This window comes from Bos taurus, chromosome 7 (assembly GCF_002263795.3).
Source record: "Bos taurus isolate L1 Dominette 01449 registration number 42190680 breed Hereford chromosome 7, ARS-UCD2.0, whole genome shotgun sequence".
Lineage (NCBI taxonomy): Eukaryota > Metazoa > Chordata > Mammalia > Artiodactyla > Bovidae > Bos > Bos taurus.
Window position 1 is genome coordinate 22,137,839 of NC_037334.1, and position 142,604 is coordinate 22,280,442.

The following is a 142,604-nucleotide window of genomic DNA, read 5'->3' on the forward strand; positions in this document are numbered from 1 at the left end:
AGAGGAGCCTGGTGGGCTCCTCAACCAGCCCCACTGGGATTGGTCTGGGAGGAGAGAGCTCAGAGCTCTACAGAGCTCAGTCCATGGGGTTGCAAAGAGTCAGACACAACTGAATGACTGAGCATGCATTCAGAGCTGTTAAAGAGGTGGCAAGGACAGGTCTTGATGACCAACTAGATACAGGGATTAGGGAGGGGGAAAGACAAGGATGACGACACATTTGGAGGATTGGATGGCTGTGTGGATGGTGGTGTCTTTGTCTGAGAAGCACAGGAATAAGAGGTGTTGGAGAGAAGATGATGAAGTGCACTCGGGATATGTTGAGCTTGAGGTGCCTTTGGGACATCCAGGTAGAGATGGCCAGTTGTTTAGAGGCCTGGGCTGGAGGTATGATGTTTTGAAGTGGTCTTGAGTGCAGAGTTTCTGAGGCCCTGTGCATGGACAAAGACTTCAAGGAGCAGAACTCCAAGAATTGATGGGAGAGTTGGATATCTGGTAGGGAAAAGCAGAAATCTGCTGTGGAAGTGGTTCTGAGTGCTGAGAAGTAGACAAACCTGACTGGAATCATAGCCTGCTTAACATCAAGCCTGTAGAGGAAGAACCATCTCTTGGCTGGGCCTCTGATCTCTATTCCCCCTGACCAACTTCAGTGGGACTGGGCAAGACTATAGAAAGAGGCGAGGAGCAGTTTAGAAGGGATCACTCTTGAGGATGAGCATTTGGAGAAGGGAGAAGCTGGGTCAGGGACAGGCAGGGCAGTGGACAGGAACACAGGCTGAGAAGGCATCACAGGAAGTAGGAGGAGAAGGGGTGAGGACTCAGAGTAGTCCTTTAGCATAGGGATCAGGACCTGACCTCAAGCACAAGTCAGGCACGTATGGGAGTGGTTTCGTGTTGACCAGAGCTTATGAACAAGTGTTGTGGGCATCAGCCTTGTCTACATGCAGTCCCAAAGCATGTGTGTGTGTGTGTGTGTTAATCATTGAGTCGTGTCTGACTCTTTGGGATCCCATGGAGTATAGCCTGCCAGGCTCCTCTGTCCATGGAGTGGGTTGCCATTCCCTTCTCCACAGTATCTTCCCGACCCAGGAATTGAACCTAGGTCTCCTGCATTGCAGGTAGATTGTTTACCATTTGAGCCACCAGGGAAGCCCTTGACTCATTCATTTTCCACTGTTTCATGGTCCATGGAGGAGCCTGGCTCTGTGAGGACTTGGTGAATCTGAACCTGCACTCTGGGCTGCTCTGGGGACCTTGACAAGCAGAGATAGGTCAGCACCCTTCAGAGGGTTTCCAGACCATCGGTAGGACAGGCAACATTCTCCAGGGAAGACGCGTGCTTGCAGTTGCTCTGGGCGTCCTCGCCATGAGATCAGCTAACCAGCATGTGACCTTGGTGAGTTTCTCAGCTTTTCATGAAATGAGGATAATAATTGTACCTCCTTTCAGGTTTGTGTGAGGATGAAAGAAGAGTAATATCAGTTCACTAAGGACTTGAAGATGAAGGCCTGGGACATATTAGGTCTGATTGTATTTTACAAAATTTGCATCCCCTGAGACTTCTTCTCCGTCTGTAACATTGCTCTGGCTTACCACGAAATGTGCCTTTAGGCCAGGAATACCCTGGGGAGCAGCCAAGTGTCCTTCCGCTGCTACCTATGTTGGTAAAGAAGCTGGTGTGTGGTGTGGTGCTTCAGCAGAGACAGACCTGCTCAGAGGGGAGACAGACCTGCTCAGGGCTGGTCAGTCAGGTCCCTGAGCCCACATGGCTGAGGCGAACACCAGACCCTGCAGGAAGAAGTGAGGCCTCTGGCAGCCTTTCCTGGGATTTCTAGACTCTGCCTTCAGCCACAAATGATCCACATCAGACAGGAGCAAAGATAAAATTGGTTTCCAAGTATAGTTTCCTACTTGTGGTAGAAAGGGGACAGAAGGACAGTCCATGCTTATTAGAGAGACCCCTTTACTACCTGTTTTTTTTTAGACTTCCACCTCTTTTTAGAGATACCGAGGACTATTTTGTGGGAAATTTTTGAATATTGTGTAAGAAAAGGATAAATCAGGAAATTACCTAGAGCTGTGGAAAGCAAGTCAGGGGCCCAAAATCAAGAAGGTATTACCTTGGGTAAGAATGAGCTCCAGGATGGAGCTGGAGTGCAGATAAGCTACACAAGGAGACCCACAGGTGGAGGAGGGGCAGGGCACTCCCCGAGTGGTCAGAGAGACTCTCTGGGCTCATAGCCTAGGCTTCTGGGCACTACAGTGTGGGTCACAACACCCCTGACTCAGCTCTTCATGGGCTATGCTCCCAGGGCCAGGCTGCAGTGCCCCCAGAGGGTCTGAGTCCTTGGACAGGAAAGGAGAGCTAGCATGAAGCAACATCTAAGTTTCTCTTGCTCTCACCCCTTTCCTTGGTTCTCAAGGTGGAAGCTGAGGGCAATAAAGTTTGTCACATAGAACCAAAAGGGAGAAGTCAGTTTTCATTGCTAACTCTTTGGAGGGTCAAGGAAGCCTGTTAGAATCTGGCAAGGGATCTTGAAGAGGCTGAATTTACAGATTAACAAAACAGCGATTACAGTGGCCTGCGTCAGGGCTGTCAGTGAAGTTCAGCAGGGACTACTGGACATGGAACAATGGACTGTTTCCAAATAGGAAAAGGAGCACGTCAAGGCTGTTTACTGTCATGCTGCTTATTTAACTTCTATGCAGAGTACATCATGAGAAACGCTGGGCTGGAATAAGCACAAGCTGGAATCAAGCTTGCCGGGAGAAATATCAATAACCTCAGATATGCAGACGACACCACCCTTATGGCAGAAAGTGAAGAGGAACTGAAAAGCCTCTTGATGAAAGTGAAGGAGGAGAGTGAAAAAGTTGGCTTAAAGCTCAACATTCAGAAAACGAAGATCATCGCATCTGGTCCCATTACTTCATGGGAAATAGATGGGGAAACAGTGGAAACAGTGGCTGACTTTATTTTTGGGGCTCCAAAATCACTGCAGATGGTGATTGCAGCCATGAAATTAAAAGACGCTTACTCCTTGGAAGAAAAGTTATGACCAACCTAGATAGCGTATTCAAAAGCAGAGATATTACTTTGCCAACAAAGGTCCGTCTAGTCAAGGCTATGATTTTTCCAGTGGTCATGTATGGATGTGAGAGTTGGACTGTGAAGAAAACTGAGCGCCGAAGAATTGATGCTTTTGAATTGTGGTGTTGGAGAAGACTCTTGAGAGTCCCTTGGACTGCAAGGAGATCCAACCAGTCCATTCTAAAAGAGATCAGTCCTGTGTGTACATTGGAAGGACTGATGCTAAAGCTGAAACTCCAATACTTTGGCCACCTCATGAGAAGAGTCGACTCATCGAAAAAGACCCTGATGCTGGGAGGGATTGGGGGCAGGAGGAGAAGGGGACAACAGACGATGAGATGGCTGGATGGCATCACTGACTCAATGGACATGAGTTTGAGTGAACTCCGGGAGTTGATGATGGACAAGGAGGCCTGGTGTGCTGCAGCTCATGGGGTCGCAAAGAGTTGGACACAACTGAGCGACTGAACTGAACACCTCCTGGGGCCTTGCGTGCAGGGTACAGGAATTTAGACTTTGTCCTAAGAGCAAAGGGGAGCCATGGAAGCTTTAAAAAACAAGAGTGACATAATCAGATTTGCATGTTAAAAAACTCTTTGACTTGTGTGGAGAAAGGATTGAGGAGCCAGACAGGAGACAGGAAAGCCAGGCAGGAGGCTGATACAGCCCCAGGCAGGAGAAGATGGGGAACTGAACTGGAGCTGGAGCTATGGAGGCAGAAGGAAGTGGGCTAGTTAGGGATTAATTAGGGATGAATGCAGTCAAGTCTACGAACTGGTCTCCCTACTTTTACCTTTGCCCCTGACAGTCTGTTCTCCATACAGCAGATAGAGTCATCCTGGTTAAAACATAAAAGCCCAGGTCATGCTACTCCTCTGGCTTCTCTTCTCAGAGTAAAAACCAAAGTCCTTCCTGAGGCTTACAAGGTCAACATGGGCAGGATTTCCACCCACCTCTCTCTGAGCTCATCTGCTTCTGTTAGCACCTCACTTGTACCACTCCAGACATGGCTTCTCTGTTCTTAGAACACACAAGCCTGTGTCTCCTCCATTCTGCCCCATTCAGGGCCTCTGTGTCCGCTGTACCTTCTGCCTGAAATGTAGTTTTCCCAGATGTACTCACAGAAGCTCCTCCACTCCTGATGTGAAGGGATCATTTATTCTCTACCGTGAATCCTATTTATTTCCTTTATGGCACTGCTTATAATCTGTGCTTTTAAAATGTGTTTACTCAGGGGACTTCCCTGGTGATTCAATGGTTAAGACTTGGCACTTCCACTGCAAGAGACTTGGATTTGATTCCCAGTTGGAGAACTGAGATTTTACATGCCACATGGTGCAGCCAAAAAAATAAGGAAAAAAATTTAAATATGTTTGTTCAAAATGTTTCCTATTACACAGCACAATGACTGGAACATAGTAGATTCTTACCAAATAGTTGAATGAATGAGTTGAGGTGGCCTTACCTCCTTTTCAGGGTTTAGGCAGTATGCCAGCAGAAACCAGGACAGCAAGGTGAGGAGGAAGGAGGTAAGAGGCAGGGAGGCCCAGGGTATGTGTGTGTGAGAGAGAGGGCAGGTGCTGGCCCCAGGGCTCCTGCACCTCTCCATGCCTGGGTGGAATCTGGGCTATGGAGAGAGGTATGGGCCAGGCTCTGACTGAGGAGACAACAGGTTGTGCCAGAAGCACCCGAAAGGAATGGAAGGGGTAGGATGGAGGAAGGGCATGTGGTTGGGAGCTACTACTGACTTTGCCTGGGGACGGGCTAGCCAATGCTCTACTCTGGGAGGAAAGAGTGGAGCTGCGCCGTCAAAAGTGATTAGCAGTTTCCTGAATGAAGAAGAAAGAGTAAAGGCATTTTGAGCTTGAGAAAATGTTTGAGGGTATGAAAAGGCAGGATTGCTCAGAGAATGGTGAACTGTCTTGTGTGGTTGCTGCTGCTGCTGCTAAGTCACTTCAGTCATGTCCGACTCTGTGCGACCCCATAGACGGCAGCCCACCAGGCTTCCCCGTCCCTGGGATTCTCCAGGCAAGAACACTGGAGTGGGTTGCCATTTCCTTCTCCAATGCATGAAAGTGAAAAGGGAAAGTGAAGTTGCTCAGTCGTGTCCAATCCTTAAGGACCCCTTGGACTGCAGCCTACCAGGCTCCTCCGTCCATGGGATTTTCCAGGCAGGAGTACTGGAGTGGGGTGCCATTGCCTTCTCCCATCCTGTGTAGCAGAGAAAGTAAAAACAGGCAGTTGGTCAGCAACCTGAAGTCTGAGAGGCCTTAACTGGTAGGCCAGTAATTGATCGGTCATGGGCTCCATCCTGAGGGCCCTAGTTCCGTGCCCTTGGCCAGGGAAGGAGGTCCATGAAGCAAGAGAGTGAGAGAATCCTCCAGGAGTCCTGAAACAGACCCCAGAAATACTTAGGAGACAGAACCCCAGACACAGTGATGGCTGGGATGGGATGGCTGGGGAGATGTCAAGGATGATGTCCAAGTCTCTGATTTGAAGGCTCCTGAGGTGAAGACCTGAAGAGGGGCAGTTTTGGGGATAATAATGAGAGGTCGGTCTGGCGGGGTTGGTGGGCTGGGCACTCTGAACTGCAGATCCTGGCTCTGTGTCTCTTCCTGGAGACTCAGCTGCTCTGTCTCAGGACTGGGACCCTGGGTCACAGAGATCCTGTTCCACAGGGACCCTGCCTGGTAGTTGGGGGAATGAACAGAGCCTGGGCCTCACAGGGAAGACTGGCAGCTCTGGGTGCCACTCCCCTTGGCTCTTGTCCCCCTAGCCCTCACCAGGATGCCTACCTCAGCAAGGGCTGATCTGCTTGTGAAAAACAATGTACAGGTCCCGCTGCCCTTGTCTTTTGGAGTAAAAGGCTGACTCACAAGTTAATGATTGGGAAATGTGAAGCTGTAGAAACAAAGAATGGCTGTTGGGCTGGGGAACTGGTAACAATTAGACTATAAATCTGCCACAGGGCAGAATCTCCAAAGGCCTAGCTCCCTGAAAGATACAGATACAGGCCTGACACACACTTCTAGGATTTTTACCAGGAAGCAGACCCCCACCAGATGAAAACCACTGACCCCAAGAACAGAGACCCTACATTGGTTGAAACCAGAAGGTTGATGATACTTGAAACTTCAACTTAATGTCAAGCCATCAGAGAACTATTCACGAGCTGATCACACCCTGCCCCTTGAACACTATTAAACGCCTCACTACCTCCTCCAGGGTGGGTCACACAGTCTTGAGGGCATTCATTAGCCTTTGTCTAGCAAAGCAATAAAAGTTACTCTTCCCTTCTTTATCCAGAACTCTGTTTCCAAATTTCCATTTGGCACTGGTGAACAGAGTTCTAGCAATAGTTGTTGCAGCCCTATTTGATCATGAGGGGCTGTTGGTACACAGGCAACTCAAGAACCCCTCAATTTGGTTGGGTAGGCCATGTGTGGGGTGGTGGTGACTGTGGGATTAAGGTGAGCAAGGGCAGCTTCTGGGAGTGAGGAGCCAGGTCTCTACAAGTTTGAGTCTGGGAGAGGTGTGGGGGGCCTGTGACAGGGGCTCCTGAGACTGATGACTTACCTGGCTGGGGATGCATGTCGGCCACTGCTCAGCCTGGTGCTGTTGGGACCTGGTCTGCAGATGAGACGGGTGGGGAGGGAACTGCAGACTCCTCACTGCCCCCACCCTACTGGGTGTGGCCCAAGGGGTGGTGGGGAGTTCACTTCTCAAGGGAACACTTGCCTACTGCCCTGGACTGTGCTCCTTGAGGGAGGGGCGGGGTATGTGGAAGGAGCCTTAGAAGGAATTCTTGAAAACAAAGTAAAGCAGGAATACAAAATCTATGAGAAGAAAATGGAAATGAAAATATACAAAAGTACTATACAGCACTCTGGGGATGGAAAAAAAAATTAGTCAACCTAAGAAAGAAATGAAAGATTTTATTTGAGTTAAACTGAGTTATCCCCAACAGACAGTCTGAGAGCACTATGAGGACCATTCAACAAGGAAAGGTGGGGAGGGCAGTATATGTGTGATTTTCGTTAAGGGGCTACTAGCAATCCAGCTCACATCTCAGGAGAAGGTTTCTGCTAGTCATGAGCATGACATCTTAGTTAATGGTTTTAGTGCTTTTTCTTAGTATGGGAAGATGCAAGAATCCGAGTTCATAAAAATTTTCTCCTGAAATCTGAAGGCCTTTTCTGCCACTTTTTCCAAAACACAGAGTGCCTTGCCTCATCCTGATCTTCCCCTTCTTTCAGGGTCTGTTTTAAGTCAGTGACTGCAGTGGCTACTGACTTCATTTTTGTAGAATGGCAACATTTTTGATTTTACAATCCCTTTTGGTCTTAATTTCAACCAAGGTTTGAGGTGGGGGTACATTTCATGACCAATTTGTCTCAGGGCACTAGGAATGTTCATTCCCAGGTCAGTCGGAGATTTCACTGATGAGCCATTCAGTGTGCTATTACTGGACTAGGCCCTATTAACAGTAACCCAAAGCCTTTGGACCGCATATCTCACTAGCCTGTTTTGGTCCAGGAAGTTGTTTCCTCTTGTTGCTTATTCACGTATCTAGTTACACTAGCATTATCATGAATCTTATGGAACTATATATTTGGTCAGTCATTTCAAGTTGCCTAATCATCATTGATTTTATCTGAGGCTCAGTCACACATTTGATAATGCAAGAAACAATAATCAGGTAAAATAAGCAGAATATAAGATATATATCTAGTAACTTAATAAGCTCATAAGTTAAGTATTTAAGCTAAGAATGTCTATTAGGTTGTGGCACAGTATTTACCCAGGTGGTCTGACCAGTCTATTCTGCACTGGTCGCTATCTTTAAGGGAAATTATATATTGGCATTGCATATAAAGTTCCCCAAATATATTTGCACACACAAGGCAAGTGGTGGTGGGTCAGCATGAACCCTTAGAAGGTTGAGAAAGGAATGTTACTTTCTAAGGAATTACATGGCTGGTACCTGGAGAAAAACTGATCTTTATGGTTGAGCAGGCATTTCTGCCAGTGTGGAGGTCTGTTTAACCACCTGGCAGCAGCACAATACACACTTGAGGGAAAGGAGGAGGCCAAAGGGCAGAGAAAGTTCTATATTTTACTTTTTTTTTGGTCTTGCCTTAAGATCTGAATTTTTATTTCACCAACCTGAAAAAATGCAGAATAAGCAGAGATCACAGCTTTCTCTGGGAGGAAAGGACTGTAGCCAGTTCTTACCTGAGTCTGTAGATTCAGGGCAACCCCAGTCACAGTTCAGAGAGGTTTGTTGTCTGTTTTTCCAGAACCTGATATTGAGTCTAAATTGCTGGACAAATGGAAATGTACGAGAATAATCTTGGCATGTTTGTAAATGAAGAACGAGGAGAGATTGGCACATTAACCTCTTTAAAAAGTAATAATTAAATCAATATGATACTGTCTCAATAACAAGAAAACAGTTCAGTGGAATAGAGTCCAGTAACAATGATTCCCGCAAAAATATAAAAAGTTCTTATCTATCATTAAGCAGTTAAACCTCGGAAAAATGAGTGAAGGGTTTAGAGGAATTCTTGGAAGGAGAAGACCATTCTGTTTCCTCTTCACTCAGCACTCACTAGCAAACACAATAAATATTTGTTGAATGAATGCTCATCCCTGGTAATCAGAAGAAAGTGAAGTCGCTCAGTCGTGTCCGACTCTTTGCAACCCCATGGACAGTAGCCTGCACTAGGCTCCTCTGTCCATGGGATTTTCTAGGCAAGAGTACTGGAGTGGGTTGCCATTTCCTTCTCCAGGGAATCTTCCTGACCCAGGGATCCAACCCAGGTCTCCCGCATTGTGGACAGAGGCTTTACCATCTGAGCCACCAGGGGTAATCAGAAAAATGCAAATTAAAGCAACTACATATCTCATTTTATTATCAGATTGGCAAAAATAAAAACAAAAACCTGGTAATACCCCGAGTTGGCAGGAGCATGAGGAAATGAGTACTGTCGTATGCTGATGGTGAGAGTGTGAACTGATAGCAGTCTTTTGTGGTTGGTTTGTGATAGTACAAAATTAAAAACAGCACAAACGTACACTACTCGGGGCTCACTAAATAAACAACGCTGCTTCCTGTCCTGAGTAACTTAACAAGAGGGCTAACCCACGTGACCCGGAGTCCAGGACGCGTCATCATCGTGTGTGAATAGCCAGGATTCATCAACTCTGCTACCACTCATATTTTTTAAAAGTTCGAGTCTGTACCGGACTGTGCAACGGAGCAGGGAAAGGCTCAGGGCCGCCCTACCACGCTGTCACCGCCGGGCCTCCGAGGAAGAGTGGCGTTTTCTCTCGACTTTGGAGGCGAGTGTTCTTTTCTAAAATTTTCCTCTCTCATACACACAAACGCACACGCTTCTTCACTCACTCACTCACTCCGCGCGCCCTCTGGTGGGCAGAGGGGCGGGGGAAGGAGAAGGAAAGGAACTAATACAGCGACGGGGCCGGGAGGTGGTGGCGCGGGGGTGGGGGGCAGACCCGGAAGAGAGAATGCTGAGCTGGCCGGGAGGCAGATACCGCCCGCAGCCAAACCGGTGATCTCCCGGCATATCCCCGCGGTGTAGTCCCTTCTGCGGCTGCTAGGGGCCGCCCGCGCTCCTGGTGGTGCCCACACGGGGCTTTTCCTGCCTGTGCTCGCTTTTAACATTCCTTTGCACACACAGTTCCTCACCCTGAAGAGCTCTTCCCTCCCTCATCCCTTAGTTCCCAGCTGACACCTTCCTTGACTCCATCCAGATCAAACCTTTTTGGAGTGATGTCCCCTTACTAAGCACCTCAGACCTCCCCTCCCTATTAATAGACTTGCGCCTATGATTCACGTCTGCCATCCACCCAGGCTGTGGCTTCCATAAGGACAGGTATACTAAGGTGCTTAGTGACGTCCGACTCTTTGCTACCCCATGGACTGCAGCCCGCCAGCCTCCTCTGTCCATGGGATTCTCCAGGCAACTGTACTGGAGTGGGTTGCCATTTCCTTCTCCAGGGGATCTTTCCAACCCAGGGATCGAACCCACGTCTCCTGCATTGCAGGCAGATTCTCTACCATCTGAACCAGACAGCACAGTATATATCTTGCTCACCGTTATACCTAGTGCCTGAGAAAATGCTTGGCATCTGAACCAGTGCAGCACTCTGGAGCCAGAGCCTGTGTTGGAAGGAGGCAGGCCAGGGCACCGATACAGCGCAGGCGCAGCGGAGGAAGTTTATTAGAGAGCCAGGGCGCAAACACATATTTACACGGACCGCGCGGGGACGTTAAAAGCAGCAGAGGCGGGAATGCGACGTTCTGGGAGCGGCTCAGACGAGTTCCACCTTGGCATTAGGGTACACCGCCACCACGTCGTAGCCCTCGGGAGGCTTGACGCGCGCCTTGGCGTGGCTCTCGCAGTAGAGCCGCTCGTCCAGAAAGAAGTAACCGCGCTGTTTGAGGTTCAGGCCGCAGTCGCTGCACATGAAGCACTCGGGGTGGTAGAGTTTGTCCCGCGCCTTGACGATAGTGCCCCTAGTGGGTGATCGGAGAGGACGGCGTCAGGGGCTGACAGCTCCGTAAAGCACGGCCTTACTCAGGGCCTCCGACGGAGGACCCTGGGGGCAGGTGGGGAAGGCAGGGGAGGTACTCACACGATGCCGTGGCCGCAGCGCGTGCATTCGGGCAGCCCCTGCAGGCCACTCAGCGGAGCGCCTAGCTTGCTGGCCGTGGGCTTGAGGTTCCGAGGACCGCCAGGCCCGGGCCGTTCCCCTGAAAGACAGAGAGCGATTTGCAAGAGCCCATTGCGGAGGTCAGAAAAAGCGGGAAACTTCACTTCTGTGGAGTGCGGGGCTGCGCCCTACTTCCGGAGCCACCCGCACAGAGATTGGGGAGGGGGTTAGAAGGGCGTGAAAGGAGGAGCTGCGATACAAGTGGAGTGGTAATCAGAAAGCCCCGGTGCAGCGAGGGGTGTGAGGAGGCGCAGAGAACACGTGTTGTTGTTCAGTCGCTAAGTCAGGCGGGACACGTGGGAGGGGCTAATGGCTGGGAAGCAAGATGTTGGGTCGCGAAAGCCCGGATGGGACAGGTTCGGAGGGTGGAGTTTGCTACTTCAAGGAGTGGGAAGGCAGGTGGGGTAAAGAAAAGAGTCCTACCGCCCTCGCCCGCCTCCAGCATGCCCTGCAAATAGCGGAAGGAGCCTGACTGCTTGGGCTCCGCAGCTGCAGGCTCGGCTGGCTCCCGAAGCATCCTGTACACCTCTGAGCCCAGGTCGACTCCGCAGTCGCGACTTCTCGGAAGGCCTCTGGCTGGGTCAGTGCTGGACGAAAGAGATACACGAAGGGACAGGGTTGCAGTATTAGCCTTCCCCCTGCCAGTTCAGGGTTCTGGTGAGGTTTCATGAGTCAGAATGCAACCAGCTGAGACCCAAGGTTAAGGGTCAAGATGGGACCTGGTGTGAGATTTTGAGGGATCAGGAATTAAGATGGGAACTGGGTAGGGCATCAAAAGTCCTGCCTCTGTACTACCTGTGGGGTGGAGACACGTGCAGGGCACCCATCTGGGCCAGTAAAGTAGCCTCACTGTTGCTGCCATTGTGAGGGACTGGGAGGCGAGGTGACTGCCCGTAAGGAGATCCCAAGCCTGGCCTGCCGTCTTCTGGCCCAAGGCCGGTGGCTGAGGGCCGCCTGCTTGTCAGTGGACTGCCATCCTAGGAGAGAGAGAAAACGGAGGCACTGGGAGACCCTCTGTGGTACACCCACCTATGCCCAGCTATGCCAAGCCTTCTTGGGTGTTGGCTGGCTACTCTTGCTCAGGCATCTCTGGGCTATGGTGTCTAGTCAGGGAACAGGTTTGTGGAGGAAAGGCTGAGCCTTGGGCCTGGTTCAACCCCTGAAGAAATGAGAAATGCTTATGGAAAGTCAGACACAAAAGCCCTGAATCCTTGAGACTCAACCTTGGCTCATGAGCCCTGTGGTGGTTCTGACTCCCAGTGCCCATGTGGGTGGTGTTTGGGCAGGACCATCCCAAGAAGCCTTTTAAGGCCAGCGTGTCTGTTGCACAGTGTGTGGCTTCCTTGCGAAGGTGGTCCTGGTGCCAGGTATTTTTTACCTGTCAGAACCGCGCTGGGTACTAGATGGGCCCATGGCTGGGAATGCAAAACAGGAACTCCCGTTCTACAGCCAGGAAGGGTCATCGATCATTGTGTCCCAGGACCCTTCGGCAGGAGCAGGAGGTTTAAAGGTACCATTGTGGTACTTCCCTGGTGGTCCAGTGGCTAAGACTCTGGGGTCCCAATGCAGGGGGCCCAGATTTGATCCCTGGTCAGGGAACGTTACCCCACATACCACAACCAAGGGTTTGATTGCTACAACTAAAAATCCAGCAAGCAATGATAACAAAGCTCAAAGATCCCTCATGCTGCAGTTAAGACCCAGTGCAGCCAAATAAATAAATTTTTTTTTCTTTAAGAAAAGGTACCATTGTGAGGTCAGCCTCCTCTAGGCCTGTATTTTCACCCCCACTTCCTGCTTCCCAGGCAAAAAATGGGTGGCCTTCCATAGATAGAGCAGATGAGGGGCAGAAAGCAGGCCAGGGCTCAAAGCTCCCCATCCCACGACCCTACAGCCAGCCTGATGCCCATGACAGAGTCATCTAGGGGAGGGATGCCCTGAATATGCCTCCTCAACCCAAGAGAAGAGGGAAGTTTCTTTGCAGGTGCAGGTCTGAATGGGGACTGGGGACCTTTGTCCCTGCAGTGCTCAGGGCTGTGTTGCCTCTAGTTTGTAGGCACACAGGCCTGTCCTCAGCAGTATGACAACAGGCATGCACACTCTCACAATACCTTTAGAGACATACCCATGCAGGAAGGCAACATACATGGATCAGCCAGTCCACCTACATACACCTAATCACACAGAGTTATGTGTACTTGGAGCCAGAGCTGGTCATGCTGGGGATGACCATGTCCCTATCCATTGACAGGGACACAGTTGGTGGCCAGAGCACCCTGACTTTAGGGTAGGGCCCAAGAGCCCAGGCTGTGAAGGTGTCCTCAGCCTCAGTCTGGGAGGAGACATATAAATTGTCCCTCCACTCTACAGTGTGAACAGGGCTGTCAGGTGGGAGAAGAGGTGGCCTACCACCGGGGGAAAGAGCAAGCCTAGGACTCGGGCAGCCTCCAGCTGGGGCACAGTTGAGCCTGCAGGGCTTTGCCCAAGCTGCTGCTTTCTATAGGCTCTGAGCTGGGCAGGAGCATGAGGAATGGGTGAACTAGCAGCTGAATGACTGGGTAGGGTTGGAGTCCCAGCTTCTCCCACCCTAAAAGACAAAGGAGAGGGTCTCTTGCTGCCCAGGTGGGCCCCCATCAATGAGGCAACAGCAGCAGAAAAACCTTTACCCCACTGGGTCCAAGAAAAGCCCCTGAGAAACCTGAGCACTCTCCCACGTGTGTCTGCAGGGCAGGCAGGCCGGGGCTGGCTTGGCTTCTAATGGGGACCAGATGGGCCATGGACTGTGGGGGCAGGGCTGGGCCCCATACAAAGGAGGCTTCAACAGGATGCAGGGCTGGAAGGACCTAGAGGAAGAAGGCCCTCCACTTACCCCTGCCCAGCAGGGTGTGGGGGTTTACTGCAGGGTCATCAGAGCCCCTGCCCCTCCCATGGCCACCCATGCAGCAGCCTCTCAGCGGTTAAGACACACGTGATGACCTCAGTGTTGGTTTGAGTCCCAACTTTCTCACTCACTCACTGAGCCAGTTATATTACCTCTGTGAACCTGAGTTTCCTCACCTGTGAAAGGGGAGCACGATGGTTTCTATATCATAAGTTCCTGGTGGGTATAAAATGAGACCTTTGCATATAAAGCGCTGAGCGTAGTGCCTGGCATGCATCCATCATTGGATGAATGGCTTTCATGAGCATTCCTGAGCCCCAACTCCTGAACTTCCCCTTTCCATGATGTGCCCGTGTGCTGTCGGGGCCGGAGTCCCTGCCAGCTGCTGATTTAGTTGTTGAAGCCTCGATGTGTCACTCCACAGCATGGGGGTAACCATGGGCTTGCTCATCAGCTCCCACGTGCCTGTGGTCAGAATCTGGGACACCCAACTGGGACAGAGGTGAGCACTAAATCCATGTGAGCGGGTGGTACCTCCCAGAGGCTGAGCTTCGGCTCTCTGCTTGTCTGGAGAGGACAGGCTGAGTCCTGCACTGCCTGCTGCACCTGGCTTGCCTTAAACCATCACCTGGTTCTCAGCTCAAATGCCACCCTGTCTGGGAAACCTTTCCTGATCACCATCCTTCCTTCACTCTGGGCTGTGTTCCCATGTGAGGCCTGAGAGAAGTCTTCTATGACCCTATATGGAAGGAGGGCCTGAAACCCCAGTTGGTGAGTGCCAGGGTACCTTGTGCTGGTCTGAGGGCCAGCTGTGGTTTTCCCCTCCTGTGATGGCTCCAGCTGGGCCCACCCCCGTCCCCCCTGCAGGCAGAGGGTGGGAGCAGTCTGGGGACAATGGGCCCTGTGTCTGTGTTACTGAGGACACGACCGGGCAGGGGCTGGGTGGGGATGTTTCTGTCGCCACCCACAGAGCTCATGACCTTTTAAGTACAAAATGGGGGCAGCAGCTAAGGGGTTGCCCTGCTGCTCCTGGAAAATCCCTCTGCTTCCAGCCTCAGCCAACAGCAGCCTGGCCCTTGAGGAGGTCAGTGAGGGGAAGTGTGGGGGCAGGGGCAACTGCCCTCCAGACCCCAGCCCCCCTGGCCCAGAGCCTCTCCCTGAGGACTCAGCAGACCTGAGCTTCACATTGCAAAGCCTGGCACTTACACGTGAGTGCCGGGCTCACACATGAGCTGGGGGCCTGCACCACGCTGTCCCCATTGTTCAGCCCCACATCAGGCCTGGCTGACTTGTCTGTGTCTCCCACCCCTTGTCCCCATGGGTCCATGGGACTACCAGGTGCAAGCTCCTGAGACGCGGGTGTGGCCACAGATCTCTGCAAGAACAGCTGAGGTCCGGGGCAGAGGAAACTGAGAGCCCTCAGCCCTCCCCTTTGCCCCCAGCCACCCCTGGGACTTTTCTCTGAACCTCTGGTGCACAATCTCACCTCTGAGCCTCTGTATGTGCTTCACTTTGTATGTGGCACACTTCTCTCCAAGCCCTTTTGCTTGCCTTATTCTTCCCAGACCCTCAGGTCATGGCTTGGATGACCTCCTCCAGTCCTCTCTGATCCCTTGATTGAGTTTTATACCTCTCTGGACTCCTTCGACCCCTGGCTTCTGCCATCCCGGAACTGTTAGGTGCTTCTCCCCTTCCAGAATGGGCACTTCCTGCATATGGTATATATCTCGCCTCAGGGATGCCAGTAAAAGCAAGATTGGGAACAAACATCAGAGAAAGATGGGGACTGGGATAGATGGTGAGGGCGAGGCCACACCCTTCCCTCTGGTACATACAGCAAAGCCGCCATGGAGAGACAGATAGTCCCACATGCTAGGTCCCAAGTTCTGGATCCATCACAGACCAGTCGAGTCTCCACCTTGTTTAAACTCTGTGGCCCTAGCGATGTCAAGTCCACTCTGGATACCTCAGCCTTGCCACCTGGGCTACTCCTCAGGCCCATGGCAAAATGAGGCCCTAAAGCAGCCTGGCCCCACCTTACACTCCTTGAGGACAGCACCATAGCTGTGACTCTCGTCATACACAGAAAGGTAACTGAGCAGACAGGCCTGCAGCATGAGGTCTGCTAGCTGCAACTGCAGAATGGCCAGGAGAAAACTTCAGTCTTGGATAGGCAGGGCAGTGCCTTATATTCTAAGGTTGGCTCTGGCCAGGTAGGTGCCCAAGGTTAGGATGAGACAGAAGAGTACCCCATAGCCTGTGGTCACTCCACAGCCTGTGGTTGTCCCCCACCCTGCCCCCAAGCCTGGTGACTTCCTCCTGATCTGGCGTCACTGGGCAACAGAGTGAAACCCAGCTGGGTAGGTGGTAGCCCTGAGCCAAAGCCTGGCCCAGTCTCTGCCCATCACGGGCACTATTATCTCAGAATCCAGGACTGCCTGGGGTACCGGCAGAGCCCACTGCAGATACTCATCACCTGGGGAGCACCTGAAGGGGCATTGACAGGGCTCAGAGAAGCCTTCTGCTTCAGTCTCTGGCGTGGGCACCTGAGAACTACGGTGAGGACATCCGCAGTTACAGCTGTGGGTGAGGCCCAGCCTCTCTGCCCCGGGCTTGCTCTGAGCCAGGCCAGCCAAGTGGAATATGTACAAACCTGGGCCTCGGAGTCGATGTGGATCCTGTGTGCCTGAGCCTTGTTGTCCTCTGGGGTACTGGGCCAGCTCCTGCCTTCAGGCCTGTGGCAGAAATTAGGATGGTCACAAATCTCTGCTTATTAGCCCACCATGCCTGGGACGCGGACCAAGAAGGGTTGGGGTCTGGGCCCAGGGCCACCCTGGACCAGGCTTGTTACTCTGCATGGGTAAGGATACCACCCCAGCACTTTCCCCTGCACCAGAATGGCAGCCGTTATGGCAAGGAGACACAGCTCAGGATTCTGGGGTAGGCTGTGTGTCCCTTCTCCACCAGCTGCTCCTTCCCACTCTGGTCTGGTTCCTAGGAGGGAAGCCCTGCAGCTTCCCCACTTTTCCACCCTCTCTGTCGCTTACGGAAGCTCCACACAAAGAGGGCCAAGCTCATGGCGGGGTGGGGCAAGCCAGGCCTCACACACTGATCAGCTGGGAGCCCACCGCTCATTCTCTTCCATCCACAGCTCTGCCCAGGCCTGCGGGTCAGGCACCGGGGGACTGTGGGGGGAGGTGAGATGGAGGCTCTGTGGGGTGCACCTCCCCTCCTGTAGCCGCCGGCAGAGTCATCACCAATGTCTGCCCAGCCCAGATGGGAAACAGGCCATTAGGAAATTCCTGCTTCGCCATAGAAACCAAAAGCCAAACACCACTCAGGAGGGAGAAAAACATCATAAACCTGCCATCAGTGGGGCAGGCGGGGCCGAGAGGCTACAAGCCTGGGGCCCAGTCCTGCCACCAACTAGTCCTGTGAGAAGGCAGGCCAGGAGGGTGTGTGGACCCTGGACTGGCAGGTGAATGTGAGTGAGGCTGGTTACATGGAAGGGGAATAATGTCCCAACACCACCCCACAGGGCCTCCTGGGACTTCTCAGGGGTCTCACCACTGGGCTAGCAGCTCAACCCTGCCCCTCTCCCTCCACTCAGAAGAGGATTTTAACGATCTGACCACACCTGTAGTCCACAGTCCCTCTGCTCTTGCCCACCACTGCCCATTCCTTGGTCCCCTGCAGGCTACCTCTCTCCTCCACAGCTTTTCAGAGGCCTGTGGCATCAAGGCTCTGCTGTCCCACCCCCACTGGCATCTGGCTCCAGCACCCTCAGCCATGCTCCCGTTACTGCCCTAGCTCACAGCTCTAACTATGGCCTGGGCATACTCAGAACTCTGTCGGGATAAACCTAGGACATCTAGTGTGGCTCTTTGGCCTTATACTTCCTTGAAGTCCTGCCCAGAAGAGAGGTACAAACTTGAGGTCTAAGGATCAGAGGGTACAAAGTACCCAGAGCCAAGAGAGTAGCCCAAGGCATCAGATTGGAATGAAAGGCTTATTTGTATGTCAAATTCCACCCCCAGATCTCCATACTTTAGGCTGGGCAGGTAGCTCTATCTACCATCTTTAAGTACCCCAAAGGGTGGGCTGTGCAAATCCATCTTGTGTCACATGTAATAGGTGACAGGGATCTGACCAGAGGCCCTGGGGTTGGAGCTGATGCCAGGAAGGTCCTGAACCTACAGAACGTACCCAGACACTGTGGGTTAGCTTGGACTGCTGGATATCTGACTGAGTTCCAGACAAAGTAAGCACAGCAGGGAAGTTGGGCCTTTACTTTACTTTTCATCCTGTGATGAACTGGAATTAGTCTGTGGAGGATTAGAGCTCTCTGTACACAAGAGAGTAGGTAGGGAGGATGGCCTGGGCAGAGCTCCACACAGAAGCTCCCTCCAGCCAGTTCGCCAGGCCCATGTTGGGGCCTCAGGCATAAGTGCTGGCACAACAGGCAGGACAGAGCAGGATCAGGGGCCTTGTAGGTGAGAAAGTCCCCAGGACAAGAGATGCTGGCCCGGAAAGTCAAGGTGGTCCTTGTCTTGATCCCCCAGAATCTGCATGCGTGAGAATTAGGGATAGGGGGCTGCGGGAAAGGACCCCAGCTTTTCATCCTGACTGAGCAGACCTTGTATGTCATGATCACTCAATCCCAGATCCTCCGTTTGAAGTTGAGGAAGCTAAGGGCTCTGATACTAAGTCACCAGCTGGAGAATAGAACAGTTCTCAAGTGCAGAGCTGGGGCTGGAGCCCAGAATCTGTGATAGGAGACAATGTGCTCTCCCTGGCTCCATGTCCAGCAGCATCTAGGAGCTGAAACACCCAGAGTGGAACAGGTCAGGGGACCCCTGGCTCCATCCATGCCTGGCTCGGAACAAATGACCAGGGAAGGAAGGAAGGAAGGGGGACCTCCACCCTGCCCCCATCCTGCCACCCTCCCCTGAACATTATTCCCTCTGTGGACCTCCTGAATCAGGCCCCCTGTGAGCCTTCCCTGCCCCTCACCCCACTACTACCAGGGCTTCCTTTATACAGCCAAGCAGAGTCAAGGCCAGAGGTGAGTCAGGGCCCAGGAACCCAGCCAAGTTGGGTGGCTCGTGGGCAGAGCAGTGCTGATGTTTCCCCCAGCCAGCCTGTACCCCTGTCTCAGAGAGGGTGATGAATGTGATCGTGCTTTATGGAGAAGGAAATGCAGGCTCATGGAGGTCATCTCGTGTACCTAAGAGCCCTCAGAGTCTGGAAGAGGGCCAGCTCTGCTGAACTCCTGGGCCAGGGCCTCCTCACTGCGAGCCAGGTGGAGTGTACCAGGCCCTGGACTTGCAGTTGGACCCACTCAGCCCGGAGAAGAGTCAGAGGTCCTGACTTCAGCCCAGAGCAGAGCCAGACTCAAATGGGGCTACTTCAGAAGCCTTCCCACCATGTTTAATGGCTCTGAGCCAATGGATTACCCTCTGCCCCACCGGCTCTAAGGCCTGGTTGGCCACGTTGTGGTTTGGGGAGGATTCGCCTACATACATCCACAGGGGGTCGTGGAAAGTCCCTGTTAACAAGGAACGTGGCAGAGCTGAGTAATTACGTCTGACTTCTCTGGATCCAGGGAAGACAGGGGGAGGGAGATCCCGCTGAGGCAGGACCCAGCCAACTGCCATCAGCCTCAGCAAGGCTTGACAGGTCAGCAGTCAAGCAGAGGGAGTGGCGTCTTTGGTGAGAGTGAGAGAGCCCTGAGGTCAGTCAGATCGTGCTTCCCCATTGTTCCACTGTGTGACTTGAAGCACCCTCCAAACTTTCTGAATCTCAGTTGTCTCACATGTAAAGTGGAGCCTATATTAGATTTTACTGTATCAAATCAGTTTGATGGTTAAACAAGGTGTTGGTCGATAAAATTTTTTGAACTGCTCATCAAGCTGGTCACTCATGGGTGGGGAAAGGACAGATATCAACTCCACCGACACCTCCAGCGTGAGGCTACCCCAGGTCTTATTTCAGCCCTGATTTGGGGTTGTCTACTCCCTGCCATAAGACCCCAACATAGTTCCAGCAATAGATTAAATGGGGGCTTCCTCCTTTCTTAGGCCACCCACATCTCTAAACAGTGCCTGCAACCCCCTGTGAGAGCGCTGCTCCTCAGGCCTGGGGTGCCAGGGAACAGAAGCAGAAAGGCTGTGTGAGGCCCTGCTCACCCAGGGTGCTGGTGACCCAGAATGCACCCTCCCCTAACTCACCCCCACCGTTCTGGCTCAGTCTGCCCTGTGCGTACCTGCTCACAGACAGCGTGAGGTGGTCACGGCAGCCCTTGATGCGGTTCTGAGCTTCCAGGTGTGTCATGAGCTCTGTACTCTCACCATTGATGGCCTGGATCAGGTCTCCAGGGCACAGGGCAGCCAGGGCAGCCTTGCTACCAGCATGGACCTGTGGATGGACAAGCCAGATGGCTGGGCATTGGTCATTACATGGCCTTGCTGCAGGCTCTGCTGCAGACCCCTGCCAACCCCAGAACCATGCCAGTATGGCCCTTCTGCCAGTGTGACCTGTGGGTGGGCATACCATAAGACTGACTGAGTTCCCACATGGCCTGGCTGGAGCCTCTGCGCTAAAGGCCCCAACTCCAGCTCATGGAGGTCTGGTAGGATATGATGGCATAAGACAGGAGACTCCTCTGGGCTGGAACAAGTATGATGTCACTCTTGCAGCCTGCATATATGCCCATGGACATGCAGGGGACACGCAGGGATATGTGCTCTCAAATAGATAGTTAATACAAAACATGGACACATAGCCTACATTGCCCCATCCAGCCAGACCACATAGTAAGTCCCTTGACCTGACACTCAAACCCTTAGTGACCTTGTTTCTTCTCATCCCCATCCCTCCATATTTACCTCCACCTACCCATACCCTATCCAGACCACGTGAATTACTCACAGGCAGCAGAGAGCTCTCTCTTACCGCCACACTTCTGCAGATGCTGTTACCTCTACCCGGAACACACTCCTCTGAGCCCCTAAACCCTAGTTACCGCGTCATCCTTCAGGTCTTAGGCTCTCCACAGAGGCATTTCCCCTTGGAGCCTCTCATCTGGGGCCCCACTGTACCCTGTGTGTCCCCTTTACCACTTAGCTCCCCTAACAGTGTTAGCACCTCATTCTGTGTTGTCACCTCCCCAGGCAAGTTGGGGGCCATCTACTTCCAGCTGCCAACCTGCATTCCTGGATCACAGCTCCCTTTCCTCTGGAGGACAGGCACTGAGGCCACCCTGGTGCCACTGTGGACCCCAGAGGGTCAGCAGCGTCCACACTGGAGCCTCCTTCAATGCTGATCCCTTGACATGAGTCACATGAGGCTGGGGATAGACTCATGGGATGCCTGAGTAAGCAGCCTGGGGGGAATTCAGGCAATAGGACGTCCTTTACCCTGTTTCTGGTCCCTGCACAGCCTAAGGAGAGAGATTTTAGGAACCCTCATTCTTCCCAGCCTCTTTGCTAGTGTCAAGCTATGGCTCAAGAGCTGTCAGTGACACTGTTCCTATTGGGCGGGAGCTCCTGGAAGCCTGGCCAGGCTCCGCTTAGCCAGTTCTCTGTAGTGAGTAGACAAAGCTGAGGTGCTGGCAGCTCCTTGGCTGGAGTTCTGGTGTGGGCATTGCCAAGTTGACCTGCCCTGAAATAGGCTGCCCCAAGGAGTATTCTTCTAGAGCATGATACCCTCAGCCACCATTAATATTCCCTTGTTGGACACTGGCACCAAGAGAAGTCTGTCTTCCCAGAGGAGGCACCTGCTTGGCACCATCCCACCCTCCCCCATCAAGGCCCTGCCAGGCCCCTCTCCTTCATGGATACCTGCTCTGTGGCATGGCCTGGGCTCAGTGCTTTAGCCATAACTAGCTCATGGCAACCTCTCAACCACCTAATGAGACAGAGGCTGTTCTCATCCTTATTTACAGATGAAGAAAGAGGTTTGGGGTATGGGGTACTTTGCCCCATTCCCCATTTTGGAGAGGAGTCTTCTTCCTCAGGGGGTGGCTAGTGGCAGGATGACTCAGCCAGTACAAGGGGTGCATTCAGGCCCCTGTGGGTGGAGGAAGTTCTCGAAAGCAGGGGTGGCTGGGGCTCTGCCAGCGCTGCTAGCTTGGGAGTTCTGGTCAGAGAGGGCGCAAGGCCAGGAAACCGTGACTCTCCCAATTGCCTTTACATGCATTGTTTCACTAGTCCTCAAGGCAAGCCTATTTCCTAGATGAGGAAACCAAAGCCCAGAGAAGCGCAGGACACTCAGCTGATAACCGGCATAGTTAGGATTTCAACCCAGGCCAACCGATTCCAAATCCTTTGCTCTTAACCACAGTGTGCATTTCTACAAAACAGAGAGGTGTTCTGAGTAGAAGGATCAGCAAGTATAATGGCTCATCTTGGAGTGAGAGTAAACGCAGGCTTCTGTGGCCAAAATATCATTGGTGAGCAGAGAATGGAAGAAACGAAATCAGAAAAAACACAGGAACCAGACCTGCGGGCCTTGTAGGCCCAGGAGAGAAGCTGGCATCTCTCCCGGGCAGTTGGGGAAAAGGGAGGATTCTAAACAGGGAAATCACAGGACAGAGTTGAATGCAGGCCGATTTTTCTGGATGCTGAATGCAGGATAGACAGATAAAGGGAAGAGACAGAGGAGCAGGGAGGTCAACTGGGAGACTGGGGCATGAACCAGTGGCCTCACCTATAGCAGCTACTTTTTAAGCCCCTGTGTCACTCTACGTGGTCTAGAGGCAAAAAGCCCCTCCAGGGAGTTGGGCATACAGTTGGTGGTATTTGTTTGGGGCATCTAGGGACCTGGTAGTAGCAACACCCATTAGGATGCCAAGGCAGCAGTCACTATAGTTTGCAAGGAAGGAGCCCTGGACAGTGTTTTTTTTGGGGGGGCTCCCCGAGGCTTTGTGGGCTGAGGTTGCATAGTCCCGGCTCTGCCAGACAGCCAGCCTCCTCTCTGTCTGAGTGTGGCTGCCTCCATTGGGTGGGGGAAGCCCCATGAGCATGGGAGGGGTTGGGTTTTGAACCCCCCTGGTGAGGACACTCCCACATATCATCAGTGTCTGTAGAATTACCCTTGAGGTACCTGCTGGGCAAGCCGTGGCCTGTGCCTCCTCAGTCCTGTAAATCTCCCCAGATCCCACCCAAATCCAGGCTTAGCCATCCTGGCTCCTCAGGCCTGAGCTGCTGCTGTGTGACTTTGGGGGACAAAGAAGGGGTTCTTCCCGGCAAACTCTTTTCAGCCTGTCTGCCTGCCAGCGGCCTGCATCCTGATCGCCTCCAAACAAGGCCGCTGCTGCTGCCGCTGTGACGTGTGGAGGCCTTTCCTCAGCGGGCAGGCAGCCGCGTGGGCAACAGATGTCTCTGCTCCCTGCCGCCTGCGGCCGTCAGCCGCTGCCGCTGAGCCTGTCAGCGGCCTCACACCCAGGGTGCCTGGCCGGCTGGCCTGCCTAGCGCCCCCACGAGCCTGCCTCGGTGGGTGGACACACAGCATGACGTTCACAGGCAGACACAGATGTGTTCCCGCCCCCTCACACACACACACACCCACACCCCGGAGGGCTCTCTCAGGAAAGTGGGAGATGAAAGGCTCCCGGATGCGCTGAAGGCCCACCTCACTCAGGCCCAGAGACCTAGTGGCCGTGGGGTGAGGGCAGATGTAGGAATCCTCCCAGGACAGCTGGGCCTGCCTGTCACCCTGGCCCCCAGAAACAGTATTCCATGATGCCATGCTCCACCAGGTGCCCAACCCCTCCCAAGAACTAGAAAGACATCTCGGAAAGCCCAGCCAGCTTGGTCCAGCCCCCAAGTGGCGGAAGGGTGGGGGAAGGTGTTCTCAGTTCCCGTGACACAGGGTCTCGAAGGCCGAAGTAGCCTGTGTGGGGTCAGGGGATGGCCCCAGGTCCCTGCCTTTCTTCCCTTCGTACTGGGAGCCTCCAAGGGCAGGGTTCTGTCTTCTTGGTCCCCTACACTGGGACTCCAAGGGCAGAGTCTGGGTCTTCTGGCCCTTCAAATACAGGACCCCAAGGCTGGGCCAGAATCCCGTCTTTCCCAGTTTGGGTGCCCCCTAACAGGGCCCGAGTCCTCCCCTCTGCTCCCCTGTTCCCCTTGGATTACCCACCACCCAGGGCTGTGCCCCCTCCTCTTCCTCCGCTGTCCTAAGCCTGGGGCAGTGCATGGCCACGGAAACTTGAGGAACTGGGCTGAGGTTATCCTGACCCCTGGCCTTGTGAGTCTTGTGGGGAAGGGGTCTCACAACTGCACAGACAGGCTTCCCCTTCCCCTGGAAGCCAAAAATTCCTGGTCACTTCCCCTTAGGACAACTGAGGTCATGAATGAGAGACTGACCAAAACCAGAGAGGGGAACTGGCTGGATCTTTCTTTCTTCAGTTTCAGAGAGAACCCCAGACCTCTCTGGGGTCACACAGCTCTGCTGGCAGGGACCCTTGATAGGGAAGGGGGTCTCTCAGTCATTTTGCCCCAAATCTTCAGGAGGGGTTCAAATGTAAGCAGCATTTCTGGGCCTCTGTTGACCAGTCCCGATCCCTGGCCTATGACTTTGGTCCTTCCATGGCCTGCGGTTGAGTCCCCCCAAATGAGGCCAGCAGGGAGGCTGCTTTGTGAACTCTTTGGAGGGGTCCTCCGAGGGACAGGGCAGGCAGGCCCAGGGAAAGGGGGAGGAGGTTGGGGCGGCGCTGCCCAGCCTGGAAGCCGCCTCTACAGCCTGTGTGTCACCGAGGCCAACGCTTGGCCTCCGAGCCTCCAGGACGTCGGGGATCCGGGTCCCGAGTGGACCTCAAGGGCTGGGTCTCAAGATTCAAGACCACCCCGCCGCCCTGTGGTCGCTGGACTCACCCGCGAGATGGTGAGGGGTACGCTGAAGTCCCGGCCGCCCACCAGGCGGAAGCCCCAGGGTGAAGGGCCGCGCAGGGTCACCGAGTGGGGCATCGCGAGCCGGAGCCGCAGCCGGAGCTTGAGCCGGACACTGAGGAGCCGCCGCCGTCCCCGCCGCCGCCTGGACGCCGCGCCCCGCCCCCGGCCCGCCCGCCCCCTCACCCCCCCTCCTCCCGGCCCCCGCCCCCGCTCCCTGCGCGCCGGGATTGGCCCCGCGGCTGACCCGACCCTCCCACTTCGGGGGGCTCTGAGGACCCGCCCCTCAGCCCCGACCGCCTGCAGCCCGGCACCCCGACCAGGTTCTCAAGACCCCGGACCCTGAAGGCTCCAACGTCCGAGATCCTGCCCGAGCCTCAGCTCTGCGGCTGCGGAAGCTCAAGCCGGGTCCTTTGAAGTTGCTTCTGAGGGGCGGCGCCCCAGCCCGGGGAAAGATGCGGGGCAGGGGCTGCCCAGATGGGGGATGGGGCCTCGCCCTGCTTCGAACCTCCTCAGGGTCCTGGCAGGCAGTTCTGGGCCCCACCTCTGCGAGGAGGGAGCCCTGCCCCTGAGCACACCTGGGCCAGTGTCACAGACTCAGGTTGACAGCGGGCAGTGCCGAGTATGGGAGGGGGGACAAAAAAGTACCCGACCTCGTCTGGGGAGGTCAGGAAGGCTCTCTTGGGTGCCCTGTCTTATCCTTACAAGTGTCACTGCTTCCCCAGGACACTCAGGCCTTCTCCGGCTGCCCTATCCTCCCGGGCTTTCTTCTGCATTCATGGCCCTTTTCCATCCTCCCTTGTAAGGAGTTTTGGAAAGCTACCTACCTAGGAAAGGAGCAACTAGTGTGGCTCGGGTTGTGGCTGTGCCACATTGCAGGGGTGTGAAGTACCTGAGCGGAGTGGAATCTGGGGCAGCCCTTCACTTGGGACCTTCCTGGTCTTCTCTCTCAACCATTGTCCTTCAGGGTGCCATGAAGGGTGCCGTTGTCCTTCAGGGTGCCACGTTTGCAGGAGCTATGGCCTGGTAAGGGCCCCACTGACCACTCTTAGGCCACCATGGACACTTCGGCCTGGCTACATCAGGGAAGCACTGTGTGCTGTTCCAGACCCTGAGGAGGCCCCTCATTTAGCCATTCTTGATAACTCTGTGTGCCCTCTTGTCCAACTTCTGTTAAGAACGCTGCCCTTGGGAGGCTAACAGGTTATGGGGTAAGACAGATCTGTCGGATCTATAACACCTCAAGAAGAGGACACTTGAGAGGCACGTACTTAGGGTAGTCCAAGGAAGTGGGTGTGCTCTTCAAGGTGGAACGTGGATGCCTCTCTGGGAGAAGAGGTGCTGTTTGCTGTCTGTTCTGGTGGCAGAGAAACATGAGTGGTGTGTGTGGCAGTGGTGTGTGTGGCAGTGGTGTGTGTGTATGTGTGTGTGTGTTGGAGGATATATATGGGAATGTATTGGTTGAGGAGACATAACCAGAGAGTGCCAGCCATCGGACTTTCAATTCTGTGAGCAAGGAGGTTTCTGCTCAACTCCGTACAGACTTATGTCCAACAGGGACCAACCAAGCAGAAGGGCTAGTAAAGAGTCAGTGGCTGGATGGTCTCTCAGGGGCCCTTAGGCCAGAGGATCCCTAGGACTTGGACCCCACTGAATGATGTGGAGATTGGGAGCAGCTGACACTGTCACTGACCGTCTGAGAACTAAGTGCACAGCATGACTGGGTGATCAGACGCCTCATCAGCACTCCAAGAGCCACGGTGAATGTAAATGGTGCAGATCTTTGCTGTGGGGAGGCAGGACCTCAGGAAGCTGAGGAAGTTCCTGCCCAAGGGATCCCATAGTGGATTCCTGAAACTCTTCCTTAGACTTCTCCCAGCTTACACACCCCCAGGACTCCCGACCACCACCCCCATCCTGAAATTCCTTCACCGCCTTCCTCTTTACTTCCTTTGGGGTAAGTATATCACCCCTGTCCAGGGGTGGTCCACTTGAGTATGTCTTTCCTAGCCCTTCAGGCTCTGGGCTGGATAATCCATCTCTGAAGGCTTCTCCCCTAGGGTCAAAGACAGGGGTGTGGTGGGGAGTGGCTCTTCCAAAATCAGAGGTATAAACTTTTCCATTTCATTGAGCAGTTTCTGGGGTAGTTCCAGGGTCCATGGCAGTCATCCTCAACAGTGGGTCCTTGATGGCACCCCTGACTTGAGGGGACGTCAGAGGCCCACTTTGGACATCACCCTCCAACAGGACACAGGCCTGGGCAAGGCTGTGTTCCTGGAGATTGGAGGCAGACCTTCTTAGGAGTCACACTGTAGGCTCACTGCTGAGATGCCCTGCTTCTGGACAGTGAGTTAGGCAAGCTGCTTCAGTCCATCCCCAATGCGCCCTCCAGGAAACTCTCAGAATTTCCTTTTCAGGCTTGTTGCTCTTATTCCCTGGGGGATTGCTGTACTCCTGAATCCCTATCATGCCGAAGCACCAGGTCACAGGGCAGTTTACAGGGTCTGGGAGCCCTCTCCAAGGTGGGGATGATGGCAGCTGGGTCATGCCTCACCTCTGCCCTGGTGGCCTTCACTTATTCATTGCACACCCCACCAGGCATCTCTGCTGCTCAATACAACCAGACTGCTCACTTCATGCATTCTTTATTCATTCAACAAAAACATATTGAGTGCTTTTCCATATGCCAGGGCCCATGCCTGCCCAAGGCTGTGGTAGAGAGATCTATAGGGACAAAGACTGTGTTTATCTTATTTATTTATGTTTCCCCAGCAGCCACAGAGAGCCTGCCACAGAGAGGGTGTTCAAAAACATTCCTTAGTAACAATATTATTGTTGTTACAGGAATTATGATTACAGCTCATCCCTCAGCCATGGCCCAGAGAGAGGCAGGGCATGAGGGGATCCAGGAAGCAGAGACTTGTGCTCTTCTGTTCCTGTCGTCTTGGAGGCATGCTCAGGGGCCCTGTCCTTCAGGGGAGCCTCAAGTAGCTCAGGGCACTATGCCCAGGCCTGCTGTATGAGGCCAGATCTGTCCAAGGTCAGGAGAAACTACAATTCTTTTTCCTCAATGGACTGGCAGGCTCTAGCAGGAACAGATGCCCTTGGGAGATGCCCTTGGGACTCAGCCTAGGGTGGGGGTTGAGGGAAGGGCCGAAACAGGAACAATCTCCGGCTGAAGTTGAGGCCAACCCAGGGGACCGCCCAGAGTTGGAAGCAGCCCCGAGTGGGGTGTGTAGTGAAACTGATGAAGCAGCCCTTGAGGATACCTTCCTGTGAAGTGCCAGGGGCTGACCAGAGAACCAAGACCCTAACCTGCCCTGTCCTGGCCCTGGGGCCACAAATCTCTAGATACAGTCTGCTCTATTCAGGCCAATACAGCCTTCCTTCAAGGCCCAGCCCTCTCCTGTCAGTCAATAGCCTGGATTCCAAGGAGATCTGAGTCTTGATAGGGGCACTTCGTCTTCACGGGATGCCCACTCCACAGTTCTGGCCACTCCAGGACCCAGAGGGTACACAAAGAAGAACCCAAGAAACTCCCGTTTCAGTGTAGCCTATGTGGCCCGACTCTAGGACCCATGGCCTCTGGCCTTCTTTGGGTCTGTTCACTAAGCAGTCTGTTGATCAAGGCTAGGAACCTGTGAGTGTGCGGGGTGGAAAGAACAGCAGTCTGGGGCAGGGCTGGATGGGGAGGGGCTGTGGGGACCTTCTGCAGGGCCAGAGCTTGGCCCTATAGTGATAGGGAGCAAGGCAGGCCTTAGCAATATTCGAGGGGCCACTCCCGTACTCTTGCCTGGAGAATCCCATGGATGGAGGAACCTGGTAGGCTGCAGTCCATGGGGTCGCTAAGAGTTGGACACGACTGAGAGACTTCAATTTGACTTTTCACTTTCATGCAGCATTGGAGAAGGAAATGGCAACCCATTCCAGTGTTCTTGCCTGGAGAATCCCAGGGACAGGGGAGCCTGGTGGGCTGCTGTCTATGGGGTCGCACAGAGTCGGACACGACTGAAGTGACTTAGCAGCAGCAGCAGCAGCAAAGGGGAGGAGACAGCCAGGGGCATGGGCACCAGGTAACATCTGGAAAGAAGGTCTGAAGTGATGTAGCTTTTGAAGTGAACTAAAGGCAATGCCCCACATATCCTGGGATGACAGGGCTAGTCAAGGAGGGAACAAAGCTGGCCTGTGAGCTGTGTTTGGTGCAGCAGAACTCAGGGGAGGGCGTGCCTGTGACAGAGGGAGTTTCCCAGCTTTAGTTTTGTGCCATTTGATCCCTCAACAAACTTTTTGAATGCATGCTGTGTGTTTAGCCTAGACCTGATTAAGTAGGCTTGGAGATGTGGGGACTCCCCACCCTGGCGCAACCCCCCTGGGGGCTGAGAGGCTAGAGGCTCTACAGAAAACCAGCCTCTGAAGATCCAAACAGGGACAAAGCCAATTCTGACAATTGGAGCCTAGTTACTGGCCTTGAGCCAGATTCCAGGGCAGACATGAAAGCTGAACCAATTCTCATCAGGAAACTCAGCCTTGGGAAGGGTGAGCGTCCACCCCAAGCTCACATATTTTCTATGCACTCAATCAGGGGTTTAGACCCTGCATTGGTGACTTATGCCATGTCCCTTGCATCAGAGTCTAGACATGTCCTGATCATGCCTGCAGTCCCCAATAGCACCCCTGTCGGACCTGCTTTGTCTCTGTTTTTACAGAGAAAACCCATCTGCTCTGGGACCCAACAAAGGGACTGCCGGCAGCAGGGTAGGGGCAGGTTTACCCAGCTGGGCCCAAGGAGGCTCTGGCCCTGAGGCCTGGGAGTGGAGAGTGTTGGGAGGAATGGAGGGAGGCAGCAGACAGGTGGGAGAGCCAGGGGCAGCCCAGCCCAAGTAGGGAAGTGATAGAACAGGTTGATGGAGGTGGGAGTGAGGCCCATGTAACTGAGTGCTTTCTTCAAGAAAGCAGCTTACAAAGGCCCTGTGGTCTCAGCCCCTGCCTCAAAGACACCCACAAGCTTACCCTCTCTCCTGCTTCTTGCTCAGCCCAGAGGGTACAGTCGGCTTGCCCTAGAATCACCCAGCCTCTCCTAGCACCAAATGCCTCAGTGCTGCTACCTGTAGCCCCCAAATAGAGGCCCAATGCTGGGGTTCTCACCAGCTTCCCGTGAAAGTTGAAGGCTTCTATCAGCCAGCCACACTGGGTCCCTGAGCAGAGAAGCTGCCTTCTTTTACAAATCAGCTTCTCCAGGCAGAACAGAAGAGGGATCAGGAAACAACTGGATGGTCCGTTCTGTTCCCTAGACGCTCTCGGCCTTGGTGTGACCATCACCATACTCTAGCATAAGCAGGGGCTCAGGATCCATCCCTCTGCAGCTCTGGGGGAGAGACATGGCTGTCAGGGGCAGGTCAGACTACTGAAAGTGCAAGGATGACAAAGAGGAACAAGCGTGGGAGGCGGCCCAGGAACCTAATTACTGAGGCTCCTGAGACACATGCCACTGCTCCTCTGTCAGCTTGGGACTCGCTCCCTGGGCCTGGTGTCCTGGCACAGCTTAGCTCTGTGCTCTGCCCCAGGCCACACATCCACAGACACTCACGTTTGGCAGCGACCTGGCCAGGACACTCTGTTCTCCTGACTGAAGACTTTCCTCCTCTTCTGACCATTAGAGCTGACACTGGGGCCACTCAGAGAGAAGGCCAGGCCACTTCCATATTTCTAGGCTTTCAGTGAAATAAATATGGAAAAAATGTGAGAACAATGTTTGTTGTAAGGATTTTTTTATTTATTTGTTTACCTAATGGTTGCACTGGGTCTCACTGTGGTGCATGGGCTCTTCATCGCTGTGTGCTCGCTTTCTGTAATTGAGGCAAGCGGGGGCTACTCTTTCTTGGGGCGCACAGGCTTCTCATTGCGGTGGTTTCGCATGTTGTGAAGCACAGGCTCTAGGTGCATGGACTCAGTAGTTGTGGCGCACAGGCTTAGTTGCTCCTTGGCATGTGGGGTCTTAGTTCCTGGACCAGGGATTGAACCTGTGTCCTCTGAATTGGCGGGCTGACCACTGAACCACCAGGGAAGTCCCTGAAAATTGTGTTTCAAGAATCATGGTTTATAATATTTATGCTTTGGTCATTTATTCAACAAATATTTTTGAGAGCCTCCTATGAGTCAGGCACTATTTTAGGCCTGAGTATTGAATGACTAAATGCTTGTAACACACATGTAAAATGTATAGCCTAATTTGGAGATAACTTCAAAGATTTAAATTCCAGACTTCCTAGTCCTTCTCCTCAAGATGAACCTTAGCAGCCCCTACCCCTCATACCTTTCTTACTGGTATAGATTTAGTCTCTATCTCCTACTACCCAAGAGTCTTGGAGACCACGATGAGATTGGTGGAGGCCTCAAAGACTTCCCCAAGATTCCAGCAAGCATGGCCCTGTTTCCAGCCTGTCGTCCCAGCTGCATCCTCTGTCTCTAAGGGCCACCCACCCCTCTACAGCACCAGCAACTTTGGTCTCTGATTTGTCTTGATGAAATGCCCTGCCTGGTGGTGCCCAGCACTGCCAACTGGTGCCTGTGGTGCCTTTAGCGACTGAGTCACAGGCTGGCATGGACTGTTCAGGCTGACTTCACCTCCGGGCCTGGCTTTGGGACACCCCAGCTGTGACCACCTGGTGTGAGCCTGGCCGTCTGTGTTGCTATGAGAGTGGAGCAGAGCTGTGCCCCTAGAGTGCAGCGGCTGCCAGCTGGCCCCAGGGTGTGGGAACCCAGGTGCAGGGGGCCATGGGGATTAGAGCAGAAAAAGCCATATACAGGCCTGGAAGGGTGAAGCTGGCTTCAGGCTACTCCAGGCCCATGGGGTGAATGGGCTGCAGGAGAAGCCCATTCATGAGTCAGCCTCATGTCCTGGGTGGCTATATTTTTGGCTCCCAGGAATCTTCAAAAATCCTTTCCCACTTACTTTTCCTCCCAAGGCTAGGCCCATAGCTGTGCAGACCCAGGCTCAGCAGTGGGACGAGGGCAGAGTCCTCAGTGTCGGGGTCTGAGTTCTTCACACCCCACATCTCTTGTTCCCACCCCCTACAAAGAGTGTACATGTGATGTGGCCCCTGCTGAGAGAACACCCGATCAGATTGTTTGCTGCCTGTGAGATCATCTTATTTGCAGGAAGGTAGGATTGCCTAAGGAACAGGAGAGGCAGGGTTGAGGGGGTGTAGAGGGGTGCCTCTCCCACTCGGGAAGCCAGGATTGCTCAAAGAGAATGTATAATGAGCTTTCTACGTGCTGAGAGTTAAGCAAGAACTGTCTCATCTCAGGGAAGAGGAAGGGAAAATGGCAGATCTGGAACTGGACATGCGCTGAATGTTGGAATGGACTCTGCCCACAACTCTGGAACCAGCAGGCCCTGAGAGGTAGCTGTGTCTAGGATTAAACAAGCTGACCACAAAGAGCTGTGACATTGGGCGTTCAAGCATGCAGCCTTGTTGGCCCAGCCAAGGAACACAAGCATTCTCCCTCTGAGAACTGTGGTGTTCCTGAGCCAGAGTTCCCACAATTATTGTTAAGATCTATTTATTATGCTAACACCAAGGCAGCCCCCTGCAAAGAAAATCGCAGATCCATCTAATTTGTGAATACAGCAAAGTGATTTCCATAGTATGTTAAAATAGTTATCGACTTGGTGATTTTCTAGGATTGTAAGCTTGATTTAACATTATAAAATCCATTGATTAATAGATTAAAGAGAAAAAAGGAACATTGTGATCAGCCCAAAAGACATTTGATAAAACTCACCAGCTATTCACAGTAAAAAGTTGGAAAATTGAAGAGGAGGAAACATTAACTTTTTAAATACCATATGTGTGCGTGTGTGCTCAGTCGTGTCTGACTCTGCCACTCCATGGACTGTAGCCCACCAGATTCCTCTGTCCATCGGATTTTCCAGGCAAGAATACTGGTGTGTGTTGCCACTTCCCCCTTCAGGGCATCTTCCCAACCCAGAGAGTAAACCTGCTTCTAACACATTGCTGGCGATTCTTTACCACTGAGCCACTGGGGAAGCCCTAAATGACATATACTGGAAACCAAGAGCCAATATTGGACTCCAACTCTACAGTTCCCATTACCGTCCAAACAACGGACATTATCCAAACAATGTCCCTTCACTACTGCCGTGAAGTGCTGCTTGGAGGTCCTTACTAGGACTATAAGGTGGAAAAAAAAGAAATAATGGATTAGTAAAAGAAGTAAGTAATGGAGAGTCAGAGGGTCATTGCTGGCAGATGTTATCATAGTTGTGTCTTCATAAAATCCGGGAGAATCAATTGAAAAACTCCCATGACTAGTAGAGGGATCTAGTCAGATGGAGCAGAATAAGGTATATTCGTATATGTGTTCAGATTTTTAATACCTTTTAAAACGATTAAGTCACAACTACTGATACTTACCGCTGGTGATAGTGCTTTGAAACATTTACATTTTCTAGGTTACGTGTTTTGTCGGGGTTTTAATTTTATGTAAATAAATTTGTATTGTATTTATAAATAGAAAGAGGAAGGTAATAAAATGAAAAATAAAGAAAAGAAGAAAAGGATAAACTTTCCTTTTTATGTGAAAACCTTACAATAATATACTTCCACTTGGCCCTCCCTTCCTTTCGATTGAGTTGTACATTTACTGCTACAAACATGATGAACTCCATAATGAAGAGTTGTTATTTTTGCTTTAAATACTCAGTTGTCTCTTAAATTGTTTAGGAAACAAGAAAATATATTTTATATCTACTTATTACAGACCTTTGTTCTTTTGTTTAGAGCCAAGTTTCCATCAGGTATCATTTCTCCTCAGCATTAAGAACTTCCTTGAACATTTCTGGTAATGCAGGTTCACTGGTGATAAATTCTCTCAGCTTTTTTAAAAATTCAAAATATTTTTATTTCTCATTTATTTTATAGAGATAGTTTTTCTGGATATAGAATTCTTGGTTGATTTTTAATAGCATATTTAATATGCTATATATTTTTTATGTTTTCATGTTTTCTGGCTTACATGACTTCTGATGATTGATAAGTGTTCATTCTTATCATTGTTCCTCTTAATGTAACGTATTTGTGCCTTTCATTGTTTTTAAGATGTTTTCTTTGGTTTTAAGAGATTTGATTATGATGTGCCTGGATGTGGTTTCCTTTGTATTTATCCTGGTTGAGGTTTTATAATCCTAAGCTTTTGGGGATGATGAGTTAATAATTTTTAAAATAAAATTTAGAATTTTAGTCACTATTTTATTTAAAGTTTCACCATAATCTCTTTCCTTTCCTTCTGGGACTCTAATTTTATGCATACTAGTCTGCCTGATATTGTTTCCAGGTCATTTCCCTGAAGCTCTGTTCACTTTTTTTCAGTCTATTTTCTTTCTGTGTTTGCATTTAAATGGTTTCTATTGACTTGATTTCAAGTTTATTGAACTTTTCTTTTGCAGAACCCAGTCTTAACGACTACCTGGTAAAACTTTCATTTTACAGATTATGTTTTTCAGTTCTAGAATTTCCATTTAGTTCTTTTTTACAGTTTCCATTTCTCTGCTGAGATGGCATATCTGTTCATTTATTATGTCCATCTTATCACTGAAAAATTCTTAAACATATTTATAATAGGTGTTTTAAAGTCCTTATCTGCTATTTCCAGTAACTGTGTTATCTCTGAATCTGTTTCTATTCTCCTGGCTATATATCATATTTTCCTGTGTCTTCATATGTCTGGTAATATTTGATTGTATGTTGGGAACTGTGGACAGTACATTGGTGAGTCTGGATTATGCTCTTCTTTATGGAGTGTTGAGTTTGTTTCATTGGGCAGTAAATCTACCAGAGGCTTAATTTGATCTTATTGAGGCTTTGTTAGGGCCTCAATAAGTAAAGTAATGTATTCTGTGTGGCTCAGTTCAGTTCAGTTGCTCAGTCGTGTCCAACTCTTTGTGACCTCATGGACTGCAGCACGCCAGGCTTCTCTATCCATCACCAAGTCCTGGAGCTTACTCAAACTCATATCCATTGAGTCAGTGATGCCATACAACCAGCTCATCCTCTGTTGTCCCCTTCTCCTCCCACCTTCAATCTTTCCCAGCCTCAGGGTCTTTTTAAATGAATCAGTTCTTTGCATCAGGTGGCCAAAGTATTGGAGTTTCAGCTTCAGCATCAGTCCTTCCAATGAGTATTCAGGACTGTTTTCCTTCAGGATAGACTGGTTGGATCTCTTTGCAGTCTAAGGGACTCTCAAGAGTCTCCTCCAACACCACAGTTCTATATGGCTCAGTTCAGTTCAATTCAGTCGCTCAGTCCTGTCTGACTCTTTGCGACCCCATGAATCACAGCACGCCAGGCCTCCCTGTCCATCACCAACTCCCGGAGTTCACTCAGACTCACGTCCATCGAGTCAGTGATGCCATCCAGCCATCTCATCCTCTGTCATCCCCTTCTCCTCCTGCCCCCAATCCCTCCCAGCATCACAGTCTTTTCCAATGAGTCAACTCTACACATGAGGTGGCCAAAGTACTGGAGTTTCAGCTTTAGCATCATTCCTTCCAAAGAAATCCCAGGGCTGATCTCCTTCAGAATGGACTGGTTGGATCTCCTTGCAGTCCAAGGGACTCTCAAGAGTCTTCTCCAACACCACAGTTCAAAAGCATCAATTCTTCAGCGCTCAGCTTTCTTCACAGTCCAACTCTCACATCCATACATGACCACAGGAAAAACCATAGCCTTGACTAGACGGACCTTTGTTGGCAAAGTAATATCTCTGCTTTTCAATATGCTATCTAGGTTGGTCTTTTAATTTCATGGCTGCAGTCACCATCTGCAGTGATTTTGGAGTCCCAAAAAATAAAGTCTGACACTGTTTCCACTGTTTCCCCATCTATTTCCCATGAAGTGATGGGACCAGATGCCATGATCTTCGTTTTCTGAATGTCTATATGGCTAGAGTGGCCCTATTCCTAAGGTATGGACTTTCTAAGATTTTAATTAAATGTTCAGGGTTTTCAGCAAGGTCTTTCCACCCTGGCCAGATCAGGTCTCAGCCCTGTGTGAACTCTGGAAGCTCCGTTTAGTTCACAGACTCAGAGTTTTTTTTTTATCCCTCAGGCTTCAAAGAGTCTTTCTCTGCAACTGTGCAACTTAGACAAAGAGTGTATCTGGGCAGATTTCTAGAGCTCCTTCTCCATGCAGCTCCCTCCTTACTCTTTAATATCCTGCCCCACAAGTTCAGCCACCTCAGTAACCTCTATCTCTGATCTCTATTTCCTTTACTCATCTACTTTGCTCTGTTTGGGCTCCACTTCCTTCTGCCTTATTTTGGAAAATGCCCTAGGAAAAGAACTTTAGTGAAAGTGGAATTCACCTCTTGTGTTTCCTTTCTCTCAAGAATGAAGGTTGTTTGATGTCCAATGCCTGTAATCAGTTACTGTAAATGTTTTATCTAGCTTTGTATTTGTTTACAGTGGAGAAGTTAGTTTATTACCAGTTACTCACCCATGGTTGGAATCTAATAAAATTTTAAAAGAAGAAAGGAAAATAGGGAGCCTTAATTCAGAATGTGGATGTGATGCCACAGGTGTCTGAGACTCTAAGCTGGAGCTGAAAACAGCTGGGCCAGTGGGGCCTATCCCTTTCCAGTATTTTCTAATCCGGTGTCAGAATTGAACCGAATAAAACTTCCAGTTCTGGCCATGGTGGCAGGTAGTATCAGAATAATACTCCTGCCAAAAACAATTAAGAAACTTGGATGAAATATAAAGGACAACTCTTTGAGGACATTGGAGAACAACTAATGCAGGTAAGAATTGAAGGATTATGATCCTTGAGAAAAGGGAATAATGTGTAGTGAGTTTCACATTTACCCTGGCTTTTCCCCTGAAGATTTCCCACATTGGTGTGTGGAACAACTGGAACTTTCATACACTGCTGCTGGGAGAGTAATTTTGTACAACCATCTAGAAAAATGGTTGGAAGTAACAACTATAGCTAAATATGTGTATATCCTATGACCTAGCGATTCCACTTCTGGGTTTATATTCTACATAAGTGAATGTTTATTTCCACTAGGAAATAAGAATGTACGTGTGCAAATATATACAAAGCAGTTTTATTTAAAATAACTAAAAACTGGAAACAGTCCAAATGTTTGCCAACAATACAATGGATAAATTATGACATATTCAAATAATGGAATACCTACAGCAATGAAACAGAATGATAGACCACCAAAAACAGCAAGATGGGGCACTACCACAACCATAATGTTCAATTTAAGAAGCAGACATAAAAGTATATAGTGTATAAGTTCGCTTTTATAAAATTCAAAATCTGAAAAAAATAATCAAAGAAGAAAGAATAGTAGTCAACTTTGGGAAGGTTTATTGACTATCATCAGGTTACAAGGGACATTATGGAAATAGTCTATATCTTGATCTAAGTGATGGTAATATGAATTTACATGAATTTGAAACACATTGGGCTATATGTTAAGCAGTTTTCTTTTTGTTGATTGTGTGTGTTTGTGTGTGTGTGTGTGCACTCGGTTGTGTCTGATTCAGGCAAGAATCCTGGAGTGGGTTGCCATTTCCTACTCCAGGGGATCTTCCCAATCTAGGGATCAAACCCACATCTCTTACGTAGTACCACCTGATTATATCTTAATACGTTTTTAAATAAAAGTTTAAAGTGGCCCTGGCTGCACATGCCATTCCACGCCTGCTGGCAGGAGTCTCTGAAGTTCAAGCAGCTTTCCAGTGGGCAGAAGGAGGCCCTGCCTGGCCAGCACAGGCTTCCATGTGAATTAGTCATCCCCCTCCCCCAGCCTTTTTGTTTTTTTATTTTTGGCCACACAGCATGGCTTGTGGGATCTTAGTTCCCCAACCAGGGCTGAACCTGGCCTCTCAGCAGTGAGAGTATGGAGTCCTAACCACTGGTTCAGTTCAGTTCAGTTCAGTCGCTCAGTCGTGTCTGACGCTTTGCGACTCCGTGAAGTGCAGCACGCCAGGCCTCCCTGTCCATCACCAACTGCCAGAGTCTACCCAAACCGCCAGGGAATTCCCCCACCCCAGCCTTTGGACCTTCTGTCTCCCAGACCTCCATTACTCCCCCTGGCTGACTTTTCAGAGGCCCAAACCCCACTCCCTTAACTGACCACTAGGAGGTGAGATACCCTTCTGCAGGTTCTCTCAGCCCCTGTGACTCATCATCAGTTTTCTTGTCTGTGTCATTGCCCCCTCCCCTGCCAAAAAAGAACCCCATTAGCTCTGTCAAAGGCTGTTGTCAGACTCACCTCAGCTCTGTGTCTGTCCCTGGGCACCGAGGACTTGGCACCGAGAATGTGTCAGCAATTATTTATTGACCTACTGAAAGTAAGTGAGGGTGTAGAAGGCTTCTGAATTAGCCTTAGGCTGAGTGATCCTATTGTGAAAGAAAGCAGATAGGCCTGGCTGCCCCTCAGTATAGCCAGGGCAGTCCCGAAACTAGGTAGGTCACTGAGCTGGCCCCCCAAGTGTAGGCTGCAGGCAGCTTTCCCAAAGTCCATGTCTTCCTCCTGGCTTGGTGCTCCCATAGATTGAATCCAACCAAAAGTCATAGGGCAGGAGCATCTGCTGTGTCATCATGTAGGTTGGCAGTCAGGAGCACAAAGCAGGAGGGGAGAGACAGACAAGGGTCTGAAGGAGCAAGCAGAAGTGTCCTCCTCAGATGCTGTCTGTGAAGTGTTAGGTTCCACTCCCTGGAACGGAGAGAGTGCTCCATCCCTTAGCTGCCCTATCAGAGAAGCACTTGGAGCATCAGGGGAACCCAAAAGAGGACGGCCCATCCCTTCTCCTGTGGCCCCTCTCTTCAAGGAATCACCTCAATAGGAGCCATGATATTCTATGCACGCTCAGAGTCCTATCAGCGGCCTCCTGATCTCCTTACCTAACTTCACTGAGCTACTGGCCCTTGGGTTTTCTTTAGGCCTACTGGATCCTATGGCCTGAGGCTCCCCCCAGGCTGCAAGTCAACTTAACTGGCTGTGAAGGGCCTTGGTCACCCATGGTACTCTCTCTGCCTTTCCCACTACCAGAGGTCCCAGCATTGGAGGTATTCCATATGGCCTGGAAAACATCTCTATCTGCCCATGTTTATAGTTGCTCCTGTTTATGCAGTTCTAGGCAAGGGCTCCTGTTAAACCTTGGCAGGTTGTAGGAATAGAGCCCAAGATCAAGAACTGAGGGGCTTTTTGAGCAAAACTGGGACTGCTCCTTTAACTGGGTGGCCCATGGTGGGTTCCACGCGCCCTCTGCTGGCCATCCTCATTTTTGCAGCTGGAGCTGTTGGGGCAAGACCAGAGCATCAGAATTCTTCCAAAGAGATTTGAGGCCTCATTGCATGTCAGCCCAGGGACACAGATAACTGCTCTTGTTCTGGGATGAAGTAAAGAAAAAAAATTCCAGGTCTTGATGAAGGTAACGGGTCAGCCTCGCCTAGATGTATTTGGTGACTGTTGGAATGAGAGAATAAAGCTTGCTCCCGAGACTATTGACACATGACCGTGTCTGATGGCCAGACACTGCACGATAGCCACGTCTCTACCTTCACTCTTCAGCCAGGGAGATACCCTGTCCAAACTATCCCTGCTCGCCTTGGAGGTGTGACTCCTGCGGGTGATAGAAGCGGACATCTTTCTGATTCCAAGCATCAACTGACTGGTTCACGGTTAGGGATAAAGTCAGATTCTGGTTCAATGTTAACATTAAGTTGTGAAACAGAGTCAAGGCTAAGGGCACAGCCAAAGTACAGAGCACAGAATCTTCTCCTTCTCGTGTGAGAGGCCAAGTCCCACAAGCTTGTGCACGCGTGCACACCTCTATGTGCCTGTGTGCATGTGCCTGCGTGTCCAGTGGGTAAGGATCCTCCCACCAAAGGCTGTGGCCAGGTCAGTCAAGCTTCTCACAGGTTCATGCGAATGATGGACACAGGGAAAAATGTAGAAAACTACAAAAAGTAAAATTGTGAATATGAAATGCTAGTAACTATAACATTATGTCATGGAAACTAGTTAACTGCGACTCAGCCGTGTTTTTACTGGGTAAGTACAAAATGTGCTTGTATGAGATGTGAGTGTGCTGGAGTAAGTTTGATGTGGTGTGGAGTAGTGAGAGGCTCCAGAGGAATGAATGCCTTGGCCTCCCTGTGGAGGGTCAGAGTCTGGAGCAGCGTTCCTTGGACAGAGGACGGGGCTCACCAGCAAGATCAGATGACTGCATCTCCTCAAGGCGCTGGGGGAGAGTCAGAGCCACAACCACAGCTGATACAGGCCGGGTGGCTGAGGGCTGGAGAGAGCCCACAGGAGGGATTGGACTCCTAAAGGCCTCATCCACAAGGGTGACTCAGGATCCTGTGATTGTGTGGAAGCAGACATACCAAATCATACAACTGTTTTGTACAAATCAGCAAAGAATACCCCATTTGCAATTCGTTTTATTTCTATCTACTGGTACATTGTCATAAATAATCAAATCTACAATGTCTGTGATGGGAATGGAGCCCCAGGCTTGTGCAGTACAGACTTTGCACAACTTGACTGGGCCAGGGTCACTCGTGGATGGATATCCACCTCATTCCGGACAGAATATGAGGTGCCTTAGAAACATGCATCACTAGAGCAGAAGTGCATTCACTTAAAAATAGGAGCGTGGCGGGGGGAATGAAGCACAGGGTGAGGAAGGGTGATGTTAGTTAGTGCCAAGACCATGATTAACTGGGTGGTTTGTGGAAGGAGCCTCATCATGGGGGACACCAGACGCTGTGATTAAGGATTCCATGTCAGTCTGAAACTCTCAAGGGTGCTGCTATGATCTCTAGGGGTAACCAACCCTCTCCCCGTTCTCGTGTTTTCTGAGGGCTGCCATTGTTTTCTTTTAGCAAGACCTACTTTGGGGTGGCAGGGTCAGGGGAGCCAAGGATGAAAAGACCTTGTTCTGGGTGTGAATTAAGGCCTCAGCCTGAAGAAGGAGCACAGAATGGGGAGCAGAACTTTCAATAAATATTTGCTGAATAAATGAATGAACATAGGCTTCCTGGTCTACCTCCTTATTAATTCTTAAATCTGCCAGCTTCTTTCTCTATGCATTGCCATTCCCTACTTGAGACCAGCATCAGCTGTCATGTAGACCCTACACCACCCCCATCCCCAGTCACTCCCAGGCTCTGCTCCCCCTTCTCTTCCTCCCGACAGCAGGCAGACAAGATGCTCTCCCTAGATCCCAAATGGGATCCTGCTCCTCCCTAGCTTTCACCCTGGGGTGGCTGCCCCCTGCCCTCAGCATCATATCCAAACCCATTTTGGGGGCCCACGAAGTCAAGGGTGCTCTGTCCCGAGGACACTGCAGTCTCACCTCTTGTTTCTCCTGTGCCCTCTGCTCTACTGGCTTCCTGATATTTTGACAAGGATTTAAAAAAAAAAAATAGTAAAACCACTGAATGTTCAGCCTTTTAAACAGTAGCTAAGTCAGATGTTCGAGAGCTATCCCCACTCTCACCTCATCCTCACTCATCCCTAATCCCTCCCCCAGCCCAAGGCTGGGGGAGGAGAGACAGGATGACAGTGGGAGTAGGATGGGGCTCTGTGTTGTAATAACAATAATTTAAAAAACATATTTCTAATATCAGGATTTCTAAGCACTGCACCTAGCTAACTCCTGGCCCTCTGGGTACTGGCACCAGCCCAGAAGCTTCTTGCTCAAGATGGAAGTGGGACGAGTGTGGTGAGGAGGGAAGACCAAGTCTAAGCCCGTTGTCTCCACCCTGAGGGCCTGCCCTGGACCTGCTGGGTAATTATAGCTCGCAAGGCCCTGGATGCCTTTCTCCACCCTGTAATGACAGCCCAGCTTGTGCTTGCATTGCTGTCTTGAGTTGCAAGGGTCCATGGAGGAGGCAGCTAGGAGGGGACTTGTAGCCATTCCACTGGGTCTGTCTCATTTTTGCATGCACCAAGTGGACGCTCTGGGGGGACCCACTTGGCCCTGTCCAGGGCTGGCACCGCAGGCTCCTGGGGATTCTGCCAGATTCTCTGCATCTACCCTAGGGTCCTACACCAGGCTGTAAGACCAGACTATCTGCGAGGCCCTAATTCTGAAGCAGTAGGGCCACCACTGGGCTTCCCAGGTGGTGCTAAAGGTAAATAACCTGTCTGCCCACGCAGGAGACATATGAGATATGGGTCTGATCCCTGGGTCAGGAAGATCCCCTGAAGGAGGGCATGGCAACCCACTCCAGTATTCTTGCCTGGAGAATCCCATCGACAGAGGAGCCTGGTGGGCTATACAATCCATAGGGTCACAGAGTCGGACACGACTGAAGCCACTTGGCATGCACGCAAGGCCACCACTAGGTGGCCCCACTCAAGCTGCACTTCTTGCCCTCTCTCCCCCGCCCTGAGTCAAGCTATATCTAGTCTTTTCTTGGTCCCTAAAGGGAGGAACCTGGAGAGGAGGGTTGGACCCAAAGTCCAGGTGCGTGCTGACTGTGTTGAAGGGTAGAGATGTGTGTCAACATGCACAATACCCTCTGCGGCACTGATCTCAGGAACCCTGCTCTGGGGAATTCCATGGAGGGACCAGGCGCTCATAAACCCTGGCCACGTTTCCGGCTATTGTGGTAGTTTCCAGTCTGGGAGACCTCCTGCTTCCCAGGTCAGGGATCACAGGTGAGTGGGGAAAGGCAGGAGCAGGGCAGGCTCAGGATGCCTCTTCAGACCCCTGCCTTTTAGAGCAGGGGTCCTCAGCATTTTTGGCACCAGGGACCAGTTTTTGTGGAAGACAACTTTTCCATGGATGAGGGAGGGGAATGTTTTCGGGATGATTCAAGCACATTATATTTATTGTGCACTTTATTTCTCTTATTATTACATTATGATATATAATGAAATAATTATACAACTAACCACAATGCAGAATCATAAGGCATTAGATTCTTCCAAGGAGCGCACAACCTAGATCCCTCACATGCACAGTTCTTGGTAGGGTTCATGCTTCTGTGAGAATCTAACAGGACACAGAGGTCAGGCGGTAACGTGAGCGATGGGGAGTGGCTGTAAATACAGATGAAGCTTCACTACTCACCCTTCTGCTATGTGGACCGGTATGGGTCCTTAGCTCGGGGGATGGGGACCCCCTGGGTTTAGAGCAAAAGGCTGCATCACACCTGCCTTCCCATTCATCCAGTTACCTGTCTGTCTAGCACAGATATTTTTGTCATCTCTTTCTGGAGAGATGCCAGGTCCTTCTATGGGGTGGGGGTGGTGGGTAGACATGTCTAGCCTGCTTTGAAGAGCCATTGGCCAGGGTTACCATTTAGAGACAGCATGGGGGAAGGGTTTCATTTGGTGATGCCCCAAATGAAACCAGGCTGGGGTCAAAGTTGGCAGTCACCTGATCTTGAGCCCAAGAAGGGTTTCTAAGACTGGGACTAGGTGGGCGTCTGTTCACCTGCCAGTTTTCCCCACTAGACAGAGCCCCTTTGATCTTCATGGTCCCTGAACCCCTAGCCAGGGCCTCAGCTGGTGCCCATCAAATGTTTGTGGAGTGAATGCACGAATGAATAGGATAGAGCCATTACCAGAAGGGACGTGTGGCTTTATTTACACAGCAGATTTGGGAGGAAGGGGGTGTGACATGGCTGCTCAAAGTGACTCTTGATTTATTAAGTGACCCAAAATGTGTGTACTTAGTGAAGCCTGTGGAGGCCACATTAGTGGGACATGTCCATTTATTCATTCCTGTATTTTTCTTTCCCACTCTCTGTCTAGGTTCTGGGTTCTAGGCTCTGTGCTGGACCTGGATACACAGTGATAAACAGGCCAGAAGCAGCTCCCATCCCTAGGAAGGCAAAGTGGTGAAGGATGCAGACATGACAGTCAGATCATCCTGATTACCCAGGTGAGTCCAAAGTCCAACAGTAAGTAGCCTTCTATGAGACAGAGGAGGAGTAGAAGGAGACACTTAGGAACGACTGGGGCCCAGGACGCTGAGGCTCTGCTGGGGCCTCAGTCAGGCTTTTGGCTACAGTTTTATGGAACAAGGCTTTAAGGAGACACCCATCCCTTCATGTAGTCATGAAATATTTATTGACTCCCAGTTTTGTGTTAGCTGCTGAGGATGTGATGATTGACAAAAACACACGTTGTTTATGTAGTCCTGGAGACCCCAGGCCAGCGTGTGTGTGTGTGTGTGTGTGTGTGTGTGTGTGTGTGTGTGTAGTGGTGGGCAAGGCAGGGGGAACAGACATTAAACTAAACAATCATTCAACTATAGCAACTGCTGCAAGTGTTACAAAGCATGTAGGGCATGAAAGGCTATTACAGGAGGTTTTGACCTGGTCAGGGAAGCGAGGAAATTCCTTCTGGGAGGATCTGAAGGATTTAATTGGGGAGGAGGGACATTTTGCTAGAGAGAAAGAAAAGAATGTGCAAAGGCCTGGGAGTGGAATGGGGAGGGGAAATGGCCAGTTAGAGGGCCTGGAGGGGAAAGTCAGTGCGGGTGGAGAAGTGAGCAGAGGCCAAACCATTCGCGGCCTTGTGGGTCACTTTGAGGACTTTTTTCCTGAGAGCAATGCAGTTTACTAAGCTGAAAGTGATGGGTTCAGAGCTGCATTCTGAGGAGGTCACTGTATGGAAGAGAGACAGGAGGAAGCAATGGAGGGGGCAGTCAGCTGGGAAACTGCTGCAGTCATTCAAGGGCGAGAGGATGGAGACCCGGGCTGCAGGACTCATTTTGCCCCAGATAAAACCTAATTCGCAACTCTCACGTTTTGCCTTTTTTTTTTTTTTAAGTACACATCTCTTTGATATTTAGACGCCTGTGCCAAGTTATTAAAGGATGGCATCCCATGGTCATATATTAAAAAAAGCAAAGAGGATGGAGAAAAATGAGTGGATTAGAAAGAGATTTAGGTGGTAGAATTGAACAGACGTGGGATATGGAAGGACACAGCCTGGGCTAGGGAAGAGGGAAGTGCTGAGGGTGATTCCCAGACTTCCAGTGAGGTAACTGGGGGTGGGGGTGGGGGTGGGTTCCCCAGTGAGGCAGGGAGTACCAGAGGCATGGAGCAGGAGAAGGGGAAAGAGCATGAACTCCACATTGGGCATGCTTTGACTGAGGAACCTGTGGACACTCAGCAGGATGTAGACTGTGCAGCCAGTCTGGAGTTCAGGAGTCAGGGGCAAGGGTAGGGAGACAAATGTGCTTCATTTGTGTGTAGGAAGAAGTTCTAGTAAGAAAGAGAATAGGAAAGTAGAGTGCCTAGGCCTGAACTCTAGGGAACCCCTAGACTAATAGGGAGGGAGGGGGATGAGGTTGGGGCGAAAATGGGCAGACTTGGCCAGAGAGGATAGTGTGGGACAAGAGTGTTTCCGGGAGGTAGTGACCAAAGGCTGCTGGGTGTCAGGTGGTGCTGGGGGCTTTGTCAAATGAGGACTGGAGAGTGGGATGTTGAATTTAGACTTGGAGGTTACGGAGAATTTGTTTGGTTTTGTGAGGGGGACAGAAGGCCCACTGCAGGGTTCTGAGGTTTGGGAGAAAAGTGAGGACAGATTGCTCTTTCAGAGAATTTTGCTGTGGTCGAGAAGGAGAGAGATACTGCAGTAGCTGGTGAGGTCTAATGCGGTTTTGTTTCCATAGTGAAAGTGAAAGTCGCTCAGTTGTGTCCGACTCTTTGTGACCCCATGGACTATACAGTTCATGGAATTCTCTAGGCAAGAAGACTGGAGTGGGTAGCCTTTCCTTCTCCAAGGGATCTTCCCAACCCAAGTATCGAACCCTGGTCTCCCGCATTGCAGGCAGATTCTTTACCAGCTGAGCCACAAGGGAAGCCGTTTACTGTTTCCACAGTTACTGCTAAGTCGCTTCAGTCATGTTCGACTCTGTGCGACCCCATAGACGGCAGCCCATCAGGTTCCTCTGTCCCTGGGATTCTCCAGGCAAGAACACTGGAGTGGGTTGCCATTTCCTTCTCCAATGCATGAAAGTGAAAAGTGAAAGTGAAGTCGCTCAGTGGTGCCCGACTCTTAGCGACCCCATGGACTGCAGCCTACCAGGCTCCTCTGTCCATGGGATTTTCCAGGCAACAGTACTGGAATGGGGTGCCATTGCCTTCTCCGGTTTCCACAGTAGAGGTCTGAAAATATTTTTAAAAATATTTATTTATTTATTTGGCTACACTGGGTCTTAGTTGCAGCACACAGGATCTAGTTCCCCGAACAGGGATTGAACCTGGGCCCCCTGCATTGGGAGCACGGAGTCTTTAGCCACAGGACCACTAAGGAGGTCCCAAGGCCTGTCAATATTTATAGGTCAAGGGGTGGAGCCATTTGAGAGGAGGAGGTTGAACATTCAAGATAGAGAAGGGATGATCCATCCAGCAAGCTCCTGAGAAGGGGGAGAGGATGGGAGGACCTGGGCAAACAGAGGGAGGCTCCCCGTGGTATAACAGGGTATAGTAGAGGCAGGAAAGTCTCTCTGTTTGGTTTTAGTTGAGCTCTGGGGAGATCAGCTGGTGGCTGAGGAAGGCCAGAACAGAGGTTCACTCCGTGTTTTATGTGTTGTGTGTATTTCTGTGTGTGCTCAGGCCTTCCCCAGGTCTGGGCTGCCAGCCTGGACGGTGTGCCACAGGGAATATCCCCACACTTGTCTGGGCGGAGGCTGGGCACCTCCCACTCCGGGCTAGCTCCCTGATGAGATTCTCAGACAGTGTTTCCCCTCATTCATGAGCAGAAAGGTTCACAGAACAGGCGTGGGAACCTGCTCTGTGGCCAGGGCCTCCGCTAGCTCAGGCCGAGATTTGCAGCATCCCTGCCTTCACTCCCTCCCAGACTGGATTGGCTGAAAGTGGCGTCCACTATTTTTGGCCCGTATTGTATATAAGGGCTCGGGAAAAACAAAGGTTGACTCCAATGTGCCCCCCTGCCCACCCCCCGCTTTGACCAGTCTTCGATGGTCTCCCTTCTCATCAACCTATTCAGCCACACATTTCATCACCAGGAGTGCCGTATCCAGGAGCTGGGGACAGCCTGAATCCCTTTGGGAACCTGGTCCTGGGGGTGGATCCCAGATCTTTTTCAGGTCCTTCTCCACTGTTCCCTTCCCTGATAATCCAGCTCCAGGGCCGGGTGACCCCAGACCCCGTCACCTGATGGTGATGATGATGGGGAGGCGAGGGTAGGAGCGGTATATCCAGCAGGACCACCGAGGAAACGGGCCTGAGCTGGGGCCAGGGGAGTCGGCCAGCATCCAGGGATGCTCCCCCCACCGCACTAATCTCCGGTCGTGCGCTCCTCTCTAGCTGCCCAGGGGGCGGGGGAGGAGGGCGGGCAGAGTCCCACAAGGGAGCGCCGAGGGGAGGCGGGCGCCGCGTACGTGCGGCGAGCGGCCGGCCGCATGAAGGGCGCGGGCGGCCGGCCCCCGCCGCGTCCCGGGCCCGCTCCCGGCTCCCCGCTCCCGGCTCCCGCGCGGCCGGGCGGCCCGGGTCTTCCCGGGGATCGCCGGCGGTGGCGCTCCCGGCTGAGGCTGTCGGGGCGCGGAACCGGGGGCCTGGGACGCGCGGGGGGTGCTGGTGGGAGCGGGGTTGGGGGTGGGCGGGAGGTAGGGAACCCGGGGGGAGAGGGAGGTGGGGACGTGGCGGCGGCTCAAGCGGGCGGAGCCGGCAGCGGCGGGAGGTGGAGCCGCCCAGGAGGAGGTGCCGAGTGGGCCCGGCGCCGCCGCGGGAGGTTCTGGAAACGCCGGGAGCGGCGCGTGTCCGGGTGAGCGTCCCGCCTGCCTGGCAGCCCGGTCCGCCGCGGGGCTCGGGTACCGGCCGGGGTCACCGGGCCGAACCTTCTGCCCGCGCGGGGCCGGCAGCTGGGGGCCGGGGGTCGCGCCGTCCGGGCCGCAGCCCCGCGCCGTCCGCCCTGTTTCTGCACCCGCATGGGTTCCTGTCCCGCTGCCGAGTCCCCTCCCCGAGATAAGGGCGGTGAGGTCAGCGGCGCCTTTCCTGCCGGTCCCTTCGGGGCGGTCGGACCGGGTGGGGAGAGTGGCCGCCCCGAGGGTCAGGCTCCCGGGAAGGGGCGGCCCGGCCCCAGGGCACCCGGAGCTTGGAGGAGGCAGGGGCGCCGGGCAGGCCTCTAGGGGCCGCTTGGTGTTAGGTCCACCTTCCTCCATCCAGATGCTTGGGAGTCTGTAGCCTTGGCCTGTTTGGTTCCCATTAAGACAGGCTATTGGATGATAAAGTTTTTTTTTTTTTTTCTTCTCTCCAGTTTTGCCTCAGCAGCCGCGGAGACTGTAACTAGTTAACTAATTCAAGAAACGAACCCTTCAGTGTTAATCAGAAACTGCAAGGAGTTGCTGGCCTAGTGGGGCACGTGGACTGGAGACCAGGAAAGGCCAGGCCCCGGTCAGTGTGGTGAGTGCTGTGCTCACAGGGAGCACTGGACTGTGGGTACTTGGTAGAGGACAGGATGCTTCAGGCCAGAGGACTTCCTGGAGGAGGTGACCCATGAGCTGGAGTGGTCAGATGAAGGTTGAGTAAAGGGTAACCCAGACAGAGGAATAGCCTGTGTGAATGGAAGCTGACCTGGGCACTCTAGAGGAAGCAAGGAAATGGGGGGAGGGACGCTTTAGTGGATAGCTGCCTACAGACCCTGTCCAGAGAGCTCAAATGAGAAGACAGTGCCTGGTATTGTGTCCTGTATGTGGAGGGTGCTCAGTGAACCCTTGCAGCATGAATGTGGATGCGGAGTTTCCTTTTCCAGGGCAGAGGCCCCTGGTCTCTGTTTCGAATTGACACCTTTCAGATGGAGAAGAATATCAAAGTCCCTCCCAAGGCTGAGGCTGGTGTCTTCTGCTGTAGAGTGATACCTGAGGCTTGTGCTGCTTGATGTAAACAATCTGAAGCTCAACAACCTCAGCCCTTTTGGAGGAGATCCTGGCCCTGAGATCAAGAGTTGGGGAACATTGCTTTTGCAGCTTAGGGCATTCTCAGATGTTCCTGATTCTGCAGAGATCCACTGTCCCCCTAAGAATTTAGAGAACAGTTTTGAAAGCTGCTGCCCATGTCACATCTGGGATAGCAGATTCCATGATTTAATTCTCTGTTAAATGAACCGTGGTTTCCTTTGGCTTGTGCTCAGAGAGTCTCTGAAGCTTCCAGGATGCAGTTTCTCACTTTGTTCTGGGCTTCCAGGTCCAGCCTCTCTGTTCACTTCTCCCTACTCATAGGATATTTGGGCTTTGTATCATTTTATTCTTGAGCCTCATTTGTAGACGGCCAACTCTGTCCACTGTGTGGCCCAGCCAAGGAAGCCACGTAGCAAAGATGGGGTGAGTTGGCTGGGGGCCTCATCCCAGAGATGCTGTCATACTGGGCCACCCTAGTTCTCTGAGAGATCTGCAGGCAGACATGGTGGCAACTGAGCATTATCTGTGGCTTGTGATAGGCCCTTCTATCCTGTCTAATGCTCTGAAATGGTGTACCCCAGAGAGTGCCTACTTTGTCACTGCTTTAGCCTGGCCGATCTCTGTTCATTCCTGGAGTATCTCCTGTGTACTTTTGCTTACAGTGTGCCTGGGGCTGGAATGAGGGAGGAGGGGGAGGAGACAATGATGGTGGTATAGTCCTTGCCCATGGGTAACTCATAATTTCTCTGAGATTGCTGCTTCGTGCTGGCAGCTGGTCACATGCCAAGGAGGAGCTAAGAGTGTGAGCGTTCATGAGGAGCGACTGCATGGGTACAGCCCTGAGGAATGAGTAGGGTAGCAAATCTAGGGTCTGCTCATTTCCTGAGAGAACCTCCCTTTTTGACTCTGCCCTCCCACATCCTTGGGAGGGCCTGAGACTGGATGTTAAGACCTTGGCCAGTGTGTGGCCACGCTGGCCATGGTGTGCGTTGGGCTGTTGGGTGTGTCCCTGGCTCCTGGGATCTGTCTAAAGTTTAATTTTATGCAGATGGAGGTTGGCAGGAAATGCTGTGATGCAGGCACGTGCAAGCCCAGACAGGGTGCTGAAGTGAGAGTTAAACTTCGAAAAATCTAGCAATTTTTTTGGACTTTTGAAGTGCTAGGGTGGGACATGAGTTTGTTCTTGAGCAGAGAGGGCTGGTGGCCCCTGTGGTCGCTGGGTTTGAGCTGCGGATGTGGATTGAGGGATATCGTTTTTATTCTCAGAAGGAGCAGAGGGGGCTGAAAAGTCTGGATTAGACTTCTTGGAGATCTAGGAGAAAGTGTTTTAAGTGGTGTCATTGCAGGGCAGAGGGTTATAAATGTTTGGGTAGTGAATTCTTCACTTTCACTTTTCACTTTCATGCATTGGAGAAGGAAATGGCAACCCACTCCAGTATTCTTGCCTGGAGAATCCCAGGGATGGGGGAGCCTGGTGGGCTGCCGTCTATGGGGTCGCACAGAGTCGGACACGACTGAAGCGACTTAGCAGTAGCAGCAGCAGCAGCAAATTCTCCAGCTCACTGGATGTGACTCTGATCACAGACCAACATCTGCTCTGGACGTTTCAGGAAGTGTTTGCTAGAATATACCCTGCTCTGTACCTGGCACTCTTGAGGGCCCAGGGTGTGGCCAAGATCCTGAGACCTGGTATTTGTAGGAACTCAGAGTGTGCAGGCCAGAGACATAGGAATAGGTGAGATTCCAGAGTGTAGATCCGGTCACCTGTTTTTTCCCAGAGAACTTTCCTTCCTTGGTGAGAGAGCCAGTGATTGGCCAGTGGTGTGCTGCTTTAGGCCTGACTCCACCCTCTCCTTAATCTCTTTTGACACTCTTGGGACGTGGAGGTTCTCCGATTTCTGTTTCGTTCTCATCGTCACTGTCTCATAGACTGGACCTGCTTTCCCTCCAGGGGTCAGCTGCTTCAGGTCTGTTGCCATCCCTCTAGTACCCTTGGTGCTGATGACTGGTGGAAGTTGTGCCTGGTGCTAGGCTGCCCGCTGACATGTCATCACATTCAGTCTTCAGAACAGCCCTATGAGATGTTATCACTGTTAAATAGATGGGAAAACTGAGGCTCCAAGACTGTAACTTGGAACTGTAACTCCTTCGACTGTAACTTGTCTAAGGTTCTGAAACCCGGAAGTGATTGTGGAGCTGAGCTTTAACTCTGGGACTCTCTGACTCCAGGGCTGGTGTGTCTGCCTGCTCGACTGTGTTGTCTTGTCCTGAGCTGGGCCTCTTGGTCACCTGTGAGTGCTGTGAGTGCTCCTCCCAGACGGCAGGAGTGACTGCTCACTTGAACTGGAGGCGCCATGCTTATTGTCTTTCTGAGCCCATGTTGCTGTCTGCCTTCTGCTGGGATCCAGCCATGGGTATCATAAGGCTGCTTTGTGAATCACAATAAAGTCTTTGACTTGGGCAAGCCTGTTCTGCTAGGCCGAAGTGTGGCTCCTCCTTTTGGGAAGTCCTTAGGATGCTATATGGCAACAGATGTTGCTGAGTAGGATTGAAGGCGGCAATAAATAGTGGAATATATGTTTTGGCTTTGAGTCTGAGCTCTGCCATTGATTTGCTGTAGCATGTGAGTTGAGCAGCTTCAGTTATGTATTTTACATATCTCTATCTGAAATGGGGATGAAAATCTGTCTAGTTTACAAGGTGTTGGTGAGGATTAGATGGTAGAAGTGAAAGATTTTTGGAAACATGAATAGTGGTTAGCTTAGCCTAGTTCCCAGAAAACAGATCTTAAGTGCTTGATGCTCTGTTAGAAGGTACAGTTGCAGAGTAGCAAGTGTAAGGGAAAAGAAAAGTGCAGCTGAGAAGGAAGGGGAGCATATCCAAGGTGGTGCTGTAGCAAGCTGGCCAGTCTGCACAGAGGTGCTCTAGTTGTTCAGCTGTGCAGGGCATCTCTGGGTGAGCTCTGCTGCTTCTCAGTGGAGGCCTGGAGAGGGGATTTATCTGCCAATGTCCTTTTGTTTCTGTTTTTCATTGGTCACAGTTGCCCAAGGAGGAGTTATTTCCGCCCACCCCCTGCAACCCTGCTCAGTCCTCATTTGCACTCCCAGGCCCTCTAGCAGTCCCCAGAGAGGCCAGCAAGGCACTTCACTGGAGTTTAGAAGTTGCAGGAAGTGTCTGAGATTTGGAGCCTGCGCAGTGTCCTTCACTGGGTCTGAGGTAGAGCAAGTGGCCCAGGAGGCAGGTGAGGCCAAGAGAGTACAAGGTGGTCCTGTAGATGCATCCAGTATAGCAGTGTGGGGGTCTTTTTCTTTCCTGTAGTTCCTCATAAGGTAGTCTTGCCTAGACTGCCGGGTCTTTGCCAAGACTCTGATCGAAAACCCAGCTGGCTTTTGCATGTTGATTTGTACAGCCTTGTCTGCTACTTTGTTGTCTAGTTACTGAAGCAGGAGCCTTGTGGTTTTGAGGGTACCCACGTGGGTAGTACAAGTCAGCATGTCCAGGTGCTGGATAGAGAGACTACGGTCATCCCTCCCTGTCTGCAGACGTGACACCCATCAATGCCGACTGTACAATGCCTAGTGTATAAGGGACTTGAACATCCGTGGATGCTGGTGTCTGTGGGGTCTCCTGGAACCGATCCCTTGTGGATCCTCAGGGACAGCTGCATAAGGAGAGATATGCAGGAACATCTAGGCTTCTGTAGGTTCTCAGTGAAGGAGATTGTTTTTCATGTAATGTGGTTGTTGAAGTTATGAAATCTGGAGTCATGAGATGGGGCTGGAGAGGGCAGTAGGGCCAGGTCATGCAGAGTCAAAAAGTGCTAAGGAATTTGGACTTTATTCTGAGAATAGTGGAGAGCCTTTGGAGGGTTCTTAGGGAGAGAGAGACCAAACGGGGGGATACAGTAAGCTGTGCTGGCTACTTTGTAGAGCAGAGGTGGGAGGGAGGCCATAAAGATGGGAGACCACTGCAGGCAGGGGCCAGTATGGCTGTAAGGACGACTTAGGGGTGGCTCAGATCAGGGTGATAGTTGAGGCATGACATCAGGTGAGGAGAGTCGGGCACCTCTAATCCCTCCCCTGGGGTGCCAGGGAGAGCAGCTTATGGGCCTCAGTGGCCGTCCATGTGCATAGGTGGTAGGGCCTCTGGAGCCTCTGTCAACTCTTGCTCGGTTGAGCACGCAGGTCCTCTTCGCTGTGCCGTGCAGAGTTGGCCTCACTACCAGGAGGCGAGGCCACTGGAGGGAGCCCTGTTCAGGCAGATCTTGCCCCTTAGCAGAAGGCAGGCATCCTCTTGTTTGGAGCCAAACGAGACCTGTTTGTTCTTGGTAAACCCATGTTCTGTCTCTAGGCTGTTAAATACATTGTTAAAACTCAAGCTGTTGCATTTGGGTTGCAGCTGGGAGCTTGGCATAGGTTCCTGCCTGATGAGGTAAGGGGAGAAGCTAAGGACGCTGCTGGTTTGCAGTTGGAAACATCTTTTCATGGCTGTTTGGCCCCGTTGTGAACATCCTCTCCAAAGAGCCGGCTTGCTGGGGCCTGTGATTGTATGTCTTGGAACCGCCCTGTGCTTAGAAATAGTGCCGGTTGCCTGGTGGGTGAATTATTGTCACTGGGGTGTTGGCAAGCTTTGAAGGACCTCCCTGTGGGGGTCCCAACTCAGGCTGCTCGGTCTCTTTGGATTCCATTGGAGAGGGCTTGCTTTATTTTCTTCTCATTTTAGATATTATATAAAGTATATTTCAAATTTCCCATAGAACTTCTTGTGGAAAGATTAGGAAATACAAATACACATAAAGAGAAAAACAGAATTATTTAACCAAGATAACAACTAGATTTATGACTCTCTGCTTACATATATATGCAGGTATGTAAATTTCCATATATAAAATTTATTCCTTATAAAAATGAAAGCATAGCGTATATATTGTTTGGGAGCCTATTCTTCTCACTTAACAAGATGCGTTGGTCTCTCTTGGTGTTAAAAAGCATACAGTATCCATTCCTACACAATCCATAACCATTCATTGTATGGAAGAAATGTAACATCTTCTGATGTTACAATTTCCTGGCACGAACAAATCTGTCATGAGGTTTTCCTTTTCGTTGGGTGCCAGATACGGACCAGAATTTGTTCAAAACTCGGGATGCAGCTTACATAAAACTCAGTATGGGTTTTCTGTTCAGGCTTGGTGCTACTTTATTTTCATGAAAGGGGGCTCAGTGTTGCCCATTTCTAGGCCTATTCAGCGTGGATTTCTGAGGGTTGGTTCCTGGAGAGCTTCTGGCAGCACTGGCAGGCATACAGGCCCCACTTACTCTGTCGTCAGCAAGCTCTGCTATAGGGATGTGATGGGAGGGGGGATATGCAGCTGGTTGTTTTTTTCCCACACTGGGACCTGCAGTCCTTCTTGGAGGCTGCCGCCTCCCACCCTGACCCTGATTAGATGACCTTTTGTACACCTAATACAAATTAGTGTTCAGGAGAAATGGGATGGGGTGGCAGTTTAGGTTGAGTGGTCTGGGGGCTGCATGGGAGTGCCTAGCTGTCTGGGCCAGCAGGGTCGTCAGCCCCCTTCTCCATCAGAAGAGGACTTTGTAAGCCCTTGGTCACCCAGAAACCAATCTGTGATTCTTTGGGCTCTGCCTCCAGATTGGGATTCATGGATAGTCTCAGTCTAAGCCAGATAGCACATTCCAGAGAAATGACAGCTGGTATTCATGTAATGAAGGAACCTGGCTGTTTTTTCCTGAGTGCTATAAAGCATGAACCATGGCCAATATCACCAATTTGAAAGAAAAAGTGAGGTTTCTCCCTTCCCTGAGTTTGTTATCTGATCTCTGAGGAGGCATGCCACTGCAACTGGTGATGGAGCAGAGGACAAACGGTGACCCTTGCCCCCCAACTTCCAGCCGTGTGTAGTCTGGCCTCCTGCCTGGGCACTATTCTCCCATCACCAGCCTGACAGGCACTTGGCTGAATTGTCTGCAGACGCAGCCTCCTGGCTCTGGGTTTTTACTGTTCCCTCTCTACATGTGTACAGAAGGTGCTCTCTTAAGCTGATGAAGCCTCTTGAAGTACAAGGAGCAGACCCCATTCCCTGAGAAAGGGTCTTATGTAAGCAAGAAGAAAGGCCTTCTATAATCCTGGGGGTGGATGCAGGGTGCTGAGGTCTGGGAGCAGATCTGTGACTAGAAAAAGGAGGATCTGGGCTCTCCCTTGGGGCTGGCCTGGGCCCTGTCACCTCTTCTCAGGGACTTGCTTTCCTCTACTGCCCTAACTTTATAGTGGACCTCTTAGTTCATCCTCCCTACCCTGCCGCAGGTTCTGGGTGGAATAGTCTTGTCCTGTGTATCTCTGGGCCCCTAACACCTAGGGCACTGATGGGCATGATGTCAGCTCTGCATACATTTGGCAGGGGGTAAAGGCGGGCACTCGCTTATTCTCTCCCCTTCCGCATGTGAAAGTTGCTCAGTCATGTCCGGCTCTTTGCGTCCCCATGGACTATAAAGTCCATGGAATTCTCCAGGCCAGAATACTGGAAGGGATAGCCTTTCCCTTCTCAAGGGGACCTTCCCAACCCAGGGATAGAACCCAGGTCTCCTGCATTGCAGGCGGATTCTTTACAAGCTAAGCCACCAGGGAAGCCCCCATCTTCCTCACACAGGAACCCGTCTCGGGTTGAGGGTTGTGGTTGGGCTTCTCTGAGCCTAACCGGGAGCCACAGTGGATTGGAATTTCTCCTGGAAGGGTGAAGTGAGGAATGATGGGTTTGACTGTGCGTCCAATCAGCCCTTGCAGGCAAAAAACTGATGAGCTGGCATTAGTCGGCTCAGCCTTAGAATTCTGTCAGATAAGGCTTGAAGTTTGGAGGGAAGGCCTTTGTATGTCCTTTATTTTCCTTGTTTTCTCTCAGTAAATTTCCAGTGGGGCTTGGCTGAAGTAGAGCAGGAAGAGGAGGGACTGGCAGAACTGGCGTTCAGGTGGATGTTCCTCCTGCGTGCTCCGGGCCGCGTGGCCAGGCTGGGAGATGCTGTCTGAAGCTTACGTTGTGTACTTGGGCCCACTGCCAGTGCGCTCGCCCCATGGTGTGCCTTCTGCCTTCGGAGCTGCGTCTGGCTATTTCTAGGCTGATGGGAAGACAGCCTCTTACTTATGTCAGCAGCCCAGCCCAGTCTAAGGTTTTGGCCCTGTGTGGCTGATTCATTTTTGTATCCCAAGCGCCTAGCTCAGTGCCTGGCATGGTAAATATTTGCAAATGGTGATTCTCCATGAGGACAGTGTCTGCCGAGCAGCCTCGCTACAGGAAGAGCAGCGTCTGCCCAGCCTGCTCTCACGATGGCCAGGTGCAGACCAGCAGGGAGCAGTTTGGTTTCTCTTCTGGCTGACCATCTGCTGCACACCTTGTTTGGGGTGTGGACCCCCTGGGGCATATTGTGTCCTGTTCTCTTTCTGCCTATGGGCGGTGTGTTGCATCTGGGTCCTCAGCACCGGGCACTGTCCTGGCACTTGTGTTAGAAGGAAAGACAAACAGAAGAAGTCTGGGTCAGAATCTTGAACTGACAGACCCTTAGAACCAGGCGTGACTGTCCCTCCTCCCCATTTAGCCTTCGCATGTTGACAGTGGTTATCGGAAGTTGAGAGGGTAGAGTCTCTCCCATGGGCACTCAGCCTCCCAGAGCAGGGGACAGAATTAAGTGCACATCCCTGGTTGTACACCCTGGTGTCTTTCCACTGGTGATCCCGAATATCTTCCTTCACTTCTGTGTGCTGGGTCAGAGTTTGGCATGTTTAAATGTCTATGTATATGTGCACATGTGATGTGTCCTCTCCTAAGTTGCTTTTTTGCCATTGTTGATCTAATGACTGTCACTGAATGCCTTGCAGACACTGCCCTCTGTGACCATGAAACCCTGGGAGTCCACGTTGCTGGTGGCCTGGTTTGGTGTCCTGAGCTGCGTGCAGGCTGAATTCTTCACTTCTATTGGTATGTGCCAACAGGACTGTCGTCTGCCTGGGCAGTCCTTGGCTCAAGTGCCAGGGGATGGCACTGCCTGAGGCCTGTTCTCCTTCAGGGTGGGGTGGCCTCGTTCACTGGTTTTGACCAGATCTGGGGAGAGTCAGGCTTGCAGAGCTGCTGTTTCCGCCTCTGACCCCTGATGACCTGGATGTCCTTCTTGGTAGGTGGCTGTGTCAGCTGGGCCTCCACCTTGGAAAGTGCAGGCTGCTCCTGGGCTGCCTGGCGTTTCTGTCCAACTTTCTCCTGGACTAGAGAATGGTCCTGAGCAGAGAAGCCCTCAGGACATCCTTGTCCCAGGAGCATGACCCAGCTGGGTGACAGTGGGAGAGTGAGATGCGGGGTTTCTTCCTTAAGGTGTCCTCCGTGCACTTACCATCTGCCTGGAGCCTCTGCCTCTCTCTTCCTAAAGCTGGGGACCAGGACCATATGAGTGCCCAGGCTTCCTTTAACCCTAGGTCCCCATGACCCCAAGAGAGCTGACATGTGCCTGGCTCAGCTCGCCTCTGTGCTGATGTGTTTTGCCTCAAGGTTGGGAGCTGGATGTCCCTCATCCACTTCTTACTGGCCCTTTTATCTTTCCCTCGCAGGACACATGACAGACCTGATTTATGCAGAGAAGGACCTGGTGCAGTCCCTGAAGGAGTACATCCTGGTGGAGGAAGCCAAGCTCTCCAAGATTAAGAGGTGTCTGATGTCCTAAGTTCCTACAGCCACCCTGAGCCAGGGTGGCGGGTGGCAGGAGCCCCCACCAGGAACCCAGCCAGGGTGCCCATAAGGGGAAGCCCTTGAGGGGGCAGTATGGGCCTGGCCTGGAGTGTACTTCATGCCAGTCCCCCAGAGTAGCTAAATATGTGGGCTGAGGATCACTGCTTTTTCCTTTCTGGATAGAGATCCCCTGAATCTCACCAGGGAAATTACCATAGGTCAAGATCCACATGAATGGGTGTCTTAGTCTACCTTTTTCTGTGGTTCTACAGCTGGGCTGACAAAATGGAAGCCCTGACCAGCAAGTCGGCTGCTGACCCTGAGGGCTACCTGGCCCACCCTGTGAATGCCTATAAACTGGTGAAGCGGCTAAACACGGACTGGCCTGCACTGGAGGACCTTGTCCTGCAGAACTCGGCCGCAGGTGAGGGACTGTGAGCAGGTGGTTGCATGAGCTGGTGTGTCCCTGGGCTTGGCCTGTGGCATGTGGGTCTGAGCCTGTCCTGGTTCGGAATGTTGGTGAGCACGTGCAGTGTGTGAACAGCAGCTGCCAGTCCCGTGGCTCTTAACTCTGTGGGGACCTGGCAGTTGGCTGTCCTTGCTTTCAATTGTGATATTAATAATAATCAGTTCTTGGAAATTCCTTGGTGGTCCGGTGGTTAGGATTCTGTGCTTCTGCTGCAGGGGGGCATGGGATTGACCCCTGGTCACGGAGCTAAGATCCTGCATGTCACACAGCATGGCAAAAAAAAAAATCAGTTCTTACCTTTTTCTAGTGTTTTGGTGTCCCTTTTGGGGTGGGGGTAGTGACTTTTTTCTAATTATGCTTTAGTAAAACATTTTTCTAGATAAGTTGGAATACAAAAACAATCATATAAGAAAATTATACAGTTTTTAATCCAATTGCCTGATTATAATCACTATTAAAATTCTAGTCTTTTTAACACGTGGATAAAATGGAACGATACCAGGGAATATTTGAGGGACCAAACGAATTAACAAAGGTTAAGTGTGCTAAGTGGTGGGGGTGTGGGCCTCCTCTAAATTCACTCCCATTCATATCTTTTAGAAGGAAGACATATCCATTGGCAGATTTGTGACAGCTTACACTATTTTCCTGAATTTTTCAGCTGCTGTGTATGTTTTTTAAATGTTCTTCTGCCACATGATTTTAATGTCTGGCTCAGTAATACGTCAACCCACTCCAGTACTCTTGCCTGGAAAATCCCATGGATGGAGGAGCCTGGTAGGCTGCAGTCCATGGGGTCGCTAAGAGTCGGACACGACTGAGCGACTTCACTTTCACTTTTCACTTTCATGCACTGGAGAAGGAAATGGCAGTCCACTCCAGTGTTCTTGCCTGGAGAATCCCTGGGACAGGGGAGCCTAGTGGGCTGCCATCTATGGCGTGGCACAGAGTTGGACACGACTGAAGCGACTTAGCAGCAGCAGCAGCAGTGATATGTCACACTGATGTAGTGTAAAAATGGTCATCAGTGGACATGGAATTGTTCCCAAGTTATCAGCAATCTTACCCCTATCTTTGTGCCCACCTCTGATTATTTTCTTATGATCAATTCCCATAAGTGGGATTTGCAGGTCAGAGTATGAACTTTTCTTTTAAAACTTCAACTCTGCTTAGTGCTTTTACTATGATAGTACTTTCTGTGCTCTAATATTTTCCTCTCAGCAGCAGATGGTGGGGCAGGCCTGGAGGTGGGCCTTCTAGCCTTGGGCCCAGCCCCCTGGACTCACTGCCTCTCCTCCCAGAGTTGGAAGTGCTGATTAACTTCAGATTCGTTGTCTCTCAAGCCGAGGCGTTTTAGCCCCTGTGGCCAGACTGGGCTGGGCTTGGCTTGGCTGGGAGCAGAGTGGCCTCTAGGGAGGGATTGGTGAACTCAGCCGGGCTGGAGCTGTGCCCGGTGAGCTCACTGCCTCCAGAAGCTGTGGCTGTCTTTCCCAGACCCTGCCTCCCAGCCTGGGCCTGTAGCTCAGAACTGGCCGTTGTGCCTGCACCACAGGAGAATGAGCCCGCCCAGATGATCTCCTGCTCTCCAGTCTTGTTCTCTATACCCAGCCCCCACCATCAACATCTGGTTCCTTTGGAAAACCTTATAATTAGCCAGAGGGAGATAGGACAGCCCCAGAGAGCAGTAGGTTGTTTTTACCTCTTTCTTTCAGAGTTCTTGCCCCTGAAATGTGGAGTGGGGAGGCAGGGAGATAACACTAACAATGTGGCTTTTTCTGGAAAGCATTTTTTTCTCTCTGGATTGTAAGCCCTTAGTGTCCCTGACCATGCAGCCATGAAGGAGACAGGGTTGCAGCAGGCATGGCTAGAGTGGATGTTTGTGCCTGAGGTTGTGGGTGCTGTGGGAAGAAGAGGCTGGAAAAGAAATGGCCTTGGAGTTTCCCTTCCAATTCTCAGCTCCAGAGCACAGTTGAAGCCCCTAAATCAGCATGGGAGAGCCTGGCCCCCACTTGGAGTCCTGAGATTGCAGGAGATGTATATCTTGCTTTACAGCCAGATCTTGGAGTCACAGAATAGCTTCCTTGGTTGCCTCTGTGGTTAGGGCTCTCCCAGACTCCTGGCTGTGGTCTTGAGCACCACAGTCAGGGAGCTCATGCCCTGAGCTCAATGTGAGTTGGAGTGGCAGGAATTATCCTAGTAAGCAGAGCTGGACAGTGTGGTCTGGTGAGGGAATCATGCACAACAGGGCATGGGCGGCCCATCTCAGTACTTGGCCTGCTCAGATGATCCTCTAATCCCTAATCTTGGTGAGGGGAGAGTGCCATACACCTCCAGGACTGTCGTCATTACCTTTCTGGATGATTAGGACCAGTGGTCAGTAATGAGTGGCCAGCTGGGCTCTCTTCTGTCCCTTGGGCTCCTCCATCTGAGATGTGGGCCAGGAATCTGTGATTACCTGGCCAGCCTAATAGTCCTAGATCGAGGTTTACTGTGTGATTTGTTTTCTGCTGAGTGGTCAGCAAGTCCTCCCTTAGTCCTTTCCTGTGTCCCAGTCAGTTACCCTCTCTGTCCCTTCTGTCTCCACCAGGTCTGTCTGAGTGCTTTGGATCCAAGACTCTCAGACTCCCCCATGTTAATTGGTATGAGGGGGCCGTTCTGTTCAGTTCAGATGAGCAGCACAGGCAGTTGGTACATTGAGGGAGTAAGAAAGGAGAGGTCTCCCTGAACCGGAGCCACTAGGAAGGGCTTCCTGGAGAAAAGGGAAACGGCCCTCATGAGGAGGGGCAGGGAAGTGCACTAGCCAGAGACCCTCCTCTGGGTGCCCGTCTGGTTCCAGGTGAAATTCTGTCCCTGGATGGAGGTAACCTTTTGTCCTCATTCTCTCCTTTGGAAGATTTTATTGCAAACCTGTCAGTGCAGCGACAGTTCTTCCCCACCGATGAAGATGAAACAGGAGCCGCCAAGGCCTTGATGAGACTTCAGGATACATACAAACTGGACCCAGATACAATTTCCAAAGGGGAACTTCCAGGTAACTCACCACTCCAGACAAAGGCTGTCCAGCCCGTGTGTCTACTATGGTGTCTGGACAGGGCTGGAGCCACTGCTGACTCTTGGTCTCTACCCTCAGGGGCATTGTCACCTCTGGCAGTGGTTCTCTCTTTGTTTCCAGTTGGTGCCAGTCCCCTAGTCTATGACAGCTGCCTGCCCTCAGCCCCTCTCCCCCCACCTCCCTCTAGCCCAGGCCTCCCCTCTCTCAGCTCAGGGAAGGCCAAGGCTGCCGCTCAGGACCTCCTTGGCCTGCATCTCCAGAGTACCACTCAGGTCTGTATCCAGACCCACTTCCGTTCCCACCTTCCAGGGTCCTCTTGCCCAGGACTGATCTTGGAACTTGTTGTCCCATGGCCTGTGTACCCTCAGTTACAGTCTCTGCCCCTGTTTCTTCTCTGTCCACCTGTCTGGACTCTTCCCCCTGAGCTCATCTTGGAAACCTCTGTTCTTGCTCATCTTACATACCCCTGCCTCAGGATCCCAGGCCTGTTTGAGTCTCTGCTGCTGATTGATCTCTTCTCCCTCCTGGTTAGGCAGCTGGATAGTCATCTACACTCTTTTCCTGTTTCCTTGGTTCCTGTGTCCTCCTGAACACACACAGTCTGGCCTCCTCCTGCCCCTACAAGACCAACAGGGGACACTTGGATGGTAAAGCCAGCAGACAGTTTTCAGGCTGAATATTATTTAGCTCTTCACTAGTGTTCAGCATATTAATTGCCTGATTCTTCCTGATATTCTCCCCTCCTTTGAATTCTGGGACACTGATCTCAGCTGTTTCTCTTTTGGCACCTCTCTCTCTCATTTCTTTTACAGGCCCTGTTTCAATTCAACTGGCTGCCTCAGTATGTTTATAAGAAGACGTGTAGTGGTTTGGTGGCTATTAAAGGGCAATAAACCCAGGGATTCAGTTAGACTCTGGTAGATCTTGGAGGCTCCCTCACCCATGGGGACCCTTTTGGAGGCACAGCAGAGGGAATCACGGTGTGTAGGGGAGGGGGAGGAACTGTGTTGTTGGCTAGTCCGAGCCTAGAGTCTTGGCACTGGGAAGCCCAGGGAGCCAACAGGAAGATTGGGGATGTCTCCTTAATCCTCACTCAATCAGATTTTGGATCAAGGCCAGGAGGCCAGAGAGAGAAGGTGGCTTGGGGCACCTGCAGGATCCGTTCACCCTATAGCTATGAGAATGGTTGGTGGGAAGAGGGAGCCACAGCCAGGCATTGACCCTTCACATTCGGTAACAGCCCCATGTGTATCCTGGAGGGGCAGTGAGGGGTGGATGGGAGTTGTTCCCCAGGGTGCTGTTCCTACCTGGTGTCTCCCTAAGCACCTTCTCCAGGGAAGCCTGTTTACAATGCTTTACTTTTAGGGCTAAATCCAAATTCCTCTTAACATATGGTCTTTGCAGTCCTGTGTGGGTACTGTCTCCCTGGTCTCCTTGCCCGTTGTACTAAGCATCACCACTGCTTGGCTTCTTTGTTCATCCCACAAACTCTGCAGGTTTACCTTTATGGCCCTTCAGCATTCAGCTCAACTGGTATTCTCCCGAGAGCACTCTCCAGACAGCAGACTTTCACACTGGTTTCTGGGAAAGATAGTGAGTGTTTGGGAGTCATTCTTGACATTCTTGGTATCTGTGAGACATATGGTAATAGCTACTGTTTATTACACTCAAAGGACTCATAGGAGACATTTTCATGTGACATTGTCTTTTTGAATTCTTGGCACAAGTCCTCTAAAATTGATGGCATTATCTCTTTTTAGAGGTAACAGACTAAGAATCAGAGAGGCTAAGTAACTTGCCCATAGTCACACAGCTGTTGGGTGCCATAGGTAGGCCCACACAGGCCCTGCTCTGTCCAGCCCACTCACCTGTTATGCTGCCTCCATCAGTGTTGAGTTCGTGCATCCACAGAGCCAGAGATCTGTGGAGGTTCCTGGAGAGTGAACAAGGACTCAAGGATGCCTCCCTTCTCCCATCCATGGTCTCCTGCTAACTCTGTCTGGTGTTTATTTCCCCCGTTTTCCTATCCTGTCCTACATTGTCTGTTCTTGAGCCATCCTGGTGAGCAGCCCCTGAAGCCAACCCATGGCAGCAGGGGTTTCATTCTGGACATCTTGGATATCAGGCAGAAAGAGCCCACTCTGAGGCAACTCTCCATTGTCAGCCATGCTTGGGTTGCCATTAATGGTTTTGTAGGGAAGTTCCTTTGCTTTCCAGGAGGGTCACAGCTTAAACCCTGCATCTCCCCATAGCTTACACACCACATTTCCTTCTTGACTTGAAACCCTCTTCATGGTCACTTCCAGCATGAACTAACAGCAGATGACCTATGGTCAGAGGACCTGCTGAATCGACCTTTACCAAGGGCCCCACCCTGGTGGCTCAGACGGTAAAGAATCTTCCTGCAGTGTGAGAGACCTGGGTTCAATCCCTGGGTTGGGAAACCCCCCTGGAGAAGGGAATGGCTACCCACTCCAATATTCTTGCCTGGAGAATTCTGTGAACAGAGGAGCCTGGCAGCTATAGTTCATGGACTTACAAAGAGTGGGACAGGACTGAGTGACGAACACTTTGACTTTGAAGGGCCCCACCGCCTAGTGGTCAAAGCTGGCATTGCAGTCTTATTTCTTGACCTCCCTTGGCATCTGTCGCACCACTCCTGTTCCGTTTCTTCTACCTCTTAGGTGCTTCTCAATGTTATTCACTCCACCGTTTCTGTACAGGTGGCCTCTGGGGCCCTGGCCTCAACTACCGTGTCTCTCTTTCCCGACACTTATTTCTGGAAGCATTTATCTTCATCCATGGCTTTACCTGCCACCTCAGTTCTGTTTTTTATATTCAAGTTATTTTTTCTAAACTTCCAGTCTCAAATGGGCAGCTACCTTGCAGACATCTCCTGAGCCGCACTTAGGACCTTTATACTCTCCTGAACACTACTTCTTGGGCATCCTGGGCTCCTCCATAATAAAGGCCCCTTCCCCCTTGGAAAGAGGGGAGTCTGAGGATAGGAGACAGGCTGTGCACCCCAGCCGGAGGCAGGGCCAGCATGGCTGTGCTTTCTGTACTCATGGCCCTGGGAGGTGTGTGGTCTGAAATCCTAGTGGGCCTCTGCTGGGGTGACGCCCCCACATCCCAGGGGCCCAGGCTTCTGCAATGGGGGAAATCTCTGTCCCTAACCCAGAGGCCCTTGGAGCCTGACTACATGCCTCTCTGGCTTCAGGAACCAAATACCAGGCCATGCTGAGTGTGGATGACTGCTTTGGGATGGGCCGCTCGGCCTACAACGAAGGCGACTATTACCACACGGTGTTGTGGATGGAACAGGTGCTAAAGCAGCTCGATGCTGGGGAGGAGGCCACCACATCCAAGGCCCAGGTGCTGGACTATCTGAGCTACGCTGTCTTCCAGTTGGGTGACCTGCACCGTGCCGTGGAGCTCACCCGCCGCCTGCTCTCCCTTGGTAAGGAGCCTTTGGGGGAAGGTCAGGTGCAGATGGGAGGTGGCAGGGGTGGCTGCTGTCAGGGACCAAGCCAGTCTGACCAGTTGCCTAGCCGGTGACCAATCCTTTGCTGCTTTCAGGCCCAGGCTAGCTGCCAGCTTGCTCTTTACCTATGTCTGTTCTGGCCTTAACCCTTGCCCAGTCACTGATGGATACGCTCAGGCCTGCACATAGATTTCTATTTCATTTATAAATGGGAATCCAGGGTTGCAGTATATCTGCTGCTCTGTAGGGTGGAGCCTTTATTACATCCACAATAGCTCGAGAGGCAAGCTGTATTTCAGGGTTGCTGCAGTGACAGTGACCTGACCTGTTATTAGAGGCCTGAGGTCTAACTGATGGACTTGCCACGGCTTTGGGCATTTAAGTGTCTTGTGATGTTAGACTGAAGGAGATCAAAGCACTGTGTCTCAAGAACCTATTTGTTCCTCTTCTTATTAATATTTGGGATATCATAGTTTGGGTTTTCAGTGGCCAGCAAAGACTTCCTTTTGCTGCTGCTTTTCACGGGTCCTGCGTCTGAGGCCAGCTAGTGTGGATGTTAGACGGATGTGGGAAGAGAGCTTTGTAGACTCTGTCATGTTAGTAAGAGCCTTGGACAGGGAGTCGGGTCACCTAGATTCCTCCTCTGAATAACCTCACGTTAATTTCCTCACATCTTTGGGCTTCAGTTTCCTCATCTGAGGGGTGGCTCAGTAATCCTGCCTGGCTTGCTCCTTTGTGTCGTGAGGTCCATAGGACAAAGCCGTGGGAGTGTCATGTGGCTGTTCTTGCTGGTGTTTCAGCCTGCCTTCTCGCTGTGGCCAGGGCGTGATGCGCTCATCAGTAACGGAGCAGATGGACTCTAGGGCACGGATGAAGCTAGCACACAGCCAAGTTGGGAGGAGGAGGCAGAACTCTGGACTGCTTCTCTGGACCTGTGTCCTCAGGATTTCCAGGGAAGTCTGAGAGGAGATCTGCATCAGTGACGCGGCATCCCCTGCACCCCCCACTTTGTTGCTCCTTTCTCATCTCTAACCAGAGTGGAGAGAACCTCTGTTGGGTTTTCCTCTATGACCAGCAAACCCCGCTTAGGTGCTGTGGAAGCCAGAATGCTGCGTGCAAGTGAGCTGCTGGGAGAGAAAACCGCTTACAGAATAATTTCTCTAAATGACCTAACAGATGTTTGTGGTTTCCTTTTCCTTCATGTTCTTTCCTATTGTAGACCCGAGCCATGAACGAGCTGGAGGGAATCTGCACTACTTTGAACGGTTGTTGGAAGAAGAAAGAGAAAAAATGTTATCGAATCACACAGAAGCTGAGCTTGCATCCCAGCAAGGCATATACGAGAGGCCTGTGGACTACCTGCCGGAGAGGGATGTCTACGAGAGCCTCTGTCGTGGGGAGGGTGTCAAACTGGTGAGACAAGTGGCTGGGTCAGGGCCCAGGCAGTGGACCTAGATTTCAGCTCTGGACAGACAGATGTGAGGAAGATGTTACTCTGTCTGTAGGTGGTTTTCTCAGTTCTTGGTCGTATCTGCTGAGGCTGACATGTGGATGTTCTCCGAGGTACAGGGTAGGAGGCTTGTCTTCCCTGAGGTCCCAGGCAGAGCTTCAGTCCTCTGAGTTGTTGCTGAGCACCCCTCCCCATCCCAAGAGGCCAGCTTCTGCTTGACTTACTGTTCTAAGAAAACCCGTGGGACTTGATGTGCCTCGGGCCCCAACGGAAGTCGTGATCTCTAGCAAAGACAAGACAGTTGCTAGAGCTTGGTATGAGGTATCACTGGCCTTGGACAGCCCTGGGACCCCGGTGCTTCCTCACAGAGGCTCAGATGTGAGTCAGTCTGTTGGCCTTCTCCGTGCCGGTGTCTGCTTGCTCCCGCTGGCTCTTCTGCCTAGAAAGACGTCTCCCCTGCCCCAGCCCTCCTCACCTACTCATGTCTCTGTGAGAAGGGTCAGGAATTACACCCTGCCACAGGGCTTGTCAAATGAGGAATTCTTGGGAGAGGAGAACCTCTGCATGATTTGTGGCATATCATTTCATGCCAGCCAAACTGAGGGGCTTTTGTTTTCTTGTCTGGTGAGGTGGGAGGGAGCGACTGCTGGACACGATGTTTGAGACCAGTGTCTGCAGCCAGCTAGTCTGGGACTGAGGGTTAGGACTCACTCGGTTCAGGGCCTGTTGTTCTGTGTTCCTCAGACCCCCCGAAGGCAGAAGAGGCTCTTCTGTAGGTATCACCATGGCAACAGGGTGCCGCAGCTGCTCATCGCCCCCTTCAAAGAGGAGGATGAGTGGGACAGCCCGCACATCGTCAGGTACTACGACGTCATGTCTGACGAGGAAATCGAGAGGATCAAGGAGATTGCGAAACCCAAAGTAGGTGTCTCCGCCGTTCCTTCTCAGGCCGCTTAGTCCAGGTGCCATGGGGCAGTGTGGCTGCTCACCCAGGTGGCCTCTGCTGATGGCTTGCATGAGTCCACTGTCGGGTACTAAGGTACTGCAGACTCGATTCGACCTTGAGGAGTCATGGTCCATGGGGGGAAGCAATGTGGACAGACAAGGGTGGGAAAAAAGGGCACCCTGGGCAGGTTGGTGGCTGGTGTGTGGGTGAGTGTTTAGGAAGTATGCCATGGGGTACTGCCAGGCTGGGTACCGTGGAGCTCCTGATGGGGACTGCGAAGAAGTGATTGACTTGGAGGAGCGTGAGTGTCTGCAGGGCTGTCTTCTCATCTAGCAGCACACTGGGTCTCTCTGTTTATTCACACCTTTAAATATTTTCTTCACATAAGCCTGTCACTTCTCTTGTTAATTTATTCCTAGACAGTTTGTTGTTTGTTGTTGTTGTTATTATTGTTATTGTAACTTCACTTTGTGTCTTTCACCATTATGATTTTACTGGTTACGTTATTAAATTAGCGTACCATCATAAGCTAAACTGTTGATTGTAAAAATATATTTCATCATAATAGCTAATGTGTACTGAGTTCTGAAGTGTGGCAGGCCCTATTCTAAGTCCTTAACATGTGTTAACTGCTATGTCTGCTCAGCAGGCTCCGTCATCATCTTCATTTTACCCACAAGGAATTAGACCCGGTGCAGATCACAGCTAGTGGTTGAACTCATTTCTTATTCTTTTGGTTTTTTAGCTAATTATCTTAGGTTGTCCATATAGTACTGCTGCTGCTACTGTTGCTAAGTCACTTCAGTCGTGTCCGACTCTGTGCGACCCCATAGATGGCAGCCCACTAGGCTTCCCCGTCCCTGGGATTCTCCAGGCAAGAACACTGGAGTGGGTTGCCATTTCCTTCTCGAATGCATGAAAGTGAAAAGTGAAAGTGAAGTCGCTCAGTCGTGTCTGACTCTTAGCGATCCCATGGACTGCAGCCCACCAGGCTCCTCTGTCCATGGGAGTTTGCAGGCAAGAGTACTGGAGTGGGGTGCCAGGGCCTTCTCCGCCATATAGTACTAGCACCTGCAAATTAGAAAAATTTTGTTTTCTCTTTTCTAGTCATTATAGTTCTGTTTCTGTTGTCTTGTTGAATTGTCCAGAGCTTCTAGAGCATTTTTATAATAGGAATCTTTGTCTTGTTCCTGAATTTCCTAGAAATGCCTTTGGTGTTTCACTGGTAAGTGTGCAAGTTGGCTGTTGGTTTTGTATATATGTCATCATGTTACAAAATTCTTCTTCTATTTCTAGTTCATAAAAGGTTTTCTCCCATCTGACATCTTTAAAAGAGAACTGCTTGCTGCCATGTCCCCACCCTTCTCCTGTCACTGGTGATCAGGAGCGAGGAGTTAGCTGGAGATCCTCTATTGCTCTGCTTCTAAGAGAACTGTCGAGGCCAGGAGGCCAGCACTCCTGGAGAGGCCTAAGATAGGTTCCCATCCTGGGCCCTGGACTGCATCTTGGAACAGCCTTGCTTTGAGGTACTAGGACCTCCAGGGCTCAGAGCCAGTTGTTAGTGTCACTGATATTGCTGAGGGAGGGTCTAGCCAGAGTGTGTGGAGAATGGGGACCACAGACCCCCACTCTCTTCCATTCCCTGGACCAGCTCCAAATTCCTGCGGGAAAGAAAACTGCTTTCTTGGCTGTCAGGTGAGGGAGGCACTGTGGTGCCAGACCCTCCTGAGGGATTCCTCCCTGTCCCTCTGTCCAAGGCAGAAACATTGCTCTGTGTGTATGTGCTCATGTTGGGTGCGTGTGTGCACATGGGTGTGGCTGAAGAGGAGAGTGGCTGGGAAGCTAGTCGTTGAATAGAAGCCCCGTGAAGGGCCAAACATGTTGGCTATTACAGGCGGACCTCTCCTTTCCGGAGCCTGTGAGGGACAGATGTTATCCTGGCTTTGAAGTAGGGCCCATGAGCTTAACTTAGCCTGTGGGGAATGCCTGGCAGCTGCCCTCAGGTCTCTGGCCTGCTTTCAAAATAGCTCTGTCTGTCCCTGGGAGCCGAGCACAGCTGCCCAGAGCCTCCCTGTGGGCGTCAGGCCAGTGCTGTGGTTCACTTGTTTGGATGGGATCTGGCCACAGCTGCAGTTGTCATCAGGAAAGAACAGTGGGTGGATCTCGGGGAAGCCCTCCGTTCTGGGTGCAGTGGGTCTTACCTGAACGTGCTGCAGCAGCACCTGTCCAGCTTGGCCAGCCTTCTGGTCCATCCACTCCCTCCATCCCTTCTGCCACCTCTTGCCCTGACCTCTCTCTGACATCCTCACTGGCCTCCTTGTTCCTGCTCTGACCCCTCCTTAATCACCCCTCTATGATGTATCCACAGTGATCCTTGTTACACTCAGGCTGTGGTGTCCCTCCCCTGCTTCTCACTGGTCACAGGTTAGATCCAACTCAACCCCCTCTTGCCTCCTCAGCCTGTTCTCATCTCTTCCCTCTCACTTCAAATCCACAGTCATACGACACATCCATTTTGACCTCTGGGTCCCTGCGTTGCTGTTCCTGCCCTGTTCCTGTAACCTTCTCCTGCCTGGCTAGCTCCTGCTTACTGTTCAAATCTCAGCTAGGTGGCTCCGCCATCACCCTCTTAGGAAACCAGTCTTGACCCTGTCGACTGTGCTGCCCCGGACACTGAGCGTCCCCCTTCCCAGCTTCTACATGCTGTGCTGTGACCACGCAGCTGGTTTTTTGCCTTCCCACCTGACTGAGTTGTATGAGGATAGCAGCCGTGTCTTGGTCTCCTGGTATTGTGCTGGGCACATGAGGAAGCACTAGTTAAGACAGTCCACAGCTGGAGCATGGGGGGCTGGCTCCAGGCAGCAGGCCCTTCCTGGGAGTATCACTGCACCAGTCTGTGGAAACTGGGGGGTGTGAGATAGGTGTGTATTTATTATGAGTGAGCATGTGGAGGTGGGTGGCTTCCAGCGCCGTTCACTTATTGCTGCTTGTAGACTGCTTTCCTGACTATCTTCTGACCTTGCAAAGCTCCCAAGGGAGTGAAAACTGTGCTTTCTGTTTTTGTTCCTTGTGCAGCAGGAGGCCAGCAGAGGCTGTGCAGTAGGAGAGTGTTTGGGTAGGTTTCTGGGCAGAGGAGGTTGCTGAGGTTCAGAAGGACAGTGGACTTGACCGTGTTGAGAGGAGCATGCAGGACTGAGACTCAGGGACAGCAGCATAGTCTGAATATGGTGGGAGCGGCCAGGCGTGGGCAGGTGTGGTGTGTGGGCCTGGGGAGAAAGGGGCTGTCTAGGCAGATGGGTGAATAGACTAAACAGACTCCATAGGCATAATTCTGAAGACAGCATGGACCTGGGAACCAGGGGCGGGCAGGGGCCAGGCTCTGACAGCAGAACAGGAATTTGGAGACCACTGCCCTGGACTGGCTTGCAGGATCAAGGGGCCTTGGCTAGAGCCACTACCTGCAGAGCTCCTTCCCTTCCTGGTCTGATTGGCAGATCAGGTCCCAGTCTCTCCAGGAAAACACTCAAGGCAAAGAATGATAAGTGTGCCCTTTCTTCCTGCCTTCCAGCTTGCACGAGCCACTGTTCGTGATCCCAAGACAGGTGTGCTTACTGTCGCCAGCTACAGGGTTTCCAAAAGGTTAGCAAAGGTGATGGTGGAAGAGGGATGGCTGCTCACGCCCCAACTCCGGGGCCTCCTAGTTCCTACTGAGGGCGGTGGCTTGGGTGGGTGTCCTCCCTGCTGGCGCCTGCACCTGCCTACGGGGAGCTTTCACTCTGTGCTGCCTTCAGTGCTGGCCCTGAGGCTGGGGAGAGTGGAGGACCTCATCGAAGCCTGCTTTGCCCTGCTTTTCTCTCCCTCTTGTTTCGGTGTAGCTCCTGGCTGGAGGAGGACGATGACCCCGTTGTGGCTCGGGTGAATCTGCGGATGCAGCACATCACAGGGCTAACAGTGAAGACTGCAGAATTGTTGCAGGTATGGCTTGTTCCTGGGACCCTGGAGTTGGGAAGGGAGTGTTTCTAGCTAGATCATCTCCCAGGGTGCTCAGGGCTGGGCCTAGGGTAACTGTATGACTACAAGATGCCACGAGTATGGAGTGGCCTCCTATTGGGAAGCCAGAATTAAGTATGCCTACAGTTAGTGTTCACAAATGTCACCTGAATATCTTTTCTGTGCCCAAGTATCACACTAGGTGCTAGGGATTGTTGGTGGGTGTGGCGGGCCCATTTACGTCATCCTAACTACAGAAGCTGATACCCTGAATTGTTCCAGGGACACCTCTAAGAGCTGTGAATATATTCAGAGGTATGGTTCTGAGTCTTAGTCAAGTCCATTTGGAGGTAAAATGTTCTATAATACTTTAGCAGGGAGAGGCCTAGATTGGTTGGATGGTGAAGATGAAATACTCCATTTTAAGTAATTCTGTGGGACCCTGGCTTCCTGCTTTTTATTTCAGAGGTGAAGACACACGGCAGCACCATACTGAACATTATGGGCAGAGTTCCTACTAATATGTCCTCTGTTCTATTGAATTCAAATCAGCACTGGACATGCTCCCTTCTGAACATTCCAGATTCTGAATTCTGCTGTAAAGTGATGCCCTGAGACGCTGCCAGAAAAGTTTCACTGGCATTTTTCTTGAGTCTCTTGGATCTGTTTGGCCAGAGGGTCTGTGTATTTAAGGATCTCACACTTTAACTGATCAACCATAGCTCTCAGTAGAATATTGAACTGAGATCACTTGGAAAATATTCTCTGAACTTTTGCCTGGACACATCCAAGCAAATCAGCACTTACTCCCCACTCCATAGCTGGGGCAGCAACCAAAACCAATTTTGAAGGTTGTCTTTATGGATTTGTGTGAAGTCTACCAGAGTTTTTTTTTTTTTTTTTTTTTTTAAAGCATGCTGATTATCTTACAGTCTTGTGAACATTTTATGTAATTTTTTCAGTTCCACTGAGCTTAGTGTTGAGTTTGAAAGTCTAATTTTTAGGTAAGATCTGCAGACAAGCGCATCAAGAGAGGACTTCTGCCACATCTCCCACTCCCGTTACGTGGGAGAGCACACCCCTTTCAAGAGCGAAAGGGTCTCCATGCCCCAAGTGCAGTCCTGTTGGTGTAGTTGTAATTCATACCTTCCTGGAACAGGTTTTGTGTTGTTGTTAAGACATCTGCCATTGCTTCCTGCAAATGAGCCAGTGTTAGGACCATCATGGCCCTTACTGAGGATGATGTTCCATTTGGTTGCTGACTCTATACCCTGGACCAAAAGGCTGAAAAGAGTGTACAAGGCCTGTACTCCTGTTGCTCTCCTGGATGACTGTGTATGCCAGGCTGTACCCTATCTCACATGCAACCCCAGAAGACGCAGCTTTGTCCTTGGTCTGGCTTCTTCTTAACTGACCTTTTGTAATGCTGTGACTCAGTTGATAAGTGGGCTTTGAATGCCGCAGCTCCCAGCGTATGGCCTTTTATGGTCAGGGTCTTCCAGAAGACCATTGTTGTTTGCTTTCGTTCTCTGGGAGCTGTCTTGGCATTTTCTTTGCCAGCCGGTGTTGTTCAAAGCTTTGATCCTACACGGACAGGGGATAGGAAACTAGGTTTCAGAACCTGTCTCCTAGTGTTCATTCCACATAGTGTGATACATGCCTAGGCACCAGCAAGAGCCTTCCCACCAGGGTCCGCATGGGGGCATTACAGGCTTCTGGAAAGGAACTGGTTCTTCTGCTGTCTGCTGACATCCTCACCTGTAGTTGATGTGTTTGCTTTAGATCATTTGGAAGAAAGGGTGATCGAGGCTTTCTTTTGAATTGGATGAGGGCCTGTCTGAGAGTGGAAGAGATTCTGCATTGCCAGAATTCCTGAAGGTTGAAGACTCTGCTGATGTCTCAGTCTCACCAAAAAAGTGATTTCTAACTATTTTTCCCCCTTCACTCTGACCTCAGTATTGTAAATACCCACATCTTTCAAAGGACTGACTCTTAATACTTTTGTGACAAATGAATACCTCCTCTCAGGAATCAGTTTTGATGTACAGCTTCTTGTTATGTGAGGTATGAGTCTGGGGCCTGGAGTTGCCCAGATGGTGATTCTGATGGCTGCACATCCAGAAGTTCCCATGGCACTTGTACTATTTGGGGATGGTATTAAATACTACAGGTACAGTAGCCTGAACACTATGATCAAATGTGAGAATCACCATGATTCTCAAAACTGCTAAAAGATGAGCCACCTGTAACAATGCAGCTTCTTTCATTATCCCCAGGTAGTGAAAGTTTAAGCCCTCCATCCAGCAAGTGGGAGTGTTGGAAAATGCAGTCATACCTTGCACCTCCAGCAGCAAGCAGCAAATGAACTCTCCTGAATGCGCTGGAAAACTGATCACAGTCATGTTTAAAGTTTTCTTCAAGTTCTTGGCTATAGTGGATCCAAAGGAAAATCATTTGTGATATCACTTCATCAGCTTCTCTAGCACCTCTCTCCTTACATGCATCGTCAGTCTCAGGGTCACCTGCTGAACTGGGCCTCCTCGCACTGTTGATAGTATTTTTGGTGTGGGACACTTGACGGCCGAAGCAGTGTGTGACAGCATGTTTTCTTCCACTGATTCCGATTCTCCTTATCAATGTTTTTATTTTTATGGACATTGAAAAAAATCATTCTGCCCCAAATCTGAGTTTCATCACATTCAATAAATACTGTTTTATACTCCAAAAGGAGGATTTTCTCTCTTGTAGAGCCCATCCTCCCTCTCCCTCCATCCTGTTAATAGATGGCCATTATTGCCAGTTTTGCAGCATCTCTCTCCCGACTCTTAGAATCACCACAAAGTTTGTATGAAACCACTTTTCTGAGGACTAATAGTTGAATCTTCAAAGTGTTTATGGTTTCATTAAGACACAGTAGCCAAGTGTTCCCAGATAGACATTGGTGGTACCATTTAGTACGTCAGCTTTCATGTCAGATTCTGCATTTCATCTTGAACTTCGTCTCTCATCTAACTACTGAAGCTAAAAGAACCAGTGTGACTTAGAACTTATATTGTGCTGGTAAACTGTTCACAAAGGTGTTTGTGACTTCTGATCCAATTAGTGATACCTGAGGTGGCTCAGGCCCTGGTCCGGGTTCAGACTCCACTTGGGGGCACTGAGGTATAGCAGCAGTTTTGGGACCCCTGCAGCCAGCCACCCAAGCCCTGCTGCTGCACTTGGGTGCAGAAGTATTCCGTGCAGTGGACCACTATGAGATGGGGTGGGATTTGTTTGTCCTATTCAGCCTGACCAAGATGAGTTTCTGGGGCCTGGTGACGGAGGTGGCAGGAGCATGGCCAGGCACTGAGTAGCTCCCAAACTAGTACTAAAAAGAAACCCCCTACCCAAACCAGTTCTGAATTTATTGTTGGTATTCTTCTGGATTACCGCTTCATTATCTTGCAAATAATCATGGCCTGCCTGAAGGAGGGCTCCCTCTGCTGCCATTCATGTGTCCCTCAAGGGCTGGAGCTTCTCCACGGTGGCCATCTGCAGCTTGCCATCATGTCCTTTCTTGGAAACCACATTTGTGCTGCACCCTTCCTCTTGGACACAACTATAGACCTGTTTGCAGCATTTGTTCTGCCCAAACTGGCAGGGCATAGCTACCCTCCTCAGAGAGGCTGCTCCTTGGGGTTCTGGTTGTTACCTGGGAGATGGGCTGCTTCAGGGTGGTTCATGCTGCTGACAAAGTCCAATGCTGTTATTTCCTACCAGGTTGCTAATTATGGAATGGGAGGACAGTACGAGCCACATTTTGACTTCTCCAGGGTAAGACCCCGCTCAGGTTTTTTCAAAGGCCCTGCTCTAGCTGATTTGAGAAGGCTGTAGCCTTCACCGTAGCCCCTCACCTCACCAGGGCCCACTCTTTGTTACTGGAGAAGCCCAAGTCCAGAGCCAAGTGCAGCCCGGCTGTTTCCCCTGTGATATTGGGAGTGGTCCCCCGACCCAACCCTGCCATTCTTTGCCCTGACTCTGAAGCAGAGGACATCACTAGGTCTCTGTGAACTCTTTCCTGCCCCTTGTCCTCCATGCCCAGCCAGGATTTCCCTTGCAACTTTGGCCCCTGGTCCAGGCCTGTGTATGGAACCCCCCCTTGGTACCTTCCCTCGACCTATTTGGCCCCAGTCCTGTGGGTGGCAGGGGAAGTCAGTTGCAAACTTGGGTGAAAGTTGTTGTCTATTGCAGCGACCTTTTGACAGCGGCCTCAAAACGGAGGGGAATAGGTTAGCGACGTTTCTTAACTATGTAAGTATTGGGTACAGGCCCACCTGTGTGCTTTCACTTAATTTTATAGAAAGATGAGCAAGATGCTTTCAAGCGTTTAGGGACGGGGAATCGTGTGGCCACGTTCTTAAACTACGTAAGTATGACGCCTGCAGTGTGTGGGCTTAAGGGGAGCCTGGGTCCAGAGTGCTCTCAAATATGTTCCCATCAGAGCCAGTACCACCGGCTGTTGCTCAATGGCTGGGTCCTCCTGGCCCTCAGCACCCTTCTTCGCTGGAGTAGAGTGTTGCCCCGTGTTTCCATTTGTATTTTTCTCCCAGCTCCTGTGATTTACATCCCTGGCTCCTTTTTGATGGGCCCAGTGCTAGTCTGGACTTAGGGGATGGGTGTCCTGGAGAGGTCTCTGCTTAGCGTCAGAGTGAGGAGGTGGCCCGGAAGTGCTCTTAGATGAACCGGCCTTCATTTCCCCGAAGCTCAGTGGCCTGCCTGCCTCCCACCTGCTGCCTGTACTCCAGCCAGGGTTAGGTTTACCTCTCACATGAGGAATAGGTTCCTCTCCCCTTGGCTGAAAGAGGTAGCCCTAAAGAGGCATAGAAGTAACTTAAAGACAGAAGCCTGTGTCCATTTTCCCCTTTGGTGTCTTGTTTAAGTTTCATTGTGTGGTTATTATGTGCTGGGGACTGCTGTGAATGTGCTGGTGAGCAGGGCATGTGTGGTTTCTCATGGGCTTATGGTCTAATATGAAAGACTTTAGACATAGGAGAGGTCATTGTTTGGTTACCATAGTGGTAAATGCTTTGAAGAAGTAATGCAGAGTGGAGGTTCTGAGAAAGCCTCCCTTGAGAAGTAACATGTCAGTTGAGTCTTAAAGGTTGAGTGGAAATTTGTTGGTAGAACATGATTTCTGGTAGAGAGGAGAATGTGTGGAGGCCTGGAAAAGGGAAGGAACTTGGGATGTTGGAAAAAGAGAAAAAAGGGTGGTGTGTCTCAGAGATAGTGTGTTAATCTGGGGTGGCCAAAGGGAGAGGCTGGTGAGACTGCCAGGGCCTTCAGGTTTTAGAAAAGAGCCTGGATTTGATCCTCGCTCTGGTGGGAAGCCATCAGGGGTTGTCATTTTCCACATTTACCATTCATCTGTTGGGTGCCCTTCAGTCTGTCTGGTATGTGTCCTGTGGAAATATTTTAGCTCCACGTTTTATTACCTTACAGGCAAAAAACTTGAAGTAAGAGAGCCAGATGAGAAAGAGGTGGTGCTTTGGGCATGAGCTGAGCTCTGTGGGCATGAGTGCAGCCTTGCTGCTATGGAAATTGTGTTCCATTTAGTTTGAGGTTTTACTGCGGGAGATGCAGGCCCTTTGGAGACAGAGTACCCTAGCTGGCCCTGGGAGGGTGGCTGTTGTGGGAAGGTGAGAGTCTGACTAGAGCTGCAGGTTACCCAAGCCAGAAAAACAGTGCAGAGTTGGGGCCACCAATGGTAATAGAAGCCACAGGGCTGCTCACAAGGCACACCAGGTTAGGCGAGGGCCAGCTTGGACGAGGATAAGGGGCGTGGGGGTCAGCCAGGCATTTTCCCAGCACAGACTCAGATTTTCCCCATTCGAGGACAGCCAGGGTATGGGTCTCCTTAGGCCTACCTCTCTCCATGGCGTGGACTGTCCTAATGAACCACTCAGATTAAGCAGGGTTTAGGGAAGGGCAGGGTGTGGGAAGAGCCTTTCTGGCCAGAGGGCTGGTGGTGGAGCTACTGGTGCTCAGAGAAGGACAATCCACATACTTCATCACGTCCTTTGTGGCTCAGTTGCTCTGAGAGTATTGAGTAGAAGGGCCAAGCTCTGTGTCTTGTATTCCCAGATGAGTGATGTAGAAGCTGGTGGTGCCACCGTCTTTCCTGATCTGGGGGCTGCAATTTGGCCTAAGAAGGTAAGTTCTGGTTCTTGGGGGTCAAAAGTTGAAGTGCAGGGCCCAGACCTCATTCCTGTCTCCTAGTCCAGTTCCCTGGCTTGCTTGACTATCACTTTGAGGGAGCTTAGCCCTTTCCTGAACCCTGATCTGTGGTCTAGGCTTTCACCTTGGGAGATGGAATGGAGAGGGAAATTCCTTGAGGGCCAGGTGGGATTCTCAGTATCTACCCCACCATGAAGGGTAGGAGCTTTTTGGGGAACTTCTCTACGCTGGAGTCCCAGAGTCCTGTGCCCCTGAACACAGGAGAGAGAGAGTGTTTCTGCTCAGAGGGGGCTCTGTGGTACTCAGCATCAGATCCTTGAGCCCAGTATCTAAGGGTATGACAGGCTCTCTCTTTCCAGGGCACAGCTGTATTCTGGTACAACCTCCTACGGAGTGGGGAAGGTGACTATCGAACAAGACATGCTGCCTGCCCTGTGCTTGTGGGCTGCAAGTGGGGTGAGTGGCTTAAGTTGTGGTGGTAGCCTCTGGGCTCTGGTGGTCAGCCTGAGACTCTGAACTGAGAGATACTTGCTGCTGAATTTTCACAGAGTCAAAACCTTCTCCCTTTTGGAGATTTTGGGGTTTTGTGTTTGTTTTTCCTTGATAACCAGTAGTCCCGCGCAGCCATGTTAGCTGTCCACTCAGCTGGTTATATGCTAAGACATTTGGTTGGGAACACTTTCAGAGGTGCCTAGAGAGCTGAGGAAGCCCAAAGGAAGAATAGCTATACAGGCATCCTAGGTCCAGGATGGCCCCCAGAAGAGTGGGCTCTGGCAAGGGTTCTGAGGTCACAGTGGGGAGAAGTGGAAACAAAAAGAGGAAAAGGTGTCTCAGGCAAGCAAAGCCCACGTGGAACAAGGCTCAGGTTAAAACCAACATCATAGTGTGGGGACCAGCTGCCTTTGTCTCTTGCACAAGGGGAGGCTTGTGGCACAGAGACTGAGAGATGAGGCTTGAGGCTGAAATCAAACTGTGGAGGCTGAAAGTTGAGCTTTGTTTTGGAAGCAGCTGTGGTGAGTCATGGAGAGGCTTGAAGCAGGATGTGACAGGAAGTGATCACAAAGAGATGAATTTATAGACCTCTTGGAGAGTTATGGGGATAAATAGTGATAGATTCACAGAAAATTAAGCAAATGAGAAAGAAAATAAGAAAAAGGAAAAAAGTTGTACCAGAAAGAAAATACAGTTGACCCTTGAATAAAGCAAGGTTAGGTAGGGGTGCTGACCCTCTACACAGTTGAAAATCCATGTGTAATTTATAGTTAGCTCTCTATATATGCGGTTCCTCCATATCCACGGGTCTACCTTTACAAATTCATACAATTGTGGATCATGTAGTACTGTAGTATTTACTATGAAAAAACTAGGACTTCCCTGGTGGTCCAGTGGTTCAGAGTCTGGCTGCCATGCAGGGGACACAGGTTTGATCCCTGGTCCAGGATGATTCCACATGCTACAGCTCCTAAAGCCCATGTACCTAGAGTCTGTGCTCCTCAACAAGAGAAGCCCCTGCAGTGAGAAACCCACACACCACAACTAGAGACTAGCACCTGCCTTGCCACCGCTAGAGAAAGCCCACGCACAGCAGTGAAGACCCAGTGCAGCAAAAGATATATTTAATTTTAACAATAAAGTGATAAATCTTTAAAAAAACCCATGTATATAACTGGACTTGCCCAGTTCAAATGTGTTGTTCAAGGGTCAGCTGCACAATCTATTAGGTAACTCAAGTGTGAGTAATATTTACATGACATAATAGTGTAAATACTGAATATTAATTTAACTAGAACTTGTGATATAACTATATTGGGAGATAGGAAGGGGAAATATGTATTTTAAGAGTGGTGTAAAAAATTCCAAAGCTCCCATCTTCTGTGGTAGACTATCAACATATAAGATCTAAAGTTGAAAGTCAAGAAATAACATTGTAAGTATGTTATTTAGAAAAATGAGTATAAATATCAGAAGACACAAAGGAGTTAAATGTTCAGTGGTAGTGGGGATTGGTGGTGGGAAGGGATGGGTAGGAGATTGCTATTTATCATTATAAGCCTTGTAGAACAATTTGATTTTTTCAGCTAAGTACATGTATTATTTAATTATCACAAAGTGTATTTTAAAAGTGCAATGACCTCATTCGCACATTAAAAGCAATTTTCTCAATTCATTATGAGTCTATGAAATGAAAAGCGTGGTTTGTGAGCGTTTAAGACACAACTTCAGGTGGTTGTGCTAGCACCGGCTCTGCTTCCCCGCTGCCCACAACACACAGGATAGATCTGCTGCCTAGAGCCCTTGAGGTTGACTGAGGCCTGCCATGGTCCTGACAGGCTCCCTGAGGTTGACTGAGGCCTTCCATGGTCCTGACAGGCTCCCTGAGGTCGCTTCCAGGCCTGCCACGGTCCTGACAGGCTCCCAGAGGTCGACTGAGGCCTGCCACGGTCCTGACAGGCTTCCTTGTCTCTTGCATCTCACTGCCCACCCACCGCATTCCAGCAGTGCCAAGCTTGTTGGGGTCCCTGACACACACACCAGCGTGGATTGTGCCTTGCTCTCTTTCTTATCCTGTTCCCACTTCCCAGACCCCCTTTGGTATAGGAACCACCTGCTCTGTCCATTTCCTTCCCTGGATAACTCCTGTTCAGCTTTCTGTCCCAGCCTTAGGGTTTCCTCTTCCCCCACATGGTTAAACGCTCTTTAGCTCTGTTTCTGTGGCAACCTACGCACATATATCGTGTCACTGACAGACTTTTGTACAATTATCTGTTTTCCTTACCAGCTCATAAGTAACTTGATGACTGAAACCAAGTCTTACTCATGTCTGATTCCCAGGCCTAGTGTAGGAGTCATCATGAAGGAATCATTAATTTTGGCTGCTAAATTAACCAACAGGAATGTAACATACTTTCTGTTTGTTCACAGTCTCCAATAAGTGGTTCCATGAACGAGGACAGGAATTCTTGAGGCCGTGTGGATCGACAGAAGTTGACTGACATCATTTTCTGCCCTTCGCCTTCCTGGCCCCACAGTCCGTGTTGTCTTCAAGTTCAATGTGACAGACTCCTGTCTATGTTCCAGTCCCATCAGGCGGGTCTCTGGAGGCATAAATGTTTTGTGTGGAGTAGAGAGTGGACTAGGGAAGGTCCTGGACGACCTGGGCCCCAGCCTCTCTGACCAGCCCGTGCTATCTCTGGACGCTCGGGTAGGGTTGGAGCAGAGTCAGGTGGTCTGCACCTAGCAAGGTGCTTTTGTACCTCAGATGCTTTAGGTGTGAGATGTTTCAGTGAACCAAAGTTCTGATTCCTTGTTTACATGCTTGTTTTTATGGAATTTCTATTAATGTGGCTTTAACCAAAATAAAACGTCCCTGCCAGAAGCCTTAAAGAGCCGTATTTGAAGTATTTTTTTTTTTAAGATGGGGAGCTTTTACCAAGTTCACCATTTGGATAATGAATCTGGATAATGAATACTTGAGAGGCAAACCCTGATGTTCCAGACCAGGTTTCAACACTTATTTTTCCTCTAAGCTTCAGTGTTCTTTCTGGAAAGTGAGAGAGACAGTCTCCTTGCATCTCAGAGAACATAGAGACCATGTATATCCATGGTTGTGATGCTGTTATAATTTGAAATTTCTTACTTTAAAATTTTGAGACATACACATAGAGTTGGTTGTGATACATAGATGTACGGTTTAAAGACTATGATGGAGAGCATGAAGGCCCATGTCACCATCACCTGGATTAGAGAAGAGATTATTTTCAGACTTGTACCTCAGGGGCCCCTGTGAGCCCCTCTGATCACATCTCTGACCTGCCCCCAGTACCTCGGTGGTAACCACTGTCAAGTGATCTGTGGTAGTCATGCCTTTCCTTCTTTGTAGTTTTACTATCCAGGTCTATATCCCTAAATAAATAGTAGTTATTTTGTTGTCCTTGATTTTGAACTTTTTTGTAGTGGAAACAAGAGTATATTTTAGGGGGTGTTTGGCTTCTTTTATTTGATAGTTGTTTGTAGGATTCATTCATGTTGCTGTGAAGCTGTAGTTTATGTTAATTTGTGTAGTTCAGTCTTATTAGCATCTATCATAGGACAGTATCATAATATACTAATATACTGTTGATAGATATTTGAATTGGTTTCAGTCTTTTATTAATAAGGCTGCTGTTGCATTTTTATATGTGATTTCTAATGCAAATAAACACATTTTTTAGAATATATACCTAGAAGTGGAAATGTTGACTCTCAGTAGGTGGGTCTTCAACCTTACATATAATGTATTCCAGAGTGGTTATGCACATTGCTGCCAGGTGTAAGTAAAAGTTCTTGTTATCCCAGTCTTCTCCAATATCTGATACTGTCACACTTTTGCATTTTAGCTAGCTTATTATATAGATAGTTTTATCTATATTAACATGATTAGATAACATTAGATTAGACATTGAACACCTTTTTGTATGTTCATTCGTCTTTAGGTTTTGTGTATTCAAATCTTTTTCTTACTAATTCATTGAAATTTTTAACATACTATGGACACAAGGTTTTTGTTGGTTAGATGCTTTGCAAATATCTTTTTTCTACTTTGTCTTTTCATTCCTAGTTCTTTTGAACAAAAGTTCTTAATTTGTGTCAAATTTATCAGGGTTTTCCTTTTAGATTTATGCTTTTATGCCTTGTTTAAAAAATTCTTCTATATCCCAAGATCATGAAGATATTTCTTGTATTCTTTTCTAAAAGCATTATAGTTATATCTTTTACATTTATATCTTTAATACAATACAGCTAGGTTTTATTTTTGTATATGGTATGAGGTGCAAGAATCTACTTAAAGAGATTCTTTTTATGTATTTTATTAGGATAGACTAAGCTTGTGGTAGTGTAATAAAATAAACCCTAAATCTTAGTGGCTTAATGAAACCATCTCTCATGCAAAAAATCACTGGTTCTAGGGCAATTGTTAGGAGAAGGCAATGGCAACCCACTCCAGTACTCTTGCCTGGAAAATCCCATGGATGGAGGAGCCTGGTAGGCTGCAGTCCATGGGATCGCTAGAGTCGGACATGACTGAGCGACTTCACTTTCACTTTTCATTTTCATGCACTGGAGAGGAAAATGGCAACCCACTCCAGTGTTCTTGCCTGGAGAATCCCAGGGACTGGGGAGCCTGGTGGGCTGCCATCTATGGGGTCGCACAGAGTTGGACACGACTGAAGTGACTTAGCAGCAGCAGCAGCAACAGGGCAATTGTTATCTATCGACTGCCATACAATCTCCCCCTAGTGGCTTCCACTATCAGAACCTAACAGGAAGCCAGTGAGTAAGGGAATCTGAGAAATAATAGACAGTTGCAACTTCTCTGCCTAGAGTGTTCTCTGGATTTGTCTCACTGGCAGTTCTATAATTCTAATCCTTGTATCTTCAGTATTTAGACATTGCTCCTCAAATCCATTTTTTTCCCCAGAGGTTTTCTGCTTAGCTTCTTAATTTTCCATTGTGCATGGCTTCAGAATTTACTAAATGTCCTAATGGGTAAACAAGGTGAGTGGCTGACTGAGTTCTGTACTCCTCCCTCCTGTTAAGTATTCTAAAAAAATACAATCTAATTTTTTGTCTTTCAGTGCCCTTTGAGACCACCAAGATCTCTGCTGGTTTCTCTCTTAGCAGTTACCTGTTACTTGGGTTCTTTATCTGGTTTCCCAGTCTCTTATCTCATGTGTAGAATCAGTAAATAATCAAAGAATAAGAGAAACCAGACTTTTGGCTCACCTACCTGAGATTCATCCTTCTCCAGGATCATAAATAGATGTGTAAAGTTTGAGAGGCTTGGTAACAGAGAACCTAGTGCTTGAGTAGCACAGGAGAATGAGGTCTCATTTAACCAGGAGTTGGCACCACATTGTTAGATCTGGGTCTTGGAGAATAAGTAGGAGTTGTTTTTTTGTCTGCTAACCTCAGTTTAAAATACATGCACATGGCTTTAAAAATAAGAAACAGAAGAGTTTACCATGAATAATGCTTTCCTACTCTATTCTCTCCTCCTCTATTCCCTATTCTTAAGGGAACCTTTTTCAGTTGTCTAATTTTTCTGACTATAATCGTATATTTACAAAGATATCTCATGATTTTTCCACTTTAGAAATTTAACAGATGATCATCTAGCTTTGTTCACTATCCTCTATTACATCTGCCCTCTCCCTTTTGTCACTTTTTAATTTTTTTTTTTTATAGTCCTTTCTTTGCCTGGTAACACAAACTGGTTACACTTGTACCTGGTACACTGGTTACCTGGTAACACTATCACAAACGTCCTTTTTGTTTTGTAAGCCTAAGGTAACATCTCTGATATTTTACTATGTGAGCTGAAGATCTAGTGTCTGACCAAGCAACTGGTCACCACAGTCTAGCCTAGTTAACATATAAAATTAACTGTCACATACCCTTTTAACTTCCCAACTTCTGTCATTTATACTTTGGATGCTTGTTTTAATATCCAGGATAAGTTGAATTTAAAAGTTGAAAAACCAAAAACTATATATGTAGCTTAATTTAATTGAACTTATAGTCATTATAATGTTGATATAGCTATAATAAAAAGGAATCTGTGCCTTATTTGTCTAATAAAATTCAGAACAAATTTATAACATGTATTAGTTTGCTAGGGCTGACAAAATATCACAGACTGGATGGTTTGAAACAAACTTATTTTCTCACAGTTCCTGGAGGCTAGAAGTCCAAGATCGAGGTTTCAGGAAGTTTGGTTTCTTCTGAGGCCTTCCTCCTTGGCTTCTAAATGGCCACTTTCTTACATGGTCATCCCTGGATGTGTTGTCTGTGTCCAAGTCTCCTCTTATAAGGCCACCAGTTATATTGGGTTAGGGCCCACCCATATGACCTAATTTTATATTAAATATCTCTTTAAGACCCTAATTCCAAATACAGTTGCATTTCAAGGTACTAAGGGTCAAGATTTAAATTTATGAATTTTGGGAGATACATAATGCTGCTAGGAAATAATATTAGATTTGGAACACTATTTGGAATGAAATAAATAAAATTCTTTTCCTTACTCTCTATACCAGATGTAGCCCATTTTAAGCAAGTGTGTCAGATTAGTATGTTTTCATTAAGAATGTTATAACAATAGACATTTTAATTTTATTGAAGAGATTAGGGAATATGAGTTATCTTATGACATTCTTAATAAAAAAATCTTTGAGGCCAGGGTTATGTTAATGGAACCAATATTGCAGGGTACACAAGCTATTATTTTCCCTCAAAATGATTATGCCAAATTTTTGCCTTTCTCAGCTCATAATTTAATGTTCAAAAAGACTACTTTCAATGACTTCAAATATAATCTTTTTAGCTACTTTACAGAAGATACAGATATATTGATAGATACATAAAATTCATTGAGCAGTTACAAAATTATGATTATTCCTGACTCTTTGTAGAATCCATGGACTGTAGTCTGCTAAGCTCCTCTGTCCATGGGATTTTCCAGGTAAGGATACTGGGTCAGGTTGCCATTTCCTCCTCCAGGGAATCTTCCTGACCCAGGGATCTAATCTGTGTCTCCTGCATGGGCAGGCAGATTGTTTACCGCTGAGCTATCTGGGAAGTCCGTCTAAAAACTACATTAAACACAAATACTAATCCTGAGGGGCATTAAGATCAAATTCAATCACAGCACTACGCACAAATTAAAGATGTTGGTTAAATGTTAAGAGATATAACATCAATTGACAAAATACAACATCCTGAAACCTAAATACAACATGCTCAGACAACATGCTAAAACATTGCATTGTGGTGCAAATACATTACACATTTTTTTGCAGCTTACTGGTTTGGGATGATGTTTTGAACTGAGAAAAAGTTTTTAAAAGGTTGCATATTTTGCTTATAACAAATGAGAGCAAGTAACTGAAAGTATGTCTGACTCATGTTAAACTTAGGAAGAGATACGAATATACTTCCTGAATTTGAAAACAAAGAGATTGGAAATGTACACATTATTGGATGAGTCTATTAATTATTATAGGAGAAGTGTTTATCAAATAGAAATTTAAAGAGATTATAGATATCCTAGATATGGATTTAGCAAGTGAAGTGTCCAGATATTTTGAACTTTTACTGAAGAAAAGTTATTTTCTATGAATACATCTGTTATAAGTCTGATAACTTAAATCCTGTGGCAGTTTCACCTGAAGTAATTTTAAGCCGCATACAATAGCAATGACTTGTAATATAAAATTGGCATTGTGTTTGAATCATCTGAAACTGATTCACGTGTTTTCTTAGTATAATCTTTTCCAAACTTGAACGTGGTCTAGGGAATTTTGTTCTAAATAGGAGTCACAGTGGCATCCTACAAAAAATAATAAGTAAACTGAAGCTAATTTAAGATAATTTAAGATTGCACTTGGTCAAGAAAGTTGATCAAGAGTTTCAAAGTTTTGAAATTTTTACTGACGAGTTTGCTTCCATTTAAACCAGGAAAACTGAACATAGTAATTTTCATTTTTAGTATAAATAAAATATTTAAACTTAAAAATGTTAATTTTAACATACCAATCTTTTCAACTTTGCAATATTTTCAACTAATTTTACTACCTTGATAACACTAACAAAAAATACACAAAAACGTATATTAGCTGCACAGAATTTCTTCTGCCTCAGTCTCTAATATGGCTTGGCATACCACGGGTCTTGTTTTCAAACCTAGCATCTGAACTCTAAATTAGAGTTGCCAGATTTAACAAACAAAAATACATGGCACCCAGTTAAACTTTAATTTCAGATGAACAACCAATAATTTTGTACGAGAAATACTACAAAATTATTCGTTGCCCATGTGAACTTAAAATTTAACTGGGCATCCTGTATATTATCTTCCAAACCTAAACATCATTATTTCACACGGGGGAGAAAGCTGCCTGCCTGCTCCTGGGCCCACTAAGGCCGTCTCAACACCGTGGCCGCTGGATATGCAGAGGTGACAGGGGCTCCTAGGGGCAGTTGTGTAGCTTCAAGTTTCGCTGAGCGGCCTGTGGGCACGTCCAATCCTTCCCGGTAGGGCGAACGGCTGGGGAAGACTGAGAGCACCTTTCGGTTCCCACAACCCGCCCGCAGCCTTCGCTCCAGCACACTGGCCTACTCAGGTGTTTGTGCTTGCTGGTCCCTCTGCCTGAAAAGTTCCTCCCCAACGTGGTCAGAGAGTTTCTATCCTCATTCCGTTCAGTCTGACCAAGCCCCATCTTAGACACCTCATCATACTGGCCTTTCAAAACTTCCTTGAACATCTGCATCCTCATTCCCGCCCCCTGCTCTGCTTTCTTCCTAGCACACACCGCCACTGTAACATGACATTCTTATTTGTGTATTAGGTTTTGACTCAACTTGAACGGAAGTCCCCTGAGGGAAGGAAATTTATTTTCCCACGTCTCTATTCGCTTTTCTACCAGCGAGTCTTCCCTCAAGCTAAGTACCCGGATGGGGCAGGTCCTGTGGGCAGTCTTAGGGAAGGGGCGGGGCTTTTGCGGAAAGGGTGGGGCCAGAGGTTTCTGGAAAGCATTGATCATGAGGTGCGTGTTCCGCAGTTGAGGAGGTGAGCGGTGGTGCTGCCGGCTTTGGGGCTTATGCAGTCTCCGTAGCCGCTGTTGTTTAGGGCTTCTAGCCCGCCTCTCCGTTCAGGCGAGTCCTGACCGAGCAATGGCCGTCTTGGTGCGTGTTCCCGAGGCACTGTGTCCCCATGAGGAAGCGCTCACAGCACAGGTGGCATGGAGGTGGCGCCCTGAGGGAGGGTTGGGGAGTGTCCAGCGCTGTCTGGGAAGTCATTTCCAAGGCTGAGGCCACTTTGAAGAGGTTTTTAAACTTTTGTGAAGATTTTTTATTTCTCTAAACTAGGGGAAAACTTTTTTTCTGTGAGAAATGTTTCGGGGCTAAGGGTAAGTGGAAGGTCACGGGTATTTGGCAAATCCGAAGTTGAGTATTTTAAAGGACTTTTTCAGTGTGTTTCTGAAAGTGGTTTTATAATATTAGCAACCCACTAGGTGGTCTCTTGTTACTGATAATACTCTCTTTGAAAAGACAGCCTCTTTCTTTCCCTTGCTTCGTGAATTTGCAGACCCTAGCGACTAAGCACAGCCCAGCACAGGCCTCACTGAAGTCAGGACCAAACCCCCTGATGGGCCCACAGCTGTCCTCTTGTCTGTCTTGATTTCACTGGCAGGCTACTTAAAACTTTATCCTGTATTTACTGTCCTCACACCTCCCATTCTTTATTTTTTGACATGGTAAATCTGCCATAACTAATTCCCTGAAATTGTCTGGTGAAGTGTTAAGGGTCCTCCTAGTGGTCATACTCGGTAGTAGACACTTTTGACTTTTTTTCATCCAATGAAGGAAAAATAACTTCATGGTTCTTGATTTTTCTTTCTTTCCCAGACTGTCTTGCTAACTTTTCTTCGTTGGCCCACATTTCTCCTGTGTATGTCCATGTTTCCTTTTCACAGTACTATACTTTAAAAGGAAGGTGCTTTCTTACTCAATGCTGTAACAGTCATTTATGTGCTTATGATTTCTTAAACTTCACTCACATCTCTGTCTTGAGTTTTGTTCTAGACTCTTAGGTCCAGCTTCCTAGTGAACATATCTACTTGGAACTTGCATATAACTCTGAAATGGGTGTCACAGATTATTCAATGAATGATCATAAATAGGGCCTGAGGTAGAAAAAAAAAAGTTATTGTGGCTATTAACCTTTGGAGTGACAGACCCTCTTGTGAATCTTATAAAATTAAGGACTTTCTCCCTTAAAAGGTGCACACTAATTTTTGCCTATGGTTTCTAAGTTTCCCAGACCTGCTGCAGTTCAACAATTCAGATTTTGAGTTAGAATTTCCTCAAATGATAAAATGAAAAAGTGTGTTTTCATAGATATGCATCAGATTTACAGCTTTTCTGTGAGAATGCATTGTATTCCAGTCTCCATTGACAAGTAACTCAAATCAATCCATCACCAGACTTAACTTACAGAAACTTCGTCTTTAGAAGTAGAATCAAGAATGATAAGCCTGGAATCCAAAGAAGAGGATTTCTGATAACCGTGTAGATTTTGTGTATCACAGTCCACATGAGATCTACCTTAGCCTGGTCAGAGATCAGGGTCTGATGTAGACCTTTCAGAAAGTGCTTATGAGTGAGAGTGTAGCCTGCTCTTCTCCTTTCAGAACAGGTCTGAAGCCAGGTGCTTGGTAAAAGCCCTGAGTAAGGAGGCAAGAATGATAGACGTGAGTGAGGGTTCAAGTTTGTTGTTTTATCAGAACCTTCCTTCTTTGATGGTTTGTAGGGTGAGTGATCAGTGATTTCTCAGTTCCAGAGTTACTCCCCTGATGGTCAGTGAGGGCTGCTTTGAGATTGACCACACTCCTGATTTAGATCTAGTTGTTTCTTCTGTTCTTGTCTTTGGCCATGCTGCTCAACACATGCAGAATCTTAGTTCCCTGACCAGGCATTAAACCTGGGCCCCTGCCTTGGCAGGGTGACACCTCAGCCACTGGACCTCCAGGGAAGTCCCAGTGTACATTGTGTTTTGTTTTGCTTTGTTTTTTGATAGAAATGAAACCTAAAGAAACATTAGCCACTTAAAAACAAAACCTTCTCTTCCGTGAGAGGCCAAACCAATTGTCTACTGGTTTTTCTTCTTTTTGACTCCCCTGGTCCTTCTTTGTCACCTCTCAGTTACGGCTCAGAATTGCTTTGTAGCTATTTTGCTTTCCTGAAGCCTTCTGATTTCCAGATACTGCCTATGTATTGACAACTCTTAAATCTTTAATTCCAGCTTTTATTACTCTCTGGCTAGCAGCTATAGCTCTGCTTACAATGCTCACAGGTTCTTCCATGTTAATATATCCCAAACTGGATTCATTGTACTTTGATTAAGTGGTTCCTGTTTTTGTTTTGCCAGTCTTCGTGAATGGCAAACGTAACTGATCGTTTCTCCGAGCTACAAACTCCTGTGTGATCCCAGATTCCAGCTTCTCTCCACTATTATTTATAACTAATGTGAACTTTTTTTCCCCATTGTTTTTTTTTTTCTTAATGCATCAGGAAATTGATGATTTGTTTCCATTTTGTTCTTAGTAGTTATAGTAATCTTGGAGTTGAGGTATGTACTTCTCATTTTACCCATGAGAAAAAGAGCCTTAGTTTTTACATTTATTAATTACATAAAGATCATGTACATTACTGCTAACAATTTAGGCAAAACAGAGTTCAGTTCAGTTGCTCAGTCATGTCTGACTCTTTGCAACCCCATGAACCAGAGCACCCGAGGCCTCCCTGTCCATCACCAGCTCCTAGAGTTTACCCAAACTCATGTCTATTGAGTCGGTGATGCCATCCAACCATCTCATCCTCTGTCGTCCCCTTCTCCTCCTGCCCTCAATCTTTCCGAGCATCAGGGCCTTTTCCAATGAGTCAGCTCCTCACATCAGGTGGCCAAAGTATTGGAGTTTCAGCTTGGAAGCTTCAGCATCAGTCTTCCAATGAACACTCAAGATTGATCTTCTTTAGGATGGACTGGTTGGATCTCCTTGCAGTCCAAGGGACTCTCGAGTCTTCTCCAACACAGTTCAAAAGCATCAATTCTTTGGTGCTCAGCTTTCCTTATAGTCCAACTCTCACATCCATACATGACTACTGGAAGAACCATAGCCTTCACTAGATGGACCTTTGATGACAAAGTAATGTCTCTGATTTTTAATATTAATTTAAATTAATTTTTAAAATTTAAAACAGTGGGGCTTCCCCAATGGCTCCACAGGTAAGGAACCACCTGCAATGCAGGAGCCTTAGGAGATGTGGGTACAATCCCTGGGTTGGGATGAAGACCCCAGAGAAGGAAATGGCAACCCACTCCAGTATTCTTGTCTTAAAATCCCTTAAACAGAGGAGCCTAGCGAAAAGCCCCAGGAACAGAGGAACCTGGCTGGCTACAGTCCAAGGGGCTGCAAAGAGTCGGACACGACTGAGTGAGCATAGGCACTGTCCAAACTGTAGACACTAGCCACAATTATTAAATTGAAAATAATTCAAATTAAACTAAAAATTCAGTTCCTCAGTGGTATTAACTACATTTCAGGTGTTCAACAGCTACTTACCTACTGAATTAAATGGTAGATTTTAGAAATTTTCATTATTGCAGTAAGTTTTATTGAACAATGTCTCAGATATATGTCATGCAAATAAGTTATCTTAAAAGAATTTTTTTATTTGGCTGCACTGGGTCTTAGTTGCAGTACTTGGGGTCTTTGTCACAGTATATGGGATCTTTTAGTTGCAGCGTGTGAAATCTTTAGCTGTAGCATGCAAACTCTTAGTTGGGGCATGTAGGATCTAGTTCTCTGACCAAAGATTGAACTCGGGCCCCTTGCATGGGAAGCCCAAATGCTTAACTTCTAGACTACCAGGAAAGTCCCTAAGTTATCTGTTTTACATAAATAAAATCATATTAAACATATTGTTCTACAGTTTACTTTAATAGTATATCTTGAAGATATTTCTGTTCTTAATATATAGAACTATATTTTTAAATGTATTGGTTTTGTGAGATAGTTCAATTTTATAATTTAGCAATATAATTTTAAAAGTTTATATTCATGAACTTATACACTGTGTTTTATTTGGTCTAGTTTATTTTATTCCGTGCTTTGTTTTTAAGATACATCAATGTTATTTTTGTGTATCTTCTGTAGTTTGTATAGTTCATTCCTTTTAAGTACTCCATGGTACTTAATTGGATAGAAACTCGTGTACCATGGTTTCTTTATGTGTTCTACTTTTGATAGACATTTGAGTTTCTTCCACTTTGGGAATACAGTAAACTCTGGTGTGAATGTTTTTTTTTTCAAGGAAGTTCTTTTTGAAATTTTAATTTGATTTTTATTTTATGTTGGAATATAGTTGATGTATAGTGTTGTGTTAGTTTCAAGTGTGCAGCAGAATGATTCAGTTGTACATATATACATTCTTTTTCAAATTCTTTTTCCACATAGGTTATTACAGAATATTGAGTAGAGCTTCCTGTGCTATACTGTAGATTCTTGTTGGTAATCTGTTTTATATATACTAGTGTGTATATATGAATCTTAAACTCCTAATTTATCCCCCCACAGCCTTTCCCCTTTGGTAACCATAAGTTTGTTTTCTATATCTCTGAGTCTGTTTCTGATTTGTAAAGTTCATTTGTATCATTGTTTAGATTCTACATATAAGTAATATTATATGATATTTGTTTTTGACTTGCCTCACTTAATATGATAATCTCTAGGTCTGTCCATGTTGCTTTAAATAGCATTACTTCATTCTTTTTTATGGCTGAGTAATATTCCATGTTTGTGGGTGTGTGGGTGTGTGTGTGCCTGCGCACACGCACGTGCATATGTATCTCACATTTTCTTTATCCATTCCTCTGTCAGTGGATTGCTTCTGTTTTTGGTTGTTGACAATAATGCTGTTATGAATATTGGGGTGCATGTATCTTTTTGAATTAATGTTTTTTTCTGGATATATGCCTAAGAGTGGGATTGCTGGATCATATAGCAGCTCTGTTTTTAAGTTTTGGGTTTTTTATTTGTTTCTTTTTTGTTTTGACTGCCCTCTTTGGCAAGTGGGATCCTCGTTCCCTGACTGGGGATCAAACCTGCATGCCCTGCAGTGGACGTGCAGAGTCTTAACCACTGGACTACCAGGGAAGTCCTTCTGTTTTTAGAGGGACTTGTTTATTGTACTTGCTTATGGTACACATACTTCTATTCAGTTCATGGGAGTGAAATTACTATTTATTTCATGAGAGTGGAATTACTAGATTATTGAAATTTATTAGATTATGTTACTTTATCAGAATAGTTGTATTTTCACTTCACCAGCTATGTGTAAGAGTTCCCATTGCACTGTAGTTCTTAATGATACTTTGTATTTAACAGACTCTTAAATTTCAGACTTTCTGATGGTAGTTGTATCCTATAGTTGTATTTTGTGTTTCTCTGATTGTGCATGATACTGAATACCTTTCATATTTCTGTTGGCCACATGGGTATCTTCTGTTATGAGTTCTTTTTGAGTCTCTAGCACACTTACTATTGAGTCTTTTACTTATTTGTGGGAATTCTTTATGTATTCTGGATACAGGCTTTTTATTGGTAGTAGTAGTTAGTTAGTAGTTGGTATTAGTCACTCAGTCACGCCCGACTCTTTGCAACCCCATGGACTGCAGCCCACCAGGCTCCTCTGTCCGTGAGATTTTCCAGGCAAGGATACTGGAGTGGGTTGTCATTTCCTTCCTTCTTTTATTGGTAGTTATGCTATAAAAATATTCTCCTGTTTTAGTGGCTCTTCCTTTCTCTCTCTCTTAATCGTGACTTTTTTGTTTTTTTGGAAGAGAAATACCAAGGTTTCTTCCTAAGATCATTCAGCAATAGTAAAATAACAATCAGAAACTACTTTTAGTTTAAGTGAGTTTAGTTGTTCAGTTTGACTGTGAAATATAATCTGTGAAAAGAAAAATATTTCTGTAAATGATGGTCTGTGTAAAAATTAGTTAAGCCTTCTCTGTTCCCTTATGTTGTATTCCAGGTTTGAAGACAGCCACCAGTAAATTGTCAACAAGTGTCTATACATGGACATATCACTTAAGTGTTTAGAGCACTGGGTTCTTCCAAATAGTAGGAAAGATCTTGTCTTATCTTTCTTATCTGCCTTATAGAGTTTACTGGATGCCCTATCAGTGCTAGTTAATACTTGGAACATGATTAGTCACTTATAAAGTGCTTCATATCCTGCTTAGACAGTAAGATAACCTGAGTCCATTAGTTATCTGTGTGACTTAGGCAAGTTAACTTAATGATGCTGTGCATTTATTTCCTTCACTATAAAAGTTGGATCATATATCAATTCCAAAACTGTGTTGTTACAACAAGTAGTCTATTGTTTAGATAAGACAATTGAGAGAAATTATTTTTTAAAAAAAGAACTAAACATGATTTAGTTTTTCTAATTGGTAAGCTCAAGGGGGAGAGTTCTAGATGAAATTACAGCGTCACCTCATAAAGACAGCCTCTTACTCCTGGTTAGATGTTCTTGAAGTATTTCTTGGGTATAGATGTGGATGAGGATGGATTCATGAGTCTGACCTCAGGTTACTGAAAGGGAAATGAGTGGTCTGCCCATTTATTTCAGGGAGCTAAGCATAGGTGTCCTTTAGGGAAGACATCCCTGGTCCTTCAGGCAATGTAAGTCCTTCAACTTCATTCTTTTCAAGATTTATCCAAAATTTTCAAAATTTTGGTTATTCTGGAGTAACTTATGTTAACTAATTGTTTAATGGAGGAAGGAGGTCATTTTAGCAAGTGAACCTTACCTATGTCCTCACCAGGTGGAACTGAACTTTTGTAGTAGGCCAAACCATACATATTTCAAGGACTCTGGAAGACTACCTGAACTTTTACTTCCTTCTAGTGTTCGTGTTAGCACTCAATCATATTTAGCCAAGACTAACTTCTGCCTCCAAATCCAGTTACAATACTTTGTAATGAGAACTCCTTTCTCTGCCTTTAAAATCTCCAGTTACTGCCTAATGGGACACTCAGTTGCTACCCAATCTGTATGCCTCCTATTGCAATTCTTTGATACCAAATAAATGCTTTTTGCTTTATTATTGCCTCCTATGGTTTATCTGGGTTGACTCTGGGTCTCTTGTGTTTCCATATGAATTTTAGAATCAGCTTTGTCAATTTCTGCAAAAATGCCAGCTGAGATTTCAGTAGAGATTGTATTGAATCTTTGAATCAATTTGGGAAGTAGTACCAGCTTAATATTAAGCCTTCCAGTCCACAAACAAGGAATGTCTTTTTCATATTTAGAGTTTTAAAAATGTCTCTCAGCAGTTGTAGTTTTCAGTGTATAAGTCTTATACTTTTGTTAAATTTGATTCTATATAGTGTATTCTTTTTGATTCTATTGTTAATGGAATCATTTTCTTAATTCCATTTTGTTATGCCATTTTTTAAATTAATTTATTTTAACTGGAGGCTAATTACTTTACAATATTGTAGTATATGCCATTGTTAATATAGAAAAATACAATTGATTTTGGTATATTGATTTTACACCCTGTCACCTGGGCTTCCCTGATAGCTCAGTTGGTAAAGAATCCGCCTGCAATACAGGAGACCCTGGTTTGATTCCTAGGTCAGGAAGATCCCCTGGAGAAGGGATAGGTTACCCACTCCAATATTCTTGGGCTTCCCTTGTGGCTCAGCTGGTAACGAATCTGCCTGCAGTATGGGAGACCTGAGTTCGATCCCTGGGTTGGGAAGATCCCCTGGAGAAGGCAAAGGCTAGCCACTCTAGTATTCTGGCCTGGAGAAATCCATGGACTACAGTTCATGGGGTCGCAGAGTTGGACACGACTGAGCAACTTTCACCCTGCTAAACTTTTCCATTAGTTCTAGTAGTTTTCTTGTGAATTCCTTGAATTTCTACCTGTAGTCTGTATATGACAGTTTTATGACTTCTTTCTGATTTTTAAAAATTCTCTTATTGCTCTGGCTAGAACAGAAGTGGCAATAGTAGACTTCCTTACTTTGTCCCTGTTCTTAGCAGGAAAGCATTTGGTCTTTCACCTTAAATAGCAGGTTAGCTACGAGAGTTTCACACGTCTTTATCAGGTTAAGGAAATTCTTTTCCGTTTGTTTTGTTGAGGTTTTGTATTTTTTTTGTAAGTCATGAATGAGTATTGAATTTTGTCAAATGCTTTTTCTGTATCTATTGAGTATTTGTGTTTTTTGTCCTTTATTCTACATAGTATTGTACATTAATTGAATGTTAAGCCAACCTTATATTCTTGGGATAAATCTCACTTAATCATGGTGTTTAAATCCTTTTTGCATATTGCTGAATATTAAATTGAATATCCATTAAATTCTTTTTACACATTTTACATATTTAATTCTTTTTGCATACATTTGGTTTGCTGATAATTTAGAATTTACTTGAGGCTTCTGTAGTTTCTTTTCATATGATGTCTTTGTGTGGCTTTGGTATCTGGGTAGTATTGACATTATATATTTAGCTGGATGCGTTCTCTGTTTTTTGAGAGGGTTTGTGAAGGATTATTACTATTTTTCAGTTAAATGATAGAATTCACCAGAATTCACCATCTGGGCCTGGCTATTTCTCTGTGGTAATATTTTATTTTATTTTATTTTATTTTTTAATAATCTCATTACCCTGGTTTTTATTTTTATTTTTATTTACTTTGAAAGTATTTGTTTTATTTTTTATTTTTTCTAATTTTATTTTATTTTTAAACTTTACATAATTGTATTAGTTTTGCCAAATATCAATATGTGGTAATATTTTAAATTATTAATATATTAATATTAATATTAATATATTAAATTATTAATTCAGTATCTTTAATTGTTATAGATGTATTTAGATTTACTATACCTTCATGAGTTTGTTTTGGTAATTTTACCTTCCTAGGAGTTTTTCTTTCATCTAAGTTGTTTGCTTTGTTGGCATAAAGATGTTTATAATATTCTGTTATAATCCTTAAAGTTTCTGTAGGGTTTATATTGCTGTTCTCTGTTTCATTACTTTATTCCTTTATTTGTCTAATTAAAATTTTTCTCTTTTTTCCTTGTCATTCTAACCAAAAGTTCGTTAACTTTGTTCATCTTTTCAACTAAACAGTATTTGGAACTTCTTTTATTTTATCTATTGTTTTTCTGGTTTCTGTTTCATGCCTTTCTGTTCTTATCCTTATTATTTCATTCCTTCTACTTGCTTTGATTAATTTTCCCCCTCCATTTTTTTTCAGTTTCTTAAGGTAAATGCTTAGGTTACTGATTTGAGACCTTGTTTTCTGGTATAGGCATTTAAAGCTGTATGTTTCCTTCTGTATATTGCTTTAAGCTATACCCCATAGATTTTGAGGGGTTCTTTGATGCCTCAGCAGGTAAAGAATCCACTTGCAGTGCAGGAGATACCAGAGACACAGGTTCTATTCCTGGGTTGGGAAGATCCCCTGAAAGAGGGCAAGGAAACGCACCCCAGTATTCTTGCCTGGAGAATTCCCATGGACTGAGGAGCCTGGCGGACTACAGTTCAAAGGGTCACAAAGAGTCAGACAGGACTGAGCAACTAAGCACCATGTATTTTGACATACTGTAATTTTGTTTTTATTCAAATCAAAATATGTTCTAATTTCACTTCAAATTCTTCTTTGACCTATAGGTTATGTTGTTCAGTTTCCAAATGTTTGAAGAAGTCTAGGATTTTGTGCATTTTTTAAATTTATTCCATTTGATTGGAGAATATATGACTTAAACCTTTAAAAATTTAGTGAAACTTATTTTATTACTTAGCATATGATCTATCCTGGAGAATGTTTTGTGTGACCTTGAAAGGTATATGTATTCTGCTGTTGTTTGGTAGAGTATTCTGTAGATACCAGGTTGAGTTGGTTAATAGTGTAAGAAAAACAAAATTTTATATCTGCTCTCTTGGGGCCTCTCTGTGGGCCTGAAAATCAAATTAATATAAAACTGATTAACAGGAGAAAAACATACAGAATTTTAAATGTACTTGAGGGTCCCCATAGGAAAATGAAGATCCCAAAATGGATAGGCCCAAGTTCTTATATACCAGGTTGAACAAAGAATAGATAGTATGAAAAAGTGAATGAAGTATATGGGGAGACTAAAGGAAGTTAAGAGTTATTTTAACAAGATCTATTTGTACAGATTTCTCTTGGCCTCTGTTCCCAGTCTCTGGGAATTAGAGAGTTGCTTTCATCCTGGTATATAGAGGACATCATTCATGGAGGAGTTTTGTCTTCTGCTTTCCTGAAGAAAAGAGGAGGTCATTAATTTAAATTAAATATGATAGAGTTTCTTTACTGCTGTGCTGGTGAGAAACTTACTGTCAGTCACTATGGGAGCTCTTTCCTTTGCAAAGTTTCCATAAAAGTGTAGCAGCCCAACAAGATCCACAGAAAATAGAAGGAAGCCTTCTAACTTTGACTTTGTCCTCATCATTGCTAATAGTATATGGATGTTTGCTGACTTTCACAGTGTTTCCTTCAGTTCAGTCCAGTTGCTTAGTCGTTTCCGACTCTTTGCGACCCCATGAATGGCAGCACGCCAGGCCTCCCTGTCTATCACCATCTCCCGGAGTTCACTCAAATTCATGTCCATTGAGTCAGTGATGCCATTCAGCCATCTCATCCTCTGTTGTCCCCTTCTCCTCCTGTCCGCAATCCCTCCCAGCATCAGACTCTTTTCCAATGAGTCAACTCTTCACATGAGGTGGCCAAAGTACTGGAGTTTCAGCCTCAGCATCAGTCTTTCCAATGAACACCCAGGACTAATCTCCTTTAAATGGACTGGTTGGATCTCCTTGCAGTCCAAGGGACTCTCGAGAGTCTTCTCCAACACCACAGTTCAAAAGCATCAATTCTTCGGCACTCAGCTTTCTTCACAGTCCAACTCTCACATCCATACATGACCACTGGAAAAACCATCACTTTGACTAGACAGACCTTTGTTGGCAAAGTAATGTCTCTGCTTTTGAATATGCTATCTAGGTTGGTCATAACTTTCCTTCCAAGGAGTAAGCGTCTTTTAATTTCATGGCTGCAGTCACCATCTGTAGTGATTTTGGAGCCCAAATAAATAAAGTCTGACACTGTTTCCACTGTTTCCCCATCTATTTCCCATGAAGTGATGGGACCGGATGCCATGATCTTAGCTTTCTGAATGTTGAGCTTTAAGCCAACTTTTTCACTCTCCTCTTTCACTTTCATCAAGAGGCTTTCTAGTTCCTCTTCACTTTCTGCCATAAGGGTGGTGTCATCTGCATATCTGAGGTTATTGATACTTCTCTCAGCAATCTTGATTCCAGCTTGTGCTTCTACCAGGCCAGCGTTTCTCATGATGTACTCTGCATATAAGTTAAATAAGCAGGGTGACAGTATACAGCCTTGACGTACTCCTTTTCCTATTTGGAACCAGTCTGTTGTTCCATGTCCACTTCTAACTGTTGCTTCCTGACCTGCATACAGATTTTTCAAGAGGCAGATCAGGTGGTCTGGTATTCCCATCTCTTTCAGAATTTTCCACAGTTTATCGTGATCCACACAGTCAAAGGCTTTGGCATAGTCAATAAAGCAGAAAGATGTTTTTCTGGAACTCTCTTGCTTTGTCAGTGATCCAGCGGATGTTGGCAATTTTATCTCTGGTTCCTCTGCCTTTTCTAAAACCAGCTTGAATATCTGGAAGTTCACAGTTCATGTATTGCTGAAGCCTGGCTTGGAGAATTTTGAGCACTACTTTACTAGCATGTGAGATGAGTGCAATTGTGTGATAGTTTGAGCATTCTTTGGCATTTAAACAATGACAATTTTCTGTTTCTGTGCCACACATAGATTCAGGAATCTGTGACTGAGAATCCTAGTACTCTTTTTGGTGTACTGTAGATCCATCATTTCTAAGGCCTTATTCTTTCTTAGGGGTGCTGCATGTAAGTGTAGTATTCAGTTCTCTTAACTAGACTTTTGTCTTTTTCCCCTCTCTATTGACCTTTTTTCTGTTTTGAGAAGTTGCTCAGTTTCTGTTCTCATCAAAAGCTCTGAGCATGAGTTCACTTAGATTTTTACAGGACAGGAACAACAGTTATTTCTGATTATCTTCTTTTATTAAGAAAAATAAAACAGCCTAAGGGAATAGGAAAAAGTCAGTTTTCATTCCAGTTTCAGAGAGGAGCAATGCTAAAGAATGTTCAAATTGCCATACAGTTGCACTCATTTCACATGCTAGCAAGATAATTCTCAAAATCCTTCAAGCTAGGCTTCAATAGTATGTGAACTGTGAACTTCCAGATGTACAAGCTAGATTTAGAAAAGGCAGAAAAACTAGAGATCAAATTTCCAACATCTGTTGGGTCACAGAAAAAGCAAGGAATTCCAGAAAAAAATCTGCTTCATTGACTACAGCCTTTGACTGTGTGGATCACAGCAAACTGTGCAAAATTCTTCAAGAGTTGGGAGTACCAGACCACCTTACTTTCCTCATGATTAACCTGTATGCAGGTCAAGAAGCAACAGTTAGAACTGTACATGGAATAATGGGTTGGTTTGAAATTGGGAAAAGAGTACGTCAAGGCTGTATATTGTCACCCTACTTATTTAACTTACATGCAGAGGAAATCAACCCTGAATACTCATCGAAATGACTGATGCTGAAGCTGAAGCTCCAATACTTTGGCCACCTAATGCAAAGTGCCAACTCATTGGAAAAGACCTGACTCTGGGAAAGATTGAAGGCAGGAGGATAAGGGGGTGACAGAGGATGAGATTGTTGGATGGCATCACTGACTTGATGGACGTGAGTTTGAAAAAGCTCTGGGAGTTGGTGAAGGACAGGGAAGCCTGGCGTGCTGCAGTCCATGGGGTCGCAAAGAGTCAGACAACAGCAGCAACACATGGTAGTATGTAGAAGAGTGGTAATCACTCAGCAAGTGCCAGCTACTAGTATTAAAAGGTTAGAGAGGGAGAAGTAGACCAAAGGCGGAATTTAGGCCAACAGCAACATAAAAACAGACACTTTTTATGTTTATGAAACAAATAATGACTGTAGTTTTCTTTATTGAAATGACGGCTGTGTGCCAGTCACATTAAATCTGTTATTTAATCCTCATTACACTAACCACGTGCAGAGTGAAAAACAGAACTTAGAGAGGTAAATTATCTTGTCCAAAACATCATAGCTAGTAAATGGATAAACTCTCTTACTCCATAGTTACCACAGGATATACCTATATTGTATTTCTTCTTTGAGGTAAATTTTATAAATATCATAGACTCTCTTTGAAACTTAGAGGTGCCCTTAAAAATCATGATATCTAGTTATATCTTTTGTTGATGAAGAAATTTGTCCTTTGAAAAGTGAATAATTGATCTGTGTTTCCTGAGTCTGAATGTTCAACTTTCTTATTATGTACTCACATATGTTTTTGCTTATTTTCCCAGTGAAATCTGAAACTTTCCAGGACATGCTCCCCTTCTTTTGACCTTGAGGACCAAATTTAAATAAAAACAGCAGAGTAATCTGTGAAGTCTAGAATTATGCCTTGCCTGTTCTAGCATATTTTTCTTACTGAGCTATACCATTTCTGAATGTCTGGACTTCCCTGGTGGCTCAGATGGTAAAGCGTCTGCCTATAATGCGGGAGACCCGGGTTCAATCCCTGGTTTGGGAAGAGCTCCTAGAGAAGGAAATGGCAACCCACTCCAGTATTCTTGCCTGGAAAATCCCATGGAGGATGGGGGAGCCTGGTAGCCTACAGTCCATGGAGTTGCAAAGTCAGACACGACTGAGCAACTTCACTTTCACCATTTCTGAAGACTATAGATTTTACCAGCTAACGGATTGGACTTGGCTTTTTAATGAATTGTGTGCTCAGCTTTGATCATTTTGTTTCCAGAGTGAACTGTTTAGTTTCGAGTGTCGTAGCATGCTTCACTTTAGGTTCCCAGCAACCAGCTCATATTGATCATCCTGGCGTTAAAAAACTGCTTGACCTACATTTGGTTACTTCCCAACTGGTTGCTCCCCTCTAGTGCTTGGTTTCCTGAAGAGCATATAATCAGACAGTTTCCTTTAAGCTTTCACAGTATAAGTCAGTTACTATGGCTTGTGTTGTGTGTGTTTGCATATGTGCATTCATTTGAATTAATCTCCTCACATTAGTCAGTCTTTTTTCTAACTGTAGTGGTCCAATTAATGTTACTGCCTGCCTTACAGATGCTGGCTTCTGGAATCTTGAAACTCCAAATGTCTGTGCTAGTGATGGCCTCGTTTGGTTTTCTGGGCTACACACGGGCTGAGATCTTCACATCTGCTGGTATGCACCAGGGAAGGTTGTATTCTATGCAAATGAGTCTTAGTTCCCAGCATCAGGTTGGCCGACTTATTCTCTATCAGGGTGGAAAAGTCTCATCCACGTGTTTTTACCTGTGACTAGGGGACAGTGAGAAAGGAATTTCCAGAAATTAATACTTTTTGTTTTAGAGGCCATTAAGGAACTGACCTGGAGAAGGAAATGGCAACCCACTCCAGTACTCTTGCCTGGAAAATCCCATGGATGGAGGAGCCTGGTACGCTGCAGTCCATGGGGTCAATAAGAGTTGGACATGACTGAGCGACTTCACTTTCACTTTTCACCTTCATGCATCGGAGAAAGAAATGGCAACCCACTCCAGTGTTCTTGCCTGGAGAATCCCAGGGATGGGGGAGCCTGGTGGGCTGCCATCTATGGGGTCGCACAGAGTCGGACACGACTGAAGTGACTTAGCAGCAGCAGCAGCAGCGGCAAGGAACTGACCACACATTGCCCAAAGATTTTTTCTGGGAAACATGTGTTTGTGGTGTGTACCCTTTCTGTGAAGTCTAGATATTCTCAGAACCTTTAGGAATGCTCAGGTACTTTTTGTGGAGTGTCACAAAAGTGATTCCACATTAGTGATCATTTCCCAGGTGGTGCCGTGGTGAGGAATATGCCTGCTAATGCAGGAGACGCAGGTTCGATCCCTGGGTCAGAAAGATCCCCTGGAGTAGGAAATGGCAAGCCTCAGTATTCTTGCCTGGAAAATTCCATAGACAGAAGAGCCTGGCAGGCAGCAGTTCATGGGGTTGCACAGAGTCATCCATGTTTGAGGATACATGCATAATGATTATAGGTGGTGTACATTATATGACTTGAGAATCCAGTCTCCTCTTTTCTTCCTCACCTGAAACTTCAAAGTTCATTCCTATGTATTGAAGTGGTTTTATCCTCCAGGATTTCCTTGCCCCACATGATAAGATTAGCTGTATGGTGAAAGGATGAGATAAAGGCCCTTCCCTGATGACAGAGTTCACTGTATGGATCAAGTGTTGAACATCCCTTTGGGAGTGTCTTTCTGTCTTGGAGCCAAAGGCTAGAACAGTGTGACCATCACATCTCCTTAAGCTCCTCAACTGAGTGATCCAGAAGGAGCTTCTCTCTTCTGGTTCAGGGGACCCACCTTTCATTGGAGCTTTTGTCCCAGTGAAGCACGCAGGGAAACCACTTGTCTAGTTCTGATGGGCCCTTTCTTCTATCCCCTTGTAGGGCGCATGGCTAGGTTGATTTCTGTGGAAGAAAAACTTGTTCAGGCTCTGAAAGAATACATTGTTTTGGCTGAAGCCAAACTGTCTATGATGAAAAGGTAAAGATAATTCATTATTCCCACAGTCTAGGATCTTGCCCTTATTCTCCAGGTGTAGAAATTCACATGAGTATGGTCCTCTAGCATGCCTAGCAGAAATAAATGCAAATCTTCTTTGAAGGGACACACTTTAAATCCAGGCCACATAAGCCCTAGTGCTTTCCCAAAGAATCTTCCTGCAATGTGGGAGAAAGTGAAAATGAAAGTCACTCAGTTGTATCCAACTCTTTGCAACCTCATGGACTATACAGTCCATGGAATTCTCCAGGCAAGAATATTGGAGTGGGTAGCTGTTCCCTTCTCCAGGGAATCTTCCCAACCCAGGGATCGAACCCAGGTCTCCCTCATTGCAGGTGTATTCTTTACCAGCTGAGCCACCATGGAAGCCCAAGAATACTGGAGTGGGTAGCCTATCCCTTCTGTAGAGGATCTTCCCAACCCTGGAATTGAACTCGGGTCTCCTGCACTGCAGACAGATTCTTTACCATCTGAGCTGCCAGGGAATCCCAGCAATGTGGCAGACCTAGATTCAATCCCTGGGTCAGGAAGATTCCCCTGGAGAAGAAAATGGCTACCCACTCCAGTATTCTTGCTTGGAGAATTCCATGGACAGAGGACCCTGGAGGGCTACAGTCCATGGAGTCATAAAGAGTTAGACATGACTGAGTGACTAACACTTTGACTTTCACATAGGCCCTGCTGCTGAGTTCACAATTCTAAATTTCAAAACCTATTCACTGTGTCAGCAGAAGTAATAGAAAACAAAATTGAATTTAGACACCCAAGAACTTGAGATAATAGAGGCATATAAGATATTTAAAATGAAATAGAAAACATAAGAAAGCAACAGAATTCATCAGAAGACCGTGCAGATTTGAAAAGAACCAAATATATGTTCTAAAAGTTAAAAGCAGTTCTTGAAATTGAAGGCTCACTGGATGGGTTAAATAACATGTACCGGTTATTAAGCTACCCAAGAGACATCTTGGATTCAGACTTACCCTTCTATTAATATATTCTGCTTTGGTCTTGGAGATGGGAGTTGGCAAACTTCATTTCTCTTTTATTAGTTGGCTTCCTGTCAGTTTCTGCCAACTGGAGGGCACTAAAAGTAGAATGAAATGCAACAGGAAGAAGTGACCTGTACTTTTCCTGTTTTGCTTGCCATTCCATGAATGTCAATCCATCAGTAGTTGTAAACTTCAGCATTAATAGGTGTTCCCTGTTTTTTTCCTCAGTCTTCTAGACGCAGTCATAGTTTGTGTTCATTGATGGCAGTTTCATCAAGTCAGTGCTCTTACTTCAAAGGCTTGAGTCCCAGACCTTTGGTGCCTCCCTCTCCAGCTCCAGAAATAGTCAGACAGCATTGTCTTCTTCAGAAGTCAGTGTTATAGTTCTGCATGGTCCCTGGGTTTAAACCAGAGTCCTCCTTAAACCTTTTCCCTTGTTCCCCTAGTTGTAGGGGTAGGAGTTGCTTCTGCAGTTACTATCACTATATTACTTCAGTGTTCCTTTTCTGTCTTTTCATTTCCTATAGTGAGTTCTCTTTGATTCAGTGGTGTGTTCCACAACAGATATAGAGCAGACTAGGCCAGCTAAACGAAGAATAGATATCCCAGAAATTTGCCTGGAGAAGTCAACCAGACATAAAAGGCCACATACTATATGATTGGATTTATATGAAATGTTTAGACTAGGCAAATACATAGAGACAGATATCAATTAATGGTTGCCTAGGGCTGGGCAGCAGAGAAGTCAATGGCAGCCCACTCCAGTACTCTTGCCTGGAAAATCCCCTGGATGGAGGAGCCTGGTGGGCTGCAGTCCATGGGGTCACCAAGAGTCGGACATGACTGAGCAACTTCACTTTCACTTTTCACTTTCATGCATTAGAAAAGGAAATGGCAGCCCGCTCCAGCATTCTTGCCTGGAGAATCCCAGGGACGGGGGAGCCTGGTAGGCTGCTATCCATGGGGTCGCACAGAATCGGACATGACTGAAGCGACTTAGCAGCAGTAGCAGCAGCAGGGCTGGGCAGAAGGAAGGAGAGTGAGGAGTGACTTCTAATGGGTATAGCATTTCTTTATGGGGAGATGAACATATTCTGCAGTTCATGGTAATGTACAATTCTGTGAATATACTAAAAACTACTCAGTCATACACATTAAAGGATTAATTTTCTGGTATGTAAATTATATATCAACAAAGCTGTTATTTTAAAAAGTGAGTTCACTCAGGTTTACATATAAGATAAAAGATTCCCAATTATAGTGAATGAGAGATCCTGTTTACTTCATCAAGGCAAATATGTTGACAAAATAACATTTCAATGAAAGATTCCATTGAGTCTTGAATTTCCTGGTCAGGATAGAACTGATTGGCAAGCAAGAAAAAGCCATTATTTTTCAGAAATCTACCTTTTTTTCCTTAGATGCTGTACTGTTTTTAATATGCATTAAAAATAATATTGTAGAAATGAATCTGAATATAATAGTAATCACAAGAAATGAAAGTGCATTAAACTTAGCAGTTAAAAGAGAAATAATCATTTACTTATCAGATATTCATAGAGTGCATAAAACTTTATGCCAGGCTGTATTGTAAACACTTGGGACATAAGTGAGTAAAATAGACAAAAATTCCCATTCTCAGAAACTAACATTCTAACTGAGGAAAAGAAGCAATACAATATACTGGATAAGTATGTTATATAGTATGTTAAAATATTAACAAGTGCTATAAAAAAAGAAAACTGGAATAAGGTAAACAAGCCTGAAGTTTGCTGCAGTTTAACTGATACATTCTCATATTCTGAAAAAAATTTAGCTATATCATGTTTACAAAAGAGACAGAAAACCAAAGAATACAGAAAGGTTAAATAGTAAAAGAATTGTAAAATATATTCCAGGCAATTGTTTTTAAATTTGTATTTATTTATTTATTTTTGGCTGTGCTGGGTATTTGTTGCTGCAAGTGAGCTTTCTTTAGTTGTGGTACACAGGTTTCTTACTGCAGTTCCTTCTCTTATTGCAGAGCACAGACTCTAGGGCATGCAGGCTTCAGTAATTGTGGCATGTGAGCTCACTAGTTGCAGCTCTCGGACTCTAGAGCATGGGCTCAGTAGTTGCAGCACACGGTCGTAGTTGCTGCTTGGCATGTGGAATCCTCCCGGACCAGTGATTATCCCCTGCATTGTCAGAACCACTGGACCACCAGGGAAGTCCTCCAGGCAGTTATTAAAACCAGTATGGCAAGTTGATATCAGACAAAATGATCTTTAAGGCAAAAAATGATATTAGGGATGCTGAATTTGTTTGGGTGTATTATAATAATGCCATACAAGTACTAAAGTATAAACTTTCTGGGGAGAATTGTAAAGCCATAATTATTGTGAGATATTTTAACATATGCACACAGTCATTGATAGATCAAGCAAATTAAAACACATTCAAGTAGTAGATGATTTGAATAGCACAATCAAAAAGCTTGGTATACTGAGCGCGTGTAGAACCTTGCTTGCTCATTTCAAGTGTACATAGAACATAAAAAAAACTCCATACACACTAGGTCATACTTCACCTTTAAGAATATGTATCGACAGACTGTTTTCCAATCACCATTCCATGAAATTAGAAAGCAACAAAAATAACTTTTAAAAGTTCATGTTTAAAAAGATATGTATGTGTGTGTTTATATGTGTGTGTGTGTGTGTATACATATATGTAATGAATCAGTAATGATATCATCATAGAAATTAGAAAACATTTAGAGTGGAATGACTAATAAAAATGTATCAAATCTTGAAGGATGCATCTGTTATTGTCTTGGAGGGATATTTATAGCCTAAATTCCAAAGGGAAAGAGGCTGAAATTAATAAGGTAAGTTTTATGAAAGTAAATGAAAATTCTGCATTGTATTTTAAGATTCAGAAACCGCAGTCATTTTATTTTTTAATTGTAAAACTGGTTTTACAAGTATGAAAGTCTCATCTGTGTTTTGAATGTTAAGAGAATCTTTATAATTCTTTCAAATAGTTTTGTTGATTAGCATATGAAGACGTAATGCCTTGATTATCAGGAAGATAACCAATGTCTGACAATTATAGTTTACATATTTAATGAGCATATACCCTTTCTATAGCAATTATTTTTAAAATCTTCCTTTCTTGTAGCAAACCCTTATAGTCCCAAAGTTATAAATTAAACATACTTTGGAATTATTGAAACAAACCTGTCAATATGTAATGACAAGATAAATGATAAGTATACATGTAAGTTAAATTTTGTAAGAATAGACATTAAAGATTTGGTAAATCTTTTCATTGTTGATCAAACTAGTTGTGATTGTAACATGACTTATATTTTCAGAATACCTTTAAGAGCTCTGCTGTGCTTTGAAAGTTTGTTCAGAACTGTAGGTTGCCAACCTCTGACTCCATTTAAACTTTCCTACACAAATATGGAAAACTCAGCAGTGGCCACAGGACTGGAAAAGGTCAGTTTTCATTCCAGTCCCAAAGAAAGGCAATGCCAAAGAATGCTCAAACTACCATACAATTGCACTCATCTCATACGCTAGTAAAGTAATGCTCAAAATTCTCCAAGCCAGACTTCAGCAATAGGTGAACCGTGAACTTACAGATGTTTAAGCTGGTTTTAGAAAAGGCAGAGGAACCAGAGATCAAATTGCCAACATCTACTGGATCATCGACAAAGCAAGAGAATTCCAGAAAAACATCTATTTCTGCTTTATTGACTATGCCAAAGCCTTTGACTGTGTGGATCACAATAAACTGTGGAAAATTCTGAAAGAGATGGGAATACCAGACCACCTGACCTGCCTCTTGAGAAATCTGTATGCAGGTCAGGAAGCAACAGTTAGAAGTGGACATGGCACAACAGACTGGTTCCAAATCAGGAAAGGAGTACGTCAAGGCTGTATATTATCACCCTGCTTATTTAACTTCTATGCAGAGTACATCATGAGAAACGCTGGGCTGGAAGAAGCACAAGCTGGAATCAAGATTGCCTGGAGAAATATCAGTAACCTCAGATATGCAGATGACACCACCCTTATGGCAGAAAGTGAAGAAGAGCTAAAGAGCCTCTTGATGAAAGTGAAAGAGGAGAGTGAAAAAGTTGGCTTAAAGCTCAACATTCAGAAAGCTAAGATCATGGCATCTGGTCCCATAACTTCATGGCAAATAGATGGGGAAACAGTGGAAATGATGAGAGACTTTATTTTTTTGGGCTCCAAAATCACTGCAGATGGTGACTGCAACCATGAAATTAAAAGATTCTTAACTCCTTGGCAGGAAGTTATGACCAACCTAGATAGCATATTAAAAAGCAGAGACATTGCTTTGCCAACAAAGGTCCGTCTATGGATGTGAGAGTTGGACTGTGGAGAAAGCTGAGCCCCGAAGAATTGATGCTTTTGAACTGTGGTGTTGGAGAAGACTCTTGAGAGTCCCTTGGACTGCAAGGAGATCCAACCAGTCCATCCTAAAGGAGATCAATCTTGAGTGTTCATTGGAAGGACTGATGCTGAAGCTGAAGCTCCAGTACTTTGGTCACCTGATACAAAGAGCTGACTCATTGGAAAAGGCCCTGATGCTGGGAAAGATTGAAGATGGGAGAAGAAGGGGACAACAGAGGATGAGATGGTTGGATGGCATCACTGACTCAATGGACATGAGTTTGGGTAAACTCCAGGAGTTGGTGATGGACAGGGAGGCCTGGCGTGCTGCGATTATTGGGGTCGCAAAGAGTCGGACATGACTGAGTGACTGAACTGACACAAATTGAGTTAGCCACTATAGGGTTTACAGTTTTCTATTTCCACAGTGAGCCAGTCATAGAGTTAGAAAAATGACAGGGAAAACCCCAAGAGAGCAGAAGAAAGGAAACCATTCAGATAAAGTAGAAATTAATGAAGTCAGAAAAATAAAATATGCAGTTTAGAGAATCATCAAAACTGGAAGTTGGTAATATTTGGAAATGTTAGCAAGATAATCAGTCCTCTGACTGGGATGGTCAAGAAAAAAAGAAAGGAAAACAAATAATATTAGAAGTAAAAACTGGGACATAGCTCTACATACAGTGAGGTTAAAAATAAATGCGTAGTGTGAGTCATGGGATTAAAAAATGGGTAAAGGAGTTGAGTAGACATTTCTGCAAAAAAGATACTCAAATGGCCAACTCACATCTGAAGATGTGCCCAGCATTACAAGTCATTAAGGAAATGCTAATCAAAACCAGCCCTGGGATTTCTTTGGAAGAAATGATGCTGAAGTTGAAACTCCAGTACTTTGGCCACCTCATGCGAAGAGTTGACTCATTGGAAAAGACTCTGATGCTGGGAGGGATTGGGGGCAGGAGGAGGAGGGGATGACAGAGGATGAGATGGCTGGATGGCATCACTGACTCGATGGACGTGAGTCTGGGTGAACTCCAGGAGTTGGTGATGGACAGGGAGGCCTGGGGTGTTGCGATTCATGGGGTTGCAAAGAGTCGGACACGACTGAGTGACTGAACTGAACTGAACTGAATCAAAACCACAGTGAGATACCACGTCACATCTGTTAGGATGGGTACTATAAAAAAAACAAAGCCAGAAAATAACAAATATAGGCAAGAATGTGAAGAAATTGGAATCCTTGTGCACTCTTCTTGGGAATGCAAAATGATGCTGTCCCTATGGAAAACAGTATGACGATGACTCAAAAATTTTTAAATAGAATTACCATATGGTCTAGTAATTCCACTACTGGTATACCCAAAAGAATGGGAGGCAGAGTCTCCAGGACTTATATCTATGTTTACAGTAATACTATTCACAGTAGTCAAAAAGTGGAAGGAAGCCAAATGTCATTTACAGGTGAATGGATAAACACAGTTTGGTATAGACATATGGTGGAATTTTATTCTGCCTTGAAGAAGAAGGAAATTCTGGTACATCCTGCAGCATGGATGAACCTTAAGAATATTATGCTAAGTGAAGTGAGCCAATCATAAAAAGACTAATACTGTATGATTCCATTTATATTAGGTATTTTTACAGTAGTCAAATTCACAGAAGCATAAAGCGGAATGATGGTTGAGGGGACTGCAGGGAAAGAGTAAAATGAATTGTTGGTTAGTGGGTAAAGAGTTTTAAGTTTTGCAAGATGTAGAAGTTCTTGACATTGGTTGTGCAGCAGTGTGAATATATTTAACACTGCTGAACTGTACACTTGAAAGTGGTTAAGATGGTGGACTTCCCTGGTTGTGCAGTGGATATGAATCTGCCTGCCAACACAGGGGACTTGATCCCTGGTCCGGGAAGATCCCACATGCCATGGAGGAACTAAGCTCGTGCACACCTACTGAGCCTGCGTGCTGCAGCTACCAAAGCCCTTGTGCTTAGAACCTGTGCTCTGCAACAAGAGAAGCCACTGCAATGAGAAGACTGTGCACCCAACAAAGAGTAACCCCCCGCTTGCTGCAACTAGAGAAAGCCCAAGCAAAAGCAACAAAGACCCAGTGCAGCCAAAAATAAATAAATAGATTAAAAAATTTTTTAATGGTTAAGATGGTAAATTTTGTAAGTATTTTAGCACAATTTAAACTTGTAATTAATATTAATTTTAAGATTATCAACAACTGTATGCTAATAATTTTGAAAAGTTAAAATGAAGTAGTATCTTAGAAAAATATAAATTACCCAAACTGAAGATATGAGTAGACCTATGATTATTAAAAACATTAATTCTGAAGTTTAATACTGCCCCCAAAAGATAAAACCGTTGTTGCTTTGGTTCCCACATTCTTCTTTCAGCCCTTCTTAGCTCTGCTAGTGAGAGCAGTGAAGGAAGAGTTCATGGGTCACTGCATTGGAGCCTGTGTCCCTTCTCTATGTGTCCCCTAGCTACTTGGAGCTTTAAATTCCATTGCTTATACCAACCCTCTGTTTTAGTTAGTCTAATCTCTTTAGTTTTTCCTCAGTCTCTATTTTGAAATGATATAGTTTACTCTTGGAAAGTTTCCATTTCATTTATTTTTCCTCTTATCCATTGTTAGGGTTCATTTAAAATCTTAGCTGATCAAAGGACTTGATGAGACTCTAGGAGGCTGTCCTTACTAGCCAACCCTTGAGGGTTCATGCTCAAAAAGTATGGATTTGACATTTCACATGCTTACTTTGAAATTGCTCATTTTGCCCTGTCCTGTTTTGGACTTTACCTATTGTCACCTGTTTGATATATTACCCCTGGTATCATGGATGATACCTGGATAGTTGGGGTGTGAATCCAGGGTTCTTGAGATTGGAGAGAAGGAGATGGTTGCTCCGTTAAGAATGCTCACCTCTTCAGCTAAGCTGCTGATGACCACACTCCCTTCTGGGCTCTGTGTCTGCTTATTGCTTCTCTAGGGTTCTGATTATACCCTGAAAGGCCAGTTCACAGCACTCTTCCTGAACTATATACTCAGCTGTCTGATTTATTAAGATACATGAATAGTTTCCTGGATATCTTAAGTTTCTTGTTTCTCAGATAATATTGAGAGGTATTTTTGGAATGATGACAGTGGTTTCATCACCTCTCCTCCATGTATTCATGTATTCAACATGTAACAAATATTTAATGAGTAATTATCATGTGCCAAACATTGTTTTTGGAGCTAGACTACAGCAGTAAAAAACCAGCAAACAGGACTTCCCTGGTGGTTTACTGGTTGGGAATCTGCCTGCCAATGCAGGGGACACAGGTTCGATCCCTGGTCCAGAAAGTTTCCACACGCAGTGGGGCCACTAACCCTGCAACCCGCAGATACTGAAGCCCACTTGATTAGAGTCTGTGCTGTTCAGTAAGTGAAGCCACAACAATGAGAAGCCTATACAACGTGACTAGAGAGTAGCCCCTGCTTATGGCAACTTGAGAAAAGCCATGCACAGCAATGGAGACCCAGCACATACATAAAGGAAAAAAAAAAAACCACCACCACCACCAAAGAAAAAAATAATTCTAGCCCCAGTAGTGTGGGGAGACCAAAAACTTAGCATATAAGTAAATTATATTGTAGAAAGTGTCAAAAATCATGGGAAAAAAGAAAAGTAGAGCCAGGTAAAGGGGATCTGGACTTCTAGAAGCAGGGACTATTTGTGCTACTAAATCAGATACGCAGATGACATCACCCCTATGGAAGAAAGTGAAGAAGAACTAAAGAGCCTCTTGATGAAAGTGAAAGAGGAGAGTTTAAAAGTTGGCCTAAAGCTCCACATTCGGAAAACTGAGATCATGGCATCTGGTCCCATCACTTCATGGCAAATAGATGGGGAAACAGTGGAAACAGTGGCTGATTTTATTTTTGGGGGCTCCAAAGTCACTGCAGATGTTGATTGCAGCCATGAAATTAAAAGATGCCTACTCCTTGATAGGAAAGTTATGACCAACCTAGACAGCATATTAAAAAGCAGAGACATTACTTTGCCAACAAAGGTCCCTCTGTCTAGTCAATGGTGTGGTTTTTCCAGTAGACATGTATGGATGTGAGAATTGGACTGTGAAGAAAGCTGAGCGTGGAAGAATTGATGCTTTTGAACTGTGGTGTTGGAGAAGACTCTTGAGAGTCCCTTGGACTGCAAGAAGATCCAACCAGTCCATCCTAAAGGAGATCAGTCTTGGGTGTTCATTGGAAGGATTAATGTTGAAGCTGAAACTCCAATACTTTGGCCACCTGATGCGAAGAGCTGACTCATTTGAAAAGACCCTGAGCTGGGAAAGATTGAAGGCAGGAGAAGGGGACGACAGAGGATGAGATGGATGGCATCACTAACTCAATGGACATGAGTTTGGGCGGACTCTGGGAGTTGGTGATGGACAGGGAGGCCTGGTGTGCTGCTGTTCATGGGGTTGCGAAGAGTCGGATGGGCATGACTGAGCGACTGAACTGAACTGAAATTGGATGGTCAATATAATCCTCATCAGGGAAGTGATATTTAAGCCATACAGTGATGTGAGGAAGATAGCCAAATAGCAACATCTACAGTGAAGGTCCTAAAGGAGGAGTTTGGTGGGTTTAGGAGTAGTGGAAAGCCAGAATGAGGAAGGCAGAGTGAGCAAGAGGGAGAGTAGTAGAAGATGAGGTCAGCAAGACAGTGAAGGGCCAGATTATGTAGGACCTTGTGAACCATGGAGGCTAATTTTTAGTGAGTGATACTGGCAGTTTGGGAAAGATTTTGATCAGAGGAGTAGCATGTAGTATGCATGCTAAGTTGTTTCAGTTGTGTCCGACTCTGTGACCTATGGACTACAGCCTTCCAGGCTCCTCTGTCCGTGGGATTCTCCAGGCAAGACCACTGGAGTGGGTTGCCGTGCCCTCCTCCAGGGGATCTTTGCAACCCAGAAACTGAACCCATGTCTCTGGTGTCTCTTGCATTGCAGGCAGCTTTTTTACCCACTGAACCACCTGGGAAGCCCAAGGAGTAGCATGGTTTGCTCTTATTTAATTTTTTTTTTTTTTTACTGGATGATAATTGCTTTACAGTGTTGTGGTGGTCTCTGCCATATATCAGTGTAAATCAGTCATAATTATATATATATCATCTTCCTCTGTAGCCTCCCCCCTGACCTGCCCCATATTCCACCCTCTTAAGTTGTCACAGAGTACCAGGCTAGGCTCCCTGTGTTGCAAGCAGTTTCCTGCTCTTTACCTGTTTTACACTTGATAGGGTGTGTGTGTGTGTGTGTATGTGTGTGTATAATATATGTAAATGATACTATCCTCAGTTTGTCCTACCCTCTCCTTACCCTGCTGTGTCCGTGAGACTGTTCTCTGCTTTTGCGTCTCTATTGCTGCCCTGCAAAAAAGTTAATCAGTACCATCTTTCTAGATTCCATATATATGTGTTAATATATTTGTTTTTCTCTTTCTGACTTAATTCACTCTGTATAACAGGCTCTAGGTTCATCCACCTCACTATTACTACTCAAATGGTTCTTTTTAATGGCTGAGTAATATTCCATTGTGTATATGTACAACTTATTTATCCATTCATAGGTTAGTGAACATCTAGGTTGCTTCCATGTCCTGGCTATTGTAAATAGTGCTGCAGTGAACATTGGGGTGCATGTGTCTTTTTGAATTGTGGTTTTCTCAGGTATTTGCCTAGTATGCTATATGCCTAATATGCTAGGTCATATGGTAGTTTTATTCCTAGTTTGTTAAGAAATCTCCATACTGTTCTCTGTACTGGCTATACCAGTTTACATTCCTAACAACAGTGCAGTTGGGTTCCCTTTTCTCCACATCCTTCTGCTCTTATTTGGAAAGGATCTCTCTAGATCTATATTGGGAATAAATTTCTCTGTTGGGAAAGTTATTGGAAAAAATCTTAACAGAAAATGTGGTAGCTTGGACCAGAGTGGTCATGACAGAGTTGGTGAGACGATGTTATACTCTAGTGTAATTTTGAAGGTAGAACCATTGTTATTTCATGATGGAGTAGAGAAGGAAAGAAAGACAGAACATGAGAGCAAATCTGGGATTTAGCCTTAAGAGTTAGAAGAATAGAGTTAACTGATATGGGGGAGTGAGTGGGTGGAGCATGTTTGAGGGCAAAGATTGGCAGTTAAATTTGAGTTATCTATTATCCTTCTTGGAGAAGGCAATGGCACCCCACTCCAGTACTCTTGCCCGGAAAATCCCATGGATGGAGGAGCATGGTAGGCTGCAGTCCATGGGGTCGCTGAGGGTCGGACATGACTTCACTTTTACTTTTCACTTTCATGCATTGGAGAAGGAAATGGCAACCCACTCCAGTGTTCTTGCCTGGAGAATCCCAGGGACGGGGGAGCCTGGTGGGCTGCCGTCTATGGGGTCGCACAGAGTCGGACACGACTGAAGTGACTTAGCATAGCATTATGCTTCTAAGTAGGGATGTCAAAATCATACATTAACATTACAAACAAAATTAAGATTATACAAAAACATTTAATTAGAGATACTTTTGGCAGACAATAATAGCTTCAACAATGAGGAAAATGTAATACTACATATAAAAAGAAATCCTCCAAAGATCAGGCAGTTTTAGGGCTGCTTGATTGAGAGGCTCAACCATGTTATGAACTCAGATTCTTTTCATCTCTTCTGCTAGTAATGTATCTGCTCCTCAGTTTAGCTTTCTCTGATTAAAATATCTAATAGTTTTAGGTATCATATTTAGAGACAGCACAATAACTGGCTAAAGAGCTATTTCTTACTTTTATGTATTAATATAACACTGAAGAAATATTTTCTGATGTCTCCCACTAAACCTATGTCTCATTAGCTTAAATTGCCCTTGCTGAGGCAGATCAGTAACAAGGGGAACAGGACTTCTGTGATTAACTTAAACTAGTCAGTGCATGATGAGTAGATGCCCCTAGCTTTCCTTGAAGCATTTTTCTACTTGGAGGGGGTTGGAAACCTGAAAATAACAGAGTTATTTTCATGGGAAACTAGAAGATTATCAACATAACAGCAGAGTTGGCAATCAGCATGACTCTTGTCATAATAAAGACGCGAAATCCACCTCTAACCTACCCGATAGAAGTAACCGTCATGTCTGTATGTTTACAGGCTTTTTTTCCCTCCTTAAATACGCTTACTCCTTGGAAGGAAAGTTATGACCAACCTAGACAGCACATTGAAAAGCAGAGGCATTACTTTTTCAACAAAGGTCCGTCTAGTCAAGGTTGTGGTTTTTCCAGTGGTCATGTATGGATGCGAGAGTTGGACTGTGAAGAAAGCTGAGCGCCGAAGAATTGATGCTTTTGAACTGTGGTGTTGGAGAAGACTCTTGAGAGTCCCTTGGACTGCAAGGAGATCCAACCAGTCTATTCTAAAGGAGATCAGTCCTGGGTGTTCATTGGAAGGATTGATGTTGAATCCGAAACTCCAATACTTTGGTCACCTGATGCGAAGAGCTGACTCATTTGAAAAGACCCTGAGCTGGGAAAGATTGAAGGCAGGAAGAGAAGGGACGACAGAGGATGAGATGGTTGGATGGCATCACTGACTCAGTGGACATGGGTATGGGTGGACTCCGGGAGTTGGTGATGGACAAGGAGGCCTGGTATGCTGCCGTTCATGGGGTCACAAAGAGTCGGACACAACTGAGCGACTAAACCGAAATACACTGGCATAAAATTTATACAGGTGTAGTTCAGAGATACTACAGGTGGGTTCAGTTCCAGACCACTGCAGTGAACCAAATATTGCAATAAAATGAGTCACATGAATTTTTTTGGTATTCTAGTACATACAAAAGTTATGTTTACACTATACTGTAGTCTGTTAAGTATGCAGTATGTGCATGTGTGCATGGTCAGTCACTCGAGCTGTGTCCAACTCTTTGTAACCTCTGTAGACCTCCAGGCTTCTCTGTCTATGGGATTCTCCAGGCAAGAATACTGGAGTAGATTGCCATGCCCTCCTCCAGGGGATCTTCCTGACCCAGGGATCAAACCTGATGTCTCCTACATTACAGGCAGATTCTTTACCACTGAGCCACAGGGGGAAGCTCCAGGTACACAATGGCATTATATCTAAAAAAGCAAAGTGCTTAATGAAAAACTACTTTATTGCTAAAAAGTATTAACCATCATGACAGCAGAGTTGCCACAAACTTTAAATTTGCAAAAACAGTTGAATGAAGGAAAGCAAAACACAATAAAATAAGGTATGCCTGTATTTCTTCTAACCAAATTTAGTTAAATTTTAAGCAATATGGATCATAATATTTACTATGTTATAACATGGTTTGCTAGCTAATGTGTTTCTATTAGTAGATATGGATTTTATTATCATTTTAATGGTGCTCTATTCTATATTATTTTGCAGCTGCATCATAATTAATTTAACAGTGTTCTTCCTATTGAACATTTTGAATATCTGGAAAAACACTTACGTGTTTGTTATTCTATCTTTGCACACTTCCTCATTGTGTTGTCATACAAATGGAATTGCTGAATCCTAGACTTGTAGGATTGTCCTTCAGAAAGATTATATCACATTGACTGTGGATGTATTTAGCATCATTCCTAACCTGTTCAGCCAGATACTACTGGTATATTTGTTGATCTGTGAGGCAGTTACAGCTTAGTGATTAAAAGCATTAAAAGCATTGGGAGTTACACCTATCTGGGCTTGTATCCTGACTCTGTTAATAATTTATCAATTGTATGACTTCGGGAAATCATATAACTTAACTTTTCTGAACTGGTTTTATCTATCTTTGGGTAGGGGAGGTGTTAATACTTGATATATGGGATAGTTGGAAAGATAGTGGAGTTAATTTTTTAATTCCTTATTCTGGGACCCGGTACATAGTAAAGTCATAGTGTTTGAGAGATGCATTTTAAACTTGTTAAGATAAAATCTCTTAAATTTGATTCATTATTCTTATCTTCTCATTTTTCCACCCAATACATTCTATAGCTGGGCTGAAAAAAGAGATGCACTGAACCTTGTAATCCCTGAAGATAAGGAAGGTTTGGAAAAATTAGTGGATGTGTACAAGGTACTGAAGCATCTAAATAAAGATTGGTCATTAGTGGAGAGCTTCGTCCGTCAGGACCCATCCACTGGTAAGCTAGCTTTGTGTGTATTACATGTGCATGTGCACATGTGGGTATATACCCATATGTCTGTGAGCTTTTTCTCATATTTCTGAATCTCTTTCTGAGCTTGTGAGAGTACTTGAGAGTGTGTTCCTTGAAAGTTTAATAGATCTTACAAATAAAACTATTAAAACCTGGGGAATATTTTACAGACAAGTATTTGATGTATTTTTATTTCTTAAATCTTTATTGGTCTATTTAGCCTTTGTAATCCTTCTTGTATCCACTTTTATCATTTTGTCTTTTCTAGGTTTTAGAATTTATTGGTCTATATTTGTTCATATTTATTCTTTTATAATATTAGATATCTTTTGCATTGTGAATTATTTTTATTCTTATCTCACTGTTTAACTTAGGTCTTCTGTTCTTGACCATTTTGACTATATAAAATATTTTTAAAGAATCAGGTTTGGTTTTATTTTTTCTGTTCTTTAATGTAGTAAAATATGCATAACATGATATTTATCATTTTAACCACCTGTGAGTGTACAATTCCATTTATTTCTGGGCTTTCTATACTATTCTCTTGGTTTATGTGCGTCTTTAGGCCAGTTACATACTTAAATTTTTTTAAATAGTGTTTAAATACGTATAACATAAAATATTTTGCCATCTAACCATTTTTTTAACATACAGTTCAATAGTGTTACATACACTTCACATCTGTGCAACCAATCTCTAGAAATATATTTGTTTTGTGAAAATGAAACTCCAACTTCTATTTCCCACTTCCTCCTGGCAGCCATTCTTCTACTTTAGGTCTCTCTGAATTTATTAGCCTTTTTTGTTAACTGGCTTATTTTACTTAACGGTTGTCCTCAAAGTTCATTCACATTGTAGCATATGCCAAAATTTCCATCTTTTCTAAGGCTGAATAATATTACATTATATATATGTAACATATCATATGGATATTGTGTTTACTCATTCATCTGTCTTTGAATACTTGGATTGCTTCTAACTTTTGACTTTTGTGATTAATGCTGCTATGAATCTAAGTGTACAAATAACTCTTCAAAACCCTGCCTTCAGCTCGTTAGGGTATATATATCCAGAATTGGACTTGCTGGGTCATATGGCAATTCTGTTTTTAAATTTTTAATAACTTCTGTCCTCTTTTCCATATTTATTACACTATTTTACATACCCCCAACAGTACACGAGTTTTAGTATCTCCAAATCCTCATCATCACTAGGTTTTTGGTTTTGCTTTTTTGATAGCAGCCATCCTAATGGGTATAAGGTGGTATCTCATTGTGGTTTTGGTTTGCATTTCCTTAGTAATTAGTGATATTGAGCATCTTTTCATCTGCTTATTAGCTATTTGCATATCTTCTTTGGGCAAATGTCTGTTCGAATCCTTTGCTCATTTTTAAGGCTTAGGGTTTTTTGGTTGTTGTTCATTCATACTCTTTAATTGCTGTAGTGGTTTTGTAGTAAGTTTTGAAGTCAGAGAATGCGAGTCCCCCCAACTTTATTCTTCTTTTCAAGATTGGTTAGCTGTTTGGGAACCCTTACACTTCTAGATGAATCTGAGCATCAACTTTTCCATTTCTGCCAAAAAGGCTCTAGGAAGTTTAATAGGAATTGCATTTAACCTATAAATTGTTTTGGGTAGTATTAACAGATGACCAGTGACTTAAGTCTTCCTATCGATTCCATTTCTTTAGATCTTTTAAAATTTCCTTCAGCAATTCTTTGTAGTTTTCATTGTACAAGTCTTTCACCTCCTTGGCTAGATTTATACCTAAGTATTTAATTCTTTCATATGCTATTATAAAAGGAATTGCTTTCTTAATATTCTTTGCTGATTGTTCATTGCTGGTGTACAGAAACACAGCTTTTTGTGTGTTTATACTGTACCCAGGAACTTGGGGTTTGGTTTGTTAGCAGAAGTAGCTTTCTTATGGATTTTTTGAGATTTTCTTTGTATAGACTCATGTTGTCTGTGAGTAGAGACCATTTTACTTTTTCCTTTCCTATATGGATGCCTTTTTATTTCTTTTGTTGTCTAATGGTTCTGGCTATCAATTTCAGTAAAAGCGTTGAATAGTAGTGGTCAAAGTGGAAATCCTTGTCTTTTTATGGATCTTCAAGGGAAAGCTTTCAGTCTTTTGCCAATGAGTATTATGTTAACTGTTGAGTTTTTCGTGAATACTCTTTATTGTGTTGAGGAATTTTCCCTCTATTCCTAGCTTTATGAGATTTTTTTTTAATCATAAAAGGGTATTGGATTATGTCTAATAAGAATCCACTATCAATTGAGATGATCAAGTGTTTTTTCCCCCTTTGCTCTATTAATGTAATATATTGCATTGATCCACTTTCTTAGGTTGAACTATGTTTGCATTCAGGGGCTGAATCCCACTTGGTCATGGTACATAATTCTTTTAATATGCTGTTGGATTTTATTTGCTAATATTTTGTTGAGTTTTTTACATTTATAAGGGATATTGGTCTTTTTTTAATATATATTTTATTTTATTTTTAACTTTACTATATTGTATTGGTTTTGCCATATATCAACATGAATCCACCACAGGTCTTTAATTTTCCTCTTGTAATGCTTTTATCTGACTTTGGTTTTAGGCAGCACTTGCCAGGGTAGTGGCTTCATAGAATGAGATAGGAACTGTTCCCTTCCCTTCAACTTTTTGGACAGAGTTGAAAAGAATTGGTATTAATGCTTTTTAAAATATTTGGTAAAATTCACCAGTGAAGCTATTTGGTCCAGGACTTTAGTTCTTTGGAAGGTTTTGATTACCGCTTCAGTCTTTTTGCTTGTTATTGGTCTGCTGAGATTTTCTATTTCTTCTTGAGCCAGTTTAGTTAATTTATATATTTGTCCCTTTCTTCTAAGCTATCTAACAGTTGGTCATAGAATCCTTTTATGTTCTTATTGCTGAAAGTTTGTAGTGATGTCCCCACGTTCATTTCTGATTTTGGTAGTTTATCTTCTGTCTCTTATTTTCATTGTCAGCCTATCTGAAGATTTGTCAGTTCTGTTAATCATTTCAAAGAGCCAACTTTGGTTTTATTAATTTTCTCTGTTGTTTTTCCGTTATCTGTTTGTCTGTCCCTGGTCTGTCTCTATTAGTTCCTTCTTTCTACCATCTTTGGGTTTAGTTTGTTCTTTTTTTTTCTAGTTCCTTAAGTTGTAAAGTTAATTTGAAATCTTTCTTCTTTTTCTTATGAAAGCATTTACAGCTATAAAATTTCCCTCTTACCACTGCTTTTACTGACTCCCACAAGTTTTGGTATGTTGTATTTTTATTTTCATTTGTCATTAAGTATTTTCTCATTTCTCTTTTGATTTGTTCTTAACCAATTGGTTAAGACTTTGTTGTTAATTTCTCTATATTTGTGAGCTTCAACTTCTAGTCAGAGAAGATGCTTCGTATGATATGTATCTTTAAAACTATGTTGTGACTTATTTTGTGGCCTAGCATATCAGGTAGCTTAGAGAATGTCCAGTGTACACTTGAGAAGACATGCACTTGAAAAAAATATTCTATTGTTGGATGGATTGTTCTTCATATATCTCTTAGGTCTAGTTGATTTATTGTGTTTCTCCAGGGCTCTGTTTCCTTATTGATCTTTTGTCTGGTTGATCTATTCATTATTGAAAGTAGAGTATTGAAATCTTCAACTATTTCTGTAGAAGTATCCATTTTGCCCTTCTGTTTTGTGAATTTTTACTTCCTGAATTTTGAGAATCTGTTATAAGGTGTGTGTTTTTGTTTAGTTGCTCAGTCATGTCTGACTCTTTTGCAGTCCAGGGACTGCTGTAGCATGCTAGGCTTCCCTGTCCTTTACTATCTTCCAGAGTTTGCTCAAACTCATGTCCATTGAATTGATGATGCCACCCAACAATCTCATCCCCTGTCACCACCTTTTCCTCCTACCCTCAGTCTTTCCCAGCATCAAGGTCTTTTCCAGTGAGTCAGTTCTTTGCATCAGGTGGCCAAAGTATTGGAGCTTTGGCTTCAGTATCAGTGCTTCTAATGAATATTCAAAGTTGATTTCCTTTAGGATTGACTGATTTGATCACCTTGCAATCCAAGGGATTTCAAAAGTCCCAAGCACCAGAGTTCAGAAGTGCCAATCCTTCGGTGCTCAGCCTTCTTTATGGTGTGTGTAAAAGTCTATAATTGTTACATCTTCTTGCTGTTTTGACCATTTTATTAATATATAATATCCTTGTTAGTCTGTTCTAATGTATTTGGATTTAAAGTCTATTTTTTTCTGCTTGCTTAAGTCTGCTTTTAACCCATGTAGTATACTCTTTTTTTTATTTCAGCTATTGTACTTTTCAACTCCATAATTTCTTTTTGGCTCCTTTATACAATATCTATCTCTATTGTTACTCTCTTTTTGTTCATATATCATTTCTTGTTTTGTTCATGTCTTACTTTAGCTCTTTAAGTGTATTAAAGCGTTTTAGTCTAGTGAGTCTGATATCTGCATTTACTCAGGTATAATTTCTGTTGATTTGTTTTGTTCTTTTGTATGGGCTATACTTTCTTGTTTCTTTGTATGCCTTGTAATTTTTTCCCTTGCTCAAAACTGGATATTTGAATTTTATAATTTGGTAATTCTGGATATAAATGTTCTCCCTCTTCCCTAGGGTTAGCAGATTTTGTTGTTGTTATTATTGTAGGGTATCTCTTAGCTGGGGAGTAGCCTAAAATGAAAGCATAAGTTCTCATTGTCTTTTTCTCAGCCTACATCTTTCCCTGGGCATTCACAGTGGCTTTCTAAATTCCACCATACATGTGATTGTTTTTGGATGTCCATAAAAATAGGTGGTTCCTTTAAATCTCCTGGAAGCTGCTTTAGCTGGTGGAGGTTAGAACAATGACAGCTAGTCTCTGTACCTGCAGGACAAGGTTTTTATTATCCACTGTGGCTTCAGCCATGCCAGAAATGTGGGTTGCTATCCCTGTTGCCACCTGACATAGTTGGAGTTCTGTTGAGTTCTGAAATCAAATGATATCAACTGCAGTTTACCAACCAAGCATTTCCTTAGAAGCTGCAAACTTTCAAGTGTACTCTGGAGTTCCATAACAGTTAGTTTAGACATTTTTTGACACTGCAATTATTGTCTAGCTACATAGAGAGAGATTCTTGGCTATTCTTACCCTGCTGTATTCTCTGATATCACTCCAGGCTCTGTTTGCTTTGTTTCATTCTTTTTTCCTCTTTGTTCCTCACACTAAGTAACCTCATTTGACCTACCTGCCAGTTCACATCTGTTGGTGAGCCCGTCTAGTAAAATTTGTGTTACATTTCTTGTGTTTTTCAAGCCCAGAATTTCTATTTGGTTCTTTTTTATACTTTACTCTCTTTATAGTATTCTCTCTTTGATGAGACATCATGATTATTCTTTAATATTTTTTAGACATAATTGTCCTTAATTCTTGGAAAATATTTATAATAGTTGATTTAAAGTCTTACTTAGTAAATCCAATTTATGGGTTTCCAGGTTGCTTTTCTTCTGTATAAAAACTGTACTTTCCAGTTTCTTTGCATGTCTTGTATTTTTGAGGTATGAAAACTGGACATTTTAGTAATATAACATGGGAACTCTGGAAATCAGATTCCCCTTCATCTTACTCCCAGGTTTTGTTGTTGTTGATCCTGTTTGTTTAATGACTTATACACTGTAATTCTGTTCTGTAGTGTATATGTTCTTTGTGTAGCCTCTTAAGTCTCTGCTTTGTTAGTTGGTCAGCTAATTTTTGAACAAAGATTTTCTTAGTTAACTTGCCACAAAAGTTTCTCAGCTTTTGCTGAGGGACTCTGTGTGGATATCAGGGCATACTTTCAATACTCAGGCAGAGAGTTTACAACTGTGCCTTACCTTTCATATCCTGCTGGTACAGAGACTCAAGGACAGAGGGAAATGAGAGATTAGGGCCTTCTTAGGTCTTTCCTAGGAATGTACAGTGCACTGTACACGTGAGTGACATTCTAGAGCCTGAAATTGTGTCAGAGCTTTTCAAAGCTCTCTCTGGACATCTTATTCCCCAGTTTTTCCTTTATGCTAAGGGCTCTGATGGGAAAGTGGACAACATGAAGGAACAGATGGGTAATGTAAGCAGAGAGATGGAAACTCTAGGATTTAATAGGGAGAGGAGGAGATAAATTTGGAGATTGGGATTGACATATATACACTACTATATATAAAGCAGATAACTAATAAGAACCTACTGAATAGCACAGGAACTTTGCTCAATACTCTATATGGTTGATAAAATTTTAAAAATAGTGGATATATGTATATGTATAGTTGATTCACTTTGCTGTATAGCAGAAACTAGCACAACATTGTAAATCAGCTATACTCCAATAAAAATTAATTTTAATAAAGGAAATGTTAGAAATTTAAAAACTTCTGTAATAGAAATGAAGACTACCTTTGATGGGCTTATCAGCTGGACAGGAATGAGGAAAGAAACAGTGACTTGAAGATATGTTAACAGAAACTTCTTAGGCTGAAAAGAAAAGAAAAATAATGTTAGAACAGGATATCCAAAAATTATGAGAAAATCACAAAAGAGGTATCATATGTATAATGGAAATACCAAAAGGAAAAGAGAGAAAGGAATAGAAGATTTAAGGTAAGCATGGCTTAGAATTTTCCAAAATTAGTGACAAACACCAAACCACACAGATCCAACAACTCAGAGTACACAATGCAGGAAAAATACCCGAAAGTCTACACCAAACTGCACAAAATCAAAGAAAAAGAAAAAAAATTTGGAGGAAAACATAAGGAAAAACTATTTTACTTGTTGAAGAACAAGAATGAGAGTTATTTCAGGCCTTTGTTCAGAGTCATGCAAGCAAGAAGATAGTGGTGAAATATTTAAAGTGTTGAAAAAAACCCCATTGACCTATAATGCTGTATCGAGTGAAATTAACCTTCCAAAGGGAAGTAAAATAAAGACTTTCTCAGATAAAAATTGAGGAAATTTGTTGCTGGTAGACCTACCTTGGAGGAAATATTAAAAGGAGTTGTTCAGAGAGAAGTAAAATGGTATGTGTCAGAAACTTGGGTCTGTATATAAAGGAAGAGTTCAATAAATAATAAGGAAGATATTAGTTTGTTCAATAATAATGGAAAAAATATATTAAATGATTATAGTTAACACACAAATCAAATGAATGAGAACAGTGTTATAAGGAATTGGAGGAAAAATTGAGAAGACTCTGTTATAAGGTATATGCAATACCCAAGAAACAGTACAGTGTTAATATACAAGTAAACATATTGAAAATTCTAGGGCAACTACTGTAAGTTTTTAAGAAGTTGATATTCTAATTTTGGAATACAAAATTATATAAAATTCTTAATTAAAACCAGAGAAGGAAGAAAGAGTAGAGGACAAAGAAACAAAGAACAGGGCAATGAGTAGAATAACAAATATGATACATCTTAATCTACCTATCAAATCCCTTACAATTATACAGTGGAAGTGGGAAATAGATTTAAGGGCCTAGGTCTGATAGAGTGCCTGATGAACGATGGACGGAGGTTTGTGACATTGTACAGGAGACAGGGATCAAGACCATCCCCAAGAAAAATAAATGCAAAAAAGCAAAATGGCTGTCTGAGGAGGGCTTAAAAATAGCTGTGGAAAGAAGAGAAGTGAAAAGCAAAGGAGAAAAGGCAAGATATATCCATTGGAATGCAGAGTTCCAAAGAATAGCAAGGAGAGATAAGAAAGCCTTTCTCTGTGATCAATGCAAAAAAATAGAGGAAAACAACAGAATGGGAAAGACTAGAGATCTCTTCAAGAAAATTAAAGATACCAAAGGAACATTTCATGCAACAATGGGCTCAATAAAGGACAGAAATTGTATGGACCTCACAGAAGCAGAAGATATTAAGAAGAGGTGACAAGAATACACAGAAGAACTGTACAAAAAGATCTTCACAACCCAGATAATTACGATGGTGATGGTGAATCAGATAATCACTCAGCTAGAGCCATACATCCTAGAATGTGAAGTCAAGTGGGCCTTAGAAAGCATCACTACGAGCAAAGCTAGTGGAGGTGGTGGAATTCCAGTTGAGCTGTTTCACATCCTGAAAGATGATGCTATGAAAGTGCTGCACTCAATATGTCAACCAGCAAATATGGAAAACTCAGCAGTGGCCACAGGACTGGAAAAGGCCAATTTTCATTTCAATCCCTAAGAAAGGCAATGCCAAAGAATGTCAAACTACCACACAGTTGCACTCATCTCACACGCTAGTAAAGTAATGCTCAAAATTCTCCAAGCCAGGCTTCAACAATACGTGAACCATGAACTTCCAACCAGAGATCAAATTGCCAATGTCCGCTGGATCATCAACAAAGCAAGAGAGTTCCAGAAAAATATCTCTTTCTGCTTTATTGACTATGCCAAAGCCGTTGACTGTGTGGATCACAATAAACTGGAAAATTCTTTTTTTTTTTTTTTTTGAGAGAGAAGTCTATGTATTTTATTTTATTTTTTTAATATAAATTCTGAAAGAGATGGGAATACCAGACCACCTGACCTGCCTCTTGAGAAATCTGTATGCAGGTTAGGAAGCAACAGTTAGAACTGGACATAAAACAACAGACTGGTTCCAAATAGGAAAAGGGGTACGTCAAGGCTGTATATTGTCACCCTGCTTATTTAACTTCTATGCAGAGTACATCATGAGAAACGCTGGGCTGGAAGAAGCACAAGCTGGAATCAAGATTGCTGGGAGAAGTATCAATAATCTCAGATATGCAGATGACACCACCCTTATGGCAGAAAGTGAAGAAGAACTAAAGAGTCTCTTGATGAAAGTGAAAGAGGAGAGTGAAAAAGTTGGCTTAAAGCTCAGTGTTCAGAAAACTAAGATCATGGCATCTGGTTCCATCACTTTATGGCAAATGGGGAAACAGTGGAAACAGTGGCAGACTTTATTTTTTTGGGCTCCAAAATCACTGCAGATGGTGACTGCAGCCATGAAATTGAAAGACGCTTGCTCCTTTGAAGAAAAGCTATGACCTACCTAGACAGAATATTAAAAAGCAGAGATATTACTTTGCCAACAAAGTCCGTCTCATCAAAGCAGTGGTTTTTCCAGTAGTCATGTATGGATGTGACAGTTGGACTATAAAGAAAGCTGAGCGCTGAAGAATTGATGCTTTTGAACTGTGTTGTTGGATAAGACTTTTAAGAGTCCCTTGGAAAACAAGGAGATCCAACCAGTCCATCCTAAAGGAAATCCGCCATGAGTGTTTATTGGAAGGACTGATGCTGAAGCTCCAGTACTTTAGTCACCTGATGTGAAGAGCTGATTCATTTGAAAAAACCCTGATGCTGGGAAAGATTTAAGGCAGGAGGAGAAGGGGATGACAGAGGATAAGATGGTTGGATGGCACCACCGACTCAGTGGAGATGAGTTTGAGTAAATTCCAGGAGTTGGTGATGGACAGGGAGGCTAGCATGCTTTGTGGTCCATGGGGTCATGAAGAGTTGGACATGACTGAGCGACTGAACTGAACTGAATTCAACTATATTAATAATTACTTTAAATGTGAATGGTCAAAATTCTCCAATTAGGGACTTCCCTGGTGGTCTAGTGGTTAAGAATTTGTCTTGCAATGCAGAGGACTGGGTTCAGTCGCTGGTCATGGGATTAAAATCCTACATGCTGCAGAGCTACTGAGTCCAAGCACCACAACTAGAGAGTGTGTTCTCATTGCAGTGCAAAAAGTTCCCCCATCATGCAGCTAAGACCTCACACAGCGAATTAAATAATAACTATTCAAAAAGGAAATAAAGCCTTTAGCTCAGAAGAAAAAGTTCACCAATTAAACGACAGACTGCCCTGATGCTGGGAAAGATTCAGGGCAGGAGAAGAAGGGAGCGACAGAGGATAAGATGGCTGGATGGTCGACTCAATGGACATAAGTTTGAGCAAACTTGGGAAGATAGTGAAGGATAGGGAAGCCTGGTATGCTGCAATCCATGGGGTCACAAAGACTTGGTCACGACTGAGCGACTGAATAACAGACCACTAGGGAAGTCCCTGCTTAGTTCTTTTTAAATAATACTTGTTTCTCATTATATTCAAGTTTTTCTTTATATCTTTGTGCTTATTCATAATATTTATAATAACTTATCTAAAAGTTTTTGTTTAATAGTTTATAATCTATCATTGTTGGGTCCTTTTCTGTTGATTGATTTTTTCCTGATTATGGTTTATATTTTCCTGATCTCTTCACATTGTTATAGGAAAGAAATGGGGCCAGAGAGGATAGTCATGTCCCAGCTCTCAGAAAATGGAGGCATAGTGTTATAAAGTATCTACATTTAGTAAGGAGACATAATAATATATAATGTCTTTCACAGTAAGTTAAATATGCATATTGTGAACTCCATAGCAACCATTACAACTTTTTTTTTTAAATGACAGCTAATAAACCAATGGTGCAGATAAAATGGATTAAATACATCAAGTGTAGGTTCTTGGTTTAGCTCAGAAAAGAATTCAAGAGTGAGCATAGTAAAATGAAAGGTTTATTCAGGGATATATACACTCCATAAATAGAGTATGGGCCATCTCAGAAGGTGAGAGAGGCACCAGGGTATGGGGTTGTCAGTTTTTATAGGGATAGGTAGGTAATTTCATTGGCTAATGAGTGGGAGGAATATTTTAGCTATTTTGGGAAAGGGATGGGAATTTTCTCTTTTTTTTTAGTTTTTATTTTATTTTTTAAATTAATTTTAATTGGAGGCTAATTACATTATTATAGTGGGTTTTGCCATACATTGACATGAATCAGCCATGGGTGTACATGTGTTCCCCATCCTGAATACTCCTCCCACCTTCCTCCCCATCCCATCCCTCAGGGTCTTCCCAGTGCACCACCCCTGAGCATCCTGATCATGTATCGAACCTGGACTGGCAATCTGTTTCACATTTGATAATATACGTGTTTCAGTGCTATTCTCTCAAATCATCCCACCCTTGCCTTTTCCCACAGATTCCAAAAGACTGTTCTTTATATCTGTGTCTTTTTTGCTGTCTCGCATATAGAGTCATTGTTACCATCTTTCTAAATTCTATATATATGTGTTAGTATACTGTATTGGTGTTTTTCTTTCTGACTTAATAGGCTCCAGTTTCATCAACCTCATTAGAACTGATCCAAATGCATTCTTTTTAATGGCTGAGTAATATTCCATTGTGTATATGTACCACAGCTTTCTTATTCATTCGTCTACTGATGGACATCTAGGTTGCTTCCATGTCCTGCCTATCATAAACAGTGCTGCGATGAACATTGGGGTACACATGTCTCTTTCAGTTCTAGTTTCCTCGGTGTGTATGCCCAGCAATGGGATTGCTGGGTCATATGGCAGTTCTGTTTCCAGTTTTTTAAGGAATCTCCACACTGTTCTCCATAGTGGCTGTACTAGTTTGCATTCCCACCTACAGTGTAAGAGGGTTCCCTTTTCTCCACACCCTTTCCAGCATTCATTGTTTGTAGACTTTTGGATCGCAGCCATTCTGACCAGTGTGAGATGGTACCTCATTGTGGTTTTGATTTGCATTTCTCTGATAATGAGTGATGTTGAGCATCTTTGTATGTGTTTGTTAGCCATCTGTATGTCTTCTTTGGAGAAATGTCTGTTTAGTTCTTCAACCCACTTTTTGATTGGGTCATTTATTTTTCTGGAATTGAGCTTCAGGAGCTGCTTGTATATTTTTGAGGTTAATTCTTTGTCAGTTGCTTCATTTGCTATTATTTTCTCCCATTTTGAAGGCTGTCTTTTCACCTTGCGTATGGTTTCCTTTGTTGCGCAAAAGCTTTTAAGTTTAATTAGGTCCCATTTGTTTATTTTTGCTTTTATTTCCATTACTCTGGGAGGTGGGTCATAGAGGATCCTGCTGTGATTTATGTCAGAGAGTGTTTTGCCTATGTTTTCCTCTAGGAGTTTTATAGTTTCTGGTCTTACGTTTAGATCTTTAATCCATCTTGAGTTTATTTTTGTGTATGGTGTTAGAAAGTGTTCTAGTTTCATTCTTTTACAAGTGGTTGACCAGTTTTCCCAGCACTGCTTGTTAGAGAGATTGTCTTTTCTCCATTGTATATTTTTGCCTCCTTTGTCAAAGATAAGGTGTCCAAAGGTGTACGGATTTATCTTTGGGCTTTTTATTTTGTTCCATTGATCTATATTTCTGTCTTTGTGTCAGTACCATACTGTCTTGATGACTGTAGCTTTGTAGTAGAGCCTGAAGTCAGGCAGGTTGATTCCTCCAGGTCCATTCTTCTTTCTCAAGTTTGCTTTGGCTATTCGAGGTTTTTTGTATTTCTATACAAATTGTGAAATTATTTGTTCTAGTTCTCTAAAAAATACCATTGGTAGCTTGATAGGGATTACATTGAATCTACAGATTGCTTTGGGTAGTATATTCATTTTCACTATATTGATTCTTCTGATCCATGAACATGGTATATTTCTCCATCTATTTGTGTCATCTTTGATTTCTTTCATCAGTGTTTTATAGTTTTCTATATGTAGGTCTTTTGTTTCTTTAGATAGATTTATTCATAAGTGTTTTATTCTTCTCGTTGCAATGGTAAATGAAATTGTTTCCTTAATTTCTCTTTCTGTTTTCTCATTGTTAGTGTATAGGAATGCAAGGCATTTCTGTGTGTTGATTTTATATCCTGCAACTTTACTATATTCATTGATTAGCTCTAGTAATTTTCTGGTGGAGTCTTTAGGGTTTTCTGTGTAGAGGATCATGTCATCTGCAAACAGTGAGAGTTTTACTTCTTCTTTTCCAATCTGAATTCCTTTTATTTCTTTTTTTCTCTGATTGCTGTGGCTAAAACTTCCAAAACTATGTTGAATAGTAGTGGTGAGAGTGGCACCCTTGTCTTGTTCCTGACTTCAGGGGAAATGCTTTCAATTTTTCTCCATCGAGGATAATGTTTGCTGTGGGTTTGTCATATATGGCTTTTATTATGTTGAGGTATGTTCCTTCTATGCCTGCTTTCTGGAGGTTTTTTTTTTTTATCATAAATGGATGTTGAATTTTGTCAAAGGCTTTCTCTGCATCTATTGAGATAATCATATGGTTTTTATCTTTCAATTTGTTAATGTGGTGTATCACATTGATTGATTTGTGGATATTAAAGAATCCTTGCATCCCTGGGATAAAGCCCACTTGGTCATGATGTATGATCTTTTTAATATGTTGTTGGGTTCTGTTTGCTAGAATTTTGTTAAGGATTTTTGCATCTATATTCATCAGTGATATTGGCCTGTAGTTTTTTTGTGGCAGGGGATGGGCATTTTCAGGATTTGGACCACCACCCAATTTTTGACTTTTATAGTTGGCCTTGGAACTGTCATGGCGCCTATGGGTATGTCATTTAGCTTGTTGATGTGTTATCATAATGAGGTGTGTACTGAGGCTCAAGATCTAGTGGATGTGGACTTGGACCTTTTTGGCTCTAATCAGTTTGTGTCATTTATTCTTCTAAAAAGGTTGTGCCTGGTCCACTTCCTGTCTGAACAGGTCTGGTAGTTTTTTACTGAGTGCCAGGATTATGAATTTTACCTTGAATTTTGTGATATTCTTTATAGAGTGTTTTTATTCTAGCAAGCATTTAAATACAGGTCAGTTTTATCCCTTTGAAGCTTGCTTTTAATTTTTGTTAAGGTGAATCTAGAGTGGTCTGTATTCTGTGGATTAACTCCTCCTGCAAGACCCATTTTTGGTGGGATTTCTAGTGAGTGCTCTGTATATTGAGCATAGTTTCCCCATTTTGATAGTGGGAAGTCAAATGATTTCCTGCCTTGTGTAAATGATGAGAATTGTTTAGATCTAAAATTCTTGATTATTATTTTTCCTCTACAGTATTTCTTTGTCTAGTTTTTTGGATTTTTGCCTAATGCAAGTATAGAATAGTATTATAGCCAAAGAATAGAGAAGACCCATTTTTAGATTTCAGGACCTTTTGTGTGTGTGTGTGTGTGTGTGTGTGTGTGTATGTTTCCCTCTTCTTTGATACTCTGTTCTGCAGTTTCTTACCGCCTTGGCATCCCCAACAGTGATATTAAGAATTTGTCTCCAGGCAGAAATATGGGGCTATCATAGGGTTCTCATTGTCTCTTTTACTGTTCTTAAGGATTAGCCCTGCTCTGCTTTTTGTCAAATTTGATTTATTTTGTCCAGTTTTCTAGCTGCTTATGGTGCGAGAGAACAGTCTTGTAGCATTTAATATTTGTGGGCAGAAGCAGAAGTCAGAATATTACTATTTTGATTTTCTATGTCTAGTAAAATGAGTTGTTATGAGTTTCTTTAAAAATATCTTTCTGAAAACATTTATTTTCCTGTTCCAAATAGAATTTATTCATTTTTTAGCCCTATTTCAAGCATGTCAAAAATTGAAGGAATTTTTCCTCAGAACTTTTGTTGTTTAGTGTCCACTGATTCTCTCTTCTTTGTAGAATACCTGTTTTTTTCCCTCTCTTGCAAGGTCTTATCTTTATCCTCGGGCTAAGATTTCACAATGGTACTTTGGGAGAATTTTGTTTGTTAGTTTCATTTTCTCAGATTGTCACTTGGTGAGTGCATTCAATACAAGAGATTGTGTTTTTCTTTAGTTCTGGAAAATTGTATTTCTCATAATTTCTTGTATTTTCTCTCTTCTTTCTTTCTGGAGCTTACATTACTTGGATGGGGGATCTCCTGCATTGATCCTGTTTTTCTCATATTTTTCATTTCTTTGCCTGTTTTTTATACTTCCTAGAACTGGCCATTTTACTTTGAATTTAATTTTTTGACGGTCATTTTGAACTTCTAAAATCTTTTTTATTTTTATGATTGTTGTTCTTTTTACAAAATGTTTTGCATTTGTGTTTTTGATGTATTGTCTATCAACTTAAATATCTCTTAAGTGTTATTTATCAGTTTTAAGGAAAGTTTTATCTGTTCCCGTTATTATGTGTTTATCCAGGAACCCTTTTTGTCCATTTTTGTATTATCATGGATTCTCATGTTGGAGGGTTTCATTATATACTTGGTGAATTTTTTAAAAATCATTTGTTCATATCAGAGAGGGTTGGTATCAGAGAGGCTAAGTTGAAGGAGAAAACTTAAAACCTCAGAAAATACTGAAAATGTAAGCAGAATGTTTATATTGGTAGAATTTGGGTTAGCTGTTGGGGAGGGTGTTAATCATACTCTAGGAAACATCAAAATACCAGTGTATCTGGTCTTTTTCATGGGGACACTCAATTCCTTATAGAACAACACTCTGACTTTTTAAAACAGCTTTGTTGAGGAGCTATTTGCATACCATAAAATTCATTTATTTCAAGTATACAGTTAAATGGCTTTGGAAAATTTAGGTTGAGTGCAGAGCTTACCTCTAGTATCTTCCTTCTTTTAACGAGTATAGCCTCCAAGTCAGTTTACATTAACTGCTATCCAATGCCTTCAAATAATTGTTTTATTGATTCTGTTCATATTTTATATTTGCTTTTTGTGGTAAAGTTACTTCACTGTAAGCTTCTTTATCATGGCCAAACCCAGAAGTCCCAAATCTATTGAACTTTTAATTCAATTTTTATGTATTTCAGTTTGGATAGTGTTTGTCACCTTCTTGTAGTTTTATCATATTTCAGGTCCCTATTCCATTTCTTCTGGAGAAGGCAATGGCACCCCACTCCAGTACTCTTGTTTGGAAAATCCCATGGACGGAGGAGCCTGGTAGGCTGCAGTCCTTGGCGTCGCTAAGAGTCAGACACGACTGAGCGACTTCACTTTCACTTTTCACTTTCATGCATTGGAGAAGGCAATGGCAACCCACTACAGTGTTCTTGCCTGGAGAATCCCAGGGATGGGGGAGCCTGGTGGGCTGCCGTCTATGGGGTCACACAGAGTCGGAAACGACTGAAGGACTTAGCAGCATTCCATTTCTTCAGATATATTAAATATATTCTTTCATATTGCATGTCATATAATTCTAACATCTGAATTTTAAATTTTTTGGATTGTTTCTGCTTTTTTTTTTTTCCTCCTGAGAGCTATTAATATTTGCTTTCCTTGGACTTCTTTTTGTGGAAATTATTCTTTGAAATCTGCTTGAAAGTGAGTTCCTCTAGAAACAATTTTCATTTGCATTAATAAGCTACCTTGCAGCACTACCAATGATTTATTAATTTTATCCATTGTTTTCAATTCTAGGATTTATTTTAGAGCATTTCTGTGGCTCAGTGGTAAAGAATTTGCCTACCAATGCAGGAAGTGCGTGTTTGATTCCTGGGTCAGGAAGGTTCCCCTAGAGAAGGAAATGGCAATTCACTCCAGTATTCTTGTCTGGGAAATCTCATGGACAGAGGAGCCTGATGGGCTACATCCAGGACGTCACAAAGAGTCGAATATGACTTAGCAACTGAGCACTGCATGTGCAGTAAAACTGTTCATGATGGAAGTGTTCTGTATCTGCACTATCCAACATGGTAGTTATTAGCCATATCTGGCTACTGAGCATTTGAAATGTAATTTAATTAGTATGATTGAGGGACTGAATTTTAAATTTTATTTAATTTTAATAAATTTACAGTTTCATAACCACATGTAGCCAGTAGTTACTGTGTTGGAGGATAGTTTTAGAAAGTCATTGCCCCAGCACCCCCATTCCCACTATTTCCAGATGACTTCAATTTTGTGTAAAGTACTGAGGTCTGATAGTATGCTCGGGTCTGTTCTTTGTTGTTGTTTAGTCACTAAGTCGTGTCTGACTCTTTTGCAGCCCCATGGACTGTCGCCCACCAGGCTCCTCTGTTCATGGAATTTCCCAGGCAAGAATACTGGAGTGAGCTGCCGTTTCCTTCTCCAGGGAATCTTCCGGACAGGAATTTAACCCACAAGTTGCAGTCTGTCCTTTACTGGATCATTTCCTTTTATCAGTAATTTCATGTGATCTTTTTTTCTTTCTCCTTTAACTTTCTGCCTCTCTGGTGTGTGGAAGTGTTTACTTCCAGGCTCACATCATTGCACAGGTTTTTCCCTACAGAGGAGAATGTAATTGGGGCTGCTAAGGCTCTGCTGCTTCTTCAGCACACATAAAAACTAGATCTGACGGCTCTTTCCAGGGGAGTCCTGCCAGGTAAGCAACATGCATGGGTTCCCTTTGTGAACATTTGCTTTAGAGCTGCTTTTCTTGTCTTTAGAACTTGCAATTTTTTTCCTGTAGGACTTGAGAAATACAGAGGAAGAAACTACTATTTGCCTTTTAGCCACCTCATGTGGCTGTGAGGTGTTCTGAGAACTCTGGACCTTTCATGGGAATTTAGGAGATAAAAACCAGAAAGACTTCATGTTCTAGGAAACTGGGATCTGATTTTAGGAAGTAGAAGAGAAATTGAACAGTTATGTCTGGGTGGATTTGGTATAATAGGCAGATGACTTTCAAAACTTTGTGAGAAATGGCGTATTTCCTACTGTATCAGTAAACAAAGATGTCACAGTCATCAGTGATTGCAGCCCTCCAACATGAGCCAGTGAGACCTGAGGAGACTCAGGATTTGAAAACATAGGGTACTGGCCTTGGATAAGTGAGGTGCATATCAAAGGAATGATTTCAGTGAGCCCAGACTCTTGCATCTTCCCATACATAGAAAAGTGCTAAATTCCTTAACTCGAGATACCTATTTTTCCTTTAATTAACAGTAATTTTTTTTGACATGCATGTTACCTGCCCTGTTGCAAGACTGCTATATAACCTGGCTCCCCTTCCTCTCCTCCTTGGAGGGGTTCTCTCGGGGTTACTTGAAGTGTTGCCTCCCAGGCTTTAAGTCCAAAAAATTTGAATGAAACATAACTCTCAACTTCTAGATTGTAAATATTTTTTAAAGTCTACACCTGCTTCATCAAATATAGCTTTTATTGGTGTCTCATTCTTATATTATTATCTTGAATTAGAACCTGCCTAGATCTCCTGATTCATGCTTGTTCTCCCCATACTGCCTTATATTTTAAAAAATAAAGTATGTTCCTACTAATAAGGTGGTCCGTGGGAACTCATTTCAGTGTCTTCTATGGGGTAAACCCCTTATCTTAACCAAACATAGTTATAAAAATAATCTGATTATTTTCTGAAGCATGTACTCAGAGATAAAATATGAAGGGAAACAACTTAAGACTGGTTGTATTTGGATAGTGGGAATAGAGTGGGTGAATGATCTCTTTATTGACCTCAGTGATCATCCTTTGTGTCCTTTATCAGAAGTATCATTGTTCTTACTTCTAGGAACCAAGTATCGTTCTACCTTGAGTGTTGGTGATTGCTTCAGGCTGGGCCAGACAGCCCTCAGCATCAGTGACCTTCACCATTCAGTGCTTTGGATGCAGCAAGCGCTAAAGCAATTGAATGCAGGGGAGCATAGCACTATCTCCAAGGTTCAAGTCCTGGACCATCTCAGTGATATCAGCTTCCGGCTTGGGGACCTGTACAGGGCAGTGGACTTCACCCATCAGCTGCTTTCTTTGGTAATACCCTTGGGAGCTAGGAAAGCAAGTCATTTGCTCTGTGTTGAGCTGCTCTTTCATCCCACTTACCAACTGACCCACCTCCCCTCGCCTTAGGTGGAATATTCCATAGAGTTCTTGTGACTCAGTTGTGTTAGTCAGGGAAGACTACACTATGGTAACAAATAAACTCCCAAATCTTTAAGATAAGAAAGGTATGAAATTTTACTTTGCATCCAGGCAGAGTCCTCCTGCAGGTTGGGTGGCTTTTCTAAATGTTGACTCAAGAATATAGATTTTTTTCTAGTGAATTTCCTGGCAGTCTAGTGGTTAGAATGCTGCACTTCCACTGCAGGGGGCCTGAGTTCAATGCCTGGTGGGGGAACTAAGATACCACAAGTTGTGTGGCATGGCCACCCCCCAAAAAAGAAATTGAGACTTTTTTTTTCTACTCCAGAATGGCTCTGCTGTTTTGGAGTCCCTTCATGCTAGCTGTGTGAAGGGTTTCATGATACATGTTATAGGCCAGGCCTGTAAGTGGCATCCATTACTTCTGTCCACATTCTCTTGTCAGAGCTATCATGGCCCCCATCTCATTTCAAGGGAGGCTTGGAAAATACAAAGTTTCTCTGTTTCCAGGAGCATGAAGTAGGTTGATGAACAACTAGTTAGCCTTTATATGGTAGTGGAAATTCACTAAGGAGATCTGTGTAACAGTGAAAATGTCTTATGTGTTTTGATATGGTCATAATCAGTTAATGCATTGTCTTCCTGAAGACATCGTTGCTATAGAAACTTCTTGTTTTTCCAGTCCCTCTATGATAACTTAGGTCTTATGATAAACTAATCATTTTCTGAAGCATAAATTTAGCAATAAAATGTGAAAGGGAACAACTGAAGAAAGTGGCCACTTTTGAGACATGTGACTGGAAAGGAGGTGTGGGGGAATAGATGGTTCCATTTTTTTAATTAAGCTTTTGATAAATATTTGTATTTAAAATATAGGCATATAAATTTGATGGAGGTAAGTTATAAGAGGTAAAACAAAGAATTCTACTGGGACATGTCAACTGGAAAGAAACAAAAAACCTGAAAGTTCAGAGTAATGTGGTGTTGGAGAAGACTCTTGAGAGTCCCTTGGACTGCAAGGAGATCCGACCAGTCCATCCTAAAGGAGATCAGTCCTGGGTGTTCATTGAAAGGACTGATGTTGACGCTGAAACTCCAATACTTTGGCCACCTGATGCGAAGTGCTGACTCATTTGAAAAGACCCTGATGCTGGGAAAGGTTAAGGGCAGGAGGAGAAGGGGACAACAGAGGATGAGATGGTTGGATGGCATCACCAACTCGATGGACATGGGTTTGGGTGGACTCCAGGAGTTGGTGATGGACAAGGAGGCCTGGTGTGCTGTGGTTCATGGGGTCACAGAGAGTCGGACATGACTGAGCAACTGAACTGAACTTAAAACTTCAAGCCTGGGAGACAGCCTCTCAGATAAATGCTGAGAAAACTGTACCAAAAAGGAAGGAGGAGAAGCCAGGATATATGGGAATTTTTGCAACCACAACATGTACAATTTACTGTTTTGTGGGTTTTTTTTTGGCTGTACCACATGGCTTGTGGGATCATAGTTCCGCAACCAGAGATCAAACCCCAGCCCTCAGGTGTGAAAGCACCATGTCCTAACCATTGGACTGCCAGGAAATCCCAAAGAAGCTCTTGTTAATAAAAGAAAACTATATACTTTAAGTTAAGGAATTTGGTGCTTTTCTGTGAATGGAGAAATGGGAGTCTGGGCCCAGTGAAATCATTCCTTTGATAGGCACATCAGTTATCTAGGCCAATATCCCATGTTTCCTCATGCCGAGTTTCTTCAGGCTATAGCATTGAGGGTGGCTGCAGTCTAATGGTTGCTGATGGTCGGTATTCCTTGTTTCCATTGTGAACTCCTTCAGGGCTCACCCTCCATGGTGACTACAATCACTGATGACTGCAACATCCTTTGTTTACCGATACAGCAGTCAGTATTGTCTTTCTCAGGCATAATCAATCTTTAAGTAAGAGGGCTCACAACTGAGGCATTCTCTGTTCTGATAAATCTGTTCTGACATTCTCCTCTTCCCTTCTGCAAGTTCCATAGTAGCCTGAATTCCCTTCACCATAGAAGTTTATTATGTTTTAATAGTTCATTTACATCTGTATTGCCTGTATTAAATTGTTTTCCCCAATAAGCTGTCAACAGAAAAAAAAAAAAAAAGGCACAACCTAAAGGACTTCCTTGTGATAATACAGTGGCTAAGATTCCAAACTCCCAATTCTGGGGGCTTGGGTTCGATTCCTGATCAAGGAACTAGATCCCACATGCCACATCTAAAGATCCTGCCTGTCTATGTGAAGATTGAAGATAGCGCATACTTAAATTAAGACCTATTGCAGCCAAATAGATAAAAAAATTTTTTTTAATGCACAACCTAAAAATTGAAAGTTTTATTGGGCATACATTATTATGACTTCAAGCCTGGGAGACAGCATCTCAGATAGTGCTGAGAAAACTGTTATGAGGAGGAGAAGGGGGAGTCAGGATACACAGGAGTTTTTGCAACTGTTAACTACTAGTTGGCACTTGCCATGTACACTTCTTGTCTACCTCTACAAGGATTAAATCACACATGCTGCTGCAGCTGCTGACCTTCAGCATCTGCTGAAGGGAGTTCAGGAAGGAGATCAGGAAAGAAGCATTCCGTGCTCTGAAAAAATTGGCAGAACAAGTCTTCAAATAGTTATATATTTTCAGGAACTGATTCTATGGGCTCAATTGTTACATCTTCTCATGTCTAGAAAAGCACCACATTTCTTCATGATGATATCTGCTCCCAAATCACATATATGCTGACCTTCCCTCTGCCTCTTTGGAGCAGTTTCTCAGAGCTATCTGAAATGCTGTCTCCCAGACTATAGTCCTCATTTTGCCCCAAATAAAACTTAACTCACAACTCTCACATTGGTGCATTTTTTAAGTCAGCAAAACAAAGGTTAAGTAGTTGAAACATCAAAAGATTATTGTTAAGCAAAGAAAACCAGATATCTCAAGTTAAGGATTTTAGCACTTTTCTGAATATTGGAAGATGCAAGAGTCTGGGCTCACTGAAATCATTCCTTGATATGAACCTCAGTTATATGGGGCCAGTATCCTGTGTTTTCTCATCATGACTTTCCCCAAGCTGCACCCTCAGGGATAGGTGCAATCTGATGATTCCTAAATGGCAGGTAATCTGTTTCTATACTGGGTTCCCTCAGGGCTCATCTTTTGGGTGGTTATAATGTAATGTCTTGATGGCTACAATATCCTTTGTTTACCAATGACAAGCAAATTTTATTTCTAAAGCAAAGACTTTAGAAATAATTTTTTTTTTCCAGTTTTGCATTTTCATACTCAAGCGTAGTGCTAAACGGAGAAGGCAATGGCACCCCACTCCAGTAATTTTGCCTAGAAAATCCCATGGACGGAGGAGCCTGGTAGGCTGCAGTCCATGGGGTCGCTAGAGTTGGACATGACTGAGCGACTTCACTTTCACTTTTGACTTTCATGCAATGGAGAAGGAAATGGCAATCCACTCCAGTGTTTTTGCCTGGAGAATCCCAAGGACGGGAAGCCTGGTGGGCTGCCGTCTATGGGGTCGCACAGAGTTGGACATGACTGAAGTGACGCAGCAGCAGCAGCAGTGCTAAACACTTAATTTGATCTGTATTGAGTGAATGTGTTATTGTAGCTTATAATAAGTACTATGTATTTGGGTTTCTCCATGTTCCTGGCACAAAGCTCCAAAAATCAAATTTCCTAAGTGATGAGAGGCATAAAGATGTCTTTGTTATGTTAATGAGGTGACTTGGAAAACTTTCAGGTAACCTAAACATGAGAGCTGCTTGCCAGGGAACAAGCCCTGTGATTTGAAAGTTGAAACTTTTCTGACCTCCAGAAAAGAGGAGAGGGACTAGAGGTTAAATTGACCAACAGTAGCCAATGATTTAATTAAACCTGCCTATATGATGACACCTCCATAACAACCCAAAGGACAGGGCACAGGGAGCTTGCAGACTGGTGAACATGTGGAGATGCTGAGAGAGTGGCAAGACCAAAGAGCATGGAAGTTCTACACCCCTTGCCACATACTTTGCCTTATGCATATCTTTTATCTGTTTGTAAGTTGTAAATTGGTAATCTACTTGGTAACATGTTTCTCTGAGTTCTTTGGGCTGCTCTAACAAATTAAGCAAATGCATGGAGAGGGTCATTGGAACTTCCAATCCACAGCCAGTAGTCAGAAGCACCATCAGTGGAGGTAATGAATAGATTCAGGGGATTAGATCTGATAGACAGAGTGCCTGAAGAACTATGGATGGAGGTTCATAACATTGTACAGGAGGTAGTGACTGGAACTATCTCAAAGAAACGCTCAAGAAGGTAAAGTGGTTGAAGAGGCTTTACAAATAGCTGAGAAGAGAAGTGAAAGGCAAAGGAGAAAGGAAAGATATATCCAACTAAGTGCAGAGTTCTGGAGAATAGCAGGGAGAGGTAAGAATGCCTTCTTAAGTGAACAATGCAAAGAAATAGAGGGAAAACAATAGAATGAGAAAGACTAGAATTGTAGATACCAAGAGAACATTTCATGCAAAGATAGGCACAATAAAGGACAAAGACGGTATGGACCTAAGAGAAGCAGAATATAAGAAGAGGTGACAAGAATACACAGAACTGTACAAAAAAGGTCTTAATGACCAGAATAACCATTGGTGTGATCACTCACCTAGAGCCAGACATCTTGGAGTGTGAAGTCAACTGGGCCCTAGGAAGCATTACTACGAACAAAGCTAGTGGAGGTGATGGAATTCCAGCTGAACTGTTTTAAATCCTAAAAGATGATGCTGTTAAAGTGTTGAACTCAGTACACCAGCAAATTTGGAAAACCCATCTGTGGTCACAGGACTGGAAAAGGTCAGTTCTCATTCCAGTCCTAAAGAAGGGCAGTGCCAAAGAATGTTCAAACTACTGTACAATTACACTCATTTCACATGCTATGAAGGTAGTGATCAAAATCCTTCAAGCTAGGCTTTAGCAGTAAGTGAATTGAGGATTTCCAGATGTGCATACTGGATTTAGAAAAGGCAGAGGAACCAAAGCTCAAATTACCAGCATCTGTTGGATCATAGAAAACACAAGGGGATTCCAGAAAAAACATGTACTTCTGCTTCATTGACTATGCTAAAGCCTTTGACTGTGTGGATCACAACAAACTGGGCAAAATTCTTCTGGAGATGGGCATACCAGATCAGCTTACCTGTCTCCTGAGAAACCTGTATGCAGGTTAAAAAACAACAGTTAGAACCAGGCATGGAAAAATGGACTGATTCACAATCGGGAAAGGAGTATGACAAGGCTATATATTGTCACCCTGATTATTTAACTTTTATGCAGAGTACATCATGCGAAAGGCCTGACTGGATGAATTGCAAGCTGGAGTCACTATTGCCGGGAGAAATATCAACAACCTCAGATATGCACATGGTAATACTCTAATGGCAGAAAGTGAAGAGGAACTAAAGAGCCTTTTGAGAGTGAAAGAGGAGGCTGAAAAAACTGGCTTAAAACTCAGCTTTCAAAAAGCAGATCTTGGTATCCAGTCCCATTACTTCATGGCAAATAGATGAGGGAAAAGTGGAAACAATGACAGATTTTGTATTTTGGGACTCCAAAATCACTGCAGACAGTGACTGCAGCCATGAAATTAAAACACTTGGAAAGCTCCTTGGAAGAAAAGCTGTGACAAACCTAGACAGTGTATTAAAAAGCAGAGACATCACTTTGCTAACAAAGGTCCGTATAGTCAAAGCTGTGGTTTTTCCAGTAGTCATGTACAGATGTGAAAGTTGGACCATAAAGAGGGCTGAGCGCCAAAGAATTGATGCTTTTGAATTGTGGTGCTGGAGAAGACTTTGGAGAATTCCTTGGACTGCAAGAGGTTCAAACCAGTCAATCCTAAAGGAAATCAACCTTGAATATTCATTGGAAGGACTGATGCTAAAACTGAAACTCCAATACTTTGGCCACCTGATGTGAAGAGCCGACTCATTGGAAAAGACACTGATGTTGGGAAATGATTAAGGGCAGGAGGAGAAGGGGGCAACAGAGGATGAGATTGTTGGATGGCATCACCGACTCAATGGACATGAGTTTGAGCAAACTCTAGGAGATAGTGAAGGACAGGGAAGCTTGAAATGCTACTGTCTATGGGGTTGCAAAGAATCAGACATGACTCAGCAATTGAACAGCAGTTGGCCACTGAAGTAGAGGTAGGGGTAGGAGACCGTGTTGTGGAACTGAACCCTTAGCCTATGGGATCTGACCCTGTCTTTAGATGGATAGTGCCAGAATTGAGTTAAATAGTAGAACACCCAGCAGCTGTCAGAGAATTGCTTGGTCATGTCGGACAATTCACAAATTAGAATTAGTGTCAGAATCTTAACAAATAATTGGAATTATTGGAGGAAGAAAAGATTAACTGAAGAATTAGAGGAATTGATTATTTTTGTTCTCTGTGGCCCTTAGAGTTAGCCCTAGATCATATGAGAAGAATATGCAGCCAGATACTCTTGGGTTCTGTTTGAAGAAAAACTCAAGATAATTGCCAAAAAGTGGAAAGAGCTCCTTGACAGGTGGTATATTCCCTTTGTTTCAGGGAGATGTCTTGGCATAAAGACTACAAACAGATGGGGATATTGCAGAGTCATTTTACTGTTACTAAATTCAGCAAACTTACAGAGGTCTGTTATATGCTACATGCTGTACTGGGCAAAAGACTTATGTGTGGTCTATTCCCAGAATATCTTAAGGTAGTTTGGGGATGGTAGTGGGAGATTAGACATGTTAACAGATAAAGTCAATAGATGTAGAAAATAACACGATAACTGATCACAGCACTGTAAGAGCTTAGTGAAAAATATTTCAATTCTGGATTCATAATTACTCTAGGATGACCAAAGGGCTATATCTAATTTGACTGTAATTTGTTTTCTTTTGAAAAGGGCATTTATATAATCATATCACACCTGGTTTATATTAATAAGCTTGGTAAGATTTCACACTCTAGACTGTGCTGCCCTGACTCAGGTTCGTAAAATCTTTCTTTTGTTGACATTATTGCCAGAACTCTTACATTGACTGTCTAACATGGGAGTGTCCTTCATGACTGT

The 142,604-nt window shown here is 45.5% G+C and overlaps 2 protein-coding genes, 2 long non-coding RNA genes and 2 other non-coding genes across 15 annotated transcripts in view; 3 read left to right on the forward strand and 3 right to left on the reverse strand.

The window, feature by feature from the left end:
* Positions 1–9,247: 9,247 nt before the first annotated feature.
* Positions 9,248–80,249, forward strand: P4HA2 (prolyl 4-hydroxylase subunit alpha 2). 8 transcript variants are annotated; one of them, XM_024993983.2, is made up of 17 exons: positions 9,248–9,436; positions 43,418–43,547; positions 47,897–48,042; positions 56,424–56,523; positions 57,144–57,240; positions 57,534–57,685; positions 60,624–60,761; positions 64,003–64,242; positions 65,486–65,679; positions 66,461–66,637; positions 70,231–70,301; positions 70,538–70,637; positions 74,412–74,465; positions 74,883–74,942; positions 76,773–76,841; positions 77,225–77,321; positions 79,788–80,249. In XM_024993983.2, exons 4-17 carry the CDS (start codon positions 56,442–56,444, stop codon positions 79,856–79,858), a joined length of 1,602 nt encoding a protein of 533 aa, XP_024849751.1. In that variant the 5' UTR covers positions 9,248–9,436; positions 43,418–43,547; positions 47,897–48,042; positions 56,424–56,441; the 3' UTR covers positions 79,859–80,249. The 8 variants fall into 8 exon arrangements, with proteins under 8 accessions (XP_024849751.1, XP_059743994.1, NP_001029465.2 ...); XM_059888011.1 differs by lacking the exon at positions 74,883–74,942 and adding an exon at positions 74,992–75,057; NM_001034293.2 differs by lacking the exons at positions 9,248–9,436; positions 43,418–43,547 and adding an exon at positions 47,305–47,404.
* On the reverse strand, positions 10,312–24,726 carry PDLIM4 (PDZ and LIM domain 4). 2 transcript variants are annotated; one of them, NM_001034491.2, is given in 7 exon segments: positions 10,312–10,634; positions 10,754–10,871; positions 11,255–11,418; positions 11,627–11,808; positions 16,366–16,447; positions 19,978–20,129; positions 24,587–24,726. In NM_001034491.2, coding segments are annotated over 7 exon segments (996 nt in total). In that variant the 5' UTR covers positions 24,680–24,726; the 3' UTR covers positions 10,312–10,429.
* LOC132345720 (uncharacterized) lies at positions 53,421–69,429 on the reverse strand. Of its 2 annotated transcripts, XR_009495212.1 has the most exons (4): positions 68,864–69,429; positions 62,285–62,363; positions 61,247–61,400; positions 53,421–56,044 (listed from the first exon to the last, which is right to left on the reverse strand). It is a non-coding gene; the product is annotated as an uncharacterized lncRNA (long non-coding RNA). The 2 variants fall into 2 exon arrangements; XR_009495213.1 differs by lacking the exon at positions 53,421–56,044 and having other exon boundaries at positions 60,761–61,400.
* Positions 80,250–85,660: 5,411 nt separating the features above from the next.
* MIR12040 (microRNA mir-12040) lies at positions 85,661–85,722 on the reverse strand. The gene has a single exon (NR_162404.1). It is a non-coding gene; the product is annotated as a microRNA mir-12040 (primary transcript).
* A 14,396-nt stretch (positions 85,723–100,118) lies between these two features.
* On the forward strand, positions 100,119–100,190 carry TRNAY-AUA (transfer RNA tyrosine (anticodon AUA)). Its single transcript has one exon. It is a non-coding gene; the product is annotated as a tRNA-Tyr (tRNA).
* A 31,555-nt stretch (positions 100,191–131,745) lies between these two features.
* The window catches only part of LOC112447378 (uncharacterized), a 13,771-nt gene continuing 2,912 nt past the window's right edge, over positions 131,746–142,604 (forward strand). The window contains exons 1-2 of the long non-coding RNA XR_003035542.2: positions 131,746–133,993; positions 135,137–135,375. This is a non-coding gene — a long non-coding RNA (uncharacterized lncRNA). The remainder of the gene's footprint in view (positions 133,994–135,136; positions 135,376–142,604) is intronic.

Excerpts from the sequence above, each read along its gene's own strand:
- PDLIM4 (XM_005209045.5), bottom strand. The coding sequence starts at position 24,679 with ATGCCCCACTCGGTGACCCTGCGCGGCCCTTCACCCTGGGGCTTCCGC. Across the intron at positions 20,130-24,586 it reads TACCCCTCACCATCTCGCGG|GTCCATGCTGGTAGCAAGGC; the intron begins GTGAGTCCAGCG and ends GTCCATCCACAG. Across the intron at positions 16,448-19,977 it reads CTCACGCTGTCTGTGAGCAG|GCCTGAAGGCAGGAGCTGGC; the intron begins GTACGCACAGGG and ends TTTCTGCCACAG.
- P4HA2 (XM_015472105.3), top strand. The coding sequence starts at position 56,442 with ATGAAACCCTGGGAGTCCACGTTGCTGGTGGCCTGGTTTGGTGTCCTG. Across the intron at positions 57,686-60,623 it reads CCTGCAGAACTCGGCCGCAG|ATTTTATTGCAAACCTGTCA; the intron begins GTGAGGGACTGT and ends CTCCTTTGGAAG. Across the intron at positions 60,762-64,002 it reads TTCCAAAGGGGAACTTCCAG|GAACCAAATACCAGGCCATG; the intron begins GTAACTCACCAC and ends CTCTGGCTTCAG.